The sequence below is a fragment of the Megascapheus bottae genome, chromosome 9 (assembly GCF_031878675.1).
Source record: "Megascapheus bottae isolate mThoBot1 chromosome 9, mThoBot2.hap1, whole genome shotgun sequence".
Taxonomy (NCBI): Eukaryota; Metazoa; Chordata; class Mammalia; order Rodentia; family Geomyidae; genus Megascapheus; species Megascapheus bottae.
In genome coordinates this window covers 6710214-6827444 of record NC_143517.1, presented here as the reverse complement: position 1 = coordinate 6827444, position 117231 = coordinate 6710214, and the positions used below count along the sequence as shown (strand labels likewise).

The 117231-nt window shown below is 37.3% G+C and overlaps 1 protein-coding gene across 1 annotated transcript; it reads right to left on the bottom strand.

Moving 5' to 3' along the window:
• Positions 1-8539: 8539 nt before the first annotated feature.
• Positions 8540-115362, bottom strand: LOC150058740 (lipoxygenase homology domain-containing protein 1-like). The gene is made up of 21 exons (XM_090339668.1): positions 115340-115362; positions 114420-114513; positions 111107-111193; positions 107076-107208; positions 103251-103402; positions 96128-96206; positions 88288-88363; positions 87446-87522; positions 87318-87349; positions 87024-87153; positions 78579-78682; positions 76312-76488; positions 73412-73624; positions 55967-56144; positions 47724-47855; positions 39403-39602; positions 36016-36102; positions 14539-14671; positions 13124-13275; positions 9122-9328; positions 8540-8605 (listed from the first exon to the last, which is right to left on the bottom strand). The coding sequence occupies exons 1-21, from the start codon at positions 115360-115362 to the stop codon at positions 8540-8542; spliced, it is 2532 nt and encodes an 843-aa protein (XP_090195794.1).
• Positions 115363-117231: the final 1869 nt, after the last annotated feature.

Sequence of the window (117231 nt, the reverse complement as noted above, 5' to 3'; positions counted from 1 at the left end):
GAGGCTACAGAACAGAACACGTATAGGAACTGAGTTGAGACAAAAGCAAGGTCAGGTTTAAGACTTGAGCCTCACATCTGTCCAGCCTATAAAAGATGACCTACCCATCCACGGGTTTGAGTAGTAAATTCTATCATTTTAATCTTTCCTTATCGTTTTATCTTTCCACTATCTTACTTCCATTTGACCTCCTTTAAAATATGTCTTAGTGTCTGAAGAAAAGCAGCCTATTACTTTAACACATAGTGACAACACTGTCATTTTAGAAAATGTGTGTTGGGCAGTAATATCTCATGCTGATAAATTCCTAATAAATCAGCCAACCTTCTGCATCAGAGGTTACCTAGTGAAGAACATGTTAAGACTGGACTCAGAAAACCAGCTTGCCTAATTTCTGGCTTGTGATCTTATCCTCTTGAAACTTAATTTCATTGACTAAATTAGTTGCCTCATTTGCAGGATTGCTGTCAAGCTAAAATGAGTCCCACAAGTGTATTTTATGCACTGTTTCGGAAATGTTAGTTAGTAGGAACTAGTTCCTACTACCCATACTCAAACTTCTTCCCATCCATCCATCTGTCCACTCAAAAAGCAGGTGCCTTGTGAACGCTGGGCACTTTCCTCAATGTAAGGGCTATGAAAACAACAGGGGAAAAGAATCGCTTGAATCTTCCAGAGTAAAGGGACAGAACTGATATGTGAAAATGTAAGTAGCTCATGCCCGTAATCCTAGCTACCCAGGAGGCTGAGATCTGAGGATCAAGGTTTAAAGCCAGCCCAGGCACAAAAGGACCTGAGACTCTTTATATCCAATTAACATCTAGAAAATTGGAAGTGGGGCTTGGCTCAAAGATAGGGTGGTGGCCTTGAGCTGAAGAGCTCAGGAACAGCGCCCAGGCCCATGAAAACATGGGTGTGTGTGTGTGTGTGTGTGTTTGTATAAATGAGACAAAGTAAGGTGAGTAGTGTAAGAAATAAAAATATAATTACAGTCTCTTTAGCACCCTACAGGAATGTAAACTGATCAACTGTGAATGGCAGAAGTGGGGAAAAATCAACACAAAAGAGCTATATAAGCTGAAGACTGGACAGTTATTAGACTGCTAACAGATACTTTCTGAGACCAACACAGTGACAAAGGTATAGATACACCTAGTTCTATATGGCTAATTGTACAGAAGGCTTATAGACAAGGCAGGGCTGGGGCACATAAGTAGTTGTATGTGGATATGAAAATGTCAAAGAATTTCAAACCAGAGATACAGGGCCAACTTGACCACACCAATCTTAAAATCTACCACACGAAGGTGAACAGTGAGTTTGTACAGTCCTACCCAGATGTAAGCATCACTTACTTATCCATTTTTTTTTCAAAAACTACAAGATATCTCATTTCCTTTTGCTCACTGCAGCTCAGCAAGCTTTCCCTTCCTTTTCTGCAATAGACACGTTACAATTTATTTCACATTTAGGTAGTCCCTGATTATGCAGTCTTGCTTTCTTAATTAGGTTCTGGTTAATGCATTCCATCTTTCCAGTTAGATTAGATCCATTTCTTTTAACTGCTGGATGTGATGATGCAGGTCTGTAATTCCAGCCCTTAAGAGATAAAGATACGATAGTGCTTGAGGCCAGCAAGGGTTATGTTGCAAGACTCAGTCCCCAAACCACAACAACAAAATAAAGTTTATTTCATAGACAAAATAAAGCTAGTCAGCTTTCTGCTTATAATAAAAGTTATGAATTAATGTAGAGTCTGACCACCTTGTTCTAAAACCTATTAGTTTTATAATCATAACCTATATTCCTGAACTCTCTAAGCCTGTTTCCTTATATAAAATCATGAAAAGTGGTACTAACCCAAGAAAAATACTAGATTAAATGTATACATTTATCATGACTTTGAATATGTAATCAATGATAGACAAATACCAGTTAGTGTTGCATTTCTTCACTGCCCTACTACTTTGAGCCAAGTTGGTGTTATAGCAAATAAATTTGGCATGATTGCCAGTCATCTGACAATCGTCCCCTATTTTTCAGATGTTTTATAAAGAGATTAGCCTGCAACGGTAATACTTGTACCAAAGGACCTGTCTCTGATTCTACCTTCCTAAAGCAGATGACACATGGACCAGTCTCTGACTAAGACCTGGCCCAGGCTCAGCCAGTGTCTCTCTTAATATCTTGATCTAAGAGAGACATAAATTGAATCCAGGATACATAGCATACAGAGCACATAAAGTTATTGAGGCTCCATAGCGTGTGTGTGTGTGTGTGTGTGTGTGTGTGTGTCCTGGAGCCTGACCTCAGGATGTAGGGAACTGTGCACTATTCTTGAGCTTTTTTCCCCCTAGTTCTCTTATCATTTGTACCATAGTTCCACTTTGGGGGGGGCAGTATACAGGACTCTTTTATTGCCCAGGCTAGCTTCAAATTGTGGGCCTCAGATCTCAGCCACCTGCGTAGCTGGGATTACAGATGTCAGCCACTATTGTCTGGCTTCCGTTGTACTTTTGAGGCCAGTTGGTGCCAAAAACCAGATACAAGTCAAAGACAGAAGAACCTTCCACAAGAAACTAGTCTAAAAAATGAAGGTTGCAGATCTGTAGTAAAGAAACTCCTTGACTATACAAAGAAAGCAAGCATTTCATTGGTGGCATCTACTTTGTAATACTCATCTTTATTTCTTAAAGCTGGATCCATGAAAGTCCTAGTTAAAGCCTTCTAAAATTGATTTAGTTCAGTTTTGTTTGTAAATGTCTTGTTCTTGAAACCAAACCAGGGTTTACTTATTGATTGAATTTCATCTATCTAGTTATTAAAATAAAAGATATTTTATTTCCATGTATTAGTTGTCTAAGGAAAGTTTCATTGTGACATTTCCATACATGCCATGTACATATATATATATATATATATATATATATGTATGTATTCCAACGAAATTCACACCATCCTTTACTCTGATTTTTTTAATCCTAATCTCTGGTCCTTTCTAGTAAACATTTCTTCTATGATTTCTTTGATCAGGAAATACTAAACAAAGCAGTGCTGGGACACTGAGAGACAGATTAACAATGGCTCCCTCTAAATACCAGAGACAGATTAACAATGGCTCCCTCTAAATACCAGAGACAGATTAACAGTGGCTCCCTCTAAATACCAGAGACAGATTAACAATGGTTCCCTCTAAATTGCACTACACTCAGATTCCTTACAACTTCAAGGCACCTACACAACTTATTCTTAACTTCCTCAAGCAGCCATCAACTCTGTAGGCTGTTGTTTTTTTACAGATTTTATTCGCCTGAGGTGTTGATGCACTTCAGAAGCTGTGACAGGAGGATAGTTTGTTTGCCAGCCTGAACTACATACTGAGACTGTCTTAAAAGAAAAGGGGTGATATTGCCATCAAATCATACCTAAACTATATCTAATGAATAGAACAGAATAAGTCCTACATGCCTCGGATGAAAATTGTTTGCAATGCAAACACCTATCTTCTATCTATTGTTTCCTCATATTAGCCTAGACAAGCATCCAGGCCATCCTTCCAGCTCTTTAGTTGCTAAGTCAAAATATGCTGTAAGAAAACAGTGAACAAAAAGAAAGCCAAAGAGAACTAGCCCAAGTTAGGAATTAAAGATAATTTATCTTTTTTTTTCCTTTTGAAAAGTAGGGCAAAGAAATTCTTCTAAGGCTCTCTATGGGAGTATTGGAGCCTCAGGGCTTTAGAAACCACAGAGAATGTAATACTACAGAATGGACTACAAGGCAAGCTAGAGGGATCCTGCAGCCACCAACAAACAAGGCCTAGAACTCCAGATCTCCAAGGGATGCCTAATTAAGAAACACAAAAGCAAGGGGGGAAATTCTGTCTTTTAAGATTCCCAGAGACAAACCAAGGAACCTGCTTCGGTAATGCTGGGACAGGGGTAGAAAGGAAAGGCATGAATGAGGTTAGATTTTGTCTGAGACATATATATTTTAGATAGGACAACCACTGTTCTCACTGAAGATGGTAGAAGAAGCATTTGGAGGCTCTATGACTCCACCCATCCTGGAAATGCTGCCAAGCTCAGCCCTGCGCTCATTCTGTCAGATTCTCACCCTCACCGCTTGTCACTTTCGCACCAAGGAATGGTTCAGACTGACAAAGAGCACCAAAATCAGCAGTAACACAGATATATGCTCAGAATAGCAAGAAATGATTAATACTGGCCTCTTTTAGGGAGAAAAAGAACTTAGTAAAGTTAAATGATTGCTCACTGTCTCATGATGTTTTATTATTCTAGTCTCCCCATTTTTGCACCGTATCAAAATTTCTATATATCCTTTTAAAGTTTGTATTGATCCCCATTCCTTGCTATTTCTCAGAAAGGGAAAAAAATAAAATCATTTGTACATAAGCTAATTATTTTGAAAACAAATAAATGCCTAAGTAATTTTTTTGTAGGCTGTGGGGCCTCAGGCATTGTCCCTGAGCTCTGCAGCTCAAGGCTCTTCTCTACCACTTGCATTACAGCACCACTTCTGGTTTTCTGGTGTTAATTGGAGATAAGACTCTCAGGATCTTTTAGTGCCCAGGCTGGCCTTGAACTGCGATCCTCACATCTCAACCTCCTGAGTGGCTAGCATTACAGGTGTGAGCCATTGGCACCCGCCTGCATAAGGAATTTTTCATGAGTCATTTGAAGATGGCTTGTAAAGATGAACTTACATGGAGATTAAGGGATCTCTAAGGTTTCTTCCAATATGGGACTCCCTTATTTCCTTTCTTCTTTCCTTTCTCCTTCTTTATGCTTCCCCTCCAATTCCTTACCTGGTGGAACTACCATTTGAGACACATATACAGTCCTTTTTGCTTTAGTTTATTTTTCACACAGGGTCTCATGCTTTTTGCCTGAGCCTAATCTCAGGTTGCAATTCTTCTACCTCTGTCTCTAGCCTAGCTGGGATTACAGTTCTGAAACATCACATCTACTTTGATTTTGACACAGGGTCTCATCATCTTTTGCCAATCTAGTCTCAAAAGTTTGATCCTGCCCTTAGAAGATTTTAAATTGGGCAAAGATGAGCTCAGTCCTGGCTAGAAAAATAAAGAAAACTTCATGGAATGAATGTTGGCTTGTCCTGGGCCTTGAAGGGAAAAACAATTATTTCAAACATAGACAAAAGGAAAAAATAAGTAAAATAAGTAAAAAAATAAGTAAAAAAAATAAGTAAAATAAGTAAAAATAAGTAAAGCTGTCTTCATAAACTAAGTCCTTCACACAGAGCTACCTAGGTATAAGCTGCACTTACAAACTGTACTTGGGCAAAAGAAGGCTGACATTTCACCAGGGCTGCCCTTACTTCTATCCATACTCCACTCCATAGATAATATACTCAGCATCGCCCCATATAGGGTTATAACAGGTTATGATGTACTCCTAATCCTCTAACTTAGCACACCCATGCTGAGCACTTTCTATGATGTCCATTCGATGAACACTGAAGGTGTTTGATTACAACCTCATAACAGCCTGCGCTTTCCTGTGTGATTTTTCTAGAAATGACCTCCGAGCTGGCTCAAGGGCATTAAGCAAGAAAAATCCTTCTTGAATAATGATGACATAGCATGTAATTATCAGCTTTTCACAGGTTCATAAACTTGCTTGCATCAAGATGTGATCCCATTATGGCCTCAGTAGCAGAGCCATAGAAAAGGCACCACTCTCTCGCCTGCCAGCCAATGAAGACAGGCAAATCACCATTGTAACTCAGCTAGCTACTTTAGCCTTTGATTAAAAATCTACAGCAGTGGGACATAATTCTTTTACAAACTCCTGTGTTAACTCTAGAATATCTCTTTGGCTCTTTGATACTACTAACACTTCAAAATGGTAACTAATCATTTTGTGTACGTGTATGCTATTCAATGAGATTGGGGCAAAGTCACACCTTTTAGATTCCATGTTCTAATTCTGGATTTTCTGGATTTTCTGTTTAACATGTTTCTTTTAGTGTCATAAGTAAGACACCAATGAGAGCCTACAGGACTCCAGATAAGGACTGAAGCAAAAGTTATGGTTCCGAGATGGGACTGCATCACTAAGGACCCTGAAGGAGGAGAGCTGGTCTGCTGACCCCAACCTCCTCTGGATGCGTAGTCAAGACCACTTCAGCTGCTGTGGACCTCATGGGAGAATCCCCAAGAAAGCAGTGAAGAACTTCATCATCTTCCACAAGCTGGCTTATCTGTCTGTTGGTACCCTAAGTTAATTCAGCTAAACAGCCACCCTTTTCTCAGCAATTAGTAAGGAGGCATTGAGGACTGTGAAATGGAGGTTAGAGTCGAATGCATGACATGTGCCTCTCAGAAGGATCCAGGGTTTGCTAATGCTTGACTTGATCCATAGTAGAAACCTCTCCTTTAGCCTTGTTAAATTCTGCCTTACCCAAAGGAAATGAATGACATCAACCTTTCTCAAAAAGGAAAAAATGTGAAGAATGCTGATTAGCAATGAGGCAAGAAGATTGTAAAGGTGCTAGTTGTGATATCAAGTCTAAGAAACAGTGCTGCATTTTGTCCTGGTTCCTTAATTAATGTGCCTCAGAGTGGGTCCACCGCCTGACCACCGGGAAAGCAAAGCTGCCCCTGCTGTTCTATCTCTATAAGTCACTAGGTTTGTTTTTTTTTTTCAAAACTTTGGGGTGGGTGGAGGAGTCAGTTGTTTGCATTTAACTTTTCAATTCATGCTTAGTCTCTTCCCATTTTGAACTGTCCTGAGTAGGGTCTTTATTCAAATGATTTGTCCCCACAAATGTATGTCCATGTCCCTGGAAGCAGATCAGGAGCACTGGAGGGTGATGCTGAGTGATTCATCCTGTTAATCCCCTACAGACTAAGGACTTTGGCTGTAGTTGACCCTCCTAGACTGAGTAGGCTAACAAATACATACTGTAAGCCACATTGCTTCTATTAAATGCTGACTTTTTAAAATAATTTTTTTCTCATTAATGTCCCAGTTCACACTGCATAAATACATACAATACTACAAGTTTGGTAACACAGAAAACCTAAAGATCCCTAAATCAATGCAAGAAAACCTTGCAGTACATACATAGCACATGATAGGATCCTCTCAAAGGGTACTAAATAGTAGATTAAATAGAGTTTCCCTGGGGGCACCTAGAGTCTCAGAAAATGACTGTATTGGAAGTAAGGTCCTTGCAGATGCAATTTATTAAACTGAGGTCATACTGGAATAGAGTGGGTCTACAAGTAGAAGAGATGCAGACAGCTGAAGGAAGGCAGCCAATGACCATAGAAAGCAATCAGGAGTAAGCACCTGCAAGCCTCTGAAGGCCTAACTTTGTCTGTCAGCAACTGCCAGGAGTGGGGAAAAATCAGAAAGATAATTTTCCAGAACCTCAGGGGGAGTATGGCTCTGCAACACCTAGATTTCTAGCTTCTGGCCTTCCAGAACTGTGAATTCACTTCTATTATTTAAAAGCACCAGGTGTGTGGCGATCTGGTATAGCAGGAACAGAAAAGGAATACAAATAATAAGAATATGCAAATCAATTTGTAAAGTCACTTAGAAGTTGGCTAATTCAAATACAATCTTTTCCTATTTCAAAGTCAAATAACCAAAACTTCTGTACAAATGGCAAATGTTCAGTGGTTTTTACTCTTGTTGATATTAAACATATGAAAGGCATAAAAATGTAGGTATCTTCAGGTACAGAAATAACATGGAGCCATAAGGATGCGGGTGTTAGTGGAAAGAGTAAAGGAGAAGGGTGTGAAAGCTCTCAGGAAACAGATGTGGCTCCCAGAAAGCTCTCCTCCCAAGCAAGCTCTTGGTATGTCACCTAGGCATTCCCCTGCCTACTTATGCTCTTTCTACCTGCATCCCAGCAAGCTACAAGTGCTTGCTCTTTCAGGAAACTCCAAAGCATGTGATCTATGTGCTCTTCCCTTTTCCCTGCTGTGCTGCATTTACCTAACCATATTTGGCCTCAAGCCCATGTCAAGCTGCAGGTGTCTTCTGCTCTTGGCTGCCATCTTCTACACTCCATCTGCTTTAAAGCGTGCTCTCTTGGGCCTTTCCAGTGTAGAGAAAAGGCTCTGGGAGCACATGAGCCACTGAAGGTGGCATCCAAGGAGGTTTTGTCTGCTATAGAAAGAAACTCACAGTACTAAGCCTTATCCTGCTGCCACACTCCTCTCCTTCTTTACAAATTAGAGAAGTGGGGTCTGCCTACACCCCAATCTATTTATATCTACAGAACATGAAGGAATGATATTTAAGTTGGCATCAAAGGTGGGAGGAAGCACTGGAATAAGGGTAGGGGGTGTGAGATATATGTGCAGGCATGAACACAGCTGGTGAATAAATCTACATTGTCCCAACTTTAAAACAACACAACCATGTTGATGTGACATCAGAACTTAATGAGAAAGCTGAGGAGGAAGCATCCCTTAGCGCTCTGATGTGGGACTAAGTTTATTCGCTGGAGCACTGTGAACAGAGCAGACCTGGAAGAGTTACAACTCCTCTTCTGTGATGCACAGCCCCTGCCACACCGGGAGGCCTGTGGTGTGGGTAAAGCCCTGAGAGAAAAGAGTATGATTTCTAGTTAGGCCATTACATGCTAGAGGTCAAATTTGGGTGGTTATAGTGGGGAGTGGCTCACTTCCTGAGTATGAACCCAGGGAAATAAGTGAAATTCAAGTAATGGCAGGTAACCTAATTTCACAAGATCATGAAGGAAATTATAAAACCCAGTTGAAAGAGAGGGAAAAAAGGAGGTCCAGGGTTTAAATCCCAGTAGAACAAAGGAATCAAGGAATCAAGGAAATGAGGAGGCAGGGTGGCAGGAGGGAGTGAAACAAAGGAAAGAAAAGAGAGGGGGAGGAGAGACAGAGGGAGAAATGAAGGAAGGTAGAAAAGACAGGAGGAAAGAAAGAGACAGAAGGAAAGACAGCAGGAAGGAAAGACAGCAGGAAGGAAAGACAGAAGGAAAGAGTTAGAAGGCCTCCTTACAATGCTTAGCAAAATACCATTTACTTAAGCAATCAATGAGAGGTTGCATGCTGTGCAAACCTAAGTAAATGACACAGGCTCACAGTGTTATCCACAGCAAACACACTCTTTGGAAGACCCCATAACTGGAAATACCTTTCACAGGTGAAGGTGGACTGAGTTGCAGCACCCGGCTCCATGACTACGATCTTTTCACAGTACCAGTACTGGGATTGGTCACAGGCCTCACAGCGCAATAGCACCTTCTGCAGTTTTCCAAGTGACACTGCTTCTATTTGAAATTTATCAATCTGGTGCAGGAGACAGAAAAGCCCTATGAAAATAACTAGAGTCCACTAGATGACAAATGTTGGCAATAATAGGAATCCAAGGCTTCCAGGAGCAGCACAATACTTTAAGAAACATCATGTTACTTGCTACAGTTAGCAGCAAATAGGACAATAAAGGAAGGAAAACAAACAAAGTACAATTTTATCTATTAAAAAGTATTTCTGGCACTGCATTGTTTTCTCTTGCAGTTTTATTTTCCCTTTTGTAGTATCAGCAATGTAAAAAAACAATCCAAACTTAATATAAAGGCCTCCAGTCTGTGGCTCATCTCACCCGGACCCTGCCCTTAAGAAGCAAGTCATTAAGACCTGGGGTATCAGACTCAAAAGAACATAGGCTCAATGGTTTTCCTCATTTGTCATAATCAGTAGAAACCTTGGGTTCTCCTAGCAGAGATTTGCAATAGAGCAAAACCTAGATACATAGGCCATATAGTATGACGCTAAATGAAAGGGCCTCTAGGATAGAGAAACAAAAGCCATATAATGAGTGATTGCTGTCCTTAATGTATTATGTTATCTGTTATCTCTTTTGCTGTCCCTTGGTTATCTCATATTGTTACATTATCTCACTTTGTTATCTGATATATTGGATATATTTGTATTTGGTTATTTGAAATTGGATAGGGAAGGGGGAAAACAAGATGAGGGGTGAGGGTAGGGGGGAGGGAAATGGGGACCAAGACATGAGAAAGGGTGTCAATGTATGTGAATTAATGGACCTTCTATCTGGCAAATACAATGTAACCCTTCTATTAATTACAATAAAAAATATGAAAAAAAGACAGGGTATCATGAAGGCTGATACAGAGCATTTCTTTTCCACAAACTCTGGAGGAATATGGTAGCACTCTTTTTTTCTTGCTGTTTTCTTTCTTTTTTTGTCTTTTTCTTTTTTGGAACTGGGGATCAAATCCAGGACATGGCACTTGCTAGGCAATGCTTTGCCGCTGAGCTACATCCCAGCCCTGCTTTCTTCAGTAAACCATTCTCTGCCTCTTTCTTTTTCAAATAAAAATAAGAGTGCATTCTGGCATTTGCTGTGAAAGTACATCCCTAATCTTCCTTCTTAAACATAATCGTTTATCATGTCAAAAACTGCACTGACATTTCTAGAGAGAAGCGGAACCCGAGGGAAGTGGTATGTTGGTTGAAATCCTTACACAATGCCTGCTCATAGTTGGCTGTTATTACAAATGACCGTCTTAAATTATCATCTGAGGTTAGGGTCTTGAATTTAATTAGCTCTGACGGGTGTCCAGAAATGAGAGTGAGCCCTTGGTCACTGTTATTTCCCAACTTCACACTGAAAGCAGAAATCCATTGTTGTTTATGCTTTCTGCTTGGTCCTCAACTATTACTAAGTTACATTTCAATTTGGTAAATGTAGACACAGTCCCAGTCCGTGGGTCTCAGGGAATCTGCTGCTTCTTTGGTATTGAGAGAACTCTCATTTGAGACAGACCTCTACCAGGTCAATGTTAATGTTCTTGTAAACCAGATGAAAGGTTGTCTGAGCATCTTCCTGAGCATGCCTGCATAATCTCACTCTCACCTTCCCACATTTCTAAGGAAGTCATTAAAGGGATCATTTCATAATGCCCCACAGTGTTGTTGATTCCAGTCTGGTGACTTCTGGGACCAGCCTGGATTTCATCTGCTGCTTGGTAGATTGGGCATGTTAACCACTTTCCAGCTCAATGCCTGTCTCCTAGCTCTTGATCTGAGAGCTTCACCTGGTAGAACAATGCTGAGAGATTTGACTGGAGTATTGTTGAAATCCCCTAGCAAGAAGAAACCCTAGGACTTACTCATTAGTGTGTCTGTAAGGGCTCTTCTCCCTTCCCTACCTCCCACTGCAACATTTCCCAGAAGTTTAATGTCTTCATGTACAGCTAAACTACCTGTTTCCTGGTCTGTTCTGGAACAACCCAAACTACAGCATGTTTGCTTTTATCTTAAACTACTTTTAAGTTTGAGAATAATTAAATGGAGTCAGTTAAGTAGATTGGGGCCTCTGGCCACAACACTGGAAACTGTGGGGGGAAAAATGACAACTATCCTTCATGTGAACTGTGGCTAGAATGGAAAAATTTTGATGACAAAACTCCAAGATTATTGTTCAAATAGTTGCAGCCCTCTTGAAATGAGTTGGCATTTCCTTTACATACAAAGAAAAGAACTAAAATAACGCTGTGTGCTGGTGGCTCATGCCTGTAGTCCTAGCTACTCTGGAGGCTGAGATCGCATCATTGCAGTTTGAAGCCAGCCCAGGCAGAAAAGTCCCCATGAGGCAGATAACATGCAATGTCATCTAGTATCAACAGCTGTAGCACTGCCACATTGTTATGTGCTGGCTGGCCAGCTAGCAGATGATCAGAAGCTCTGGAGTACTCACCATCTATCAGAAAGTTATAGAGCCACTGGAGCTCTTAACAGGATGATTCATCCATCAGTGAAAATAATATTAAGAATATCATGGCATCTAAAACTTATTTCTACTGTAAATTTGTTTGCTTATGGTAGCAAAAATTGGGCATAATTCTATTTTCATTCCATCCCAAACAGGTCTTATTTTCCTATTCAGACTGAGTTTTAAAACCCCAGTGACAAATGAAAAGAATTGGTGAGCTTAATTATTTTATTTATTTTTTTGCCAATCCTTGGGCTTTCTCAAAGTTAGTGTTCTACCCTTGAGTCACAGCACCACTTCCAGCTATTTCTGTGTATGGTACCAAGGAATTTAACCCAGGACTTCATGAATGCCAGGCAAGCATTCTACCACTAGGCCACACTCCCAGCACAAGCTTAATTATTCTGATACTTTATCATTGTTCACAAAGAATAAGAGGAAGAGTCTAAGAAATAACATTCTCCAGCTCATCTGGTGAGTGTTCTCTTTGAAAAAAATAGTACTTCTAAGTAGTACTTTATTTTCATATATAACAAAATAACACTAAATTTAACTTGCTTAATGATAAATACTCTATTGTAACTTTTCAACTATAAAAAGGACAAAAGATAATAATTAATAGGTTTGAATATAAATAAAAAACAGTTGGTTCCACTCATGCTCTTTTAAATAGAAGCCACTATGCTATGATTTGAAATAACCTATAATGGTCCTTGTAGGGCTGACCTTCACTTTCCAAACTGACAGAGCACTTTCTTATACATCTTCCCTGATATTTTTCAACCTAGTTTGTACCTTTTCTTATACTATTATTGGTTTTAATGATTTTTTTGTTCTTCTTTTCATCATAGGTTTCACGTGTTTCATTTTTCTTTCACGAACACTTTCTAGAACAAAACACATTAGCAAGTGGGGTCGGGAAACATGTATTAAAGATGTTTCAAGGCTGGGCGCGGTGGCTCAAAGCTGTAATCCTAGGTACTCAGGAGGCTGAGATCTGAGGATCTCAGTTCAGAGCCATTCTGGGCACTAAAATGCAATTAACCCCTGGAAAACTGGAAGCAGCACTGTCACGCAAGGGGTAGGGCAGTAGCCTTGTGCTGAAGAGCTCAGGGACTAAACCAGGCCCAGGGATAGGGTGAAGAGCCTTGAGCTCTTAAGCTGAAGAGCTCAGAGACAGCACCCAGGCCCAGAGTTCAAGTCCCACGACTAAAAACAACAACAACAAAATGTTTCAAAACTAAAGCATGAACAATGCCCATCAACCCTTGGATTGTTGGATCTCATGTGGGCATCAGCAGAGAGATTGCTAAGAACTAGGCGAGTCCTTCCCACACACTCACCTGTCCTCTTTGAAATCTTACTGGCATGTTGGATTTGTGCAGCAGTCTAAGTCCAGAGTCTCCTCTCTCCCCGTAGAGACAGAGAGAGACCTCAGATTCTGTTTCTGCTTGTTTCAACTGTCCAGTGTAGACATCAACTTGATATCTCACTACTGTCAAGGAGAGAAAACAGGAAAGAGGAACTCTTTTATCCCAAAATTTACACAGACAGAATCCAACACCAAGCTAGAGTTTAAAAGAAAAAAGCTCCCCTTATGGTTAAGCTCATGTGGTTACTGTATCTGACTTTGTTACCTGGTATATTGTATATACGTTTGTTTGTTCATTTGAAATAAGGAAGGGAAGGGGGAAAGCAAGATGATTGGGAGAGGTAGGGGAGGGAAAGGGGGATAAAAACAAGAGAAGGGGTATCAGTGTTGGAGAAGAAATGCACCCACTACCTGAAGAATATAACTGTAACCCCTCTATATGTTACTCCTGACAAAAAATAAAAAAGAAAAATGAAAAAACATGATAATTTTTCTAATTTGAACATTTTATTTTTGAAGTATTTAAACCTCTTTGAATTTTAACTTTATAGGTGGATGTTTTTACCACCTAAACCAGTACCTGGAGGGTTTGTAATTTTTTCAGGGGAACTTAAAAGGTCAGCCTACATACAGCACTGGAGGCTATTTTATGCTCCGTATTTTAGAGGAGAAGGTGACAATGTTATTGCATATTGGGCTTAAAGCTTAAAGTGATATGTGGTTGAATGATGAAGTAAATAAGTGAGCTGATGTGGGAGGTGCTAGCTGGGCCCTGATAAAGTCCGGTGAGACTCAACTATGACATTTCTTCTCTCACAACGTCTTCCCTGGTGAGTGACTCTAGCTGGAACAGAAGAATTGCCCTCAGATATATTCTATTCAAACTCCACCGGTGGCTCATGCTGTGACATGAAAAAATTCAAGTCACTTCTAAGTGTATAAAGCTACAATTTTCTTGGAAGAAACATTCTCCAAATAAATAGTCCAGAGGCAAATCCATGTGGCTACAAAAATTTCTATACATAGATATTTTATACATACATATAATTTATGTAAATTTGTAAAATTGATATATATACACATATATGTATATGCTTGTAACACCTATAAATTGTGACACACATATATATAAAATATATAGACACTATGTTGGAAATGAACTATACAACATGGGGGGAAGAGGGAAAAAGCTGGGAGAAAATGGAGGGGGTGACATTGTTCAAAAAGAAATGCACTCATTACCTGACTTACGTAACTCTAAACCCCTTTGTACTCCACCTTTACAATAAAAATTTTAAAGTAAATGTAAAATTTATAAATCTACAAATATATACACAATTTATATATAAATATATTAATATGTGCTATTGAAGATTAGTAACATACATGGAAAAATAGGCTGTCCTTCCTTCATGACAGGCAGCTCACAGACAATGTCTCCATCCGCTTGGATGTGAGAGAGCCACACATTTGCTACAAAATTTAGTATCTTCTTGCTCTTCATATGTTGCATGGTTACCTGAGATCATAAGAAATAATCATTTTATAACCCACTCACAACTTCTGAAATAATCCTAGCCTGAATCCTAGCTACTCAGAAGGCTGAGATTTGAGGATCACAATTTAAAGCCACCCTAGACAGGAAAGCCCATGAGACTTTTTTTTTGTCTGTTATGGGGCTTGAACTCTGGGCCTGGGTTTGGGCATTGTCCCTGTGCTCTTCAGCTCAAGGTTACCGTCCTACCCCTTGAGCCACAGTGCCACTTCTGGTTTTCTAGTGGTTAATTGGAGATAAGAGTCTCACCAACTTTAGTGCCCAGGCTGGCTCTGAACCACGATCCTTAGATGTCAGCCTCCTGAGTAGCTAAGATTACAGGCATGAGCCACTTTGCCCAGTTCCCTGAGACCCTTATCTCCAATAAACTACTTAGAAGTGGCACTGTGACTGAAGTGGTGGGGCACTAGCCTTGGGCACAAAAAGTCACAAGGCCAGTGCCCTGGACCTGCGTTCAAGCTTCAGAACCAGAAAAAAAAAAACTAATCTTGCTAGATACTTCTCTCTGATATTTATACTTTAGTCTTCCTGATCTGTTGATGGTTCCACAAACTGGATGCATTATTTGTTTTTGTCCATATCTGTGTCCTGTACTGTCTAATTCATTACCATGACAAATCTGAGCCTTTGTTATATGGCTTAAACTTAATTTCTTCTAAGAAGTCTTTGGGATTCCCCAGTCTGAATAGGAATCCTGAAAGTTCATCTTGGTATTTCTAAGGCAGCCCATAGGTTGGTCGTTGAATAAATAAGTGAATATCTAAGTGAACTAGGTATGGTGGCACACATTTGTAATCCCAACTGCTTAGCAGGCAGAAATAGGAACTGAAGACTAAGTCCAGCCAGTGTGAGACCCCTATCTGATAAACATACCGCAGCGAAAGGACTGAGGCATGGCATATTGTCTAGCCAGCTTAGGGTTCCAAGTTTAAACTTTGTGCTGCTGAATGAATAGGCAAGTGAACAGATATTTATCAATACGAGTGATAAGACTAAATCATATATTTGATCATTAATACATTAATGTGCAATTGATAATACAATATTCTCTGAGAGTACATGGAAACTTCTTACATGCTCATATTTTTGACTTGAGAAAGTAGTACTAGTGACTCACTTGGTGCTAGCTCTCTCTCCCTCCTTCCCTTAGAATCAGCTTTCAGGATTTTTAAAGCATCTTTCTCAGTGTTTTTCACCTTAATACTTCAAGCGTCCTCACAAATCAGATTCCCACTCAGCCTCTGACTCTGCAATCCTTGCATTTCACATTCCTCCACCCTGTACCTTGTGCTACCACCCTGTTAGCTAAAGCACTGGACACTGGGGATCTAAGATGGTGTTTACATTTGACAGAAGGACTAGCAAATGCATGAATTTATCTCAGTTCAAATAAGCCAGCACAACTTTGGAAGGTATTTCTAAAAACGCTAGAATCTTTTGAGATTAAATGTTTGACTGGAGATTTTGTGAGAAGAAGCTTGTACTTCCTGCTGCTCACTGAACTAAAAAACCCTCAAAAACAAACTTACTTTCTCTACTATATTTCAAAAGTTGATCATTCCCTTGGGTGGCTCTTTCTAGAACCCTCAAGTAAGGGAGTAAAATCCAAAGAAAAGGAATTGAAAACATTTTTGAGATGCCTTAAAATTTCTTTTTGGTACCAGGGCTTTGAATTTAGGGCCTCAAGTTCTTATTTAGCTTACTTGCTCATAATTGGAACTATACCACTGGAGCAACACCTCCAATCCAGCATTTTGCTGATTAATTTGAAATACAATCCCAGGCTTTTCTACCCTAGATGGCTTCCAAACCTTGATCCTCAAGATATCAGCCTCCTGTGTAGCACAGGAGCTAGGTATGAACTACTGTTCTGTATCTATGTAAACACAGCCATTCAATACCTAACTTAGCTAATCCCAAGATTATTTGGAGTTCTTATCAACTAGGTTAAAATATATATAAATGGTGACAAGTTTGCTCAAGCCTATGAGCTGCTTCAACCCAAAGGCTTGGAAGATTCAGAAAGTTTGCAAAGAGTTACAATTCTATTTGAGTTCATTTATCCAGAGAAGGTATACTGCTTTAAGATGACATGGGGCCAGCATATGGACTTCAGCTTTGTCCTATCTTTCACCTCTATCAGAGAATGAATGGACTCTACCTCCACAAGGCTCCAGGCTGCATCTTGGCCTTCTCTTCCCCTAAACATGGCTCTTTCATGCAAGGCTATCTACAGTCCCTAAATACCAAGCAGGATTCTATAATCTCCCTTCAATTAACAGTGCACAAAGTATTTCATACCTATTTATTAAATGCTTGTTAAATGAATAAAATGTGTCATCAATTTAATTTATCCATCATATCTGATAGACAACGTTCCTATTCTTGTGTCATTTTTCTAGTGGAAGTCATACAATAAAGAAATGGAACAATATCAGGTAGCTATTTTTATAGAGAAAATAAAATAAAACAGGTTGATGTGATTAACCACTGGAAACACACTTTAGGTTATGAGACAAATGCCACACTATGGCAGGAGATTCATGTGGTTTGAACATCAAGAATGAGAGGAGAAAAGTGCAAAACAAATTAAACACACACACACACACACACACACACACACACACACACACACACACACACATCCCAAAGAGAAAGTCAGAGGAGAAACTGGGAGAGGATATGATTGGTTAATTTTCACCGAAGATTACTCTGGCTGCTCTTTAAAGCCAGGGAACTATAGGTAGGAAAAAGAGCTGGAGTACTATTATAGAAGTTTTTGCAGTAAAAAGATAAAAACAAACTGGCACTCTGGACTCAACTTGTGGTAACAAGATGGAGCAAACAGAGAACATGTGAGATATGGATCAACACTAGTGTCAACTGGAATTCTTAGGAACTGGTTTTGGGACTAGAAAAATAAACATTAAATGAAACCAGAGCTGCCTATTCAAGTGAGAAAGATGGAGAACGAAGCAGGTTGGTAGTGAGTAAGAGTCGTGATAAATTTCATTTTTCTCATTTGATATGCACAACTTGTCACTGTAGGTATAATGCGCCCTGTTTTGTAACATGCAAGCTTTAACAGAAAAAGTTACTGAAATGACTTTGGGGAAATCAAACATCTTTCAAGACCTGTAACATCAGCCCTAAAGTTTATAGCTTCATTTCAAATAGTTAAAAGAAAATAAATAGGAAGTTTCTTTGGTGATTAGTTTGGGAGTGATTCAATTTTTTGAGCTGTTGATATATTTTAGATATGAGGCCTTTGTCCACATATCTAAATATGTGGTTAGTGAAGATCTTCTCCCACTCTGTAGGCTTTCTAGTTAGTTTGCTAGCTACGTACTTTGCCAAAAGCTCTGCAGTTTAATGCAGTCCCACTTATCCAGACTTTCTCTGATTTGTTGTGTTTCTGGGTCCATATTAGGAAAGTTTTGACCTGTGCCAAGGAGAACTAGTGTATCTCCTATTCCTTCTTGTAAAGTTTTCAGTGTATATGCTTTTACCTCCAGATCTTTGATCCATTTGGAGTTAATCCTGGTGCAGGGTGACAAAGAAGGATCCAACTTTAGTTTTCTACAGGTTCTTAACCAGTTCTGCCAGCACACTTGTTGAAGAGGCTGTCTTTCTTCCATTCTATTTTTAGCTCCATATCAAAGATTAGTTGGCCATATATCTGAGCCCTCGGTTCTATTCCATTGGTCCTCAGGCCTGTTCTTGTGCCAGTACCAAGCTGTTTTGGTCACTACAGCTCTGTAATAGAGTCTAAAGTTTGGTATTGAAATTCCTCCTGCACTGTTCATTCTGCTGAGAATTGTTTTTGCTATACAAGGTCTTTTATTATTCCATATGAAATTTTAGATTGCATCTTCTATTTCTTTGAAGAATGTCACTGGGATATTGATGGGTATTGCGTTGAATTTGTAGATAGACCTTAGCAAGATTGCCATTTTCACAATGTTAATTCTTCCAATTTAGGAGCATGGGAGGATTTTCAATTTCCTCAGTTCTGCTTTAATTTCTTTTTTTCAGGGTTTTAAAGTTTCCATCAAAAAAGGTCCTTTACATTCTTATTAATTCCTAGGTACTTTATTTTCTTTGAGGCTATTGCATAAAGAGCTGCTTTCCTGATTGCTGCCTTGATCCTCTCATTGTTAGCATATAGGAAGGCAGATGATTTTTTAGGGTTAATTTTGTACCCTGCTACCTTGCCAAAGTTTCCTATCAGTTCAAGGCACTTGGAAGTTCTGTAAGTACAGAATCATGTCATCTGCGAAGAGGGAGTTTCAGTTCCTCTTTCCCTATTTGAATCCACTTTATGCTTGCTTCTTGCCTTATTGCTCTGGCTAGGAATTCTAATACTATGTTGAAGAGGAGTAGAGAGAGTCTTGTTCCTTGTCTTGTTCCTGATTTTAGAGGAAATGGTTTTAGCTTTTCACCATTAAGCATAATGCTAGCTGTGGGTTTGTCATACACAGCCTTTATTATTTATGGATTCCTAGTTTCTCCAGAGCTTTTAGCATAAAGGGGTGTTGGATCTTCTCAAATGCCTTTTCTGCATCTATTTGAGACAATCATGTGATTCTTGTCCTTGCTCCTGTTGATGTGTTTAATTATATTCACATGTGTGTGTTGAACCAGCTTTGCATCCCTGTGATAAATAGTGCTTGATCTAGTGTATAATTTTTTGATGAGTTGCTGAAGACGGTTAGCCAGTATTTTCTTAAGAAGTTTTGCATCAATATTCATCAAAGAAATGGGTCTATAGTTCTCTTTATTTGATGAGTCCCTGTCTGGTTTTGGGATGAGAGTTATGGTGGCTTCATAGAATGAGTTTGACAAAGAGCCTTCGTTTTCAATTTCATTGAAGTGCTTGATGAGTATTTGGTGTGAGCTCTGCTTTGAAGACCTTATAGAATTCAGCTGTGAATCCATCCTGCCCTGGGCTTTTCTTAGATGGGAGGTCTCTTATTGCCATTTCTATTTCAGTACTTGAAATAGGTCTGTTTAGTTGAATTAGGTCTTCTTGGTTCAGTATGGGTATGTAAATGTTGACTAGAAATTCATCCATCTCTTTTAGATTCTCAAATTTATTGGCATAAAGGTTTGAAAAGTATTCCCTTATGATGCTCTGGATCTTTGCAATTTCTGGCGTGATACTACCATTCTCATCCAAGATTTTGTTTATTTGCGTATGTTCCCATCCCATTAATAGATAGGCCAAAGACTTAAAGAGAGTCTTCTCTGAAGAAGAAATAAAAATGGCCTATAGACACATGAAGAAATGCTCGATATCTCGGGCCATAAAAGAAATGCAAATCAAAACAACTCTAAGATTCCACCTCACTCCAGTTAGAATGGCCAGGATCAGGAGAACTAATAACAACAGATGCTGGAGGGGATGTGGCCAGGAGGGATCACTACTACACTGTTGGTGGGAGTGCAAACTCGTTCAACCACTATGGAAAGCAGTGTGGCAGTTCCTCAAAAGACTAAACATAGAACTCCCCTATGACCCAGCAATTCCACTACTAGGCACTTACCCAATTGTCCAGAAACAAGGACATACTAAATCCACTAGCACAACAATGTTCATTGCAGCATTATTTACCATAGCAAAGATATGGAACCAACCCAGATGTCCCTCAGTTAATGAGTGGATCAACAAGTTGTGGTATTTGTACACAATGGAATTCTATGCTGCTGTCAGAGAGAACGACATCAACCCATTTGTTAGGAAATGGAAAGACTTAGAAAAAATCATATTAAGTGAAGTAAGCCAGACTCAAAGGAACATAGGCTCAATGGTTTCCCTCATTTGTCAAAATCAGTAGAAACCTTGGGCTTTCCTAGCAGAGGTCTACAATAAAGCAAAACCCAGATACATAAGGCCATACAGGATGATGGTAAATGAAAGGACTTCCAGCATATAGAAACAAAAGCCATATAATGTGTGATTGTTGTCCTACTATGTTGTTTCTCATCTCTTTTGCTGTCCCATGGTTATCTCTTACCTTGTTATCTGATATAATGTAAACATACTTATTGGGTTATTTGAAATAGGATATGGAAGAGGGAAAAACAAGAGGAGGGGTGGGGGTGGGGGGAGGGAAACTGGGACCAAGACATGAGAAAGGTTATCAATGTATGTGAAATAACACACCTTCTATCTGGCGAATATAATTTGACCCTTCTGTTAATCACAATAAAAATAAATAGGAAGAAAAACATAGGAAATCTAACATTCAAAGACCATAGTTAAAATTTACCTTACCATATTGATTAAAATTCATTCCCATCATTCTTTTTCTTAATACTAAAACTTAGTTACTATCTGACTACATTTAGTTATATCCATCTTATTTTTCATTTATGTTACTCAAAAGCTGAATTGAATATAATTCAGTAATACAGATTAATGTTTTGTTATATTACTGTGGATGCTGAACAGCATTAATCTTGCTCAACAGCAAATCAGACTTTCATAAAGGACCAAAGTATGTTTTATGAAGGAAAGACAAAGTGACATTCTGCATGATATCAGAGACCTAGAATCAACCAACAGCCCTAAAATGCCTTAGTCCTAGGAAATAGGACAGTTGTTCCTGTTCAAAACTTAAAAATGTTATGCAAAACCTTAAATTTTTACTTATTTTCAACTTGAGACTTTCAGGATATTTTCTAAAAATACTGGCTTCCCCATATATTAACATTGCTTGTATATTTTTACTGGTAATCACAGCTCCAGTTCCCATGTTATGCAACTAATGATAGCTGGCATTCAGATTTCCTCAGTTCATCACAAAACCAACTATGCTCTCCATTTGTCTCTCTGTCTGTCTGTCTTCCCTCCCTTCTTTCTATCTCTCATACACACATGCACACACATGTGTGAGTGCGTACACACACACACACACACACACACACACACACACATCCTTCCTCTCTCTCTCACCCTGTATATGCCAGTAGTGTGGCTTGAACTCAGGGGCCTGGACACTGTCCTTGAGCTTTTGACTCAAGGCTGGTGCTCTACCTGCTGAGCCACAGCTCCACTTCTGGAATTTTGCTGATTAATTGGAGGTAAGTGACATCTAGACTTTCCTGCAGGGCTGGCTTTGAACCACAGTGCTCAGATTTCAGACTCCTGAGTAGCTAGTATAATAAGCATAAGCCATGAGTACCTGCCTTCCATTACTTTTTTTGAAAATGATATTTTCTATTGTCTTTCAAATGGAGTCATCATCTCACTTTACCCTGTCTTACTAAAAAGGCCTAAAGCCTTGACTTTAGGATGCAGCTCTGAGAGAGTTGCCAAAGGTGAATACTTTGGAAAAGTGAGCATAACTGTGAAAGCACACACCAACATCAAGCTTCAAAGCTAAAGTCAGCATTGGGGTAAGTGAGGGAAAGAAAGAGGGTGGAGTTTCAAAACCACTGTTTCATTGAAGCATAAACTACTCACTTTCCTTTTCAGAAACCAAAAAACAGTAGCGTGTTTAAAACATAAAATATTCAGCACTTGCTTTAATTTCCTAAATGAATAGAAACAATTTTAGGAATGGTCTCAATAGAAACTAGAGTTTATTCTGCTGAGCTCCTCCTGCTGATTTACAATGGTAAGTATTAGTTGTATTACAGGAGAACATTACAATAAAAACTCTTGGTTTCATAGAAACTTAAAGTTCCTGGATTACTTTAAGAAATTTCAGCCAAGTCGTTGAATACAACCCTAAAAATAGCTGACTAGAACAGATATATGGTGATATTTACAATGTCTAAATTAACATACTAGAATTCAACACTGGGATTTAAAATCCATCCATCAAACCACCCACCCTTTTTGTTCAGAACTCAACAGAGAAAAAGAAAGGAAAAATAAAGTTAGCTCCTTCCGGTAGCCTTCTAGAAAAAATTGTATAGATCTGTCTCCTAATACTCTCTCATATAATATAATATATATATTTATTTTTATATACCTTTCAGAAAGATTATATAAAACATAGAGGGATAATACATAAAGAGAATCAAGTATAATATGGTTTATAGTCAGGTAAATGGTGAAATGAATTCTTTAAAGACAAATATCTGAGCCATTTTGACCTGTTCAGCCATCACACAGAAGCCCTGTGCATGATGAGTACTTCAGCAGCAGTGAAGATAATTTGAATATGCGAACAACTGTATATATTTTTATGCACATGTGCTATCATTTATTTTGGTGTCAAAGTCTAAGAAAAGATCTGTTGTTCTATTCCTCATACGCTGACATACTGAAGTCTAAAAGGAAAATTTTCCTGGCCCTGTCCTGTCCCAAAATAACAAGTTAATTTGAATAGCATAGTCTATGCCACCTAGAAAGGGGAAATGTTATGATTAAGATAACTGTAATAGCTACATTGTACTATTGAGCACATATATGTAGATGGATAAAACTTCATATTTCATAGTAATTATCTTTTAGTCTAGTTATGAAATCCTGAGAAAAGAGATTATTATTGGAGTCTGTCAGACAGCATCTCATAGTGATCTTCACAGATCTATTTCTACACACCTAAGCAGGAACATAAGAGATGGTAATATAAGATCTATTTACCAGGGCCAGGACTGTGGTCTAGTGGTAGAGTGTTTGCCTAGCATGTACAAAGCCCTGGGTTCAATTCCTTGGTACCACATACAAAGAAAAAGCTAGAAGTGGTGCTGTGGCTCAAGTGGTAGAACACTAGCCTTGAGAAAGTCTAAGGACAGTGCTCAGGCCCTGGATTCAAGCCCTGGGACTGGAAAAAAGATCTGTTCACCAAGTGAATCTAGTCAAGCAAATTGTATATGATAATCTATTCTATTTAATCACCATTCAAACACTAGGAAACTGTTTTAGCTCTACAAATAGGCACTGTCTGTCCACATGGCAAGCAAATCATTTTGCATAGGTCTACACAATATTTCATGACAACTGTGTACCATTGATAAATGAAGTTGTCAAGCTCTACCTCACATTCCACTCAGCATCTCTCCTAGCTGTGCCGTCATTTATACCTCCCAACTCTTCAAGGTCCTTTGTCTACAAGCCTTCCTGGTTCCTCTCATGAACAGTTACATTTCTCATTGAAAGCATGTTGTTACTTAGACTTGAACATGCAGTTGGTGATTTACCAGCCCTCTTAATTTCTATGTTTGATACTCAATCTTGTTAATCTACCTCGACTGAAAGATACTAATGTTCATTCTAATTTTGTATCATGGTAATGCTAATGCCAAACCCATGGCAACTTCATTGTTTTTACCTTACATCCATCATTAAATTGCAATAATTCACCTACCTTCTTCTGTCAAAAGAGATTCTTGAGATATATTATTTCTCTCAGAACTCTGTACTAGGGAGTTTAGAAGCATGTATTCACATACGAGCTACTCATTTTCCAAATCAAATGAATTTTATAAACCTATATATCCTAGGAGATCTGCGGAAGATGGCGGCAGTTCAGGGTGAGACATACTGAGCTCCTGCCAAGATTCATGTACTGGCAGTGCAGGAGACAGTCCTCTACCAGAAATTGATCCTAAGCAAGCTTTAGGACCACAGAGAACTCAGGCAGAGAGGAAAAAAAGGAAGGACACCAGCGCAAAAAGAGAGTGGGGAGCTCGGCCACGGAGCGGCCGGGGAGACAAAGGCTCTTCTGAATCAGAGCAGAGAAAGTGCTGCACAGCAGCGCAAACCCGCAGGCTGCAGACAGAGCCACACAGAGCCACACAGAGCCACACAGAGCCTGCGCAAGCCCAGAGCCGACACCCGGCCCTGCACAGACCTGCCAGCTTCAAGGAACAGGAGAATCCAGCAATTCGTGAGTACCTCCGAGGAGAAGTTTCCACTTCTGCTCCGGGAACAGCATTGGGAGGGAGCCCCTCCCCCACCAGCTGAGAGCAGCGCCATCTTGACTGCAAGCAAGGACTCAGGCCAAAGCAATTGGAGCCTGAGAGGTGTTGCTGACAGCGCCACCTTTCTAACTGGCAAAGGATTTGCCAGAGATCCCTTAGCCATAAATCCGGTCCCAACACTGCTGAAGTCCATCCCCCCAGTACCAACCACAGACCTGGTAAAGCCGCCCATGGATCTTTCAGCTTTGTTTTACCAAACAAGCAATCTCATCAGAAAAACTGCAAAGCCAAATCACGAGAGAAAAAGAATTTGTGAAGTGTTTAGATCCCGAAATTAGTGGAGACACAAGTTTCCTAACCTCTCCCTCCACAAAAAAAAAAAAAACTGAAGAATACCCTTTTTTAATTTTTTTACCCCATTTCATTTGCATTTTTAAATGTTCTTATTTTTCTCTTTACCATTTAACCTACACCTTTTTTTCTAATATTATGATTCATTCCTTTTTTTTTCTTTTTCTTTTTCTTTTTTTCTCCTCTCTTTTCCCACAAATCTGCTGTCACTGTGGTCGTTCCTAGAAACACAGTGATAGCCCTGGGTACAGTTTGAATAAAAATGATATCCATATTGATACAGTCACCTGCTTTTTAAACTCCGGGTTCTCAACCTTAGTATCTCTTGGGTAAGAACTCAGAACAGTAAGGAATCTCCCCCCACCTTTTTTCTTTTTTCTTTTCTTTTTTTTTCGTTTTTGTTTTTGTTTTTGTTTTGTGTGTGTGTGTGTGTGTGTGTGTGTGTGTGTGTGTGTGTGTTCTGTTTTCTTTTATTTTGTCACTGTTTGTTTCTTTTTTCTTTTTTTCTTTTCTTAAATTGGTATCATTGAAATCTCCTATATCAACCTCTCTCTTTTCTCTATATATTCTTCTTATTACTCCTTATTTTGATACGTTTTATCTAAGTCCATCTAAACCTTCTACACAAATAGTCTAACTGTCTATCACCTTACGTCAGTTATCCTTACACGATACCCTTTCTTCATTACTGTAATATTCTTACACTCCTGTATTATTCTTTTCCTACCTCCCTTGTTTTCTTTCATATTATTTTTCTATCTCTGGTCCTCTGCTCATCCTTCATCTCTTATAATGCATGGATCTCCATTTGATGGTTGGTAAGCAATGCTGTGTATCTAGGTATTCAATTATACTCAAGGTCCAGAGGGACTTAAATACAATAGAGATTGGATTGAGGGGCTTATTGTTTTGGTCATAAATTGGTCATCTGTGATTGTATTAGATTTGTATGTAAGTGTACAAAAAGAAAGAGAGAGTGTTATTACCAATCTAAAAGAGCTAATATCTATTGTCAGCCAACTAAAAAGATCTAGGTTGGTTATATCTGAAAAATTATAATCTTGTTTAGTATTAATCTTGCTCCCATCCTCAAATGGGCAGAACAAGAAACTCAAGAAAAATGTCAAATCAAGGAATATCATCTCCCATCCAACATAAACAGGCAATGGAGCAGTCAGTGGCAAATCTAGAGGAGAGCCTGCCAAGTGCTATACAAATGCAATTGATAAACATCATTAATGAAAAATGTAAAAACATAAAGAAAGAGATAAGGGAGGAAGCCACAGCTAAGCAAGAGGAAACCATAAACAAGGTGATATATGAAAAAGGGGAGGCCATAATAAAGGTTTTTCAAAGAAAAATGGATGAATTCATAGAAGCCACAAACAAAAAGTGACTGAACTCCAACAAATGTCCAAAGAGAATAAAGCTACTGAGCTAACCACTCAAATGGAAATCAAGGAGATAAATAAATCCATACATGATCTAAAACAAGAGATGCAAGGAATCAAAAATGAGCAATTAGAAGCAAGGGAGATGAAGAATAAAGTAGATAGCTTTGATAGCAGGTTAGACAATGCAGAAGAGAATATCCGGGGCTGAAGATAATTTAGTTGTTATAGAAAAAGAACAGAAAATGAGTCAATTCAACTCTAGGAACTATGAGAAAATGCTACAGGAGGTCCAAGATTCAATTAGGAAGCCTAATTTAGGGCTAATTTTTATTGAGGAGGGTCTAGAGAAAGAGGTCAATGGTATTGGAAATATACTTCAGGGAATCATCTCAGAGAACTTCCCAAATATACAGAAGGGCAGGCCCATCCAGATACAAGAAGCTTTTAGAACCTCAAACAGACCTGACCAGAAAAGGACATCCCACCTCCACATTATAATCCGAATTGGATCAATAGAGGCCAAAGATAGGATCCTAAAAGCAGTCAGCGAGAAGAGAGCAATCACCTATAAAGGCAAACCAATCAGAATAACCCAATTTCTCAGCAGAGACCATGTAAGCAAGAAGAGATTGGAATGATATATACCATGCCCTGAAGTCAAATAACTACCAACCAAGAATACTGTACCCAGCTAAGCTCTCATTCATAACTGAGGGAACAATAAAAACATTCCATTCCAAGGAAAAGCTTCAACATTATGTAGCAACAAAACCAACACTACAGAAAATTCTCAAGGATGTTCTACACATGGAAAACCAACACAAATGTAATACAGAGAAAGACATGGCACCTAAAACTTTTAACATCTAAGTACCACAAAAACTATCAAGACACAGGCCCTAATGAAAGCTTGTAAAAATGGCAGGAACTAATAAATATTTCTCAATCCTGACTCTCAATATCAATGGACTTAACTCTCCAATTAAATGGCATAGATTATCTAGTTGGATCAAAAAGCAAGATCCATCATTCTGCTATCTTCAAGAGACACATCTTACCCCCGAAAACAAACATTTTTTTAAAGTGAGAGGTTGCAATAAACTCTATCAAGCTAACGGCCCCCATAAACAGGCTGGAGTTTCCATCCTCATACCAGATAAAATAGACTTCAAACTAAAATTAGTGAGAAGAGACAAAGAAGGTTACCACATACTACTAAAGGGATCTCTCATGCAGGAGGACATAACCATCCTAAATATTTACACACCGAATCCTGGGGCTCCAAACTTCATCAAGCAAACTTTACTTTCACTGAAACCATACATAGATCAAAAGACAGAGATTGTTGGTGACTTTAACACACCACTCTCACCTATGGACAGATCAACAAGGCAAAAACTCAACAGAGAAACCTTAGAATTGAACAACTATGTAAACCAACTAGATGTAACAGACATCTGCAGATTATTCCAGCCAGCAAAAACACAATATACATTTTTCTCAGCAGCACATGGAACATTTTTCCAACATAGACGACATTTTAGGCCATAAAACAAACCTGGGAAGATTCACAAACACTGAAATTATTCCCTGCACTATCTCAGACCACAAGGGCATCAAATTGGAACTGAACAGACAACTCCACCAACGAAAACCCTGTAACTCATGGAGACTGAACAACACATTGTTGAATCACCAATGGATCATTGAAGAGATCAGAACAGAAATCCAACAGTTTATGAAATTTAACAAAAATAAGCACACAAAATACCAGCACCTTTGGGACACGGCAAAGGCAGTACCCAGTGAAAAATTTATAGCTCTGAGTGCCTACAATAACAAATTGGAAAAATCGCAAAAGCAACAATTAAATGTGTCACATTAAGTTCCTGGAAAAAGTGCAACAAACCAATCCCAATCCCACTAGAAGGAAGCAAATTATTAAAATCAAAGCAGAATTAAATGAATTGGAATCCAAAAAAACTACAGAAAGAATCAACAAATTAAGGAGTTGGTTCTTTGAAAGAATTAACAAAATTGACAAACCCTTAGCAAATCTTACCAAAAAAAGAAGGGAGCATACTGAAATAAATAAAATCACAGATGAGAATGGTAATATCAAGAAAGAAAATACCAAGATCCAGAGTATCATGAGGGAATACTTCTCAAACCTTTACACCAACAAATTTGAGAATCTAGAAGAAATGGATGAATTCCTAGCCAATATTAACATACCCACACTGAACCAAGAAGAACTAACTCAACTAAACAGGCCAATTTCAAGCACTGAAATAGAAATGGCAATTAGAGAACTTCCACCTAAGAAAAGCCCAGGGCCAGACGGATTCACGGGTGAATTCTATAAGGTCTTCAAAGCAAAGCTCACACCAATACTCCTCAACTCTTCAATGAAATTGAAAATGAAGGCTCTTTACCAAACTCATTCTATGAAGCCAGTATAACCCTCATCCCCAAACCAGACAGAGATTCATCAAAGAAAGAGAACTATAAACCTATTTCTTTGATGAACACTGATGCAAAACTCCTCAACAAAATACTGGCCAACCGTCTACAACAACTCATCAAAAAAATTATACACTGTGATCAAACAGGTTTCATCACAGGATACAAAGCTGGTTCAACATATGCAAATCAATTAATATAATTCAACACGTCAACAGGAGCAGTTACAAAAATCACATGATTGTCTCAATAGATGCAGAAAAGGCATTTGACAAGATCCAACACCCCTTTATGTTAAAGGATCTGGATAAACTAGGAATCCATGGAACATTCCTCAATATAATAAAGGCTGTGTACGACAAACCCACATCTAGTATTATACTTAACGGTGAAAAGCTAAAGCCATTCCTTCTAAAATCAGGAACAAGACAAAGATGCCCACTCTCTCCACTCCTCTTTAACATAATTTTAGAATTCCTAGCCAGTGCAATAAGGCAAGAAGCAAGCATAAAGGGGATCCAAACAGGGAAAGAGGAAGTAAAACTTTCCCTCTTTGCGGATGACATGATTCTGTATTTAAAGAATCCTATAGACTCTACTCCCAAGCTCCTTGAGCTGATTCAAAACTTTGGAAGGGTAGCAGGGTATAAAATTAATCCTCAAAAATCTACTGCCTTCTTCTATGCAAACAGTGAGAAGAATGAGGCAACAATCAGGAAAGAAACTCCTTTTGCATTAGCCTCAAAGAAAATAAAGTACCTAGGAATTATCTTAACTAAGAATGTAAAGGACCTTTTTGATGAAAACTTTAAAACCCTGAAAAAGGAAATTAAAGCAGAACTGAAGAAATGGAAAAGCCTCCCATGCTCCTGGATTGGAAGAATCAATATCTTGAAAATGACAATCTTGCCAAGGGCTATCTACAAATTCAACGCAATACCCATCAATATCTCAATGTTATTCTTTAAAGAAATAGAAGAGGCAATCCAAAATTTCATATGGAATAATAAAAGACCCCGTATAGCAAAAACATTTCTTAACAGAAAGAACAGCGCAGGAGGAATTTCAATACCAAACTTTAGACTCTATTACAGAGCTATAATTATCAGAACAGCTTGGTACTGGCACAAGAACAGGCCTGAAGTGTAATGGAATAAAACTGAAGACCCAGATATTAAACCACAGACCTATGGCCACCTAATCTTTGACAAGGGAGCCAAAAAAATAGAATGGAAGAAACATAGCCTCTTCAACAAGTGATGCTGGTAGAACTGGTTAAGTACCTGCAGAAAACTAAAGTTGGATCCTTCTTTGTCACCCTGTACTAGAATTAACTCCAAATGGATCAAAGACCTGGAGGTAAAAGCATATCCACTAAAAACTTTACAAGAAGGAATAGGAGATACACTAGACCTCCTTGGCACAGGTCAAAACTTTCTTAATAAGACCAAGAATCACAACAAATCAGAGAAAGGCTGGATAAGGGGGACTGCATTAAACTGCAGAGCTTTTGTATGGCAAAGGACATAGCTAGTAAACTAATTAGGACGTCTATAGAGTGGGAGAAGATCTTCACCAACCATACAACACACAAAGGCCTCATGTCTAAAATGTATCAACAGCTCAAAAATTGAATCACTCCAAAACTAATCTCCAAAGTAACAACCATCCCATTAAAACATGGGCCAAAGACTTAAAGAGAGTCTTTGAAGAAGAAGAAACAAAAATGGCCTATAGACACATGAAGAAATGCTCAACATCTCTGGTCATAAAAGAAATGCAAATCAAAACAACTCTAAGATTCTACCTCATTCCAGTTATAATGGCCAGGATCAGGAAAACTAATAACAACAGATGCTGGAGGGGATGTGGCCAGGAGGGATCACTACTACACTGTTGGTGGGAGTGCAAACTCGTTCAACCACTATGGAAAGCAGTATGGCAGTTCCTCAAAACACTAAACATAGAACTTCCCTATGACCCAGCAGTTTCACTACTTGGCATTTACCCAATCATCCAGAAACAAGGACATACTAAATCCACTAGCACAATGATGTTCATTGCAGCACTATTTACCATAGCAAAGATATGGAACCAACCCAGATGTCCCTCAGTTGATGAGTGGATCAACAAGATGTGGTATTTGTACACAATGGAATTCTATGCTGCTGTCAAAAAGAATGACATTGCCCGATTTGTTAGGAAATGGAAAGACTTAGAAAAGATCATATTAAGTGAAGTAAGCCAAACTCAAAGGAACTTAGGCTCAATGGTTTCCCTCATTTGTCATAATCAGTAGAAACCTTGGGCTCTCGTAGCAGAGATTTGCAATAGAGCAAAACCTTGATACAAAAGGCCATATAGTAGGACGCTAAATGAAAGGATCTCTAGGATATAGAAACATAAGCCATATAATGAATGATTGTTGTTCTTAATGTACTATGTTATCTCTCATCTCTTTTGCTGTCCCTTGGTTATCTCATATTGTTACAGTATCTCACTTTGTTACCTGGTATTTCGGATATATTTGTATTTGGTTATTTGAAATTGGATAGGGAACGGGAGAAAACAAGAGGAGGGGTGGGAGTGGGGGGAGGGAAATGGGGACCAAGACATGTGAAAGAGTATCAATGTATGGGAATTAATGCACCATCTATTTGGCAAATATAACCCTTCTATTAATTACAATAAAAAATATTTTTAAAAAACCTATATATCCTTAACTCTGATTAGACTCAGTCACACGTAAGTAATTTTTCCAGAGAATAATTGTTTTATAAATTAGCCTCTGCATACTGGCTCCTACATTACATTTCTTCTTAAGAACTGAGTCCCATCAGTGAGGCCAAATTAATGGACCTCCAGGACATGGAAACAAGAGCTTAATCATAAGTGATTATTATTCTTTATGCATTATGTTTTTCTCTCTTCTCTTGTGTTGCCCTTTGGTTAATCTCATATTGTTACAGTATCCCACTTTGTTACCTGGTATATTATATAGATGATTACTTGTTTATTTGAAATAGGAGAGGGGAAATAAGGGTAGGGGGAGAGGGGAGGAAGATGGGGACAAAAACATAAGAAGGGATATCAATTTGTGAGAAGTAATGCACCCTCTGTCTGGTTAATATAACTGTAACCGCTCTATACATTGAAATAAAAACAAATAAATGTTAAAACTTAAAAAAGAACCGAGTGCCATCAGAACAGAAGTCCATGAGAAATAAACCCAAAAATTATAAACTTGTTTATGTAATCCAAATTTTTATCACAATATCCCTGACGAGCAATGATATAATGTAGCTTTTTAGAAACTGCACTACATAAAAAAGAGCACAGGTTAACAGATGTAGAAACTAAGTGAAATCAGTTCTTTATCATTTCCCTTTCTCTTTTACATCCCTTTGGTTTTTTATTACAGTTGTCATTTTTCAATACTTTTGCTCAATCGGTTATTCAGGTGCAACTGCTTTATTTTGCTCTTTAAGAGAATGTATCTTCAATAGGAAGAATGGATAGCCCCTATCATTCATCACTCAGAACTAAGCACTTCATTCTTCAATAGCTTCTGTTTGGGATGTTTTTATCATCCACATTATTTAGTGATGTTGATATATTCTCTGCTATGGATAGTTTCTCCTCTCCAAAACCCATGTTACAGTCTGCTAACAAATGTGGCAGTGTTAGGAGATAGGGTCATTAAAAATGACCAGCGCATTATGAAGGACTTATGTAATACTCATGGGACTGGATTATGATGAGAGTGGGCTAGACTTTCCTTGTTTGTCTGTAGGTGCTTATTTTTCCTTCTGTTTTTTTTTTCTATTATGTTACTACGTGGCTGGAAGTCTCAAATATAGCTATCCTATTTTGAATCCAGAACCATGAGAGAAACATCCTTTTTTTTATTGAAATGGTTACTTTATTTAATTACTTTTATACCTATAAAAACTGATCATGCTTTTGTCTACTGGCCTCTATTTTTCTCCACTGATCATATGTGTATTTTCTCAGAAATCTCACAGTAAGTTCATTATTGTAGCTGTTTTTGCAGAGAAGCTTGAATTCAGGGCCTGGTTCAGCATTTTTCAGTTCAAAGCTCATGCTTTACCATTTGGGTCACAGCTTCCCATCTGGATTTTTGTTTTTTGTTTTGTTTTGTTTTTATTGTATTTTATTGTTGGGGTAATGTATAGAGGGGTTACAGTTACATTAGTCAGGTAGTGCATATATTTCTTCTTGAACATTGATACCCCTTCTCATGTTTTTCTCCTATTTTCCCTTCCCCAACCCCCTCCGAATCATCTTTTTCCGCTTACCTTCCATATTCCAAATAAACAAAAATATATCTACAACATACCAGGTAACAAAGTCAGATACAAGTAACAACATGAGATAAACAAGAAACTTCTTTCTTTTATAAATTGCTCAGATTCAGCCATGTTGTTATATCAACAGAACTGGTTAAAACATATTCCATATTTCTCTAAAAGGTCCTAAAGAAGTCATAGGCTACACAGTGATAACAGATTGACTTTAAGTCATGGGTCTTTTCTAAAATGCTTCTATTTCTCAGTAATTCAGAAATACAGAGGCTGTAATTTTACAGACACTTTGAAGGTTTTATGGGGTTTACATCCTATTAAAGGATAATTCTCTGTGTCTGTTTTGAAATCTTTCAGTGATTTTTCCCATTCACAGTATCTAGCATAATGAAGGGATATATTAGATATTCAGATACTCCTTGATTGGCTGCAATGTAGTTAAGTTTTTTTGTGTTATAATAACAAATCTCATTATATTAGGCATTTGCTGAAAATGATTCAATAAACAATCCAGAAAATCAACATTTCCTCATTTACTTTCATTATGCAACCAATGATGCAAAAGTAAAAAACACATATACAAATTATGAAACATTTAAGTGCTTCATATTCTGTAACATATCAGTGGTATCCAGTTTCAGACTTCAAACACCTAAAATTAATGCAGCACACACTGTAAAGCAGTGACAAAAAACTGTATTTAAAACCAGAGAGAGTAGAGATGTTCTATATTTTGAACTATGTTATCTTACTCCATTATAATCTACTGCTTCTACCTGGAAATCTCATGGATTTAGAGGGTTTGATTCCTTTTTAAAATCAACTAAAGCCCAAGGCTAGTGCTCCATTTCTAGAGTGCAGCATATATGATCATTTACTAAATAATTTTATTGGGTCTTTGATTTACTTATCTATAAAACAGGGATACTAGTAGTGCCAAAATCAAGGAATAGCTGTTAGGAAAAAATTGACAGTATTTTAAGCATTTAACAAACACTAGTATTGCATGGTTAAATTAAAAGGTAAAAGCAGGATTCTCAAGTGAATACAGACCTTGACTCTATTTTACTAAAAAGACAAAATATGTATACCTACATGCACAAATTAAGTATTGATACATGTTTAAATATATATTTATACATGTACTTGTATATAATATACTTTTTGCCTTATTAATTTTTTTATTGTCAGGATGATGAATAGAGGGGTTACAATTACATTCATAAGATAGTGAGCACATTACTTCTTGAACATTGTTAGCCCTTCCTATGTTTTTCTCTTACTTTCCCTTCCCTCACCTCCTCCCAAGCTGTAAAGTTCATTTCCAACATATTGTCTTGTGAATATCACTGTTTCATGGGTTCACCCTTTTTCTTTTGTCTCGTGATCTTGTTTTTTTCCCTTCCTTTCCCTTCCCTTCCGAATTCAAATAAACAAATGAACCAATTTACAGTCCATCAGGTATCAAAGTCAGATACTACAACAACAACAGGGGATAAACCATAAGGGGAAAAAAACAAAAGAGGAAAGAAATAACTTCACATAGTACATTAAAAACAACAATCAGGGGCCGGGAGTTTGGCCTAGTGGTTAAAGTGCTTGCCTAGCATGTATGAAGACCCGGGTTCGATTCCTCAGGACCACATATAGAAAAAAAAAAAAAAAGCTGGAAGTGGTGCTGAGGCTCAAGTGGTAGAGCTTTAGCCTTGAAAAAAATCCAAGGACAGTGCTCAGACCCTCAGCTCAAGCCCAGGACTGGAAAAAAAATAAAAAATAAAATAAAAACAACAATCACAAGGACAAATATCTTGTTTCTATAACCTGCAGTTCATTTCTCCTCGCGTCATCCTATATGGTCAAATGCACATAGCTATTGAGCTATTGTGATCCTCTGCTAGGAAAATCCTAGACAATATATTATATTTTACATACATACTTATGTAGATAGTGAAAGAATGCATGTGTAACCATAAAAAGAATTATAAAAGAAATATTTGTTAAAAATGAACCGCCAGAGCCAGGAGTTTGGCCTAGTGGTAGAGTGCTTACCTACCATGCACGAAGACATAGAAAAAAGCCAGAAGTGGTGCTGAGGCTCAAGTGGTAGAGCTCTAGCCTTGAGAAAGTCCAAAGACTGGGCTCAGGCCCTGAGCTCAAGCCCAGGACTGGCAAAACATACATACATACATACATACATACATACATACATACATACATACATACATACAAACAAACATAAAATTAAAAAAAATTAACCACCAGAGTGGTCATGTAGGATCAGTTAACCAAGCATTTTTATTCTTACATTCACTGTTCTTCAGATTTGCTTCTATAATGCAAAGTTACCTTCATACATATTACCATAAAGCATTATGTTAATAGCTTATTGGTTGATTTGGAAGGCAGTCTCCATATCTTGCATAGGATGGCCTCCCAATTCCAATTATGCTGACTCATCCTCCCAACTGAATTTCTCCTGGAATTACAGGTATGTACCTTCAAACCTGATTGAAAAACTGCTTTACAAGAATGAAACCATATTTTGTGTGTGTGCTTATACTATGGCTTAAAGTCAGTGATCCTCACTCTTATTTTTCTTTTTCTCTCAAGGCTGGTGCTCTACTACTATACCATAGCTTCACCTATGTCTTTTTGCTGGTTGTGTGAAGATAAAAGTCTCTCAGACGTTCTGCCCAAGCTGGCTTCAGACCTTAATACGCAGTCTCAATCGCCTAAGTAGCCAGAAGATCTTGGCTCCTGGCAAATATAACACATTTTTTCCACTCTGTTTACAAAAATGATTTAAATTATTTCTCATTTGCTTCATTTCATGTAGTCTATTTGCTTCTTTTCATTACAGGATGATTCTGCAGTACAAAATAAAAGGCAAAATTACCCTCTGCAAACTCCACTCTGGCTGGCTGCTGCTTCCATCATGTCCTACTCTTATCTTATATATCTCTCCAATGCTTCTTATTTCAACCTGAGTGAAATGCAAAAGGGAAACATTATCAGAATGTTTTACAGCAAGAACATTACATTTTTCTTTCTCTTCTTCAAGCTAAGCACATTATTGCTGTTATTAGTGGTGGCAAAACTCTTTGGGACTCTACAAGTCTGCAGATGAAGTTCTTTCAAAGTTCTAGTCGGGTGCACTTGTGGCCATACCTATAATCCCAGCTGCTCAGGAACTGGAAAAATTAGGATTTTAGTTTGAAGCCAGGCAAGGAAGGAAGGTCCATGGGACTCTTACCTTCAATTATCTACCAAAGAGCTGGAAGTGGATCTGTGACTCAAATGGTAGAGCTCTAGCCTTGAGCATAAAAGCTCAGGGGCAGGAACCACTCCCTAAAGTTCAGGACCAGCACACACACAAAAAAGAAGCTATTCTGGAATCTCACAGAAAATCTGAGACAGAAATACCATGCAACCCTACTAAAAATATTCAGGAAAGAAGAAGATGAAAGAAGATAAAGAACATGCATATGCTTGGCTCTGACTACCACACACTTCTCACTGGAAGCCAACACTTTCTGGATTCCAACAACAGAAAGATGGGCTTTTATTTTAAGAATCAACTTTCACCAAAGAAAAGCTAAGTATATAGCAATTTTTACAAGTTTATGGGAAGTCGGAGAGTCTAGAACTTCCTTCCACTCTGAAGGATTCTTTTAGACTCCTGGAGAATGAGAATTTTCTGAGTTCAGAAGAAGGAGGAGGAGGAAGAGGAGGAAGAGGAGAGGGAGAGGAAGAAGGAGGGAGGGAGGGAGGAGGAGAGGGAGGGGGAGGAAGGGGATGGGGAGGAGGAGAAGGGGAGGGAAGAAAGGGAGGAGGGGAGGAAGAGGGGGAGGAGGAGAAGAAGAGGAAAAAGGAAGAAGGAAGAAGGAAGAAGAGGAAGAGGAGGAGGAGGAGGAGGAGGAGGAGGAGGAGGAGGAGGAGGAGGAGGAGGAGGAGGAGGAAGAGGAAGAATTCTGCCCATAGAATACTTTGGTATTACTTTGACCTCACCTGAAATGCTTAATGTTGTAAACTGGTATATTCTGAGCCTTCATTTCCTTATCTATTGAATGGATATAATATGAAAATTTCTGGCTGAGGGTTTTGCCTAGTGGTGGAGGGCTTGCCTAGCATGCACGAAGACCAGGGTTCAATTCCTTGGTTATCAAATACACAGATAAAGCCAAAAATAGTGCTGTGGCTCAAATGGTACAGCAATAGCCTTGAGAAAGCCCAAGGACAGTGCTCAGCCTCTGAGTTCAAGCCAGGACTGACAAAAAAATGAAACTTTCAGTTCAATAAATAAATATTTATTAAACTAAGGTAGAAATTATTCAAGGCCACACATATGTAATGAATAAAATGATGGTACAATCTCCAATTTGGAGAAATGTATAGCTGAGAGGAGATAGATTTATAGATACTTATCTTATTGTTTAAGGGCTTAAATTTTTACCCAGTTATCATTATTTGTGTTGCAGATAACTATAGCTATGGATTAAAAAGATGACTACGCAATTACTTATAGGTTAGGTTTGATTAACACCATTGTATACCTACAGACTAGATCTTGAAAGGGTTAGGACAGTTAAATATAAGCCAGCAAAATTCCTTTTCATATCATATATCCCATGATTTGGGATTTGTTTTAAGTGCCACCATTGATGAAAAATAACTTAAACTAAAAGCACTCACCTTCCCCCTGCCCTCCCCTGCTCTCTGAACCAGGCTGTACCCACCTTGCGAAGAGAGTCTGAGAAAAGGCCATGTCTGATGCTGAGGGCCCATGGCCAACACAGATTCTGAGACTTTGAAATGTACCCCGTTGTTACTGACCAAGAAGCTAAAAGTCTGTGGTACTGGTATGTCAACCCAGTCACTACCTTATACATTATCCATACATAGAGTCATTCATACCTATTGAGCACAGTGCACAGAAGACACATTTTCAACCTTTTCTAAACCTCACAACAAGCCTTTTAAGTGAGGAGTATCACTTCTTTGAACTGAGGATGAGTCTGAATAATTGAAAGTAAAGGTATTACTAATTTCTATTTGAATTGGGTATCTAGGATCCTATGACCAATTTACAATATTTCCTATATAGAGCATCCTGGAATTTATGCAAAATGGATATTACTTCCTCCATTGTACACATAAAGATAATACTGGCCCAAGTAAATTAAATGGCATATTTAAGGTGATGCAGAAAATCACATGAGAAAACAAGATTCCAAGCCAGCTTTCTTGAATTGTAGTCTGGTGTTATAACTGAGATTCTCAACCTTGACTGCATTTTAGAACTACCAGGGGAGCTTTTAAAAACATCAGGGCCCAGGCTGAATCCCAATCAAAATAAACTAGCCTCTCTGGAGGTATAACTAGTCTTCATTAGGACTTCAAACCTCCCCCAGTTATTCCAAAGTACAATCATGAGACTGTATACCATAAATTCCCAGATTCCACTGTGGGGAAAATTTCTCGAGAAAGATATCCATAGGATTTAGCATTACACAAATACATATACATTACATGCATATGCATTCTGAATTTTAATTATTGTTACTTTTGCAAAAGTAGAATGAGAGACTAAAGTCAGAAGACCCATCAGCCAATTGGGTGTTAGGAAGTGTAGTTACTATAGTGCCAAACAGCCTTGGCTTCCCCCTGACCAAGCCTGCCCTCAACCATTCTCTATTTTCAAGCCATCTAAGGATGCAAAAGAGATCTTCTCCAGGGAGAGTGACTGCTGATTAACAGCAGAACAGAGGGCCACATAGCTTTTACCCTGTAGGAGGTTGCAAATTAGTGAAGTGGAATGTAATTGTCCTAATTGAAATTTGGCTAAAGCTCTGAGAAACTAGACAGGGAGCCAACTGTATTCAAAACAAAGCATCCCAGTAGTATCTGACACTAAGAAATAAAACAGAAAATTTAGAACAGACCTCAGCTAAGAATATAGGCATGTATATGTCAAAGAGGGGCTTCCACTGGCAGAATAAGTTATTGAAAGCTTATAATCTGGTTATATTTGAGTTGAAGGTGATGATCTATGAGGCCTTTCTCAAACCGATGGCCTGAAATGAGTTATGTTGAAAGAAAACAATTTTCGTTCATGAGTTTCTTTACTTATATAAGATATATGAGCAAAAAAGTATTTTCTTTTATTATTATATAGGCATTAAGTTAATTTATGAGGATTATAGCAAACTAGATATTTATTTGATACAAGAGCAACCTGCAGGCATACTGACTCCTACATTATATTACTGCCAATCTTGTTTACCTGAAACTCATCCTTGTGCCCTGGAAGGAAGAGCTGTTCTGGACTGTCTTTGCTGAGACTTATTGGTCCAGTGACTCCTTCATCTCCATATACCCAGAGTGTGACATTGGCTTGAGTCCCTGTGTTTCCCGTCAGCACTGACACCTTCCATTCATCTTCTGACAGGAGAGTCTCACTGGTTTGGGAATGTAGAATTTCTTCTGTGGGGATAAAGGTATTAGTGGCAGATCACATACAACATCAGGATGACAGAATCTTTTGTCACAAAGAATCTAAGGGTAACAAGGCTATGTGCAGTTAGGGATAAGGACATTGAACTGTAAAGACTCCAGGGAATTTTCTTTGTGCTTATATCCCTATAGAAAGGTTCTGGTCAACTGATATCTACTTAGGTAAACTGAATTAGAACAATAATAAATACAAAGTAAATGATTTTTCATTTGTCTTTGATGTTATATGCTACTCTATACAAATAGAGCTTGCAGTTCTATATGCAAAGATTTTTCATAAATTTGCTTGCCTGCTTGTCTTGTTCATATATAACCACTTACAAGGGAAAGTAACACAAAAGTGGAATTAAAGCAAGTTTTCTAATGAGATATAAAAATAGCAAATTGAAGACACTTTTTGAAATACTTCTGAAAAAGAAAAAAATAGGTTGAAGGGAGAGGACAACAAAATAGGTTTGGAACTAATGAGAGGATTTTTCACCTATCAAAAGGGTTCCTGCAGTAATCAAGGCAAGCGCCTGTGTTCTGGGGTGCCACATAGTACAACTATGTTACAAGAAGCCCCAGTGACCAGCAGTGCGAAAGCAATCATTCTTGTTTGTGAAGAGTGCTGGGAAGTTCCACAGTAAAGGCTCTATTCTCCATACCCTCCTGAGCCCAGAGTATCATCTGTATATCGGAGCTATAGCAGTGCTAGTAATAATTCCCAAGCAGATCATCACTGGTTGTCTCCAATTGTGCCAACAGCAGCACCTTCATTTTTATAGGACCTTACAGGTATCATTTCTACAGTAATAACCACAAGCCCAGTAAACAACCAGGAAATTCCTGATAAGTTAAAACAAACTAATTGTAAAATAAAACCTATACAAGAAATTTAAAAATCCAACAACTGCTTTGAAAATGTTGTTTTCTCTGTGAGTTAGGTAATCTCTGTGATAATGAAAACAGGTACTTTCTCTTCTATCGTGATAACAGCCACCATTCACTAAACTTCTATCATATACTGTCTCTGTATTGACTGTATTCTATGTATTTCTCATTTCATCCTCATTACAAGCCTGTGAAATGAGTCAAATTATGAGATCCATGTGAAGATGGAGAAATAAGGCAGAAAGGTTAAATCAGATTTCAAATTCCATAAGCAAACCACAGAATGTTTAACTCAAAAGCCCGTGCACTAAAACTAGCTTTTAAGTATTCTATAGCCACCTAAACACAATGCAATAGGTCACAGCAGGGAAAAGGGCTTGCTAGCATTTGAGTTATTCTGTGTTCAGCTCCTTCTAAGTTTTTTTTTGCCAGTCCTAGGGCTTGAACCCAGGGCCTAAGCACTGTCCTTGGACACTTTTTGCTCAAAGCTAATGCTTTACCACTTGAGCCACAGCACCTTTTCCAGCTTTTTCTGTGTATGTGGTAGCTGAAATCGAACCCAGGGCTTCATGCATGCTAGGTAAGCACTCTACCACTAAGCCACACTCCCAGCCCCTCTCTACTAAGTTTTTTAACATGCACTCTGTGTCACTCTTATTCATTCCTAGAAGGTACCTCTCCCTATTAAACAGGTAGACAAAACAGACTTTAAGATGAATGGAATGCCTAGAGTTGCACATGCAGAACCAAAGCTCTAAGGTTCACACACAGGGAAAGTAATGTGAATCCTAAGCCATTATGGGGATAAAAGCAAAGGCAAAAGACCTAGAAAACATAAATAAAATTGGTGTAACAAAATCTTAACCAGCTTCATTTTCAAAACTCAGATATTATATGTGAAATCCCAGTTACACAATAGTCCCTCTTTTCCAGTTAAACCCTGACTTTCCTCAGAACTGATAATACTATAGTACATCAAAAAATCAAGAGTGATTAGATATCCTAGTCAGCAAGGTACTCTTTAAAGTGGCGACTCATTTAGTTAATATCTTGTGAGTTTCTTAGTTATGTATGTGGGCCAGTAATCTTAGCTACTCAGGAAGCTGAGATCTCAGGATGTGAGATCCGAGGATCATGGCTAGAAGCCATCTTGAATTCTGGGATCATCTTTAAAGAGTTCTACAGGAGCTTCAATTCAACGTGTCAATATATGAGGACATTGTGTTTCAAACAATTTTACCCTTCCCTCATTCTTCACAAGCTCTCCCCTTCCCCAAAGTTACCCAGCTCCATTCTCACACAAGTGTATTGTGTATCATGACTGGAGATACACACTTCCTAGTGACATATTTCTATTTGAGACCTAAAAATGCATTCACAGTAAAAGAAAGTGTAGCAAAGATCAGCTGTAGCAGAGAGCAGGTAGTAACAACGGGCGGGAAAGGCTTCCTAAGAGTGACTTAAGTGCTAAAGTCACCAGATTTTGCAAGAAGCAGGAAGAGCAATGTAAAGAGAGGAAGTGCATGACCAGCATGTAGTGAACATGGCAGAAGAACTGCAGGTGCAGCTAAACAGAACACAAAATACAGGTGAAGGCGATGCAAGAGCTGTGAGAGCTGGAAAGGCCTTGACAAGTTGGAAGGAAGTTGGCGTTATTCTTGTGTAGGCAACGGGGAATGACTGTAAAAGATGTTGGCATTAATACTTAGGTATTAGGAAAATCCATCTACATTAGGATCCTAGAGCAGAAAGACACGGAAGTAGGAAAACCAGTGAGGAATGCATACCAATAAGCAAGCACACAAACCAACCTGGAATAAGATCAAGACTCCTTGGCTATTTGGTTTTAAGTATTCATACACAAGAATGTGTGTGTGTGTGTGTGTGTGTGTGTGTGTGTGTGTGTGTGCACACGCGCGCCATGATTGAGTAACTACATATATATTTATGGTCACATGTATATAATTTACTTTTTGTTTTATAAAAACCTGCTTATGAGTTGATGGTCTCTTCAGGGTACCTTCTTCCTGCACTAATATTTTTGTATCATTTGCACAAATAAAACATACAATGAGGATTCACTCAGGTTAGAAAAGCGGATGACTTAATAGAGTATAATTTATAATATAAAATGATGCATTAAAGTTGGTGCTTTTATCAATTAAATATGAATCTTATCGAATGCCATAATCTTCTGGACATGAACCAAACGCCATTAGTCTCAGACTATAAATTTCTCCATCTCAGAACCATAAAGGCTTTTGCTTTTGTTGACACAAAGTATAAAATATTCTAAACTGGGAAAATATTTTATGAAAATCCTAGGTTAGGCAACTGATACCTTTTGGATCTTCCTGAATAAAATCGCTAGTATTCAGATGATGCAAAACTTTCCTCTGTAGGGGTGATAGAATGTTTTAATTAAGCTGCAATCAAGTTGACTCAGAATAAAACAAAACAAAAATGCTTAGTCACTGCTGTGGCTGTTGATTTCTTGCAGCTTTGTATGCAGATATGAAACATGAAAATGAATAACAAATTTGATTTTTAACAATTTACAGGTAGATCAAAGTTGAGGTCAGCTTCAAGTATGAGTCACTATGAGACTATTAAACAATAAATTATGCAAAACTTCACATTTGATTCCAAAACAATATTCTGAAAGCTGATTTATGTTAAAATGTAAAGTGAGGGCCTCAAGTGTAGCCTAGTGGTAGAGTGCTTGCCTAGTATGCACAAAGCCCTGGTTTCTATTCCCCAGTACCATATACAAAAAAAAGCCAGAAGTGGTGATATGGCTCAAGTGGTAGAGCTTTCAGAAAGCCCAAGGACAGTTCTCAGACCCTGAGTTCAAGTCCCAGAATTGGCAAAAAAAAAAGAAAAAAAATTCAATTTGGGCTGGGAGTTTGGCCTAGTGGCAGAGTACTTGCCTAGCATGCAGGAAGACCCGGGTTCGATTCCTCGGTACCACAAACATAGAAAAAAGCCGAAAGTGGTGCTGAGGCTCAAGTGGTAGAGTTCTAGCCTTGAGAAAGTCCAAAGACAGTGCTCAGGCCTTGAGTTCAAGCCCAAGACTGAGAAAAAAAATGTAAGGTGAGAGTTGAAAACAAATGCCGTTTGTTGGTAGCTGATAGCTCAGATTAGAAAAATGGACCCATTTTAACCTTAATTTCAACAGAAGTAAGATCATCTGAAGTATAAGAAGAAATATTCTTCCTATTGTTACAATGTTACAAAGGAAATTGCCTATTTCTACAAAATTGACATATTCATGTCAGTGGTCTGTCATACATGTGTCATGTCTTCCAAACTGAACAACTGATTCTCAACCTAAGGTATAGCAGACATTTAAACAAAGAACAAAATGCACAAAGCTTGTAGGGATAGATAACAAATAAAAAAACAAGATCAAATAATCAAAGGTATCATGACATGCAGGATACTGTGAAGATAAAAACTAGTCAGTATCAAGGTAAAGGTCTTCATTGAAAACATTACTTATTTTGCCCTAAAAGTATACTGTATATAAAATATGCTAATAACTATAACATATACCAAAATAAAAATGTCTAGAGCGCACAGTATAGGGTCATGGTATATTAACTGATATACAATCATTCTAAGCTACTCGGGTTTTATGAGAAAATAGGTTCCTGTCTGAAGTTTAACACTTTCAAAAGAAATGTGCATAAAAGAAAAATGTCGAGTCACACATTCAGCTTGGTATCTTGCTGGTTAATTGGAGATGGAATCTCCCAGACCTTTCTGCCCAGACGGGATTCAAGCTTCAGTCCTCCAAGTCTCAGCCTCCCAGGTAGCTAAGATGACAGGCAGGAGCCATCAGTACCTGCCCTCTTAATGGGAACTTTTACTGCTTTTGTCTTATTAAAGATTACTTCAAATTCTCACTCTATGATAAATGGAAGGTTATATCACCTTCAACCTGAAATTTACTGCAGTGTATTCCAGGGAGCATGGTGTGGAATGGTGTGAACAATCATAACTAAGACAAGATGACATATATGTTAATGATGGTTGAAGCTGAGTAGGAGGTTCATGGGGTTTGTTATTCCATTCCCTCTACTTTTGTATACATGCGAAATTACAAAATATTCATTAAAATCCAAAACCATGCCCTATGGCCCACACCTGTCATCACAGCTACTCAGGAGGCCGAGCTCTGAGGAGCATGGTTTGAAGTCAGCCCAGGCAGCAAAGTCTGTCTCCAATTAACCAACCAAAAAGCCTCAAGTGGAATTATGGCTCAAGTGGTAGAATGTTAATCTTGAACACAAACACTCGGAACAGCACCAAGACACTGAGTTCAAGTTCCAGTTTGGTCACAAAATAAATTAATTAAATAAATAAATAAATAAAAGCTCCTTCAGATATTCTAGCAATGTTTATATCATATTTCATTTGGGATCTAAAGGAAAACTCTACAAACATAATAGTAACATGTTTACTACAGCAAAAGTACTACTTATTTTATATGTAGACCGCAAGTTCTAAATTCTCATCCTCTTTTAGCATAAATAAGAACTTATATCAGATCTTTCTTTTTGATAAATAAGCATTTTGAACAAAAAGGAGACAAGTTAATTTCGCCTTTAAATCCTCATCCTTAAAGCTATATACATCCTGCTCCATCCTCAAAGTGAACTGACAAACATAACTAACTTGCTTTTACATGTCTTTAAAAGTAAAAAATAGGTATTCTAAAATATTTTAACTAATATGTTTTCATATTGAATGGCTCATTTAACCCAAATATGTCCAGTATGGCAAATAACTTATATAAAAAAGGGGATATGTATTTCTTGAAAAACACAGTATTTTTTTACAGATGAGGGAAACTGAACTACTAAAAGTATTTTACAGGGGAAAGAAAAAGACAGTTTTCTACTCAGCAATGAATTACAAACTTTTAGGTAATACTCTTCAGATTGTAGAAATCTTTCCCCTTTTACAAACTTTTAGGTACTACTCAGACATGAAGACCTCTTTTTCCATCTAAGGTCACAGATGTCTATAAAACTATCATGAGCTTTTCCTAGAAGGCATTTATGGTAGAGGCGCTTCATTAATTGGAAATCTAGGATTTCATGGTCAAACCTAAAAGGTCTGTGTAATATCAATGGTCTGGACAGACCAGGAAAAAGTCAAGCTCAGACTTCCTTTCTCAGTCTTTGACTTACTCTCCATTCTACTAGACTGCCACGATCCACAATGAAGAACTTTACAGTGAATTAATTATTCCGTTTTTATTTTGTACCTGAGAAGCCCTGATGTTTGTTTCAGCTCCATTATCATTTTATAGTTTTATATTACTGTGAAGTTCAGTGTTATTGGGATGATTTGTGAAGACAAATCTATATTATAAAGCCTATTTTCTCTCATTTTTACAAATTACTTGATGCTATGGTTTTAATGAGAGTAGTGTCTGTCAAAGGTCCAGATCCATTCTTCAGAGCTTGGCACTTAGGGTAGTTCTATTAAAAAAAACCTTTGGTAATTATGGGCTTCCAGGATGTCCTCAGAATATCTCTCTCTCTCTCTCCCTCCTTCTCTCCCTTTCTCCCTCCCTCTCTCCCTCTCTCCCTCCTTCACTCTCTCTCTGTCTCTGTCTCTGTCTCTCTCTGTCTCTGTCTCTGTCTCTCTCTGTCTCTCCCCCCCCCTCTGAGCCCTCCTCAAATCTGACACATAATCACTTGTTTGCCCCACTATGCCTTTTCATACTCATCACGTCACTCCCTGAGGTGATGTTGCCAAGGACAGTCATGCCTACCGTATGCCACTTTGTAGACTTTGAACTTCCAAAACTATTCATTAATTAACTACCTCAAATATTTTGTTTAGTTAACTTAATACACTGTTCTACTTCAATTAAAAATTTGCACCTTTTGCTCCTTAGAATTTTAACAACAGTAACATTTTCAAAGTTTTTTCTCAAGCACAGACAAATTTTTATATGACATGTAGAACATTTCCTCATCTGTCACCCATGAAAATGCTCATTTCTAGTGACTTTAGCTGGCATGCTATTTTCAACGAAGTCAATTTTTACTTGAGGTAACCACCTATAATTTAGGTACCCTTGCTTCTTGATACAAAATTGAATTATTTGGTAAGAAATTTTTAAATATGTTTTTAAATTTTAATGTATAGAGGGGTTACATTTATATTCACCAGATAGACGGTGCATTATGGCGACAAATTTTTAACAAGCATATTCAGTGTGACCCTTTATACTGTCCACAGATGGCATGATATGGAAATATAGAACTTAAACTAGATTAGTACAGAAAAAAATGAACATGCTTATTTCCTACTGGTTGATCCAATGATACCATAGGCTTGTCAGTGAGACATCCTCTGTTTGTTACAGTTTCAAGATAGGACACTCAACTAGTTTTTCAAAAACCCATTTGTTCAAGATCACATTCTATTTTATATTTCCCAAGATGTTAAAAAAAATCTTTGATTAAAGACAGTAGTATATTTCCTTTGCTCCCAAGGATGACTGGATTTGACATACAGAATTTCTCAGTAAAAATACAATACAATTACAATTTAAAATGGTGAAACAAAATAGAAACTAAAAATCCAGTTTTAGCACCTACAGCACTTTATTTTTGCCTCAGTTTCTTTGTCAGAGTAATTGAGATGGTTTTTGTGCTTTTTCACATTTCTGTCAGAATTAGGGTTTTAGGCATAAAATGTAATCTAATCATGAAACGTTTTGGTGCAGTCTCATAAGCTGCTATTATTTACCACAATCTTTTGTTAAGTAATTGTTTTCTGATGATCATTAAATTTAAAACAAAGAAGCAAACACATTTAAAATAAACACATTTATTACAATATAAAACTAAAGTATTGGTGGTTCACACCTGTAATCCTAGCTACTTAGAAAGCTAAGATTTGATTCAAAACCAGCCAGGGCAGGAAAATCTATTAAACTCTTATCTACCAAAAAGCTGAAATGGAGCTATGACTCAAGAAGTAGAAGACCAGTAGCCTTGAGCAGAATGAGCTCAGGGTCAGCACTCAGGCAGAGTTCAAGCCCCAGGACCAGCACACATACACACTTTAGATGTAACTTCTTTGGTATAAGAGAAAATGCACTATAAGAATAATGTGCTCTTCTGGAGTAGCTATGAGGAAGAAGCAACACAGATCCTCCTAGCCAAAAAAAAAAAATTCTTGCTGACTTACTTGTAGCTGAAGTAGGTAAGGGCTCTCTGACCTCAGATGCTGACAGTATTTTCTTATGGTTCTCAGAGGTCTGGATCTGTTCTTCCCTTTGGATGGGTGTTGCAGACATTCCCATTGGGTTTTCTCTGCCAACTGAAATTAAGATTTTTTTAAAAACGCTATCCTTTCAAAAATCGCTTCTTTCTTCTCTGAGTATTCACCATATGTTCAGCAAGGGGAGTTTAGGTTTTCTCATTGTTTCCACTTCAATGCCTACTAGAATCTTTTTATTTTGCATTATATTGTTACCAAGAAATGACTTTTTATTCTTACCAGCAGGCTCTGCATGGATGGTATTCCTATAAAAGCTATTTGCTGCTTTGTAAATTCCAGCAACTGTTTAACATCACAATATGAACCAAATGACTTATTCAAGATGTATTTCTTATAGACCCTAAATGAGAACATTTTTGATAAACTAGTGCTTTGCTTTTTTCAAAAAGAGAAACAGACTAAAGTATTACTTAGGCAGAATGTATGGAATCTTACTAGAATATGAGGATCAAAATTATATACATAACTATAAGAAAAAATATTATCTACTTTTCTTCCTTTTATAGAGAAACAAGTTGTTTTAGATTGCTGTTCAAAAATAAATATCTGTAAATTAGTTGAATAATGATTTCATTATAGCTTATGCTCAATAGTGATATTTATGTTTAGGATTTCCAAGTTTAAGTTGCTTATGTTCATTCTTTAAGATCAGACATAAGATAGGCACTTACTTTTTAAATGATAGTAAATCATTCTGTGAATGTCAAGTTTATAGATCCCATCAGCAAAAAAAATACTCTATGGATTTCAGATCTATATGAGTAATAGTAGCTTCTTAATACCACAATTGCACTCAACAATTGGGATATGGAGTGAACAACTCAAGCACATGAATAATGAACAAATGAAACAAGTCTATTGTTTCTAAAGAACTGCTTGTGACCTCACCATGACTTTATATCCTTCCAGTACCATATACACAATTTCAGATGGAAATAAGCTTTTGAATGCCAAACCCTACAAAACATCAATTTTTCACATGATTTACTTTTAAATTACAACACTTAGGCTTTGAAGATGCGATAATTTTGAAAACTTTCAATATTAAAAGAAAGATCAAAAGTAATTAGTTGTATGTTGAAATCAAAAGTAATTAGTTGTATGTTCACTGGGAATAAATAAGTTTTGGGAGAGAGAAAATGTCTAAATATACCTAATGTAGCTATGTACAAATAATGTAAAAAAATAAGTACAGAAGAATATAAGCTAATCTTCCAGACATTGTCATAGCCTTAGGAATAATCATTAGACATGAATTTATTTTAATAATGATGGGGTTACAGACCAGAAGGCACACATCTAAACAATAATCTCTAATAATAATAACAACAACAACAATGATAATCATTGTGGAATTGATGTGGGTTAAAATAAATCCATGAATAAAGTATGAAAGGATCATAATGGAAAAGAATGTGTAGTTCAGAGATTAGAAATAAGCAAAGAAAAAAAGAGTCTTCTATTTGTGAGAAGAACAGGGTTTGACAGTCAGAAATAAAAATGAACACTTTCAACCTCTATCCTCTCAAGACTGGCCTCCCAAAATTATTCCCTAACCTCTGGGGAAAAAAAGAGGCTAACACTACTTTATACAACATAACAGTAAGAAATTAAGGACATAGAAAATGTCCCTTGGAAAGGTACAGTCTATCCACCTGTACAGAGAACTTCTGTGATCTGTGGATCACAGTTCGAAGCCAGCCCAGGCAGGAAAGTCTCTGTGAGACACTTATCTTCAATTAACCATGTAAAAACCAGAAGTAACACTGTGGGTCAAGTGGTACAGTGCCAGCTTTGAGTACAAAAAGGCTCAGGAACAGCACCCAGGCCCTGAGTTCAAGCCCCACGACTGACAAAAAAGCAACAACAAAACAAAACAAAAACTTTCTTTCATCAAATAAATTTATTAAATATACTAAATACTGGCTACTTAAAGCAAACATAAAACAACTGAAAATGATGTAATAACAGCAATTAACTTCTGTCAAATTCTTCAAAATAAGACTGTAGTATACATATCAGTATCTGGAACTGTATTACATGATAGTATTTATTTGGATTTTTAAAATTTGAATTCTCTTCTGTTTAGATTTTATTTGACTTAAGGAAAACTTAATTTTCCAAATATATCTTAACATAAACTTCTGTTTGAACCTGAGAGAAACATTATCCTAATAAAAATGTAGCCTCTAAGCCATATCTTCATCTTGTGAATTTCAAGATACTAGTAGCAGGCACCTTAAGATTTATATTCAGAGGACAGACTGGAGCTCCAATAACAGGAGGAAAACTTTTGTGCATTGTTAAGTCACCATATTACCTGAACACTTGAATGTGTTCATTATAACCTCAATGTTTTATAAAAGTGACAGTACAATGAAGTTAAGGAAAAATTACAAGTTAGATTGATCCAATACTCAAATTGAGGTTTTATATATGGAATTATAAGAATCAACTTATTGTATGATGCAATAAGAACAAACAAGAGTTTCAAATAATCAGCGAGGAATCTTCTCCATGGCCTCAGGATAATGACTGAGTATGAAAGCTGAAGAGATATGGTATCTTCATACTTTGTCTTGAATAAAGTATCACAGGACTGTGAATATACATTCATAAAAAAAACAAATGAAGAGGTTTCATTGCTCTAGCTAGCTAACATAGCTAAGTAATACTGGAATAGATGAGCTTTATTAGCAATTCTTTATACACAATAAATAAGCTGAAGCCTAACAAAACGATACATAAAGAAATTAAATCACAGAAAATTGAAATCACTGAAAGTGATTAAGAGTTGATAAGACAAAATTACCTCTTCTGTAATGTACTCTTCCTTTCTTTAATAATGACAGCAGCAAATAGTGTATAGCACTTACTATGTATCAGGCAGTAAGTTTCTAGTATATGTGAATTCCTGTCATTCTCCCACCACTACTGAGTGTATGCTATTGACAGCTTTGTCCTCATAGCCTATGAGCCTTTTTTTCCTGATCCTCAATCCAATTATGCATTCAACCTTACCACTGCAGGATGGATAGACTCAGTTCACTGGACTGTCCTCATCCTAAACAGGACAAAGAACTATGGGCGGGGTTAGGCCAAGCAGTGTACACAGACAATGACAGGTACTTCAAATAGGTTTGGGTAACTCACTTATTCCAGATGGGTGATTAGAGACGTACTATCTTCTCTGTGAGAAAGTCTCCAAATATAACCTCATTATATCTTCCCTACACAAGTTTCCTTTTTGCTCAGAATACCTTCCAATTTTGCTTTTTAAAAAAATGTGAGGAAAGATTTATACTGTGCAATGTACAAACAAGCTATAGATTTGTGTCTCTGGAGAAACAAAATTCAAAACTAACAATAATTTCAAGAGGATTCTTTGTTGTGTATATGTCAGTACTGGGGCTTGAATTTAGGACCTGTAGCTTTATCTGCTCAAGGCTGGTGCTTGAGATTCTCATCTCCAATCTGGCCTTTTGCTAATTAATTGGAACTAATAGTCTCATACATTTTTCTTCCTAGGTTGTCTTTGAACTTCAATTCTTAGATCTCAGACCTCAGACTCCTATGTAGCTAAGATTACAGATGTGAACTGCTTTCAAACTTTTTCTTTTTTTAATAGAGAAGATTCAATATAGTAGGTACAGATAGAAATGATTCTAAAAGTATAACATGATTTGGGGAATTACTATAAAAGTTAGAAAAATGTTGCATCATTCTCAAAAAAACCCACAAAAAAACACTATATTGTGGTAGAAGGAGGGAGATCGAACCCAATGTCATGCATATGCTAGTCAAGTGCCACATCCTGCCTCTGTAAGGAACTTTTTTTTGCCAGTTGTGGGGCTTGAACTCAGGACCTAGATACTGTCCTTGGACAGGTTTTGTTCAATGCTAGTGCTCTGCCACTTGAGCCACAATGTCACATCATGCTTTTCATATATATATGGTGCTGAGGAATTGAACACCAGGCTTTGTGCATGCGATGTGAGCACTCTATCACAAGGCTACACTCCCAGCCCACATTATATACTTTCTAATATATCTTTGTCTTCCCAAGGCCTGAGCACTATCTCTGAGCTCCTTTTTTTGGCTAGTCTTGGGCTTGGGCTCAGGGCCTCAGCACTTTCCTTGGGTTTTTGAGCCACAGCATGACTTCTGGCTTTTTTCTAGTATGTGGTACCCAAAATTGAACCCAGATCTTCATACATGCGAGGCAAGCACTTTACCACAAGGCCAAACTCCCCGACCCCCTGTAAGAGATTTTTTTTTAACACTTCTGAGTCATTTAATCCTTTCGAGAAATCTGAAGATCAAATGTACACTTATCTGCACGTGATTTATTTACTCAAAATATGTTTACTCACAATTCCAAATGTTCACAGATTAAGGTAAAGTGTTACTGTAATGCAATGTTATTATTCTTATTTATATATGACAAAATTGCACCTGTGGAAAATGGTTACAAGTTGAAGTCTTCTATGCCTGCCTAGAAAATCCTAGCCTCATTTAAAGGAAATCTGGTTACTAAAAGTTGTTACACTGGTATTCCTTTGGAATCTCAACCCTATACTGTCTTAAAAACTAATGGAGTGCCAGCCTGAAAAAAAACGAGTGTGCTCAGGTAAAGCAATCAGGAAAGCATGGGAAAAATCACCTTAGGTTAAGCTTCTTTAATCAGTCTGTGCAGAAATTTGCAGATGACCCAGCAGGAGGTGTGACATTCCATTGGAGCTACTGAGAAATAAGACTGCTGCTTCACACTCTGTCCTGCCTGATTCCACCACCCTGCAGCCTCTTCCTGAGAGGACTGGAACTAAACCCTTGTCCTTACAGGCCTTACAAGTTGATTTGGGGACGTGTTCATCAGCTGGTTTCCAGTAAAGAGCTACTGGATTCATCATTCCTAGATGGAGACAGCGTGTGAGGACTTTGGACTTTCAAATCCCCAGAGAAATGGACTTTGACATCACACAAACTTATTTCTAGATTTGTTTCAGCTTCATAGACAAATCACTGGGCTTGAGCAGGTGCCATCACTTGACGCTGAGATAACACAGATGGCCAAGGAATTGTTTTAGCAGTCTCAGCACTTTGTTCCCTCCTTGAACAACTTAAAAGGCTTACTGATGACCTTTGTTGGTCCGGGAATTTTGCTTATAATTATTATTATTAGCCTGCCTTGTGTGGTAAAGATCTTGCAAAATTCATTGCTAAACCTTGCAGGTCAACTCCACAAATTCAAGCTCCAGATGAATGAGTTCCCCCCCCCCCCCCAGAGGAATCACAGCCAGAGATGGGTAATGTGGGGATGCGCTCTGGCCAACCTAAGACAGGGCCTTCAGCTTGATCTGAAGAAGTTCCCCATGATGGGTAAGGCAGAGTTAGCGATCCACCCAACCTAAGACAGGCAGGTTTGCTTCTTTTAAAATAAAGAGGGGGTGGGAGGAGATGTTGGGAGCCAGAGTTGGAATCAGACTGTCCCTTGATATGCATCAGATAACCACACAAAGAAGTGAGCTGTCATGTGTAGCACCATGCCTAGGAACTTCTGAGCTACATTGTCTGCATTGTGAACTCCCTGATCTCTTTGATTTATTGCTTTATTTCTTTATTGTTTTATGGCCTTGTCTTGCTTAACTGATCTAAGATTTACCATATGAATGTAACCCCTGGCAGTTCCCTGGTTTCAAGAAAGTATATAAGCCTTGATTTGGAAATAAAGGAGACTCCAATCTTAAGCTCACAGCCTTCCTGGGCTGCTGACTTGGGCTGTAGTCCTCCGGAACCCCATGTGTTTGTCTCTCTTCTATTTTTTCCTAGTCCCTGCCCCCTATTTCAGGAATCCTGGTTCGCTGCCGGCTGGTCCCAGCACTTCACTTAATATGATTTTTTCTCAGTCTTTCCATTTCCTTACAAATGGGGCAATGCATTTTTTCTGATGGCAGCATAGAATTCCATTGTGTATAAGTACGACATCTTGTTGATCCATTCATCTGCTGAGGAGCATCCGGGTTAGTTCCATATCTTAGCTATGGCAAATAATGCTTCAATGAACATTGCTGTGCTAGTTCTTTTGCTCAAGTGTTCAGAGTCTAAAATAAATCACTTAGAAAAGTTACAGTAATTTTTTTTTCCTCAAGAGCACTTTTCATTGTGGTTCAAGATGGGAAGAAATACATATTACTGTGGAAGGCAAAGGGCTCAAGTACACATGTGGATTTCTTTAATACCAGAATTTCCTTCTCATAGAAATAGGAAAATATTGCTAGACAGTATTTAAAAGAAATATTGATGTTTCCATGCATTCTTCAGAATACTAAGGATTCACATTGCTCCAATTAAATTTGTAAAACAATGTCTCTGGTCTTCTTTCCCTGGCTAAAACAGGGTGTTTTCTCTATTAAACACACAGGGGCCGGCACCAGTGGCTCACGCCTATAATCCTAGCTACTCAGGAAACTGAGTTCTGAGGATCGCAGTTCAAAACCCAGGCATGAAAGTCCATGAAACTTTTATTTCCAATTAACTGCCCCAAAACCAGAAGTGGCCCTGTGGCTCAAGTGGTAGAGTGCTAGCCTTGAGCTGAAGAGTTCAGGGAGAGTGTCCAGGCCCATAATTAAAGCCCCACGACCAGCAAAAAACAAAACAAAACAAAACATACAGGGCAGAGTAGAGACACACCAATCATGCTCTAGTAATAAAACTAAGTGATTTTGTTTCTACTGGTTCTGGAATGACAAATATAGACTCTTATCTCTTCATTATATGTCACCATAATTATTTCTTCTTCTCCTCACTTCTTCTGGTTATTGCTATACTTTCTTTCTGTTCCCTTCCTTCTTATTTCTACTTTCCTCATGTGTTTTTTACTTGACCACCTCTCTCCCATTGCTCTCCTTCTACTCCACCCTATATCCTTTGTGAGTGTTCTAGACATTTGTTTCCCTCCAGAGTTCCAGAAGCAATGGTATACATATCTTGTCAAGTGGGAGTGCCACTCTGTGCCAGCCTGTGGGAAATAGAAGGTCGGTGACTCGGGGTGTGGATGGCAATGAAGTAAGATATACTAGCCCAACAATTTGCAACATTTGAAACATGATAACTAAAGGCTGAAAAGAAATGAATGCACATATAAACAGAGAACCTGATAAAATGTCAGATCAAATCAAGATTATATTCTTAACTAATTTCCAAGTTATTATACTTGAACACAAACACACACACACACACACACACACACACACACACACACACACACACACAAATACACAAATATATATGGACCCTGGTAAGAGAAAACAGCAATAAAACAAATGTCACGCCAAGATTTTAAGCCAAAACTTATGGGAAGAGCAAATATTAGACAATAAACTAAACTTGGAGGGAACTTTACAACTCAGTTATTTTACCACATATCTTTCTACTCAAATATATATTTAAGCCTGAATTGTTTAAAGTTCTCCAATTTTTCACTTCAATTTGCTAGAGTATCAGAACCTAGATATGAGAAAAGATAGTTGTGAAACATTCACATTTCTATCCTATCCTAGAACTTTTTCTAAATCCTATTCTTAATCCAAATCCCACTTATTTTGATATTTATATTAATTCTTTGTACTAAGAGGATTAAAAAATAATAACAAATTAACTATTTCTAATAGTCTCATTTATTCTCAGTTATATGGAAACTAAGAAACAAAAGATTCAAATACACACACAGACACACACACACCCCACAAGTACCCACACATGTGCACTGCAAAAACTTGTGGAGGATGCTGAGCACCAAATGCTCATGCCTATAATCTTAGATTCCCAGCAGGCTGAGATCTAAGTGTTATTGGTTCAAAGCCAGCACAGGCAGGCAAGTCCTTGAGACTCTTTTTCAATTAACCACAAAAAAGCCAGAAAGATGGCACTGGCTCAAGTGGCACAGCACCAGCCTTGAGCATAAGAGTTCATAGCACCCAGAGCCCCAGGACCAGCACTAAAAGAATAAATACATAATTAAATAAGTATTTCAAAGGAGTTCAACTGTAACACTGAAGACCTTTCTTAGCAAAATTGGATGAAATTAACAGATACTATATGAAAGTCATCATAAAGAAACCCAATTATAAAGTATTTTATAGTAAACATACATTGGATGACTTGTGGATAGAAGCAAACATTCTCTTCTTTGGTATAAATAACTGGTTTTGCCTGTCCATCTGGTTGAAGTCCAACAAACAGCCCTGGGCTCTTCACAGATTCCAAGCTTATGGATGCATTTTCCAAGTTCTTCTTAATTTTAAAGTGACAGTCGATATCTCCGGTACCCTACAATCCATATTACATGATCTTATAAATGTGAAAAAATACTGGACAACAAATTGAAAACCTCTCACTTCACACCAATATATCTTTGGCTTGTGAAACACCTAGAAACATAGAACTTCTGAATAAATTGCATCTTATTCCATAAGATACAGAAACAGATCATATGATGAGCTTAGCTAAGGGCACATATCTTTAGAGTCCTTTGACAAAGGACTCTAGGCCGGGAGTTTGGCCTAGTGGTAGAGTGCTTGCCTAGCATGCACGAAGATCCGGGTTCAATTCCTTGGTACCACATACATAGAAAAAAGCCAGAAGTGGTGCTAAGGCTCGAGTGGTAGAGCTCTAGCCTTGAGAAAGTCCAAGGATGGTGCTCAAGCCTTGAGCTCAAGCCCAGGACTGGCAAAAAAAAAAAAATGAAATGAACCACAAAAAAAAAAAAAGACAAAGGACTCTAAATCACAGATATGCTACAAAGAGTATACAGTTTATACTGCATTTCATTTCAGGAGTTCCTCACCTCTACAGGTATGCAGAGAACATTACAATGTGAAATAAATTGTGGAAAATGCACCATTAGACTATTTTATCATTTTGTGAACATCACAGAATACATTTACACAAACACACATAGTAGGGTCATGATGATCTAAACATAACACTGAATCAAGCAGAAGAGAAAATGATGTCATCAAGAGATGCAAAACACACAAGATAGTGTAACAGACCACACTGTTTTACAGTAAACCACAAAATAATGATAAAAGTATATAGCAGGTGAACTTGGCAGTGAGGAGAGTTGATATCGACAAAACTGGAGAAAATGAGGGAGGGGTAACATTGTTCAAAAAGAAATATGCTCATTATCCAACTTACGTAATTATAACTCCTCTGTGTATCACCTCGTCAATAAAATTTAAATTTTATACACATATATTATATATAATATACATATATTACATATATAGCAGGTTAGTAGTTGCCGTATACCAGTAGCTCATGTCTGTAATCCTAGCTACTCAAGAGGTTGAGATCTGAGGGTCATGATTTGAAGCCAGACTGAGAAGAAAAGTCTGCGAGACTCTTATTTCCATTAAATTACCTAATATGCTGAAAGAGGAACTATGGCTCAAGCGATAAAGCTTGAGCAAAAGAAGCTAGGGACAGAGCCCAGGTCCTGAGTTCAAGCCCCAGTACAGCACTATATTGAGACACTCGTGTGTGTACAATAAAATACACATACACACACATATAACATACATAAATTGCAGGTGACTGGCTCAGTAGACAGAGCAGAATGGGCTCTGTTCTAGCAGAGCAGATGCACCTGCTGTTTAGCCCCAGGAAGGATATGCAAAGGCATTGTGTCCTTTACCCTAGAAAGCTGTGCCCCTGGTGCTTCGCCTGAGGTCTTTATGTTGGGGCTTTGGAGCCACCCAAATACCTGATGTTTGTTTTTGAAAGTTAGTGGTGTTTAGTTCTTTTGCCCTGTGTCTTCTGAATACCTTGGAGAAGGGAAGGGGAAATCACAAAATGAGGAGACAGAGGGTGAACCAGTGCTGCAGCAATGCAACACTCACAAGACACTGTTGGAAATGAACATTACAACTGTGTGATAGTGATGGGAGGTGGGGGGAGGGTGGGAAAGTGGGAGAAAACAAGGAAAGAAGTTATAAGGTTCAACAGGAAATGTACTCATTGCTTATTTGTGTCACTAATCCCTTGTATATCAACTTTACAATTAAATAAAATAAAAAAATTTAAAGAATATGATATAATTCACTGAAAGAAATAAAAAGTTTTGTGTAAGCTCTGTTTAGGGCTTCAGATCTTTGAGATAAGAGTCCATCTGTAGTTGCCAGCCTTTAAAAAGACTCCAAATTTGACCTTTTAAGGCTTCTCAGTTTTCTTTTTTATGTTTTCTTTTTCTTTTGTTGTTGTTTCATTGGTCATGGGGCTTGAACTCTGGGCCTGGGCACTGTCCTTGAGCTCTTCAGCTCAAGGCTAATATCCTACCCCTTCAGCCACAGCCCCACTTCCCATTTTCTAGTGGTTAACTGGAATAAGAGTCTCATGGTCCTTAGTGCCCAGACTGTCTTTAAACTGTGATCTTCAGATCTCAGCCTCCTGAGAAAGCTAGGATTATAGGCATGAGCCACCCAGCTTTTCTCTGTTTTCTTATGACAAGATTTGTATCTGATTTATGGCCTAACAGTAGAAATTGCACATAATGGTGTGCTCTATGCGTCTATATTATTGGCAGCACAAATTTATATCAACATTCAGCACAAACATGTGACTAATTCCACTCATAAAATCATTGACTAGGCAAAAGAAAATTTTCAGATCCAGATGACAGTACTGTCATCATATATATACTCCATCACTGACCAAAATTTAACTGTGTAGCACATGACAGCATGCTACAATTAGAGAAAAAAAGACAAATTTATTACAATTCCACTCATTCAAATTTAAATCCTTTTTCACTGTGTGTATTTTTCAAATTGAATTTTCGTAAGTGTTAAAGGGAGCAAGGAATGTCAAGGGGAGGAGGGACTGGCGCCATCTGGAATGCCTAAGATTTCCCTGCCCCATTGTGGAAGGCTGACAATGGTACAGCCCAGCCACCTTGATATCCCCTTGGGTGGGGAGGAGGCCGGCTTTGTGTGGAGAACTTCCCAATCTGTGCGCCAACTCCAACTAAGGTGATAGGTAAATTCAAACACTAGGCTGTAACCCTATTGGCTATCTGTGTGTGGCTGGAGCTGGCAGTGGTCCCTCTGTGTATGTAACAATCCCATCAACCACCTGTATCAGGCCAGTCTAGACTACATGGCTTTGGCCCTTAAAAACCCAGCATGAGCCATGCTCGGAGTCACAGTGTCAGCTCCCGAGTCTGCACTGTGTCCCTGGCCAGTCAGTTCACCATCTACTTCCCCAATAAATTCAACTTTTTTTTTTTTTTTTGCCAGTCCTGGGCTTGAGCTCAGGGCCTGAGCACTGTCCTTGGACTTTCTCAAGGCTAGAGCTCTACCACTTGAGCCTCAGCACCACTTCCGGCTTTTTTCTATGTATGTGGTACCGAGGAATCGAACCCAGGTCTTCATGCGTGCTAGGCAAGCACTTTAACCACTAGGCAAAACTCCCAGCCCAACTTTTTATATGAGACTGTCTCTGTGTGGTGGACTCCGGTGGGACATGGAATCCCCACCTGAAGGGATGTGGAATCCCCTCCTCTTGACCCCATAACAGTATGAAGAATGCACATAAATTTCTCAGACTGTCAGCAAAACATTCAAACATCAGTAGCCAGAGCGTATTCTATACAGCAGTCAGGCCACTATATCCACTGCCAACTTTTTAAGTTATTTACATTATAAAATATTTCACCAAAGGAATGCTTTTGAAGCTTTCCTATTTTTCATATATTTTTATTGTAATTAATAGAAGGGTTACATTATATTCACCAGATAGTAGGTGTGTTACTTCACATACATTGATACCCTTTCTCATGTCTTGGTCCCCGTTTCCCTCCCCCCACCCCAGCCCCTCATCTTGTTTTCCTCCCTTCCCTATCCAACTTCAAATAACCAAATACACATATATACAATATATCAGATAACCGGATGAAATACTGTAACAATCTGAGATAACCAAGGGATAAGAAAAGAGATGAGAGACAACATAGTACATTAAGGGCAACAATCACTCATTATATGGCTTTTGTTTCTATATCCTGGAGGTCCTTTCATTTAGCGTCATTCTATATGGCCTTAAATATCTGGGTTTTGTTCTATTGCAAATCTCTGCTAGGAGAGCCCAAGGTTTCTATTGATTATGACAAATGAGGGAAACCATTGAGCCTATGTTCCTTTGAGTCTGGTTGAAGCTTTCTTATAGGACTTCTCAGGTCTAAATGAGATTTGTGAGATGCACTAAAATTACCAATAACAACTATTTTTAATGTTTAATTAAGTAAAATATGATCTATAATTATAATTTTATACTTTTTGCTAGGAAACATCAGCTCTTTTCCTGGGACTACAAATTAACTGGAAGCAGGACAATCTGTAAACTCTCCATTTTGCACTAGTCCTGTCCTCTGTTCTGAACCATTGTTCAGTCACTGCAGTCACTCTGGAGCCATCTCAGAGTCCAGAAAGGACTGAAGCTGCTGCTTGGTATCAAGTACTTTTACAGGAACAAATCCTCACCTGACCAATTCTGAGACAACTGACTGTCAAACCACCTAACACCACCTCTGACCAGGACACATGTAACTTGAGACCACTGTAATTAGGCCTATTTTCTTACCTCCTAATCTCCAAATCTATTTAATGTAAGGTAAATGTCTACACCCCCAAAGGTGGCTGAAGATGTAGTGAACTGCTGTCTTCCCAGAGCTGCCATTTAATAAATATTCTTTCTCTTTATTTGTCATATATGGGCAAGTGGAACTCCAACATGTGGAGCTGGGCCTGGTATCTAAAGACTCATTTTCATTTTCAGCCTATTGATCTAATATTATACAATCATTAACAAAAGTGTAGTTCTGACTTCTAAATTCTAAATTTAAAAGGCTAGAAGAGACAGAAGGAAGAAAAGTTAGTTGCGATTAACTGGTTCACAACCAAGGATTACATCTTATGGTTACATCTGGTTACATCTACAACAATTAGATAAACCCTTCTTCATCTAATCCCTTGGTCCCAAAGAGTTTTGCCTTTGTATAATTATACATATATATGTATACATATATATGTATACTCACATGTGTGTGCACGCACACACACACACACACGCACACACACACACTCTCACACACATCTATATACTTCTGAAGTAGGCTATGCTCATAAGCCTGAAGCCCAACAGAAGTAATGCTTCTTTTGTCCCCAAAGGAAAAAGGCTCCTGACCTCCAGAGCTGTTGTTTAGTGGGTTCTGTGAAAAAACACAAGTTGTTTGCTCAGTGAGGTTCTGGAGGAAAAAAAAGTTCCATCCCAGTATTCTAGGAAGTAAGTTTAACTTTACTAAGAATGCTCAATTTTGATTCTGTATATGTTTTGCAAAACAAAAAATAACCTATACATGGTTTACCAAAAAGGTTGGGGTTTTTTTTTCCTTTAAAAGACGACTTCTGAGCTGTTCTGGGATGCACGATTTGGGAAGCCTACACCCGCCCCGTGCAGCCGCCATGCTTTGCAATAAAGACTCATATAATTTGGCTATTAGTTGTGGTGTTCTGTTTTCTCACTGGTTGGGTAACAACATTTAGAAGCCCCAGGGAGAGGGTGCCTACCCGCACTGGGGAGATCCTTATTGGGTCAGAAGCCAAGGGATGGCAGACCGCTCCTTCCCAGCAGTCAGTCTCCACAGAGACTCTAGCAGAGGTGTCTCCTGAGATGTCACAGGGCCCAGAGGACACCAAGGAAAGTTTTGACACCTGGCCAGGATCCATCAGCGCACCCTCTCCACATTCCAGGAGTCTGTCTGTCATTTGTTTGGGTACCTGTGTGTACCCAAAGAGGGATGGATGCAACCTAAACTGGAGATCCTTAGAGTGGGACCCACTTGAATTTGCAGGCCCTTTTTTTTGTCCTGTTGATTTGAGCTGTTTGTCTGTTTCCCCTTGTGATGTTAACTGTTTTATCCTCTTCTTCTTCCCCTAAGGAATTGTTTTTGTGGTTTGGCATTCTCATGATGTTTTGGCTATCAGGACAGTAGAGAATTCTGGTTAGGGCTGAACTGGGAGAACCTACTCATAGTGGAAGAGGCCCCAACTCAGCCTTGATTTTTGTATTCCTGACGTGTCCAGTACACATTGTGGGTCTTTGTTCCTTATTTGGATATCTCTGGAGGGAATCAAAATTCTAGTATCTGGCTGTAGTTGCAGCCTGCTCAAGGCCACAGTTGGAGGTTGGAGGCAGGGTACCTATTCCTGGTTCTGACTCCTTGTTAACTTTGGCAGCTTCAATTAAAACTGTAAAGTGCTCTTGTTTCAAATTGGATAAAAGACAAAGTCAGCTGGCCAGGTGAACTAACAATGAGTTTCAGGTAACACTCTACCCTTCCTCCCTCTAAAGGCATTTGAAGGCCTATTTATATGTGAATGTGTCTTGCTAACCAACACAAGCCCTGCAGAAAGGAAGCTGGAGAATGCTAAAGTGATTTGTTAACTTTTTATTTTTCAGTGGGTCATGGGGCTTGAACTCTGGGCCTGGGTGCTGTCCCTGAGTTCTTCAGCTCAAGGCTTCTGCCCTACCACTTCAGCCACAGCCCCACTTTCCATTTTCTAGTGGTTAACTGGAGATAAGAGTCTCACATTCTTTAGTGTACCCGGACTGGCTTTGAACCGCAATCCTCAGATCTCAGTCAGCTGAGTAGCTAGGATTACAGGAATGAGCCACCACGTCCAGCTTGTCCTAGCAGAGATTTACAATAGAACAAAACCTGGATACATAGGCCATATAGTATGACACTAAATGAAAGGACATCCAGGATATAGAAACAAAATCCATATGAGTGTTATCCTTAATGTACTGTTATCTCTCATCTCTTTTGCTAGCCCTTAGTTATCTCATATTTTTACAGTATTTCACCTTGTTATCTGATATATTGTATATATGCTTATTTGGTTATTTGAAATAGGATAGGGAAGGGAGGAAAACAAGATGAGGGGTGGGAATGGGGGGAGGAAAATGGGGACCAAGACATGAAAAAGGGTATCAGTGTATGTGAAGTAATGCACCTTCTATCTGGTGAATATAATGTAACCCTTTTATTAATTACAATTAAAAATATATAGAAAAATTGGGGCCTAAGTATCAGAAATTTAATTTTAAAGATTTGTTTACTCCTGTTAAAGACACTGCCCATTCTTCCTATCGATCTGAAACTACTTTGGTTGTTATCTCAGTCTTTTAAAAGTAAAGAGAAAGGACTAAAAACAATTTTAATGGGCTAGTGGGGGCCTATCTTTAGTGAGTAAAGGTTGATCTGGTGAAGGTACCGCTCACCCAGCCCTATGGATGGGTGAGGGAGTGAGCTGGCACAAAGGCAGCTCACCTAATTCTAAGGTATTAGGTGGGGTTATGTCCATTCCATAGCATGGCTGCGTGGCCCATCTGGCTTCTGTCTCTTTCTTTTCTTAACAGATGTACACTAAAAGCCTGATGGTATTGTGGATTATGTAATATTTCTAAAACTGCCCCTGAGGATTTATAAAAATTTTAAGTTTTAGATGATAGTACAAAAACGATTAATCTGTGATATAATCTGGTTTCAATGCTATTTTGCACTTAGGTGATATTTTTTTTGAGCCAAAGGTAAAAGGACCTAGTGTGCCAAGATTTCGAAGGATTAATCGAATGCAAATAAAAGCTAAAATGTAAAGTGATAAAGGAGAGGAGAGTAAAAAAGACTTGGGGAAAAATTTTAAATGGGTTCCTAGATAAAAAATAAAATGTAAGAATTGTCCTCAATGTTTTTCAAAGTAAAAAGGGGAAAATTGGGACTTCCAAACCTCACTGAAGTGGTTGCGTTAATGCCTTTTTGTATGTAATGTCTGCTTCTCTAGGATATGGGTGGCACTGGATCCAGAGCCTTCTGCCCTGCATTCTTCTTTGTAATCACAAACACTTGTTAGTGTTTCACTTGGTGCTATATTTCATTACACATTTAAAAAACAATCATTTAATAGCTGTTTAAATTTTTGCCTTTATAAATTTGCTGTAGCAATTACAAGTGGGCTCACAGATGACTACTGATGATTCTTACAGGTTTGTCACATGTAACTTTGGCTCTCAATAAGTTCCAGGTACTATTTCAACAGATGCTCTGGGACTATTTCTACTAATCTCCTTGTTGCTTCAATTGGGAAAAGGGGGTGTTTGACAAAGACTCACTGATCTGAAGCCAGCCAAGGTAGAATAAGGTTCCTTAGTAAAAGGCAAAAGATTTATACAATCTGAAGAGAAACCAGAATATTGTTTCCTATGAGACTCTCATCTCTAACTAAATGGCAGAGTACTGAAAGGTGCAGGAGTGTAGAGCGGTGGCTCACACAGCTAGAGTGCTAGCCTTGAGCTGAAAAGCTCAGGGACAGAGCTCAGGCCCTGAGTTCAAGTCCAGTGGCCAACCAAGGAAAATGCCAACAGGGCATTATCTTAACATGGAAAAGGCACTCCTGGATTGTCTTGGCAATAATGGGTGTCTAAGAGGCTGTTTAAAGACACTGCTCAGATGACAGAGATGGTATGAGATCCTGGGGTCACTTATGCCTGGCCCTTCTAAATTAATCAGAGCCTGGAAATCATAAGAAATAATTTGTAAGCATGCTGATCTAATGCCCAGGTCTGTCTGCTTTGTAAATGAACAGGAACTTATATCCTTGCCTGTCAGTCATTTGTTATAGTAGGTAGCAAAAAGCTAAAGTTGTTAAATGGCGATAATTTTAAGTTCATAAAATGCCAACCCCCAGTGTATGCTCAAAGTCCTAATTGATAATAAAATTTTGGGCTGGCACTGGCCACATAAATTCATTTGTTCAAAAAAGAGAGTTTCTGGATCTGAGATCTCTATTAAGAGCTATCTGGGAATCTTCACGGGTTGCTGTTATGCATTGTAAGGGTCACAAGTGGACAAATTCCCTATGCAGTTAGGAAAATGCTTTTACAAACCAGAGTGCTAAACAAGCTACCCTGCTACTGTGACCCAAAAAGACTATGCAGTTGTTAAAAGTTAAATGTAAGTTAAATATTGTGTATACTTTCCAGTCTGGAATCTTGCTTCCTGGCAACCCCTTGATTAAAAAAGGCTAAGGTTTTAGGTTTCTGGCTAGACAGGATCAATGTCCCCACCCAGCTTGAAGAAGATACAGAAGATGGATCTTTGTCCATCAGCTGACCTTAAGAGCAAGAAACCAGAGCTTGATAGAAGTAATACTATTTTGTCCTCTAAAGGAAAAAGGACTCTGCCCCCCAGAACTGTTCTTTAGTAGATTTTATGAAAAACCACAAGTTGTTTGCTCAACAAGTTTCTGCCAAAAAAAAAAATCAAAAATGTTCCATCCTAGTATTCCAAGAAGTCTCACTTTACTAATAATGCTCATTCTGCATATGCTTCACAAAACAAAAATAAACTATATTTTGTTTATCAAAATGATGTGTTTTTTTTTCCTTTAAAGATGAGCTTTGGGGTCTGGGAGTTTGGCCTATTGGTAGAGTGCTTGCCTAGCATACACGAAGACCTGGGTTCAATTCCTCAGAACCACATACATAGAAAAAGGCCAGAAATGGTGCTGTGGCTCAACTGGTAAAGCTCTAACCTTGAGAAAGGCCAAGGACACTGCTCAGGCCCCGAGTTCAAGGCCAAGGACTAGCAAAAAAAAAAAAGAAAGAAAGAAAGAAAACAAAAAACAAGATGAGCTTTGAGCTGTCTCCAGGCTGCATGATTGAGGAAGCGTATGTCCCCATGCCGCTGCTGGCCTTTGCATTAAGACCCCTATAATTTGGCTTAATAATTGTGATTGTAGAAGAGGAAAAGCCATTTTTACCTCTGGCCAATTCTTACATAAATATTTATTATAAATAGTTAATCCATATTAGTAAAAACTGAAAAATTAGGGGCCAGGAGTTTGGCCTAGTGGTAGAGTGTTTGCCTAGCATACACAAAGACCCAGGTTCGATTCCTTGGTACCACATACATAGAAAAAAAGCCGGAAGTGGGGCTGAGGCTAAAGTGGAAGCGTTCTAGCCTTGAGAAGTCCAAGGACAGTGCTCAGGCCCTGAGCTCAAGCCCAAGCCTGGCAAAAAAAAAAAAAAAAAAAAAAAAGTTGAAAAATTAGGGGCTTCAACAAGACCAGAGAGAACCTGAAGACTGTCTGAGATGATTCAAGGAAAAAAAACATTCTGTGTTATTTGGCCTTTTAGCTGCACTAAGATAATCAAGATCAGGATGCCCTGTGTAAAATATATTTATCTTACAAAAAACTACAAGACTAAATGCAAAATTTTGCTTCTGTCACTGCTTGCAAGCTGAAGCAGAATCTGCCTGGCAATCTGTGTGTGTTTTTTTGCATTTATAAACCCAGACCTGCTAGAGCTCGGGACTGAACTCTGGGATCCCAACCTTGGGGTGCAGTCCTGGCACCCCAGCCCTTCACTTGCTCAATACATTTTTAACACCTCAATCATGATGTGAGTGGTCTCATTCCCCACCAATCTCTGGACCCCATAACAGTGGTATCCTTGCTTTCTCAATGATTATGTTACAACACTTTCATATTTCAACCTTTTACACTTAAATATGAGGTGCCATTAACTTTTTAATTATTTGAAAGTGTATTTTGGGTGAAGAAAAATTAGTTAAATGTGCAATGAGAAAATCTTCCCTCTGTTTAAAAAAACTAACCTCTTGTCAATAAACAATTATCCTCTGTGTGTGTGTGTGTGTGTGTGTGTGTGTGTGTGTGTGTGTCCCATGGTAGTGATCATTTTGGTACATTAAGTTTGTTTTTCCTACAGCTTCTACAGCTATTTTTCCTTTTTACCCATGATTAGTTGGTTTCACCGAAGCATTTGTGACTAAATTTTGTTCTTTTAATTAGCAATGTTGCAATCGTCCTTAGCAAACTGCATGGTTTAAAAAAAAAAACCCTGAATCTCTATATGCCTACATGATAAGAATTTAAGGTAACACTAGAAAAAAAACGCGCATACATTTGTTATAGAATCAGCATTATTTAATTCTGTTTTCCTATACAAAATGTTTGAAATGAATGTCAAATGCATAGAATTCACTGCTTGCTTTCTTTTAAGCTATTATAAGAATTTGTTGAGTAGTACCCATGATTGATGCACTATTAAGTTTTTAAGATACAGTGATATGATCATGCATTACCATTTACTTCTGAATGCACTTTCAGTTCCTTTAGAGATTGTAAGCAGGCTTTACCATATGCAAATGGAGGTAGCTAAGAGTATTGTTATCACTATTTCCAAGAGTACTGTTGTTTAATAGTCTAGAGATTTCAGATAAGAATAAGTGAAAATTATGTTCTTCATTGTTAGGCATCAATAGCATTTCTTCAGAATACAGAAGTATGTGCATTTTGACTAAAGCTACTACCAAAATTGTAGATAGAGAATTTTAAAGTAAGACAACCAAATCAATGAGCTATTAAATCCATTACAGCTTAAAGAAAATACTACAATGAGAGGAGCTGATAAGTTTTCCTCTCTCTCTCTCTCTCTCTCTCTCTCTTTCTCTCTCTCTCTCTCTCTCTCTCTGCTCATTTTGTGCCATTTCCACCTTTTTATTTGATTAATTGAAGATAAGAATCTTACAGATTTTCCTGCCCAAGCTGGCTTTGAACTTCAATCCTCTGATCTCAGCCTCCCGAGTAACCAGGGTTACAGGCATGAGCCAGTGGCACGTGGATGAGTCTCTTCTTTTAAAAACTACTCAAGTATAAGTGAAAAACTCAATGTTGTTGAAGTGGCAGACACCATCAAAGGATAGCATTAAAGTGCTTACTTAAGTCTCTGTCAGTTCATCAAGTCTATATACTCAAAATAACTGTTTACATGGAATCCAGAGGAAAATCCTCCCCCAATCTCAATGACCACTGACAACTTGTGTTACTCTGGAATAAAGATTATTTATATCAACATCTGATTAACCATATAATAAAATCTACAACTGAAGCACTTCAACTCTGTTTTTTAATAACTACACAAAAGGAGTCCACTTGCATATGTCAGTTTGTGGTTTAAAAAAATGCTGTTACTGTTTGCTTGTTGCATTGTTTGCTATGTAAGCAGGAATTAAGAGTGTCACAGCAAATATTAAGACATGGCACTCAGCTTCAATCATGCAGTAGATACTGAAAAATAATCTGCCTACTTACTTTTGCTGTCCTTGGTGACAGATTAGGGAATTCAGATTAGACTACAAGGAGCTTCCAAGGAGGGACCCTATGATTCCTGTAATTTACTGAGTATTTTTAAGAGGCCCTGATTTTTTCAAATCTCTCAGCAATACTTTATTAATTAAGTAACTGTTTTGAAAACAGATGGGGAGTTTTAACTGAAATAACAGGAAGACTGAATCTTCCACATTTAGGCCCACATTTTATAAGGCAGATGGCCAAAAGGAAATGACTTGAATGACTTCTTACACTTTACCTTAAGCAGAAGTTTAAAAATATAGCTAAGACTAAATTTCCTCTACCACTGTGAAAGGATCACACCTGTACACCTTATGATGGAAATGGTCCTGAACAGGTATATATCTGTAAAACACTTCTTCTTGCATTTTCAACACTGTAATACTTCCGTATTAAATGGTGAATAACTATAGACTGAGCCACCCTGTGCCTTCCTAATTCTCTTAATATGCTAACATGAGACATCCATAAAAATCATAGCCTACTGCTATGGTAGGAGATCATGGTCTGAATCCCAGAAGGGAAAACAATTGGTGCCCAGGCAATTACCAATGCCTCATCCCCATCTTAGAAATTTCACCGTCCCCTGCTCCTTCACAAAGTTGCAGTGCAGAAGTTGCAATATACTAAAGTGGTTAAATGCAAGTATGATGAATAAAATCTGCACACATATGTATCTACCCCTTCCGGTTTTCCCTTTTACAGGCTCTATGTAATCCATCCTCATTTTTATTTAGCTTCTGCTTCATACACATATGTTGCAAAAGTAGGCAGTGACCCAAAATTCTGTACATATCCCATACAACTAATATGTGGTATGTTCAACTTCCAAAGGCCTAGAGAATCCATCATTTAAAAAAAATATTCTACTTTGCAGATGACATGATTCTGTACTTAAAGAATCCTATAGACTCCACTCCCAAGCTCCTTGAGCTGATTCAAAACTTTGGAAGGGTAGCAGGGTATAAAATTAACCCTCAAAAATCAACTGCCTTCCTCTATGCCAACAGTGAGAGGAACGAGGCAACAATCAGGAAAGCAACTCCTTTTGCAATACCCTCAAAGAAAATAAAGTACCTAGGAATTATCTTAATTAAAAATGTAAAGGGCCTTTTTGATGAAAACTTTAAACCCCTGAAACAGGAAATTAAAGCAGAACTGAGGAAATGGAAAAACCTCCCATGCTCCTGGATTGGAAGAATCAACATTGTGAAAATGAAAATCTTGCCAAAGGCTATCTACAAGTTCAATGCAATACCCATCAATATCCCAATGTCATTCTTTAAAGAAATAGAAGAGGCAATCCAAATATGCAATAATAAAAGATCCACTTCTTAACAGAAAGAACAGCTCAGGAGGAATTTCAATCCCAAACTTTAGACTCTATTACAGAGCTATAATAATCAAAACAGCTTGTACTGGCACAAGAACAGGCCTGAAGACCAAAGGAATAGAACTGAGGACCCAGATATTAAACCACAGACCTACGGCCACCTAATCTTTGACAACAGAGCCAAAAAAAATAGAAATGGAAGAAAGACAGCCTCTTCAACAAGTGGTGCTGGCAGAACTGTTTAAGCACCTGCAGAAAACTAGAGTTGGATCCTTCTTTTTCACCCTGCACCAGGATTAACTCCAAATGGATCGAAGACCTCCAGGTAAAAGCTGACACACTGAAAACTTCACAAGAAGGAATAGGAGATACACTAGGCCTCCTTGGCGCAGGTTGAAACTTTCTCAATAAGGACCAAGAATCACAACAAATCAGAGAAAGGCTGGATAAGTGGGACTGCATTAAACTGCAGAGCTTCTGTATGGCAAAGGACATAGTTAGTAAATTAATTAGGAAGCCTACAGAATGGGAGAAGATCTTCACCAATCATACAACGAACAAAGGCCTCATATCTAAAATGTATCAACAGCTCAAAAAATTGAATCACTCTAAAACTAATCTCTAAAGTAACAACCATCCCATTAAAAGATGGGCCAAAGACTTAAAGAGAGTCTTCTCTGAAGAAGAAACAAAAATGGCCTATAGACACATGAAGAAATGCTTAACATCTCTGGTCATAAAAGAAATGCAAATCAAAACAACTCTAAGATTCCACTTACTCCAGTTAGAATGGCCAGGATCAAGAAAATAATAACAACAGATGCTGGAGGGGATGTGGCCAGGAGGGATCACTACTACACTGTTGGTGGGAGTGCAAACTCGTTCAACCACTATGGAAAGCAGGATGGCAGTTCCTCAAAAGACTAAACATAGAGCTCCCCTATGACCCAGCAATTCCACTACTAGGCATTAACCCAATCATCCAGAAACCAGGACATACTAAATCCACTAGCACAATGATGTTCATTGCAGCACTATTTACCATAGCAAAGATATGGAACCAACCTAGATGTCCCTCAGTTGATGAGTGGATCAACAAAATGTGGTATTTGTACACAATGGAATTCTGTGCTGCTGTCAGAGAGAATGACATCGCCCCATTTGTAAGGAAATGTAAAGACTTAGAAAAAAATCATATTAAGTGAAGTAAGCCAGACTCAAAGGAACATAGGCTCAATGGGTTCCCTTATTTGTCATAATCAGTAGAAACCTTGGGCTCTCCTAGCAGAGATTTGCAATAGAGCAAAACCTAGTTACATAAGGCCATATCGTATGACACTAAATGAAAGGACCTCTAGGATATAGAATCAAAAGCCATATAATGAGTGATTGTTGTCCTTAATGTACTATGTTATCTCTCATCTGTTTTGCTGTCCCTTGGTTATTGTTATAGTCTCTCACTTTGTTATCTGATATATTGTTTATATGTGTATTTGGTTATTTGAAATTGGATAGGGAATGGGGGAAAATAAGATGAGGGGTGGGGGTGGGGGGAGGGAAATGGGGACCAAGACATGAGATAGGGTATCAATGTATGTGAATTAATGCACCTTCTATCTGGCGAATATAATGTAACCCTTCTATTAACTGCAATAAAAAATATATGAAAAAATTATTCTAAAGGTGATGTAAAGAGAGGTTACAGTTATGTAAAGCAGGTAATAAGTATATTTCCTATTGAACAGTATCAACTCCTGCCTCATTTTTTCCCAGTTTTTCTCCTCCTGACTTCCCTCCCTCCACCAAGTTGTGCAGTTCATTTCCCACATGATGTCTAGTGGTTTTAATTGATTCACCCTTTGTCCCACCATTTCTGTGCTTCCCCTTATCCTCCCCAAATCACATAAACATATACAAGACAAATCAAAAACAGTGACAGAAGGGAATAAACCTAGGAAAACCAAGGAAAAAAGACAAAAAATGTAAACAGTGCAATAAAAATAACCTTTTTTAACTCCATGTCCTGGAGTTTATTTTGATGAGCATCATTTTATATGATTGTATGCACAGAGCTCTTGAGCCCTGTGATCTCCTAAGAATATCCTCTTTTGTTCTCACTGTGTGAGCATTTAGACTGCTAACCATGGCCCAGTGTAATTACTTGCCTCTTACGGTCTATTGGGTTTACTTGTAGATTTATAGACATATTTATTACACACGAGGGAAACTAGGGAGCCTATGTTTCTTTGGATCTGGCTTAGTATAATTTTTTCCAAGTGTTTCGATTTCCTTACAAATGGGACGATGTCATTCTTTCTGATGGAAGCAAAGAATTCCATTGTGTATATATACCATGTTTTCTTGATCCATTCATCTGCTGAGGGGCATCTGGGTTGATTCCGTATATTAGTTACAGTAAATCTATCTATGATAATGGAGCATCAAGAAGTTCTTCATTCTCTTAGACTAACCATAAAGGAAGGAAGATAAAGAAGCATGGAGTCAGAGTATGAGGGGAAGATGAGAATAATATGTAAGTTTTCAATGTAGGACAAAAAGATTCTGCTCTAAACTTTCAGAAGGTATTTACTTTCAGAGCAGATAAGCAGTGCCCTGGAGAAAAAAAATGATAGAAACAAAGGGGGTACACAGACTGAAAAGGAAGGAATCAAAGAACCATGGAAAATTACCTTCTGATAGTTAATTTTCAGTGTCATCGTGACAAGGGTGAGGGATGCTTAGAAAAAACTTGATAAACCTCACCTATGGCTATCTATGTCTGTGGGAATGCCTCCAGACAACTAAGTGGGAAAGACCTACCCTCTATGTGGATGAGTGAGTCCAATAGGTGAGAGTGATAATGGAAACAGTGCAACAATGAGTAGCTTGCACTCATACTCAACATTTTCTCTTTTGCTTTGTAAGCAATAAGCCTATACCCAAGGCAGAGACTCTGAAGACCAAAAATGTTCTAACTCCTCCAATCCCTCTATTCTTCTAGAAACATACTCAAGTTCTGCTATACAGACAGATGCTCTACTACTAAGATGGAAAAGGGGAAAACTCTCCATTTACGCAAGATACGGTTTAAATTGCTTCAAAGAAGAATAGACAGAAAGAGCATTAATATAAAAATTAAATTTGCAATCTTATATATTTTTCCACTCCATAAGATAATATATAAATGATAAATGAATATATAAAAAATGCCATCTTAGTTGCCTTCCACATGCCCTCCTAAAGCTCAAGGTGTTAAAAAAATGACTCCTAATAATGTCTATAATTTAAAATTACTTCTTGTCAAAATATTGGGTTTCCAGTGGTGAAAATCTAATCAAAAGGAATGGTAAGAAAACATTGAACTAGGACTTTCTGGAGCTAGAAATTTCTTCCTAAAGTAGGTTTTCAGAGCAGCATCAGTAGCTACACCTGAGAGCTTATTATGGAAAAGGGAGGGGGAAAAGGAGGGAAGGGAAGGAGAGAAAAGGAGGGGAAAGGAGAGGAAAGGGAAGGGATGGGAAGGGAAGGGAACTCAGTGACAGAGTAGTAGCACATATCAGCAATCTCAGTACTAAAGAAGGCTAAAGAAGAAGAACCACAAATTTGAGAGTAGTGTAGACTGTATTGTAAATTCAATGGTATCCTAAGGCACTAAAATGAGATACTCATCATCTAAGAATGAACTATGTAGGCATTCAGCTTCCATCCCAGTTTTTTTAACTCAAAATATGCTTTCAGTTCCTAGGTGATCTGTGTGCCCATCACATTGCAGAAACTTTACGAGAGGATTCCCTCTTCTGATACACCACTCCCTCGTAATACCAGACCTCCCCACTTATCAAAAAGGGGTCCAGAGCATAGAACACCCAATTTCCAACATTTCTTCAGGTAAAATCAAAAATTAAAACATTTAGAACATGCTGTTCTTGGGTCTATTACTATCAAGTTTGAAATACGTGCTCAGAGACATAAGAGCAGGTGCTTACTGTTCCGTCACACAGGTCATCCTTAATCCTTAGATACATCCGTGTGCTCTTCACGCTTTCAAACATGCAAATCCCAGAACTGATTTTATGCACTTTCCAGTAAGATTTTTCTGACTGGTTTCCTGCTCCAGTGCAGGTCCCATCAGACTGGAGACACAGGGCCTGACACACACTGGTAGCCAGTAGAATCACAGCACTGTCGAGGAACACTCCCTTTAGAACAACAAACAGAAAGTCAGTAAATAACAGGCTCACATACTATTAGAAAAAAAAGGCTACTGAGTCGGTTCTTACAGAGGTTGCAGTGGCCAGGATCTTACTACAAATGTGGATGCTAAAAACAAGCACAAGAAATAAATAATTTAGCTGCGATACGGAGTGAAACAAAACTGCAAGAGGTTAGTTACCACTAGTGATTATGAATTAAAAGTGTAGGCATGAGCATCAGGTGCTATGGGGAATCTTTTTTTTAAATAAGATACAAAACACAAGTATTTCTCTTAGGAAATTTATATTCACTATAAGCCAATAATTTTGAAAAAAGCAGAATAAAAACTGAACATGCTATGAGAGAACCTGGGTTATAGAATGTACTCTATAAATGTTAAAGTTGATGTAGAAATGAATGAAAGAAGGTAGCAAATACAACTAAGGTATACTTAAGCAAATCCTGTGTATCGTTAGCTTAAGAAAACACTAAAACCTCCTGAAAGCTAACTAGAAATACACTAACACTATAGAAAAATAGATAAAATACAAACACAAAAATCACAAAAGACAAAAATGCAATTGATGTATTTTTAAAAGTAAGCTAAAAGTAGATACTTATTTTTCTAGAAAACTGTCAAATTCTCTTTCAGAACCATAGTCAATGCTGAGGTCAATGAGATGAATATTTTCCTACTGTAAAACAGAGTGTAGCAGTAAAGAATTTATCCTGGCTGAGAGAGGTCTATAGCCTTTAATTCAGCTTCTGAGAGGTAAAGCCTCTGAAGTGTCATGTCTACTAAGAATGCCTTTGGACTAGCCTTGGACTAGCCAGAGAATAACAATATGGCCTTGGGTAGAAGGCTTTGGGTTGCAAATTATCACCGTCCTGAAAGTTTGAACACTGAGATGAGACACTGACACCCTACACTGTGGAATTCCAGGAAAGATTCTGGACACCTAGCTTCTGCTGATGTAGCTAGAAAAGTAGCTCTAGAAAGTAGCTCTGCCTGAATCCATGGAGACAGGATGAGTGTAAGTTCCACATTGTTTTTTCTCCTAGGCTGAAGCTTATGTATCCCTTCACTAAGCAGATTTTAATCTATATCCCACAACATTTGAGCAAAATAGCTTGGCTGCTCTGTAAATCCTGGTTCTAGAAGACATTATAGTGAACAGTCAAGCATGGGGGCCCCTGGTGTGAGAAGTGACGTGGCAGAATAGACACTTCTATCTACATGTGGATTTAACTTTGACAGGAGTAAAAATGGGTAACTTTCTGGGAGAAAAAAAACTTGATGATTTGCCCTAAGAGCCTTAAAAGTTTCAAATTCCAATTCTTAAATTCAATTTCCAGTTTCTAAAGTAATCAAAGGTATTTTGCAAAGTATATATTGCAAGATCATATCTAAAAAGATAAAATGGAAAGAAATTAAATGTTCAATATATATATATATAAAATCCTTACATTTGGATTTTATTGTGTAACATGTAAGTTAAAATTGTGTTGTTTTGAACAAAATAATGTGAAAAGGTATTTTACACAGTATTAAAGGCTTGAAAAGGAAATAGACTTTCAGTTGGAATCAAGGGCTACCATTTACTAACTAGAGTAAGGAGACCAAAACTCTGAAAAACCCTGAAAGTCCATACATTTCCATAACATTTAAAATACAATCATATTTGTTTTCATCCTAAAAATACAATATTCATCATAAAAATTTAATTACCAATAAAAATATAATTATCAGTATTTTATATGTTTAATCTTGTATATAGCAAGGCTCTCAGTAAACAATCTAACATAAATAAGCCTTCTCATAAAGTAGAGTTATTGGGCTATCATGACTATATATATATATATATACATATATATATATACACATATATATATTGCCAGTCCTGGGGCTTGAGCTTAGGGCCTGAGCTTCTTTTGCTCAAGGTTAGCACTCTGTCACTTGAAGCCAAAGCACAACTTTCAGTTTTTTCTCTTTCTGTGGGACTGAGGAATTGAACTCAGGGATTCATGCATATTAGGCAAACACCCTACCACTAAGCCACATTCCCAGCCCTGACAATATTTGTAGGGCGGGGGGAGTCATGAGGCTTGAACTCTGGGCCTGGGTACTGTCCCTGAACTCTTCAGCCTAAAGCTACCGCCCTACCCCTTGATCTATAGCTGGCTTTGAACTGAGATCTTCAGATCTCAGCTTTCTGAGTAGCTAGGATTATAGGCATGAGCCACCCTGCCTGGCCTGACAATATTTTTAAGATAAATTCATAGACATACTCTACAGAATCAGATAAGAGCATCATCAAATTATCATATATACATAATCATTAAAATGTATGCATCATAATTATTAGACCAAAGTCTAATATATACACCTGTTTGATACCACATGCAAGATTCTCCAAGTTTATTAAGAATCTCCACATCCATAGTTTTCTCTTCCAGTTTCATTTAGGTAGCAAGTTCCTCCCATAGCAATTTTATTACTGCTAAATGTAGAATCCCTATTGCTTTTTATTTCAGGTAAAAAGAACAATAACAAGCATAATGCCACCTAGTGGAAGAAGATCTGATTGTGGCTATGTGCCTGAAATCATGGCTCAAACCACGCATTATTCAATAAGGCAAAGCAAAGAAAGTACTTAGCAACATAAACTCAGATAACTTTCCTAATGTTCACCTTGACAAGAATCACAAATTCTTTGGAAAGGTCAGCATAGCCTGCTGATGATTCTTCAGCTCTCCTGCCTTGGCGATCAAAAACAAGTGTGTGACCAGGCACTAGTGCTGATTCAAGAAGTGCACAGCGGTTGTGTTGATAGACCACTCGCAGCTCAGTCGGGATACCTCTGCCAGCCTAAAAGAAAATGGCAAGTTACCAGAAAAAAAAATGAAGCTGTCTTAGGCAACATCGAAGCTCAACAAAATAAGCACCAAGAAATTAGTACATGCAAGAGGTAGAGTAGGTGTCAAGGGGAGAGGGGGAGAGGAATAAAGCAGAGTAGGAGAGGAGAGTGCAGTCAAGAATTCAATGTACTATACCCTAAAAAATTAAGAAAAGTGAGGGAAGCAGTGAGTTGGGAGGTATGAATAAGAATGTTGAATAGGGTGACACTGACCGAGATACATTGTATTCATAAACTGTGATGTTAAGTGGCAATAAATAAGCAAATAAACAATAAAAATGTCTTGAGGGATTCTGGGAAGATGGTGGAGTAATGACAAGGAAAAGTCAGAGCTTCCTCTAATCAATTAGGGATAGGGGGCATTATTCAGAAATCCAGTAAAAAGAGGACACCAGGTAAATTAAAAGCAGTAACAAATTGTAAGTTCTTAAAAGAGGAGAAAAGCAAACAAAAAGAGATCTCACTTAAGCAATCACAAATCCACAATATAGTGTAGACAGGCAAGAAGATACATTGCTTGGCAGAAGCACTAAGCTTGCACACTGGGTTCTTTGAGTCAGGTTTTGTGTAGGTTAGATCCCAAATAATCTTGATTGGTGGTTTATTGTAGCTTCATTAAGATGAGGTTACAGCTGAGTGATGGTCTATAAACTGGAAAAGTTGGTCTTGGTTGAAAAGCAGTTGATTTCAGTGCTCAAAACACTTGACATGGGCCAGGAGTTGGTCAAATGGTAGAGTGCTCGCCTAGCATGCATGAAGTCCTGGGTTCATTTCCTCAGTACCACATAAGAGAAAAAGCTGGAGGTGGCTCTGTGGTTAAAGTGGCAGAGCACTAGCCTTGAGCAAAATGTGTCCAAGGATAATGACCCCCCCAGGCCTTGAGGAAGGAAGGAAGGAAGGAGAGAGAAATAAAACATGACATTTCTCCTTTGAGTGTCAGGAAGCTTGGTTTCAAAGCTATGTTTCAAGATGATAAACCACAGTCTTGTTTTTGTTGGGTTCTAAGAAAAGCAAGTCATTGTTCCTGTTTTGATGGTTTTATATAAATTATAGGAACCAAGGTATATCATCATGTTCTAGAAAGACATTTCTTATCTAGGATAGAAGTAAGAAGGAGATAGAGAGGAAAGTCCTGTTGGAATAATTCTAGGTATAAAGGTTAGTTAGAGTTGGGAGGGGAAGGCGTCATGAAAGGTTAATGGGAAGGTGCAATTAAGGTAATCAGAAAAAAAACACTTATAGTTGTGTTACGTTAGGGCACATTAGAGTAATTAATGTGTGTGTGTGTGTGCATGCATGCATGTGTACAGAGATAAAGAAAAATGGGTAATACTAATAAGGAAGGGAAAAGAGGAAAGGGGTAAGAAGAAAAAGATAAATTAAAAAAAAGACAAACAGGTCTGTAACCCTAGCCATTCGGGAGGCTGAGATCTGAGGATCTAGGTTCAAAGCCAGCCCAGGCACTAAAGACTCTTATCTCCAATTAACCAGTAGAAAATTGGAAGTGAGGCTATGGCTCAAAGGTAAGGCAGTAGCATTGAGCTGAAGAGCTCAGGGTCAGCATCCAGGCCCAGAGTTCCAACTCCACGACTGACTGAAAAAAAAAATAAAGACAAACAGGCAAAAGTAAAACAACAGAAAGCAGAAACTAAAACAAAACAACAATGCCTTTGACCTGGGAGCCTTGGACTAGCCAGAGAGTAACAACATGGACTTGGGTAGATGTATACATCAAAACCTTACATTTTAATGACACTAACAGAAAAATGTAAAAAGCGTAAGAAAAATATAATCCATTAATCTCATCAAAGTATTCCACTCAAAACATACATTGACTATAGACCACAATTCTACTTTTGTATGACAGATAGAATAGTGTGCTGTCAAGTCTGGTGGCAAACTAGCTGTAACCTCGGCCCTCATAATGATCAAGTGGGTGAGGGCAGCCCAGAAAGTACAATGCGGTGCTGTTACATGTACAGAAAGCAATAATGATGATGATGATCACAAGGAGGAGGACAAAAATAAGAATTCTACTCACTATTCCAGCGACAAATCCATTGTCAAGAGCTAGAAAAAGATGTCTCAACTCATGACTTCGAAAAACACATATATTCCCTTTGCTGAAGATAACATCAAAGAGACCTAGAAAATATTTTAAGTTTTAGAATTAATGCATGCTTTAAAAGCAATTTAAATTTTTAGAAATATATTTACATCTTTTAATTAATGTTTGTGATTTATCAAAAGATAAAATGTCTCCTTTAGAACAGACAAAAACTTACAATGTAATGAATAATATATCCTTTATTTTGCTCAAGTATATTTTTACACTTACATCTAATTCATGTCATGTAAATTTCTCTTCAGAGGTGGTATTATTAATTGTCCATGAATTGTCCATATTTCATTGTTCCCTTTAGATAGTTGCACAAAGGGGCTTCAATTCAATGTGTCCACTTATATATACAACACATCCTGAACAGGGTTATCCCTTCCATCATATTTATTCTAACCACATTCATCTCGTTTCCTTTTTCTTAAATAAAATTCCTTTGTATCTATGAGACCTCTGTAAATAAAATAAGTGTCTGAGCCATAACTCATTTCACTTCCTAAAGAGTTGTTGAGTGGGCCACAAGTTTGGCCTGGTGGTAGAGTGCTTGCCTAGCATGCATGAAGACCCGGGTTCGATTCCTTGGTACCACATACATAGAAAAAAGCTAGAAATGGTGCTGAGGCTCAAGTGGTAGAGCTCTAGCCTTGAGAAAGTTCAAGGACAGTGCTCAGGCCCTGAGCTCAAGCCCAGGACTGGCAAAAAAAAAGTTGTTGAGATGTGTTTTAAACACATACGTCTTTTACATATTTTATATACATATACATATTTTATATAATATAAAATTATACAAAGTATGTAAGTCACATTATATATGGGTGTCTGTAGAATGATTTTATAATAATCAAATTTGATTTCTAAACTGACCTTCTTTCTTTTCTACTCTACATGGCTCATTTTATATCAAATCAAAACTTTAAGCCTAGCTAATACGTACCAAATAAAAGATTACTGCTGTTATTCAATTAATTTAGGGTTCCCACATCTAAAATTTTAATATAAAATCACCTACCTTCTTCTCAGACTGGGAGTTTAGCCTAGTAGTAGAGTTCTTGCCTAGCATGCACGAAGACCCACGTTCGATTCCTCGGTACCACATACATAGAGAAAAGCCAGAAATGGTGCTGTGGCTCAAGTGGTAGAGTTCTTGCCTTGAGAAAGTCCAAGGACAGTGCCCAGGCCCTGAGTTCAAGGCCCAGGACCAGCAAAAAAAATACCTACCTTCTTATACTGAATCTTTGACTAGAATTAAGAAATATAATTTCTAAAGTCTACCTTGCCTACTAGCCACATAGTCAAGCACTTTTAAGAGTAAGATCTGATGCACAAGCTACCTACAGAACCACTCCCCCACCAAAACAAAATTAAATGGATTTCACTAAGCAATAAAATGAGTCAATATTCATTTTAAGTCATATTTATAATGTAGAAGGTTTGAGGGTGAGTTCAACAATCCACTCCAAATGGCAATGTTTTTGCATGATCCGTCTCCAATTTATTTTTGTCTAATAAATAAAAGCATGTTAATGAATTTATTAATGAACTAAAGTGGTTCATATAATTAAATCATGGTGCTTAGTGATGACAGATAGTCCTAGATAGTGGAATGGTATAGAAATGAGGAAAGAACCAAAGCACCACTATCTAGTTCCAGAACTTTTTCTGAGGCAACATATCATGATACATCTTAGATTTGCCTCAAACTTGAGGTCCTCCTACCCAAGCCTCTTGAGTGCTGGAATTGCAAGTAGGAAAAACCATGTCTTGCCTACTTCCAGAGTCTTTTAATCACCCAAAAGAATCCACTAAGCAGTTAATCACTATTCCTACTCCATACTCAGCAAACATGTTACTTTCTAGGAATTTACATCTTCAGGATATTTCATAAAAATGTAACTTTATGTGACATTTTATTTCTAGCTTTGTTCATACAGTACAAAGTTTCAGTAGTCAATCCCTGTTGTAGCAATACTTCATTTTTTATTTCCTTTTTATTCAATTTTATTTCAGTTTTGTTCCTTTATATTGCTATAACTTCTTGTTTATGCACAAATTCATTGATATGCATTTGAGTTGTTTGCATCTGGAGCTATTGTGACTAGCTCTTCTATGAACATTCCTATAAAATTTTTTCTTTTCAATTCTCAAGGGCCTATTCCTCAGTGTAGAATGGTTAGGACACAAAATGATTCTGTTAACTTGTTAAGGAGTCCTTAAAATTATTTTCTGAAGCAATTGAATCATTTTTTACTTTCTTACAAGTAACATGTGAGAGTTCTGATTCCCCTCATTCTCATCAATACTTGTTTTCCTCTTTCTGTAACCAGATATGAAGTAGTATATTACTTTGGCTTTGATTTGTATTTCTGTGATGCCAGTGATGCTGAACAGCCTTTCACATGTTTGTTGCCCATTTCTATATTTCTTTAGATCACTATCTACACAATATCCTTGTTCATTTTTGACTGAATTGTCCCTCATTACTCAATCATAAGCACTTTTTCATATATTTTGCATATAATACTCTTAACAGGTCTGACTTGCAAACATATTTTCTTATTTTTGTAGGTTGGCCTAAAATCTCTTGAAAGTATGCTTTGATTTGAAGTGGTTTTTAATTCTTTAGTGTCCCATTTATTTTTCAGCTGCTTGCATTTTTAACAAAACATTGACTATTTCAAGGGCAGGCAGATTACACTTTTCTTTCTCAGACTTATAGTTTCAGCTCTTACATTTCAATTATGGGCTTGTTCTGAGTTAAATTTTTTATAAGTACTGAGGCAAGGATCCAACCTCATTCTTTTGCATTTGGATATCCAGATGTCCCTGCCCCATTAGTTGAAGATACTATTTTTCCTTATTGCAGAGTCTTGGCATGCTTATAGAAAAACTGTAGATCATTTATTTCTAGACTCTCGATTTTATCCCACTGATTATATGCCTTAGACTAAAACCACATTATTGTGATTATTAATGCTTTGCTATTGATTTTTTAATCCAAATGTAAATTTTTCCAAATATGTTCTTTGTCAATATTGTTTGGGCTATATATACAATCCCTTGAAATTTCTTTCAAAACAGAATCATCCTTTCTATTTCTTCAGAAAGGAGTATCGGAATGTTAATGGTAACTGGACAAAATCTTTAATGGCAACTGGGAAATACTGAGACATCTATCCCTTACTAAGTGTTCTTTCTTCCAAAAATGTGTTCTTGTTCTCAGTATACAAATCTTACTTTCTGGTTGAATTTATTCCCAAGAAATTGCTGCTATTATAAACATATAATTATGAAAACAACTTTTGACATTGATCTCATAGCCTACAGCTTTTGTGGTTTGACTTGTTAGATTTAATATTATTTTGGCATAAATCCTTGGAGATTATCAATACATAAGTTCAAGTTATTGATAATAAAATTTTACTTCATTTTTTCAACTTGGATTCATTTCACTTCTTGTTGCTGAAACTTTCAGTTAAATGCTAAAAGGAATTTGTATAAATAGACATCTTTATCTTAATTCAGATTCAGGTGGAACATTTCAGTCCAATTATTGACTATAAATATAGCTTTGAGGTGTTCCATAAATATTCTTTACCATTTAGAAGACACTACAGTCTACCCTTAATTTACTTAGCTATATTTTATCATGAAAGGGTGAGATTCCTTACTTTTTCTTTTTCTAATCATTGCACTGTACTATACAGGGAACATTAATGAGGCATCAGTCTGAACATTGTAGATAATATCCATGCACCTTTCCACTACATCACTGTAAAATGGACACATAGAACAGTGACATAACAAAGAAGCTGAGGATCCCGATTAGGAGCAGACAAGAAAACTGTCCTTTCAATTTTATCCTTTATTGAGTATGAAGGTGGAGCTCATCATAATTTCCAGAGGAAGAAATAGCATGAGAAGGTACCTTTCAGAGAAAACTATGTAGGAACTAATAGGTTAAAAACTTCACACTTCAAAACAAGAATTTATTATCCTACAATTTCTGTATATCAGGAGTTTGGAAGTAACTTTTCTAGGTGGCTCTGGACCAGGATACATCATGGGATTCAATCAAGTTGTTGGTTGTAGCTATCTGAAGGCTTGCCTGAAACCAGAGAATCCTCTGGAGAGATGATCTACTCAGTAATCTACTTACATGGGCAAGAGACCATGTAAGTCCCTTTCCCTCCAGCCTTTCCACAGGGTGTTTGGATCTCTTTATGACATTGAAGTTGGAGTCCCACAGAGTGAGTGACCCATGAGAGAATGATAGAAAGAATCTATAATGCCCTTTTAACTTATTAGTATAATTAGTTTCACAAAGGAGTTTCATTGATACATAGATATTACGTATTTTGATTAATGTCACCTTATCTAGGTTATTCATTCTGAAGCCCCATCTTTCTGCCTTCCTCCTTTTTAACAGTTTTGTTTACTCTCGAAAGTAATTTCTCCCATATTCTATTTGGTAGCGGGAAGTCACTAAGTGCATCCCATGTTAGAGAAGAATTAGAATCCACCCTTGGAAAAGAGAACTGTTATTTATGGGCATGTTTTAAAACCTACACATTAAAGAATGTGGTTTCCAGGAAGCTGGAACATGTTTGGCAGGGGGAGGGAATGAGCTTGAAGGAAGAGGAATAGACAGAGGAAGAGTGGGCAAATGTAGTCTTAATATTCAGAATATATATGTGAAAACAGAAATAGGAAATTTGGGGAGGGAGTGGGGTTGGGAGAGATGGAGGAAAATGATGAAAGGAATGACATTAATCAAGATTCATTGTATTCATAAACTCGCCTGTTGAATTAAAACTACTGCAACTACTTGAGGATAATAAAAATAAATTAATTTATTTAATTTAATATGATTATCTTTTCTACAGGCAACACTTTCAAATGGGAAAATGAAAACATATTATTAAAAACCAGCAAAACTATGAACATACATAAATAACCCAGAAGGCAGAGGACAATGATACATTATTAATTTCCAGTTGGATCATAATGAAAATATTTTACATGTATGCTTAATCCTTTCAGAAATATATATAAAATATATCTCAGTCTAAATTTTGACTTTCTTCTCTTGAAAGACTACTACCATAAAATGAGAAAACTATATGAATCTACATATTGGAGGAAGTTTTGTAAAGTTCTGTGGATGTAAACTTTATAAAACTAAATATGATATAAAAATAGTTATGGATGCCTGGGATTAAAACCTGAACAAAAATAACAATTGAGGTTCAGGGTTAAAACCTTAACAGCTTTGGTTGTCTGAGCTTCCTTTTAGTTATAGTATCCCCTAAAAGATGCCAGAAGGAGCTGGATACTGGCAGCTCACACCTGTAATCATAGTTACTAATGAGGCTGAGATCTGAGAATGACGGGTTAAAGCCACCTCAGACAGGAAAAGTCCATGAAACTCTGATCTCCAATAAATTAACCTCCACAAAAAAAAGCCAGAAGCAGGGCTATAGCTCAAGTGGTAGAGCACTAGCCTTGAGCAAAAGAAGCTCAGGGACAATGTCCAGACTCTGAATTCAAGCTCCAGGACTGGCACAAAAATAAAAATGAGGCAAGAAGACTTGTCTGTCACTGTCATTGTCTATAGTTACTGCATAATTTTTAATATCTTACAGCTCCATGACCATAATATAAGGCTCCTATGGCATTTGAAAGAGTATTTCTTGTTATGTGTGTGCTTCTAGGTCCAATATTACTAAAATAAGATCAACAACACTCAGAAATACAAGATTCTAACTTAATGAGTATGAAAATAGCTACATTCACAGCTGGCTCAATATGGCTTATATGATAACAAAATTGTTCTGTGTAGTAAATTATATCTTAGAGATATATTCTTAAAATAAGTTTCAGCAAAGATGTTCACCGGTCAGCACACATCACACTATATAGTCATGTAAAAACTCATTCATTGGTGTGAATTTATGAGACACTGAGCTCAACATCAAAAAATAATACTGTAAGAAATCATTATGATTACTTGTCAGTTGGCGCTGAGAAAAATTATTCACAATTTCTTGCACCTGCCTTTTTCAGGCTGTTTACTCTGCATTCTGCATTACAAGACTAGAGTAATCCAGAGGGGAAAAAATGAAGGCTAAAAGCTTCTGTCGTACATTTATTTGTCATGTATTTTGTGTTGTATTTTCTAAGGCCTCCTCAAGCAACCAGAGCTTGCATTGCAAGACTACCCCAAGAATCTAAAGCAGAAGATGAAAATCTTGGAAGCTAGTGTTGATTCAGCTGCTTTTTATGAGTGGAAAGATTTAGAAAGAGGACTGCAGGCATAGCTCATGTGATAGAGTGCCTGTTTTGGCATGCACAAAGCCTTGAATTCAAAACCAGTACCACAAAAAAATGAAAACCAAAACTTTTTACAGTGAGCCTTTGCAGTTCAGCAAAGATGATATCCCAATTTCTTGAGATGTCCTGGTGAGGTAAAGACCTTTCCTTCCCCACTGCAAGGAGTTTCAGAATAGATACCTTTTTTTCTCTGTATCTCTAGAAGGAAGGATGCATAGACCTATGTTAGACCATAATGACCTAATTTTGGATTTTCTCCCCTATAACCACTCTGACTATGTGTGCAGTTACCATCTAGGCCTTATATCCTAACACTGTGGCAGAACTGTGGTTTAGGAAGCTAACACAAAATAATGCTCTGGCTGCTCCTTTTGTTATGAGGAAGTGTTATCAAATAGACAGCCATACCTTCTTGTAGGGAAAAAAGTCATGTTACCTCTAGGAATCACTAATTGAAGGTAAAGAAGTTATATTTTGAGAATAAGTTACGATTATTATCTCCAGTATATCCTAGAGGTTAGCTGAACAGTTCCATTCCTGAAAATGGCAAGTCAAAACAACATGGAAGTTTAAGTTTATAGAAAAAGCCTACTATAATCTGTGCCATCTTTGTTAATCCTTATTGTTATAACTTCTCAATACCCTGATTTAAGCACTGAATCTATTTTTGATTTGTCTAGTTTTCCTTTGTACCTTTACAACATTAGCGACAAAAAAAGCATGGTTAGAATCACTGTTTTCTTCCTCATTAAATTATGAATCTCAGGAATTCAGGTAAATGTCTCGGGAATTCAGGACAATATTTTAGCTATCTTGGGGGCTCTCATCACATCATGTGGTATTTTGAGGAAGTGACTTAATTCCAAAAATAGCCCAATTATTCAAGAGTCACACTATTGCTTTTTAGCCAGTTAAGTAATAATTGCTAACATTTCAGGGGGGGGGGCAGTACTTAGGCTTGAACTCCTGGCCTGGCATTTGCTAGACAGATGCTCTACTATTTGAGCCATGAACCTGACCTTTTACGCCTTTACCATTTTTTCTTTAAAAGGTCTCACTATTTCCTTGGATTGGCCTGGACCACAGTTCTTCATTCATTCTTCCTATGTAGCTATGTAGCTTGTAGGATGACACCTGGCTTTTATTGATTCAGATAGAGTCTCGAAAATATTTTTACCCAGGATCACTTTCAGTAGTAATCTTCCCAAATTCTGCCACCTAACTAGGTTGGTATAAGCTACTACAGCTCACCAGCTGTCCGCATATTATTCTTCAAGTAAGTGATAGCAACTATAAATTTTTTCATGGTATACCATTTTGTATAATGACACTGTCCACATTTAAAGTATTTCAAGTGCTCATCACTTATATTATTGCGGAGTGAACTTTCGATATGTGTCTGCTGGTAATAGGGCCAGAACTCTAGACACTATACTCTCACTTGGTTTTTGTTACTGATAGCTGGTGCTCTTCCACTTGAATCACATTTCCAGTTTGGGATTTTTTTAATTATCATTATAAAGGTGATATACAGAGGGTTTATAGTCAGATAATGAGTACATTTCTTTTGGTCCAATATCACCCCTTCCATCACTCTCTCCCAGTAAGTTCTGGATTTTTGCTAGCTAAATAAGGGTAAAAGTCTCCTAGATTTGTCTGCTTGGCCTCTGAATGAAGACTCTCAGCTCTTTAGCTTTTGAGTAACTAAGATTATAGGTGTGTAATATCAGAGGAAGATGACAGAGAAAAAGCAGGAGAAAATGAGGGAGCCAGTAACACTGGTTGAAAAGAAATGTACCTTTTACCTTATTTAGTAATTGTAACCCCTCTGTATATCACCTTTTCAATAAAATAAATTCAGAAAAAAAAAGATTATACACATAAGATACCAGTGCCTGGCAAGAGTGAATTACTTAAGCAGCCTAATACTCGTATAAAGCCACTGAAAAAGTAGAAAACTTGTAATTTAATCTGTGCCTCAAAATATGTCTCTCTTAAGCCCCACGAACTGCTAAATATATTATCCATTGGCTTTACCGTATTTGTCAGTCTTCTCTCCAATAGCATCAACTGTGCCATCTGGATGCAGACGGACAAATCCTGCAGTCAGCCTATTGTAGAACTGAAGAGTGTTTCCTTTCGTAAACTTCCAGCTCTCTGTAGCCCACTATAAAGAAAACCAAAACAAAGATGGCTTATGCCTTACGCAAAGACATTAAAAAAAGATATTACTAAAAATTATCCCTTCCCAGAATTATAGTTTAGTTTAACACATAAAATAGAGATTTCAACATTGAACTAAATAATTTAAAACTGAAGGCAAAATCTTACTGTTTCTTTACTCTTAAGTTCTAGCTTCTTCCCTGAGAAGAAAAGAAAGGACCATTAATTTCAATGGTGTCATGCTTTCTTCAGTCATAAAATGTAATTTTCCAAGAACCAGTGTATATGACACTGACTTGCAGAGAAGATACTATTATCCCTGGCATATATTTCTCTGACAATTTTCCCATCATCCTCTCCTTGATCCAGCCATCTGTGGAAAGAAAAATGTGTCAATGATTTTCAAGGTTTACATTTACCTAAACCACTAACACATTTCTACCCAATTCAGGAAAAAGAGATCTGTAGGAGCTGGGGAAAGGCACTGACATGTAGTAAAGAAGCACAGAGCAATACAGGATGGAGAAAGAAATCCAAAAATGACTATAAGAGTGCAAGCAAGGTGGGAAAAAACTGCCTTCTAGTGAGATCAGATGCCTTCCCTCATTCACACTTGAATTAACCAGTTAGCCTGCTGACAAACAACTGAATCAGTTATTTGACACTGGATTCATAAATAAAGAAGCAAAATTATAATAAAGAAAAAGGCAAAATAATTAAACAAAATCAGTTGTTGTCAGTAATGTAATCAATATTTAAAAATCAGCATTTATCATGAATATTTGCTATTTAGGACTTAAGCAAGGGGTATATACATGGAAGAGATTCTCACACACATACCTAATATGTTGAGAAAAATCACATTCTAAGGAGCTATCTTAAATTATCAGTAAATATTCCATTTATATAACTATTTATAGAAATATTCCATTTCATATAAAATTCTAAGATGCTGTATCAAATTATCAGTAAATATTCCATTCATATAAACATAATTGATAGTAATTCTCCATAGCAGAAACAGCTCCTAAAATGAACGTTCATAAAAGTGATGCACAGTGACCCATAATAATTGAACTTGAGCTTGGATCTGATGCTCTGAGATAAGTTTGGTGATTTTAAAAGCACATTCACAAACCTGTGACAGAAGAAGGCATATTCATGGTTTGTGGTTGGATCTTTGACCACAACATCTTCAAGAAACCAGCCATTTCCTAAACACAAATTAGATGGAGATGTAATGCAAGTATGTGGGATTGGGGGTTTTGTGTTTTGTTTTGTTTTAATTTTTTTAATGTTTTTGCCAGTCCTAGGGCTTGAACTCAGGGCCTAGGCATTGTCCTTGGACTTTCTTAAAGCTAGCACTCTACCACTTGAGCTATAATACCACTTCTGGCTTTTTCTATGTATATGGTACCAAGGAATCAAACCTGATTCTTCATGCATGCTAGGCAAGCTCTCTTACCACTATGCCAAACTGCTGTCCCACAAGTATATGCTTTGAGGGGATTATTTCAAGTGTTTAAGTTTTACTTCCACATACGTATGCAGGTCTGTCCAATATAAAGCTTTTCTACTGCAAATAAAACACTTTATTACAGAAGTAAATGTTAGAGACATTTCAATACATTTGTTATACATGGAACAAAAACATATAATCATTTTAAAGCTTCACATTGGATGACATATTTTTCTCTATTATTTTCCAGACAAATAAAACTGAATAATTCTGCAGTTGCTCTTAATTATATAGTCATAATCTTAGACCTAAGATCTTCCAAGTAATATGTAGTTTGATTTGTAAAATGTTATTAAAGTTCATATTTGGATTAAATCTGTACGAATGAGGCCAGGTGTAGTAGCTTATGATTGTAACCTCAACCTCTCAGAGGTAGGGCAGGGGTTAAAAGATCAAAAACATGATGAGACAAAATGTTAATGAGGCCCCATCTCAATAAATAAGCTGGGTATAGTGACTTAGGCCTGTAACAATTCATGCCTGTAACCTCAGCTACACATAAGATAATAAGTAGAAAACTTGGTCTCTCCTAGCAGAGATTTACAATAGAACAAAACCTAGATACATAAGGCCATATAGTATGATGCTAAACGAAAGGACCTCCATGATATAGAAACAAAAGTCATTTAATGAGTGGTTATTGTCCTTAATGTACTATGTTATCTCTCATCTTTTGCTGTCCCTTGGTTATCTCATATTGTTACAGTATTTCTCCTGGTTATCTGATCTATTGTATATATGTGTATTTGGTTATTTGAAGTTGGATAGGGAAGGGAGGAAAACAAGATGAGGTGATGAGGTGGGGGGAGGGAAATGGGGACCAAGACCTGAGAAAGGGTATCGATCTATGTGAAGTAATGCACCGTCTATCTGGCAAATATAATGTAACCCTTCTATTAATTACAATAAAAATATATGAAAAAAGATACTAGTAGTAGGATTGTCGTTTGAGGCTGGTATTGGGTAAAAACAAGAATTATCTGCAAAATACAAACCAAAAACCTGTGGTATGGTTAAAGTCGTCGCGTACCAGAATCATATATGAGGTTTGTGTTTGTGTGTGTTTATGTGTGTATATGTGTGTATATGTGCTGTAAAAGAGCAACTGTTCTTCTGACCTTGCCCAAATGATTGCCACATTCTGGGAACTGAGCAGAAATATCCCTATAAAGAACTTTTGTCCTGTGGGTAGAGGGAAACATGGGATAAAATGACTCTTCTAATCACAGAAGTCAAACAGTGTAAATGCAAAACATTACTGAATGCACCACATGTTGAGGATGAAGAAGAGCACTTACTCCAAGACAGCCTGAAGACAAGCCCCCTGCCCAACTTCTCATCATAAATATCCTGATGTTGGGAGCATGTGCTGAGCCTGTTATCAGATGTACTGCACCCATGTACAGTACATGGTTGGCCATTATTCTATTTTCCTTTTCTTTACTAATAAACATTTTAAGTGTTCTATAACTCTTTAGTGTATTAATGTCATAAATTCAGTGCTTCAGAGTGAGGTAGTGGCCCCCTTCCTTTTGGAAACCTCCCAGGCTCCTCACCAATTCTGGTATCACAGAACTCACAAACAGGTAGTACACAAGAATGTTGTACTCTCCTTTGAAATGCTTAATTTTGTATTAATTAGCAAACTGATGTGAGTTAAAAACAATTTTATTTTCATTTAAGTTGCTGATAAAATTTAGTAGCTTTGTTTGTTACAGTGGGTTTTCTATGTATATCCTTCCCCAACTAATACTCCTTATGTCAATGCGTGAATACTGATCAGCAGTTACATAACACTTTTTACCAAGGCATGCAGTGGCTTTCACTGGCTGCTGTCAGCTTGTTCTGCCATTTCTACCTCTCTTCATGCACTCCTCCCACCAAGCAGGGATACACATCACATGTTTCCCTAGATCATGGTTCTCAAACTTCAGCACGCTTCTGAGTCAGCAGACTCAGTCCTCAGTCAGCAGGGACTAGAGAAGCGCACACTGCTGGGTTCACACTCAGAGTTTCTAACTCAGTTGGCCTGGCACAGGCAGTCCGGAGAATCATTTCCTAGTCTGCACAGGAAGAAGAGTTTCTTGGGATATGGGATTTTCAGTGGTAAAAAGATAACAGATCCAGGAAAACTAGAGTTGGCCATTCTAGCTAGACTATGATCAGAAGAACTGATTTTTAACAAGTTCTCAAGGCAATGTTGAAGGCCTGGGAGCCACACTTGAGAAATCACTGCCATGGAAAATGAAAAGATACACTACTGTGCCATGAAATGTTTATCCTTCAACGTTCATTTTATTTTCAGATGCCCCCCAAGAACTAATAATTACTTGTCCACAGAAGGAAAAACATGTGACCAAAATTCTGAAACAGATTTGAAAAGCTGATAAACTCTTAGGTGTAAAGAGGAATTGACCTTAAAATTTTCATAAGTTAACTTTTTATAGAGCTATTACATAAATACTTTGTCTACATCTTTAGTGTACTCTTTCCATGAGTGAGAAAGTCTCAAGACTCAAGACTAGAACTAACAAATATGAGTTCCTAAAGAAAACCAAGTTGTTTCTGTAGGGTTAGTGGACTGAATAGGAGTCTATTTAATGGATTACATTCTCACATAAGGCATAGGATATTTTATATTATTCAAAACATTACTCATTAGTGTAATAATAAGTGAATTTACAGCACCTACAAAATCTGTCATTTTGGTTCATACATTTTCGACTTTTTTATGTCTATGTATAACAGGTCGGTATATGTCCAATCAGATTGGATCCCATTCTGAAATGGGTTGGTGTCCTGCTATGTATACATAAGCTATATGCTCATCATACTTCTCCCTCTTTTCTGGTTACAGAAGACAAGTCACATTCTCTAGACAACTCCAGCTTCTATGCTGACTCTAGAAGGGCATGCAACAACTGAAGCACAGAATTCTGGTCAGGCCTTGAACCTTTAATGACTGAGAGGCTTTCCAATTGGTATCAGACTTAGTGAACAAAGCCTCTTAGACTTGGGGATAACATGACACAGTAGCAAGTGAGCATTTATCACTCAAAACATGCATCTAACATTATATACGATTATTGCCACACTTCTACCTATTGTTGGCTAGAGTTTTTAAAATGCTATAATACTTTAGTATATTAATATACTTAAAATACATTTCCTATTACAAGACTGGGAATTGGGACACTATGCATAACACAATGGCTATTCTGAAGAAATAAAACTGAGAAATTTGAGCAGCCCAGTATAGCTTAGTGATTTCCTGAGAATAGAGAACTGAAGAGAGAGTAGAGAAGACAAGGATATGGTCATGAAAGAGCAGTGTGGTGGACACAATGATGGGACACTTCCATGTACTAACTGTATCACTATCAATAGCCAGCCAGTGAGAGTGTTCTGGATATCACCTTTACAAGATGGTATCTTTGGGAGAAACTGAATAAAAGATTCATGTCTCTCTGCATTATTTGATACAAAAATCCATTTGAATATGACTTCTCAGAATAAAAGATTTAATTGAAATCTAGCTTAGAATCATTAAATCTCAAAATATTTATTTCTTCCAATATCAAGTATTTTTCAGTCATGTGGAATTGGTTTCTGATTATCAGTTGGTTAATTTGTATGAAATTCACTGGTTTCGACCTCATTCTGCGCCACTTATTTATCTTCCCATCCCTGTGACTGTCACCAAACTATTTTAAAAGCTGTCATTTTGATGCATTGTAATGAGATTTTTCCTTGTTAATCTTTTCCAAAATGTTTTTGGCTATTATTGCCTATAGACTTTTCTGGATAAACAACATAATTATTTTTAACAGTTTTACTGGGAAGTAATTTCTAGATAAAGGTTACCCATTTAAATAGATTCCATGGCCTGTAGTACATTTGATGGTTATACTTATATCTGTAGTTGAGCGAACACCACCACACTGATCATCATCCCCAAAGAAGTGCTATTCCAACCACACCTTTCCCCATCCCCGTGCACCTCTTCTTTCAGCACTAAACAAGGACTATTATACATGTTCCTAGTCTAGATCATTCCCTGTCCCATACAATTCCTCTATGAGACAATTTGTTGATGTTCATTTTTTAAATATTTGCTATTGTCTGCTGCTACTTTAAGGTTATTCATATTTTCTAATAAAAACTGCTAATGAGTAAAAAGACAACTTCCTAAGTTCTCTTATTTCTTTTATTCATTATCTAGTAGTTGGGTATTGAAATCTCAAAGTTTTTATTATTTATGTGTTTATAGTTGTATGCAAGTTCTCAATCTAATGTTGGGTATCTACTTTCTTTTTTTCATTAATTTACCATTTTCAGTTTAAAATAGTTGACTTTTTCCTAAGATCCAGTTTGTGTTAATCAGTGTTTATTGCTGTGACAAATATTTGGCATTAAAAAAAAACTTAAAAGTGCCTGGCACTGGTGACTCACGCCTACAATCCTAGCTACTCAGGAGACTGAGATCTGAGGATTGAGGTTCAAAGTCAGCCCAGGCACAAAGTCCGGTGAGACTCTTATCTCCAATTAACCACCAGAAAAAGAAGTGGTGTTGTAGCTCCAGGGGTAGGGTAGTAGCCTTGAGCTGAAGAGCTCAGGGACAGTGCCCAGGCCCAGAGTCAAGCCTTATGACAGACCAAAAAACCCAAAAAATTAAAGGTTTATTTTGGCTCATGGTTTCAGAGATTTCAGCCCATCATTGTGGAAAAGGATGATAGAGAAAAACAGCCAACCTCATAGTAGCCAGGAAAAGAGAGAGTGAGAAAAAGGCCAGGAAGAAGGACAACCTTTGAACAACTCATTGGCTAATCCAAATTCCAGCACCACATCCGATATGTGGACCAAACCGCCAATGCATGACCTTCAGGGAACATTTTATATTCACACGATTCACACCATTCTTTTTTTTTTTTTGCTGTCAAATGGAGAGAGACACCATGCTCTATTTTTTATTTCTGAATGCAACACCTTTTTACCTTTAGTTCTTATCATACATAGTGATATTGTGATAGTTTTGTACTTTCTAGTATCTTAACAATAATTATTATAATTTATGATGTTACAATATTAATGTTCTTTACTGTATACACAATTCAGTGAAAACCATTCAAAATTATCGATAATAAAACTTATACTTTCCTATGTTTTTTCTAACATTAATAGAAGCCTTTTAGCCTCACACCATTCTTATGGATTCCTCTGTTTTTTTAAATGGAAGTCTATTTTTATCTTTATTATTTTCTTCCATACATTTTTCTTAATATTTTTTGTTTTGCCAGACCTGGGCTTGAGCTCAGGGCTTGAGCACTGTCCTTGGACTTTATCAAGGCTACAGCTCTACCAATTGAGCCTCAGCACCACTTCCAGCTTTTTCCTATGTATGGTACTGAGGAATTGAACCCAGGTCTTCGTGCGTGCTAGGCAAGCACTTTACTACTAGGCCAAACTCCCGGCTCCTCTTAATATTTTTTAATTTCATATATATCTTGTTGAACTTAATGTTATTTGTTTTTACTCTATTAGTGCCAGTTAAATGTGATTTATGATAAGAAATACATATTTTGTCTTCTCCCATATTTCCTGACACAGAGTTCCTAAAACACTTCAGATCTCCAAAGTGATGTATTTTTGTATGCTGAGAAGACATGCAGCAGGGGTTTAGTGATAAAAACTGCTTCCTCCAAAGGAGTCTACTTCCAGAAGGCTTGAGGGGAACTGATTGCCAGTGACTAATGATTTAACAATTGTAAATATGTAATAAAGTCACCATAAAACAAAACAAAACAAAACAAAACTTCAGGGTTGTGAAAACAGGTGCTCAGAAGAAGATACAACCTGTAAATGTCAAGGCAGCTACAGGACTTCTCCCAAACACCATGCCCTGGGTTCTTTTAACATCCAGCTCTTCATCTGTATCCTTTAAAATATTCTTTATAATAAACCAGTAAAAGGAGCCAGATGCCGGTGGCTCACATCTGTAATCCTAGCTACTCAGGGGCTGAGATCTGAAGACATAGATTTGAAGCAAACCTAGGCAGGAATGTCAAAGAGACTCATCTCTAACCACCAAAAAAACAAAAGTAGAGCTGATGTTCACATGGTAGAGCATTAGGCTTGAGCACAAAACCTCAAGGACAGTGCTTAGGCCTTGAGTTCAAGTCCCAGGACCAGCATAGAAAGGAAGGAAGGAAGCAAGGAAGCAAGCAAGCAGGGAGGGAAACAGGGAAAGAGAGAATCAGAAGAGAGCATGAATTCAGGGCCTGGCCACTGTTCCTGAGCTTTGTTTACTCATAGCTAGCACTCTACACATCCAGCCTTTTCTGAATATTTTATTGGAAATGAGATTCTCACAGACTTTCCGGCCCAGACTGGCTTCAAACCATGATCCTCAGATCTTAGGTTCCTGAGTAATTAGGATTACAGGTGTGAACCACAGGCATCAGGCTCACAATTTTTTGTGTTTTTTTGTGGCTGGCCTCAAACTATGATCTTCCTGATCTCTACCTCCTAATTAGGAATATATGCATAAGCAACAATCCTTGGCTTTAATTTGTCAATCTTCCTCACTATTTTTGTCTTCATTGTGTGTATATATTTTTGTGTTTCTTATAGCCAAATTGAACCAGCATTGTTAACTGGTTAATTGTTTCATTAATTATCTAAGCATATGTTCACTATACATTTCTATGGAACTTTATTCCTTACATGAAAATTATACTTTGGTACTTTTAAGAAGAAAATTTATTGTTTGATACTTTTGGTTTTTTTAATCTTTTTTTATTTTGGTAAATAATCTTTAGAATTTCTTCATCAAATGGATCTTATGTTATGGTTTTTTTACAGCAAGAAAATACATTTATTCGAAAAATATGTCATCTCCTGGGAAGAAGCATAAACAAAATGGTAGCTGGAAGCACTGCTGAGACCTGGCTGTCAAAACAATCTCTTTAACAGATCTCTATAGTTCAACCACTAGCCTTCAAGGAATGTCACTGACAGAACACAATATTGCTTCCTCCATCACCAGCATGCCAGATTACTGCCTTCTACTACAACATACATACATACACAGAATACACTGATTTGTTTAAAAAATTCTTTCTAGCGTGATAAGTTTTCCTAGAGGTTTTTAGCCAAACCTATGGAATTTTGAGGAAAAGTACATTAATTTTAAAACACATTTGGCTATAACACTTTTTAAATTTTGGTCAGTCATAGGGGGTTGAACTCAGGGCCTCGGGCACTATCCCTGAGCTCTCTTGCTCAGTGTTAGCACTCTACCACTTTGAGCCACAGCCCCACTTCCAACGGTCAATAATATTTTTATTTCAGACACAATACTTAAAGATAAGATTTTTGTCATTGTTTGCTGAACATATACAGAGTTCACGTAAGTAGAATGGAATCAGATCTCTATTATCTCTCTGTGGAAGAGCCTTACCTGGACCAAGTCCATCATGACCTATCACAATCTTGAACAACTTTCCAAGGTGTACAGCTTCTAGGAGAAAGGTGTCAGTCTATAAACCAACGAAAATAGTATAATTAGACAGACTATGACTTCAATTTCTCCCCAAAGTACTAATTCAAATGCAGTAAAAGTAACTGTGAGGGGTGCTAAAGGCTTTCGGTAACTACTTTTAGTAATTATGAGGGTTCAAGTAGTACGGTGCTTGCCTTGCAAGCACAAGACCCTTAGTTCAATACAAAGCTGCCAGAAAAAAGTAACTGGAAAAAAGTATGTTCATTAAGCAAATACACAAATCTGTATATATTTTAAAAGTCCAAACAAAAACGATACTAACTTGTAGAATATAATAAATTTTCAAGGATAATCTTTCTCATTTTAATTTAAAAATTTGTCATAAAAGCACACATTTGTGGTCTCTACAAGTAATCATAGCACAAATACATTATTTAGAAAATATTATATATATTTCAAGATAAAATTATTGTTGGGAAGGAAAATAGGAAATGAAAAATGAAAAAAATTTTAAACACAATGGAAAGCATCACCAAAAGACCAGACGAAACAGAAGAAACCATATTGTGGATTGAAAATAAAACAAAAGAAATTTTACATTCAAACAGCAATAAAGAAAAAAGTAATTAGCAAGCATAATAACAGCTTTCAAGAACCTTGATTGAGAGAACAAGCCTAAGAACTCATAGGGTAAAAGAAGGAGCTGAGTTACAAACTAAAGGAATAGAAAACCTATTCAAACAAATTATACTAGAAAACTTCTCAGCTCTAAAAAGGGTAGGAATATTCAATGAGAACAGGCATTTAAAACGTCAAATAAGCATCCAAAAATATTTGCTCTATGTTGTAAGTTAAAATATCAAGGCTACAGAACAAAGAATACTGAAAACTGCAAGATAAACTGTTAACTGACTTACAAAGGAAACTTACTAGAACCACAGATCTCAATAAAACCTAAAAGTCAGAACAAATAAAGACTAATATCTGATGCTCCAATAGTAAATAACTGCCAACAAGGATTACTATATCTAAAAGTTATTATTTAAAAACCAGTGGAGAAATAAAAACTTTACGAGAGAAGTACACAGTAAAGCAGTTCATGACAACTGTGCCTGCATACACAAAACATTGAAGAAGATACTTAAAGAAATCCTGTACGCAAATGAGAAAGTCACAAGAGAGCTCAGAAAAAAGAAAAGACATTTCACATGTGTTATATAGAGATGTACACGGGAATTAGGAAAAGATCAAACATGCTCAACATAATAGACCAACAAACTCTAAAGATAAATAAATTGAAAGAAAATAACAGAAAGGCACTAGTTTTTTAAATGAAACAGCTTTTGAGAGATGCATACTGTAAAAATAAAGTTATAAAAATTTTTTAAAGAATCATACTAAAAACAGAAAAACAGTAACAACCACCACCTCTTGTTAAAACTCCCATTATAATTACACAAATAGGTAAGATCCAACAATTTATTTTCTAAGAGACAGATACAAGCTGTACTCCTATTCAACAAAGGACAGTTTATACCAAACTGAGTCAGAAAAGATAAAGGTCACTATTTAAAAAGAGAATGAGCCATCATGAATATACAATGATTATAAATTTATATGTAACAAATGTTGGTACACTCAATTTCACAAAATAAAAACTATTAGATATAAAGGGACAGGTAGGTTCAGGTACAATAACAGTGTGTGACTTCAATATCCTAATCTGATCAGTACATAGATCATCCAGACCAAAAGCATAGAAATTTCAGAGGTAAGCTACAAAATTGATCAAATGGTCTCAACAAACAAAATATTTCATGCAACAGCTGTAAAATATAAATTCTTTTCAACACCACTAGAGGTTTCTTCAAACTAGATCACATATTTTAGGGCATTGAGCAGGTCTGAAATGATTTTTAAAAACAATATAGAAGTAGAAGGAAGACTATTTGGGAAGAGGCAGGAGACCAGTGGGAAGAAAGATTGGAAACAAGAGAGAGTAATAGAGTGAAAAATATAATCAATGAACATTACACGCACATATGAATAGGTCATGATGAAACCAATTAAAAATTATGAGGGCTTAATAGTCCCTGCAAAAAAAAAAAAAAAAAACAAAATTGAAGTTCCCTTCATTCCAAGCTAAAAAGCCATCAGCCAGAAAACAAATACTGTGAGGATGTCAAGGACAAATGTTGTTGGTAGGAATGTATATATGTGCAGCCACTATGGAAATTAGTAGGATATTCCTCAATAAACTAAAAAGAAAACTACCTACCACATAATCCTGTTATACTATTCCTGGACATGGAGCCAAAGTAATGTAGGTTAAAATACAGAAGAGAAAGCTATATATTCATACTTATTCCTACTCAGAATAATAAAGCTTTGGAATCAGGTGCCCTTCAGTGGATTAATGAATAAAAAAAATGTGATAGACTCACTCATCAACTGAGGGGCATCTGGATGTGTTATTTATAGACAACGGAATTCTGTGCTGCTGTCAGAAAGAACGACATTGCCCCATTTGTAAGGAAATGGAAAGACTTAGAAAAAAATCATATTAAGTGAAGTAATCCAGACTCAAAGGAACATAGGCTCAATGGTTTCCTTCATTTGTCATAATCAGTAGAAACCTTGGGCTCTACTAACAGAGATTTACAATAGAACAAAACCTAGGTACATAAGGCCATATAGTACGACACTAAAAGTAAGGACCTCCAGGATATAGAAACAAAAGCCATATAATGAGTGACTGTTGTCCTTAATGTACTATGTTATCTCTCATCTCTTTTGCTGTCCCTTGGTTATCTCATATTGTTACAGTATTTCACCTTGTTATCTGATATATTGGATACATGCGTATTTGGTTATTTGAAATTGAATAGGGAAGGGGGGGAAAACAAGATGAGAGGCAGGGGTTGGGGGAGGGAAATGGGGACCAAAACATGAGAAAGGGTATCAATGTTTGTAAAGCAATAATGCACCTTCTATCTGGTGAATATAATGTAACCCTTTTAATTAATTACAATAAAAAAATATATGGAAAAAAATGTGATGGAGTACTAGTCAGCTCTTAAATGATATTATATCATTTACAGGAAAATAGATAAAAACTGAGGTTATTATATTAAGCAAAGTAAACCAGACACAGAAAGAATAATATGTGATTTCTTTTCATATGTTCAATTTAGATCTATAAAATATCTATAGAATATATAAAATGGAAAAGAGATAGCTAAAGCAGGTCACTATGAAAACAAGAAGGCAACACTGATAGAAGTTTTAAAAGGAAATTAAATAGGGAAACTTACAAAGCATACAGAAACTAAAAGACAACAGTAACTCCTTGACCATTAGTGAATCCTTTAACTATACATAAATTAACTTTGCCAAAAAACAGATTATAAATATTATGTATTATATTGTTTTAGAAAAAGATCTAATGATATTCTGACTGATTTATTTATCTAACAAGAGATTGATTTTAAATCTAAGAACACAGACATAAGCATAGTGCATGCCAGGGAAGTAATATCCCACGTAAATGAGAATTTAAAGAGAAAATGACTGGCTGTACTTATAACAAAGTACATTTTAAGTCAAAGTGTTCACAAGAAATAAGATTGTCTCAAAAAAGACATTATATATGACAACAGTTAACCCACCAGGAACCATTAACATTTATGAGTACTTATGAACCTAGTATCAAAGTGCATACATTGACAGAATTAATGGGAAAAACAATCACAATAATAGCAAGCAACTTCCATGTTCCACTTTTTTTTTGTGGGTCATGGAGCTTGAACTTGGCCTGAGCACTGGCCCTGAGCTCTTCAGCTCTTCCCTACCCTTGAGCCAAGCCCCACTTCCCATTTTCAAGAGTTAATTGGATATAAGAGTCTCAAGTCCTTTCGTGCCCAGGCTGGTTTTGAACCTTGATCCTCAGGTCTCAGCCTCCTGAGTAGCTAGGATTACAGGTGTGAGCCACCACATCCAGACTGAATGATTTTATTAACACTGATTTTTACATAATATTTCAAATTTCATGTTTAACAAACAAGTAATCAAGAAAGGAATCTCTATATGCAATCACTGGCACACAGATTTTAGAATTTTAAAATTAAGCTGAGTGTTTGTATGTCATAGATACATATCAATCTATATAACATTATGTCTGTAGAGTATATATATCCCATCATAGATTTTTATGTCTATGTAGCTATGTTTATATCTCTAAGACCATGTTTATATCTCTAAGACCTTGGGTTACCCAAGGTTACCCGAATACTGAGTCATCGCTCTTGTACTGTGTTCCACTTTTAATAATTAAGAACAATAAAACAAAGTTTAATTTATTTCTTATTAATAAGAAGTTAATTAAGCCCGGCACTGGTGGCTTTGCACCTGCAAATGTAACCACTCAAGAGTCTGCGATTTGAGGATCGTAGTTCAAAGCCAGCCAGGGCAGCAAAGTCTGTGAGACTCTAAACCTACAATTAACTACCAGAAAACTGGGGGTGGCACTATGACTCAAAATGATAGAGCTCTATCCTTGAGCAAAAGAGCTCAGAGCTAGCTTCCAGGCTCTGAGTTCATGCCCTGTGACCAACAATAATACAAAAAAGACATTTATTAAAATTTTCTTAAATAAAGCCATAGACCTAACAAACAAATACAGAACCACCAACCAATACAATATGAAATCTTCCCAAACATACAGGAAACAAATTTCAGAAGACATCATAAGCTATATCATAAATAAGTCTTAACAAAGTTAAGCACATTAAAATTATACTCAAAATTCAAACTCAGAAATAAACTAGAAAAGAAAAAAATCTTTAAACTGTAGTTGAGTAGAATGACATCAGCAGAGTAAAAGGCTCTTGACTTTCCTTCCTCCCATAAAGGTACCAAATAAACATTATACATAGATCAATAGCCTTAGTGAAATGGTGAATGTATTGAAAGATTTTTACAAGCTGACAACCCACATCAAAGCAGGCAGAAAAAGCTGTAACATACACAAACGCTGTCCTGCAAATAGTGCCTTGTTTTAGAGAGAATTCCTAACTTCGAGCCTCTCCACGAGGACAGAAGTTTTTATTCCCCAAATAGATGGCACCTGAGGGACAAACCACTGAATCAATGACTTCTGGGAGCAGATAGGGCTCAGAATTTATAAATCCCCTGGACTCAGTGAGGTTAGCAGGGGAAATTGGCTACTTTCCTGTTTTGCCATGAAAGAGGTGTGACTGCACATTTTCCCAAGCTGTCTTTAAGAGCTCATGACATAAGTAAGACACTTGGAAGGCCTCTAGAGGGCAACAAATAGCAGAGCCAAGTGTTCAGTGTACAAACTGAAGAAGACTACAGGCATTTTCCACTTCTCTGGGGTTTAGTTCAGAGAAAATGGGAGATAAACTCCAGTTCCCAGGTTCTCCCTAAAGAGAGAAGGAACTAAGTCACACACCAAATATCCCAACATTTCTAGATTCTTCTCACAGGATTTCCATCCCTTCTGTCTAGTTGAGGCACTACTGTATTTGGAATATTCTAATCCCATGGGGGCTACAAAAATAAATACAGTCTTTTGGACAAACACATGAAATCTCTACGCACACCAAATCTCAGGCCTAGCTTTCTGGCCAGTCCACATTCGACAGAAAGCCAATGAGACAATGTTATAAGAAGAGCTCTTGGGCTGGGAGTTTGGTCTAGTGGTAGACTGCTTGCCTAGCATGCATGAAGACCCGGGTTCGATTCCTCGGTACCACATACATAGAAAAAAAGCCGGAAATGGTGCTGAGGTTCAAGTGGTAGAGCTCTAGCCTTGAGAAAGTCCAAGGACAATGCTCAGGCCCTGAGCTCAAGCCCAAGACTGGCAAAAAAAAAAAAAGCTCTTACCTAATGTTTAGAAATCAACATATAGAGTCAAAGGAAAATGAAGAAACAAGGGATTATGTCCTATACCAAATAACCTCATAAATCAGAAATTAGCCCTAATAAAATGGAGACAAATTATATTACTCAACAGAAGAGTCAAAAGATGTTTGGTTAGGAGGAACAAAATTTCAACAAAATAAAGTAAAAAGAGCCAACAGTCAAAATTAAAAATAAGTAAAGGATCTAATTATTAGATCAGTGCAGATAAAAACCACAGTGATGCAGCATCCATTACATACTGAGATGGTTACTATTTTTAAAACTACTATGCCTTGGCCAGGATGTAATTAAATTGAAAACAATCTCACTGCACTATAAAATGGTATTGCTACTATGGGAAAGACTGCAGTCATTTCTCTAGCATATGATTCAGCAATCCCACGTTCAGATATATATCCAAAATAACTGAAATGCTGGTCGCAAAGAGATATTTACAGTATTCACAAGAGCCAAGAGTTTAGAGGAAAGCCATGGACCATTTGATGAATGACCTAATAAGTACAATGTGGTGTGTAGGTACACACAGTAGTCATATGCTACAATACAGATGAACATTAAAGTTATAATGCAAAGTAGGAGAAAAATAAAAAGTCTTTACTATAAAATCTCACTCATTTGTTTCGTAGAAACAGAAAGCACAATGGTGCCTACCTGGCATTACCAGAGAAAAAAACTGAGTTGTTATTGAACAATTGTGGATTTCCAGTTGTAAAAGATGAAAAAGTTCTGGAGATCTATTATACAATAGGAATATAGATGCATCCTGACATGATGGATTACCTACTAATAAACCCACTGGCAGTCGAGAATACATTTAATATACCTAACACACTGGAGGTCAGGGATTCGCAGCACAGTGCGCTGCAGAGCCTCAACTGCCTCCTCCAGTGATTGTATGGCTGACCAACCGCTGACCCAGGGCTGCTCCTATAAGCATCATAAAGGAGCATCAGGTGTGCCATTTTTATTCCACTTCTTTGCAAAGCAGAAACTTAGTTAATGAGTATTTAACACTGCTCAACTGTACATTTAAACTGCACAGTTCAAATGATTTAGATGGGGAATTTTATGGATATTTTTAACCACAAATTAAAATCTTTTTTAAAATCAGCCAAAAGTATTTCCAGTTACTTACTTGTCCTCTTACAAAATTGAAGGAGCTCTTTGATCTAAGTAGTTGTCTGGATCCTGAGTCTCCCTTTTCCCCATAGAGGGAAATGTAGACATTTGCTACTGTTCCAGCATTCCACAGTTCACCAGTTGCCACATGCACTTCATATGTTGTCACTGACAGCAAAAGAAGAAGAAGCTTTAGGTGCCTAATGTTACTGGCATAGCTGAAAATTAAGTGCATAATCAAGAGTTCTGGTGCAGGTAAGACAAAGCATCACTGGCCACTGAATTCAGCTCTAGAAACTACAAGACAGCCGGGAATGTGGCCTAGTGCTCGAGTGCTTGTTAGCATTCGTGAAGCCCTGAGTTCGGATTCCTTGTTACCACTTATACAGAAAGAGCTGAAAGGGTGTTGTGACTCAAGTACTAGCCTTCAGCACAGAGAGGCTGTGCCCAGGCCATGAGTACAAGCGCAAGACTGGCAAAACAACAACAAAACTACATGAGATTTGCCTTTCAAACCCTCAGGTTTGCCTTGAACCAGGTGACCCAGGGCCTCCCCCAGAGGACTGGAATGTTGGAAGCAAGGAGACATCGTTTCTTGTGTTTTCCAGACTCGGGGGAATAGAAATGAGTTTGCTTCCACTGGAGTTGATTTCCCAGGCACCTGCCTCCAAAAAGACTCAGTGCCTTGACAGTGGCAAGGTTTATCCCAACTTCACTCCTGTCTCTCCCAAAGGGAACTCACTCCCCATCCCAACACTTACATCCCCCCATTCCAACACTTACATCCCCCCATTCCCTGCCCCCCTCCACCTAAAAGCAGGATGCAATTCTGGTTCATACTGTGGTCCCTGTAACCTCAGGTCTTTCAAATTCAAGATATCTAGGTGGAAATATTCTTTTACTATATTAGTAATCTACAAATACCCTAATTCAACAATTGTGTTTTAGTGTAAATGGTGACTTTTTTTCCTTTTCATGTCTTTAATTTGGTTTCATTCCTGTAATACAAATGACCCAATTTTGTGAAGGGGGAATAATATGAGGTTTTTGTGCAAAATAAAAGCTACATGAGGATTCTGAAAAGAGTAATTGCACAATAGTGTGGAAGAAGTGGATTTGGGAAAGAGTAAATTTTGAAAGTAACACCAAGCATCAGTGGGTTTACCATTTTTCCTCCTAACAATTCCTCAGCTTAGTACATGAGAAACCTGAAAATAAGCATTGGGTTCAGGAATAAAAAAATAAAATAAAAACCTCCAGTGCTGGCTTAGGAGCATGAAACAGAATACTTAATACATAGAGCTGGTAACAATGTTCTAACCATTCATTCTCATTTCTCTATTCTCTTACATCCCAATGCCTGTGAAGAACCTTGTACATTGCTTGTGAAAGTGTAAATGCAGCAACTATTATGGAAAACAGAATAGAGAGTCCTTAAGAAATTAAAATAGACACCTGATCCAGCAGTCATCCTTCTGAGTATAGGATCTCAATGATTTATTTGCACACATATTTTTATTGTAATACTACTCATATTAGGTAAAAGATTGAAGCAATGCACATGTCATCATAAATAGACATTGTAGTAGATACACAGAATGGATTAGCATTCAGTCTTTAAAAAGAAATAAACCTGTTTATCTGCCATACTATGGATGAGCTATAATGACTTCATGCTAGGTGAAATAACCCAGTAACCAAAGGATAATTTATATGATTATATTTATATGAGGTATCTAAAATTGTTAAGATCATGAAAATAGAATGGTGGAAGCTGGTAATAAGAGGTGGTAATGAAGAAAAGGGGAATTACCATTTTATATGTATAAAGTTTTGGCTTTCAAAGTTCTACCTTTTGCACAATAGTATTTATATACATAACACTACTGAAATATATACATAGGAATTTTTAAGATACTCATGCTACCACATTTAAAAATAAAATTAAAAAATAAGCTTGAAAATGATAATTCACACAGCTTAGGAAAGTCCTCATTGCTCTCTTTTTGTTATTATTGTTGTTGTGTGGTTGTATGTTTTCGTGGGGTTATTTTAGCCACTCATCGTTTAAAGGAAAAAAATCCCATAACTACAAAATATTTCTTCAGGTGTATATGATAGTATACTAGCAAACACTTTTACTTTTTAAATGTTAAACACTGCCATAACTCTTTAAGGAAAAAGGTAAAGCAGAGAAAAATTCATTAGTGCAGGGCTCCTTATTTTTATAGGTCCAACAGGTGTTGTCAGTAATCTTCAGAGATGCTATTTCAGCATTGTTGCTAGCACAGTAGGTAAAAATATGGTTTTCACTTGTTAGACCTTCCACTGTCCTAGATAACTGAAGGCTTATTACCAAATTTATACACTATCCACACGGACAGTATGGTAAGAATGTCAATTCACACAGTGAAACTAAAAAGAAAATGCTCAGCCAGCACTGGTGGGTCAGGCCTATAATTCTAGCTACTCAGAAGGTTGGAATCTGAGGATTGTGGTTCAAAGCCAGCCAGGAAAGGAAAGTCTGAGAGACTATTATCTCCAATTAACCACCAGAAAACAGGAAGTGGGATTGTGGCTCAAGCTGGTAAGAGTGAAAAAGCTTAGGGACAGTGCCCTAAATTCAAGTCCCATGATAACTAGATAGATAGATAGATAGATAGATAGATAGATAGATAGATAGATAGATAGATAGATAGATAGGAGTTGGAAAGTAAAGCAAAAATGATCTCTGCACCATTGCTAACAATAGAAAGGGATAAGACACCTTGAAAACTTCCTCTGGGTGATGTTGTGGGCTGAGAAGGACAAATAGTGAGAAGGATTACCAACAGTAAACAAACAGTGCTTATGAATGGTGATAACAAAGCTCGTGCAAACTCTATTCATTAAAAAGGGCTATTTGTGTCTTTTTAAAACATCTTAACTTCAAAAATGTAACAGCTAATAGATCTTATTTTAAAACTACAAAGGCTTCCTCAGCCTGTAAAAATGTTGTAGCAGACTATGTTCTGTCAAAAGTTTATACAAAAATTTGATGATGTCCCTAAGTCTAACGTTACATGACCTACAATGATAGGGATCCTCTGAATTATCAGAAAAAAATGTATTTCACTGAAAAGCTCACATATCAAATTATGGTGCAGCGCAGCTAAACCTGGAAAAAAGTCATTTTTATTAGTTGTCCATTTAATAACTTCCACATATATTTTCACCTTCTTTTCCAAAGCCGAGGCTATTGGACCCAAAAGCACAAGTTCAGGACAATTCAGAGCAGTCACGCCTGAACTTATTTATATTTACTGTGTAGTTTTAACACCTGAATTGGATAGCAGGAAAACAGTGACTATTTCATAGTAGCTCAACAGCCTATTTATTCTCAGCTTCATTTACACAAGATTTGACATATCTTTGCTTTCAGATAAATGTTAAGAAAGTCACTGAGCAATCGTGTTTTCAATTCCTGATTCAAGATAAATTTTCAGAAATAAAGGAAGTCCGATAAGAAAAGTACACATTCATTTGCATTTCTCAGCTCAGTGCTTCACTGGGCATCCAATTTTCTCATGACCTTCTAATAATTAATTTTCTTATTTTGATTTAGAAGCATTGCTGTTGATTTATCAAGAGATTATATGACAAGAACATATTACTGAATGCCTATAGATGAAACAACTAAAAAATATTTAGATGCAGCTGCTACACCAACAGAGGTAATTGATAAGAAATCAGAGTTTAATTCATTTAGTTATAGAGTTCTACATGCAATTATAGAGTTCTCTTGACCTTCAGCATTTCAGCTAAGTATTATCTGTGGTGCCCCAAGTTAGATCTTCCCTACCTGGAAGGACTGGCTGTCCTTTACTTAAAAGAGGAAATTCTCGGCAGATTTCTCCATCCTCTTTATCTCGGGCCAGCCAACGTTGAACAGGTATGTAAAACTGTTTTCCACAATTCATATTCTGCAATTGTATCTACAAGATAAATACCACTACTTGCAAAAAAGAATTTATCAGAATCAAATAAAAGGTTTTCTCCAAGCCTGACGTTTATGCCAAAAACTGATTTAATGTTCTAATATGAGAAAAACTTTTAATTCCTTCTATTGACATCTCAAGTAAATGGCATTTGTTTTCTCCATTTTGAAATTTTTCAAATTTTTCTACTTTTTTGTGCCAGACCTGTGGTTTGAACTTAAGGTATGTGCACTGTCCCTGAGTCTTCTTTTGCTCAAGGCTAGCACTTTATCACTTGAGCCATAGTGCAACTTCTGACTTTTTCTGAGTAGTCTGTTGGAGATAAGAGTCTCATAGACTATTCTGTCCCATCTAGCTTTGAACCATGATCCTCAAAGCTGAGGCTTGCTAAGTAGCTAAGATTACAAATGAAGGCCACTAGTGCCCGGATAATTTCTCTACTTTGAAATGTTTGTATCAGACATCAATGTTCTCCAAATTTTAATGCAATTAATATTTTTCTATTCATAAAGAAATGTTTTTAGTTTTTGGAAATCTATTATTTTAAATCTATTATTTAAGATGATTTAATAAAATATTAGCATGAGGTGAGATTTCACACATTATAGGTTTAAAATGTACAATTCTCTGCTGCTCTTTAGCGATGATTGAGATTCAAGCACCTTGTGAGCCTATAATATCTAACCTGTAGAGTTAAACAAGGATGTTAATAATCCTAGTAGGAGCTCAAAAATGTAAAAACAAAAATCACCCCACAGGGACCGGGAGTTTGGCCTAGTGGTTAAAGTGCTTGCCTAGCATGCATGAATACCAGGGTTCGATTCCTCGGTACCACATACATACAAAAAAGCCGGAAGTGGTGCTGAGGCTCAAGTGGTAGAGCTCTAGCCTTGAGAAAGTTCAAGGACAGTGCTCAGGCCCTGAGCTCAAGCCCAGGACTGGCAAAAAAAAAAAAAAAATCACCCCACAGTAGAAATTATGTATCCTGATTCTAAAATCAAGCCTTCCAACCCCCTAAATGTGCCACTACTCTTTTAAAAGCTTCAGTGAAGTGTTATTATTAAATTAGCCTTATTTTAATTGGTATACTTAAATTCAGAGATGCTTTTACTTCAATGTGCTCTAGAAATAACACTGTTAAAAGATTTTCAGCACCCCCAACCTATTAAAATCTGTCCCAGACAGATCCAGGATTCACATTCTTAAGAGGATACCAAACAGGCTTCCATTGCAGTGTCACTTTAGCAAAGCTACCTGATAACAACGTAAGATATCCACCAGTTTGTAAGGTGGCTACTGCCATGATTATTGCATTTGACTTTTTTTTTTCTTCTTTTGGGTCTTGAAAGAAGGTCTCCTTTACTGACTTTTCGCTCATACCTGGTGCTCATTCTACTGGCTAATTGGGGGTAAGGATCTGCAGGTTTTGTTTCCCTGGGCTGGTTCTGAACTTAATCTTCAGATCTCAGCTTCCTGGCTAACTAGGACTGCAGATGTGGGCCTCTGGGAACTGGCTGGCTTAGGTAGTATAATATAGCTAGTCATTTGAAAACCAAGTAGCAGTTTCTACTTTTTAATGTTGTAGTCTTCCTTAAATAAACATGAATTAGATTCCTAAAAATAATGTGATTGTTTTTTGGATGTATTGAATCACTTTTGTTACTATGTATGAAGCCAATGCTTTTATTCAAATCGCTTTGGATTATAGATACAGGTTTTCTTACTTAATAATTCATACTTCAAACTTCTAAACTGTGTAAGATTTGAAGAAAAAATGTTCTAAACCCATTATCCAGCATTTAATTTGGCCAAATATATAAATTATACTAAGAATGTTATATGCTTAGAATAAAATGTTGAACCAAGAATGTATCTCAGGGGTTTGGAATGTGGCTTAGTGATAGAGTGCTTGCCCAGCATGCATAAAGATCTGGGTTCAATTCCTCAGTAACATATAAACAGAAAAAACTGAAAGTGGTGCTGTGGCTCAGGTGGTAGAGTGCTAGCGTTGAGCAAAAAAAAAAGCTTAGGACTTGGATCCAACACCTCTTTCCTACAAAAATAAATAAATAAGTAAAAATATACACACATACATCCATACATACATACATACATACATACATACATACATACATACAAACATATATACCATACATATCTCTCCACTGGTACTGAAAGAGGTGAAGAAAACTTCAGGCAAACAAGTTGCCTTACAATGACATAGGATTTGCCACAGACAGAAAGACATGGAAATTTCTGCATGGTTTTTATAGAATTCCTTTGTAACACTACATAATCCTTTCATATCACCTAAAACTGTAAGAGCATTCCAACTTCATGAATATATTGTTATCAGCTATCAATCAAGAAAGATGGCAGAAATATTAATGATAACTTTCATAAGTTAGCTTATTTTATTGAAAAAGAAAAAAGTAGCATTATATAATACGTATCAATCTGGTTATTATGCTACAAACATTCAATGTGGCATAAAAGACCACATTATTTCACACTGAACCTAGAGAAGAATTTTAATATTTAACATGCACATACTGTATTTTCACATAGTAGGTTTACTTTTGCATTCTTCTTTAGGATCCTTTTTTAATCCACTGCAGAAAAAGATAACATTATCAACTAATAATTTCTAATTTAAAAAAATCTGACGGAGTAATTATCTTCCATGAATCTTTCACAAATTTCCTCACAAATTATAAAACTGTAGAAAAGGAATTTTTCCAAGAATACCAAGATGTCCATTGACTTTTGAAACTTTACATATCATTTGTTTTGAAATGGCAGAGCATATAAATGCAGTATACACAAAAATGGATGATATGTCACATGATTTCCAGTGTTAGAAGATCTGTTTCTTTTGTCAATCACAAAAATAAATAGAAGTTTTCAATTCTAAACAAGGTAGACATTTAAGCTATTTTTTCAACTTAAAAATACTCAAGAATAGGGCCGAGAGTTTGGCTTAGTGGTAGAGTGCTTGCCTAGTATGCATGAAGACCCAGGTTTGATTCCTCGGTACCACATATATAGAAAAAAGCTGGAAGTGATGCTGTGGCTCAAGTGGTAGAGCTCTAACCTTGAGAAAAAAAGTCCAAGGACAGTGCTCAGGCCCTGAGTCCAAGCCCCATGACTGGCAAAATAAATAAATTAATTAAATAAATAAATAACATTAAAAAATACTCAAAAATAGCTAGGCACTGATAACTCTTGCCTATAATCCTAGCTACTCAGAAACCTGAGTTCTGAAGATTGCTGTTCAAAGTCAGCCCAAGCCAAAAAAAAAAAAATGTCCATGAGAATCTTATCTCCAATTAATCACCAAAAAGCAAAGTGGAACTGAGGTTCAAGTGTAAAACACTAGCCTTGGGGTGAATTAAAAGCCAAGGGACAGTGCCTGGGCACTGAATTCAAGCCCTAGGACCACACACAAATGTTCAAGGTTCATGACTTGCTTTGTATGAGTACACTAAATGAGAGAACTGGCAGCCAAGACTAATGAACAGAGAATGCAATAATTCTGTAACCTTTTGAATAAAATTCCATATACTAGTCACCACTTAATCAGCAATCTAAGTATATAAAGAAGATCTGTGAATTGATCTAAGTCCCAAGAATTCTCTTTTCTTTACAAAGAAGCAAAAGGGCTCCTTAGGTCAGGTGTTTCACTCAATCAACTAGCAATCAATTAATGGATAAGATTCTCTGAAACTGTTGTCTTGAGAAGTTAACTGACTAAAAAGGTTAGGACTGATTTCATAAACTTACTGTAGTATGAAATACTTCTCTGAAATATGATACCTGGGAGGAAACTCCAGAACATTTTTCCAAAATTTTTACATATCTTTAAATTTTGACAAAAATTTTGATAGATCTTTACCTCTTTGCAATGCCAGGAAGGTGCATATCCAGAGTTAGTATGACCAATACGAATCTTAAATGGTACTCCAATATCTCCAACTGTGATCTGAAAAGTCAAGAAAATGTCTTTCAACGTAATTTCACAGAATCTATTTTAAAACAGTACAGATTAGGACATGGTATAGTAAATGGTAAATTCATCCAAAAGTCAGGGACCGGTTGCTCAGCCCTGAGTTTACTTTAGGAAAAAGAAGAAATAAAGAGATTGACAAGGGAGAGATGAAAGAAGAAGAAAGGAGGATGAGGAGACAAAGAATAAAGAGAAGAAGCAAGAGGAAGAGGAGAAAGAAGAAGACAAATAATCAGTTTCAAATGTGTACATTTACCTAACAGAGCACTAAAATACATATCATTTTCTTTAGATGCTATGAGTTGAACACATACTGAACTATTCCCCAATTCAATAAAGCAAAATTTCAACAGAAATGAAAAAATAAAACTGACAACCCATAGTAATAAGAATTTTGCCAAGAGTTTGGCCTAGTGGTAGAGTGCTGGCCTAGCATGCACAAAGACCTTGGTTCAATTCCTGAATACCATATACATAGAAAAAGCTGGAAGTAGTGCTGTGGCTCGAGTGGTAGAGCTCTAGCCTTGAGAAAGCCCAAGGATAACACTCAGACCCTGAGTTCAAGCCCCATGACTGGCAAAAAAAGAAAAAAGAAAAAGAAATTTCAATACCACATTTTGAATAATGGATGAAGCAAACTACATAGAATCATAAGGAAACAAACACTTGAACATTATACCAATAGAGCTAACATCTATAGAACAATCCATTCAAGAACAGAATATGCAGTCATTTCAAGTGTACAAAGAACATTCAACATGATAGACTATATATTATGTAACAAAACTGAAAAACAACAAAATCAATGAAACCAAAAGTTGGTTCTTTGAAAATAAAACAAAATTAACAAATTTACAACTACCCTAACTAAAACTAAATTGCTAAATAAAAAAGGTAAGTATAGTCATTACAGAACTAAAAAGGGTTACAAAAGATACTGTGATATGTTGGGAGATTGTAGCTACTGAGTGGGGGGAATCAACCTTAGAGGCCAACCTAGGTTAAAATAAACAAAAAACAAGGTTTGTGAAACCTCATCAGAACCAATTAAAAAAACAAACAAACAAACAACAACAACCAAGCTATGCAGGAATGATTCAAGAAAAGTCCATGCCAAAATAAATAAATAAAGCAAGACCCTATAAAATAAATAATGAACATAAAAAGCATTAATGGTGTGGCTCAAGTAGGAAAGCACATTTGCCAAGCTAGTACAAAACCCTGGGTTCAAAACCCATATCAAAAAAAAAAAGTTGTCATCCCATTAAAAAAATGGGCCAAAGACTTAAAGAGACTCTTCTCTGAAGAAGAAATAAAAATGGCCTATAGACACATGAAGAAATGCTCAACATCTCAGGTCATAAAAGAAATGCAAATCAAAACAATGCTAAGATTCCACCTCACTCCAGTTAGAATGGCCAGGATCAGGAAAACTAATAACAACAGATGCTGGAGGGGATGTGGCCAGGAGGGATCACTACTACACTGTTGGTGGGAGTGCAAACTCGTTCAACCACTATGGAAAGCACTATGGCAGTTCCTCAAAAGACTAAACATAGAGCTCCCTTATGACCCAGCAATTTCACTACTTGGTATTCACCCAACCATCCAGACACTAGGGCATACTAAATCCACTAGCACAACAATGTTCATTGCAGCATTATTCACCATAGCAAAGATATGGAACCAACCTAGATGTCCCTCAGTTAATGAGTGGATCAACAAGTTGTGGTATTTGTACACAATGGAATTCTATGCTGCTGTCAGAAAAAAAAATGACATCACCCCATTTGTTAGGAAATGGAAAGTCTTAGAAAAAATTGTATTAAGTGAAATAAGCCAGACTCAAAGGAACTTAGGCTCAATGGTTTCCCTCATTTGTCATAATCAGTAGAAACCTTGGGCTCTACTAGCAGAGATCTGCAATAGAGCAAAACCTTGATACATAAGGCCATATAGTAGGAAGCTAATTGAAAAGACCTCCAGGATATTGAAACAAAAGCCATATAATGAATGATTGTTGTCCTTAATGTACTATGTTATCTCTCATCTCTTTTGCTGTCCCTTGGTTATCTCATATTGTTACAGTATCTCACTTTGTTATCTGATATATTGGATTTATTTGTATTTGCATATTTGAAATTGGATAGGGAAGGGGGGAAACCAAGATAGGGGGTGTGGAGGGGAGGGTAATGGGGACCAAGACATGTGAAAGGGTATCAATATATGTGAGTTAGTGCACCTTCTATCTGGCAAATATCATGTAACCCTTTTATTAATTACAATAAAAAATATTTAAAAAATAAAGTTGTTTATCAATGAATTAGATAATCTAGATAAAATTTCTAGCGCATATGCTAAAGACCCAAACTAAAAGAAAAGACAAACACAAACAGATATGTAGCAAGAAATTAGATTAATAACAAAAAACCTCCTAGCAAAGAGAAGCCTCAGAGAGAACAATTTCACTGGCAAATTCTACCCAATACTTGAAGAAAATGGGGTAATATGAATTGTTTACAAATCTTCGAAAAGTAATATTTTAAAGAAATCAAGTGAGAATATGTCCTAACTCATTTTGCGAAGTCAGCATTATGCTGGTACCAAAGTCAAACAGATATGATAAGACACAATGGTAGCTAAACCAACACCCCTAGTAAGTACACATGCAAAATAAACTATGAAAACAGTTTCCTGTTGGAGAATGAAATGGATGAATGGTTAAAAGTACTTAAAAAAATTATAGCCAGCACGCCTGTAATCCTAGCTACTCAGGAAGTTGAGATCTGAAGATGAAGATTCAAAGCCAGCTTAGGAACAAAAAGACTCTTATCTCCAGTTAACTGCTAGAAAATGGGAAGTGGGGCTTGGTTCAAGGGTAGGGTGGTAGTCTTGAGCTGAAGAGCTTAGAGACAGTGCCAAGGTCGAGTTCAAGTCTAGTGACCCACAAAAAACAAAAATTATAGAACTATATGTAGCCCTGAAAACTGTAGGAATATATTATCTGATTTAAAGGGAAGCATGAAATAATAAAATATAAAACATAATAAGCAACTCATACTATTATTGGTATAATTACTCAAAACCATTTCTTGTACTTGAAAAATAATTACTTAATCGTCATTTTTTTACTTATACTGATCACTAACACATCTTGACTATTTATTTTAAAAAGATAGTATAGAAAGGATTGTTACATTACTCTAATGAGAATAGTTGTTCCCAATGGTTCAACCTTTCCTTGACGCCAAGTACACAGGTTGTAGTAGATCAAGCACCAAGCGGAGGTTGACATCCTAAAAATATTAAAGGTACTTAAGGATACCCTTTTAATCAAGACTTGATTATCTCTCCACCTGTTTCAAGACAATCTTTTCATACATCCAGCCCTTCATTCAGAGTGACATTGTAAATTAGTTTCTGTTGACCTATTTTAAGTCTTTTGTGGGGGGGGCAGTCAGTTGTGGGGCGGGCAGTCAGTTGTGGGGCTTGAATTCAGGGCCTGAGCACTGTCCTTGAACTTTTCTCAGGGCTAGAGCTCTACCACTGGAGCCACAGCATCACTTCTAGCTTTTTTCTGTGTATGTGGTACTGAGGAATCAAACCCAGGTCTTGCGTGTATGCTAGGCAAGCACTCCACCACTAGGCCAAACTCCCAGACCCATATTTTAAGTCTTTTTATTGATTGTCATATTTGAGGCTTTAGCTTTCCATGCTACATCTTTGCTCCTGTTTTTCTTTATAAATGCTGATCTCAATGAGTCTAGCCATGCTATGTGAACTTGATATGAAAAATAATAAATAAAAAGTAGTAACTTGATAACCATTTCTTTAGCTTCCTTAGTTGGTCATTTTTTTTGCCCTTTTGACCTACACTTTGAACCTTATCTACAGTGCTGATGAAAGCCACCCATACACAAACTGTAAATGTTGAACACCTTGTATGTCTGTGAAGCTGTTGTCTCTTCCCATGTGGCAGATTTATGTTAAATCTGCTTGAGCAAAACTGTCGTGAGTTTCTTTTCATTGATCTTCAACAGACATATTGTGTTATAATGGAAAGAGCTCCCAATTTGATAAATTGTACTCATTCCAAGGTAGCTGCTAGCTACCTTTACTTACAGTAAAGATGTCTTCATGGCCATTCTGGAATTGAACTCCATCTGTTCCATAAAGATATATGGGGGCAGAACTTCTATGATGTCCATATAATATAATGTAAATCTGTGAGCTGGTTCCTGCATTTGGAAAGTCACTAGTGATTATGGAAATCTTCCAGTTAACACCTATGGAAGCACAAACCGAACAAAATATTATGGCAATTATATCAATATAGAAATGATAAACAGGGAAGTGGGGGGAGGGAAATGGGAACAAAATTATAAGAAGAGGTATTAATGTATGAGAACTAATGCTTCTACTATCTGGCAAATGTAACTTAACCCCTCTATATATTACCTTGATATTAAAAAACAAAATAAAATAATGATAAACAGAACAGTAGATTGTCATAAAGATAGAAGAATACAGAAAAGAGATAGATTATTCTTCAACTGCCTGGAAAACTGCGTTAGCCAAGGATTTCAGTTTTTTAAAAATATTCAATAGAATTACATGTCTGTATTCATAGCTAATAACAAGGCTAGGTTCTAAAAGTTAAGGTTTACAGCCAGCCTAGGCCAAAAAGTCTTCATCTATCTGTAATTAATAAGCAAAATAAGCAGACTGGAGGTATGGCTCAAGTAGTAGAACGCATGCCCTTTGTGCTTGCTTCTGGCCTTATTGCAAGGAATTGCAATACTATGTTAAAGAGGAGTGGAGAGAGTGGGTATCCTTGTCTCATTCCTGATTTTAGAGGGAATGGCTTTAGCTTTTCACCATTAAGTATAATACTAGCTGTGGGTTTGTCATACACAGCCTTTTTTGTACTGAGGGTTGTTCCATGGATTCCTAGTTTCTCCAGAGCTTTTAACATAAAGGGGTGTTGGATCTTGTCAAATGCCTTTTCTGCATCTATTCAGACAATCATGTGATTTTTGTCCTTGTTCCTGTTGATGTGTTGAATTATATTAATTGATTTGCATATGTTGAACCAGCTTTACCTCCCTGTGATGAATCCTGTTTGATCATAGTGTATAATTTTTTGATGAGTTGCTGAAGACAGTTGGCCAGTATTTGTTGAGAAATTTTTCATCAATATTCATCAAAGAAATAGGTCTATAGCTCTCTTTCTTTGATGAATCTCTCTCTGGTTTGGGGATGAGGGTTGTAGTGGCTTCATATATGGCTTTTTTTTATGTATGTGGCACAGAGGCATCAAACATGTGTCTTCATGCATGCTAGGCAAGCACTCTACCACTAGGCCAAACACCCAGCCCCTATTTTAAGAGATCTTTGCTAGCTATACGTCTGACAACAATGTAATAGAGTATACTAAGAGCTCAACATATAAACCCCCAAAAAACAACAACCCAAGTAATAAATGGACATAGGAGTCAAACAGACAATTCTCAGAAGTAGACTTCTCTGAAGAGGAAATGAGAATGGCCATTAGACAATGAAGAAATGCTCGACATCTCTGGCCATAAAAGAAATGCAAATGAAAACAACTTTGTGATTCCACCTCACTCCAGTTTGAATGGCCATTATCAAATAACAACAGATGCTAATGGGGGATGTGGTCAGAAGGGAACACTACTAAAATGTTGATGGGAGTATAAACTTATTCAATCACTCTGGAAAGCAGTATGGCAGTTCCTCAAAAGACTAAACATAGAGCTCCACTATTACCCAGCAATCCCACTTCTGGGCATTTACCAATATGTCCAGAAACAAGGGCATACTAAAGCTATTCACACAATGATGTTCACTGTAACTAAGATACGGAACCAACCCAGATACCCCTCAGTAGATGAATGGATCAAGATGTGGTATTTATTCAGAATGGAATTCTATGCTGCCATCAGAAAGAATGGCATTACCCCAATTGTAAGGAAATTGAAAGATCTGGGAAA

What these genes read in the sequence shown, in the direction of transcription:
- LOC150058740 (XM_090339668.1), bottom strand. Translation starts at nt 115,362, where the DNA reads ATGGCCATGAAGACATCTTTACT. An exon ending in TCAATTTTGTAAGAGGACAA is followed by an intron (nt 96,207 to 103,250) that starts GTAAGTAACTGG and finishes GTTGGTTTATAG; the next exon opens with ACTGACACCTTTCTCCTAGA. An exon ending in TCATGATGGACTTGGTCCAG is followed by an intron (nt 88,364 to 96,127) that starts GTAAGGCTCTTC and finishes ATTTGTGTTTAG; the next exon opens with GAAATGGCTGGTTTCTTGAA.